This window comes from Eutrigla gurnardus (genome assembly GCF_963514095.1).
Source record: "Eutrigla gurnardus genome assembly, chromosome: 17".
NCBI lineage: Eukaryota > Metazoa > Chordata > Actinopteri > Perciformes > Triglidae > Eutrigla > Eutrigla gurnardus.
In genome coordinates, this window is record NC_139928.1 from 9,530,492 (window position 1) to 9,674,670 (window position 144,179).

General features: G+C 42.5%; 2 protein-coding genes across 3 annotated transcripts; both read right to left on the reverse strand.

Annotated features, from left to right (window-relative positions):
• Positions 1–35,707: 35,707 nt before the first annotated feature.
• ptp4a2b (protein tyrosine phosphatase 4A2b) lies at positions 35,708–56,294 on the reverse strand. 2 transcript variants are annotated; one of them, XM_084032784.1, is made up of 7 exons: positions 56,124–56,294; positions 41,241–41,533; positions 40,806–40,914; positions 40,629–40,721; positions 40,399–40,529; positions 37,911–37,985; positions 35,708–37,032 (listed from the first exon to the last, which is right to left on the reverse strand). In XM_084032784.1, the coding sequence occupies exons 2-7, from the start codon at positions 41,243–41,245 to the stop codon at positions 36,921–36,923; spliced, it is 525 nt and encodes a 174-aa protein (XP_083888910.1). In that variant the 5' UTR covers positions 41,246–41,533; positions 56,124–56,294; the 3' UTR covers positions 35,708–36,920. The 2 variants fall into 2 exon arrangements, with proteins under 2 accessions (XP_083888910.1, XP_083888911.1); XM_084032785.1 differs by lacking the exon at positions 56,124–56,294 and adding an exon at positions 53,364–53,461.
• Positions 56,295–57,643: 1,349 nt separating this feature from the next.
• col8a2 (collagen, type VIII, alpha 2) lies at positions 57,644–99,516 on the reverse strand. Its single transcript, XM_084031802.1, has 3 exons — positions 98,716–99,516; positions 66,410–66,603; positions 57,644–62,882 (listed from the first exon to the last, which is right to left on the reverse strand). Exons 2-3 carry the CDS (start codon positions 66,570–66,572, stop codon positions 60,979–60,981), a joined length of 2,067 nt encoding a protein of 688 aa, XP_083887928.1. The 5' UTR covers positions 66,573–66,603; positions 98,716–99,516; the 3' UTR covers positions 57,644–60,978.
• Positions 99,517–144,179: the final 44,663 nt, after the last annotated feature.

The following is a 144,179-nucleotide window of genomic DNA, read 5'->3' on the forward strand; positions in this document are numbered from 1 at the left end:
CAAAACCTTCCCTTGACTTTTAAACCAATTATTCAAACGGGAGAATGTGGGTCTGAATGTGTGGGTGAGCACAAAAAAAGAGAGCGCTCAAGAATGTGTGTTGAAGTAAAAGCAGCTCGAGCTGTGCAATCGCAAAAAATGACACATGACATTTCAAACTCAATTTCTTCCATATAGCATCCTCGCTGTAAATTACCAAACCAATCACCCATGACCACTTATTTCTCCTCCCTTTCTCTTCGCAGGCAACACCTTGACCTCTGTTTAAAAAAAAAGCATTGCTTATTTCAAGGGCAAATGCCACATGTGACCTTGGGATGTACTCCATGCACAAGAGGTGAAACTAAATCAATGGGTTGCTGGCTAATGGAGCCAGTAACAATATTTCAGAGAAGTGGCGTTTATACAGCTGGCCTTTCGTTTGACACCTTTTATCTCCAGTGGTGCAAGTTTATTTCTGGCTACATACTCTTCCAAAACCAAGCTCTTGAATTAAAGAAAACTCTTGAATGAAATTCAAATTTCAAACTTGTTTACGTATTTTACAAATGATGGGATTTCAACGCTGATCTCAGCATCATGACGAGAGTTGTGGCCACTAAATGTCAAACACTGCTCCAGTAATATTAACAATATCACTACAGTTTATAATGGATCTTTTGACAGCAGCCATGAGGGAAATTAGATTGGAACGGCTCAAACCGCAAGACAGACGACCAAAGTTTGTGATATGCCTGAATTCCAACCAAGCGTCCAGGAGTCTGATTTCTGTCATCTGGGCAATCGATCAGGCATCACGGCCCCCCTCGAACTGCACTAAATGATCAATCTGTAGCACCTGCCTGGCTTTACAGAACTGTCACGAGTCAAGAGGGTCAAGTGGTTCTGCCTATCACGTAGAAAATACAATAATCTACATGAGAAAAAGCCTTAAGAAAGGACTCTTCACACTCGTCAGTCTGACAGTTTGAGGACAAATCGACCTCTGGTTATGAGAGGTAAAGTCCTGGGAGTGGATTCTACTTCGTAGTACACAACCGGGTAGCTTATGCTAGCTAGCTATTGTCTGGAGACATCAGGCTAATGCCTCGACAGAACACGCAGGCAGGAGCAGATGGTCTGTGCTATGTAAGCTGTATGGGAGAGCGCCCATCAAATATGCATAACAATGCCAGCATTGCAATAGTGTCGTTTCTGCTCATCTGATTTGCACAAATATTTTCAATATGTATTTATTTGTGCACAAAAATAACAACATTTACCCAAGCTTGAAAAGCTTGAATGTTAAATCAAAAGATTTCTGCCGTGTTGCTATATACTACAAGATCTAAAAGGGACTGATCTGAATCAGATGGTTGAGCTCCATACTTTACTCTACATGACTGTGGTGATGGCGTCACAGTTTGCCCTGTCCTTGATCTCCCTCTGACTAGTAGATTGAATCATCCCTTATGACACGCAAGAGACTATAACATGTTGTCACAAGAAGTCCGTGTCAATAATTAATGGATGTGTCCATTTAGTGTGCCAGTTATAAGATGTTGTAGCCACTTTCATCTGTCTTGTTTGCACTTTGCATCTCATTCTGCTTTTTCTTTCAATCACAGAGGTCGGACGTCGCTACAAGAGTTAACTGGAAGTGAAAAGGGAGGCTTGACTCGCTCTGCCGAAAGCAACCAGTCTCTGACAGTAAGACTCCATATTTACCACCCCGTCATCTGAGGGATAGATCCCATCAAACTGAAGTGGGAGACATAGGGGGAGAGGAATAAAAAATAAATGCAGGGGGAGGGAAAAAAGCCAAAAGAAGCAGACACTTGTTTACTGGGAGTCAAAACATGGCAAACATGAACCTGCATGAGGCACAGAGAGGAAACCACACATATGAGAGCCTGCAAAAGTGGATGGCAGTGCACTGGTGCCCGAGAAGACCGCCGCACAGGACGACTACATTGTGACATAGCTGATGTATGAAAGAGACTTGGCGCCGCAATGAAGCCAGCCATGAAATTGATCTGAATAGAGAAGCCTTTTAACACACACACACACACACAGTCAGAGGGACAAGAGAATGCTTTAAGAGATGAAAACAGGACCGGAGGATATTAGTAAAGCAATGAGAGCTGACCTTCCACACTCAGGAAAGCAATATCCAACTGACACAGAACAGAATGTAAATCCACAGCCTCGGTAATAGCTAGGCAGCATCAGCCGTGTACTGTTAAGCTTACATGGGCATTTCCATTCATTCAAGTGTCTATTATAAGACTGATTTGGTCGCACACAAGTACTGCCTGCATGCAGCTGGTGGACGCCAGACGTAGTTAGCAGCTAATGAACGTGCATCATCATTGTCCAAAAGGTTTGTGCAGCATTCAGTCTTGAGATTTTCTTCTCCGACGCCATGTTTTCGTTATGTGTTGTGCTACAGGGGATAAAGAGTTAAAATGTCAATTTGTATGCAAATGCAAGAGATGGTTGAACACGATATCATGCTGCCTTAAAATGAATGAAATAATTTACAAGTCTCTCTCAATCAATTTATCCTTGTTTTCCTGCAACCCATCGCTCTAAATATGTTAACTTGCCCTTGAGACCTGCTGGATTTGGCAAATCAATATTTTCTATTGATTGTAATCACTCACAAAACATAAAAGCCATCACAGTGAATAAATGTTGAGTATGTAGTTCACAGGACAAAGATATGTGCACACAGCAATTACAGATGTTTTTTATATGCATTTGAATTAGCCTTGAATATATATATATATATATATATATATATATATATATATATATATATATATATATATATATATATATATATATATATACATATATATACATACATACACATACATACATACAGACACAGGTATATCTATCTATCTATCTATCTATCTATATATATATATAAATATAGATATAGATATAGATATAGATATATAGTAAATATAATATATATGCATGTGTCTGTGTACTCTAGGCTTTCATGCAAGTGCATTTCCTCTTCACCCCAGTTGATCAGCATTCTGTCCTGCTTCCAGTCCACAGCAGAGCTCGCCTAAGCCTCCCACAATAGCACGACAAATTTGCAAGAATATGCTATTAATTTCCCGTCAGAAATGGCAGTCGCCTCCTGTAACAAGTGCTCCTCGCATTCCATTTTTTTTTTCTTTTTCATTTCCTGTAGTGCACCTGAGACACAAAGAGACCCCCTCCCCCCTGCTGCTCTTGTGTGACATGTCAGTCACACAAACCGGCGCCTGCAGTATATATGCAGTCACACGTATGGACATGGACTCAGTATCATACCTTGTCTGCGCTCTGAAGATGTACGAAGGAGCAACAACGGATAAGAACGCAAACACAAAAGCCAGGGGTGCAAACTCATCAGGGATGAAAAAGGTGACAAGGACCCAAACCCCCTCGCGGAATATATATATATATATATACACACACAATATATATATATATATATATATACACACACATATATATATATATTGCATATGCTTCAATGTTATTCCTCTGCCTCACTGAAGGGGGCTGGCGAGAGCCTGGAAAATGGACTTCCCTTCCAGTGAAGGTATAAATAATGGGAGACCAATGCCAGGGCTAAAAGGTTTGCTTCAAACGACGGAACATAAAATAACTCGATCGACTCCTCACATTGAAAGACAAACTGCTTTGAAAATATTTGGAACCTCAAGAATAGATTTGACTCTGGACGAACGGAATAAATATTAGCAAGGGGAGGTAGGGGGCTTCTCACCCCTCATTCGCTAACATTACATCGATATCAGAGTAAGCCTTTGCTCCGTTGATTTTCCATTATTTATTTTAGGTTTTTTTTTTTAATGTGAAGGTATGGTAGGTACATTTAACGTTGTTTTCTCGCTTAGATTTTTCAAAGGTTCCTGAGAAATAGACACTGTACTATCCGATAACACCGTTATTGTAACCAGCAAAAATGGTTGTGATTTGCGATGCGTATGTCAGCGAACTGTCTGACATTAGCACGTTAGCCTACGTTAGAAAGCCTGATGGTACAGACACACCAACTCCGGCAGCAGACGTCAAGTCAACGGATCCCATTCATTGTCTATGTAGAGCAGGAGCTCCGCATGATGGATACGGCACGTCGAATTGACTGCCCTGTCGCTGTACGTGAATTTGCATAAAGTTCGATGGATTGAACTTTATGCAAATGCCGTCCGTCCAACGCAATGCCGCCGGCTCCAGAAACTTCGTTCAAACTATCAAACTAGGCAGTGTTGATCAAATATGAATCCAGATTCTGTTACTGCACTACACATTTCCCGCCTCAAATGTTTTCAGAAACATGCTATAGCGTGTAGTTTAACTGTAAAATGAGATCGTTTGTGGCCCGGCCGCCATGTTGGAAACGGCAGAGCGAAACTCAAGTCCCGCCCACTTCGCAGGACGTCTATCCAATTGATCCAACTTGAACACAGAACTGCCCACTCGCCGGTGCGTTCGACGGTCCGTTGCGTCGCTGCCGGAGTTGGTGTGTCTGTACCATGACGTTTTTGAAGCGTACCAACGTCACTCCTGTCTAGTACGGCATCAAGGCAGCTACAGACCCGAAGATGACATGATTACACGGGTTGGCCAAACGAACAAGCTTGGAATAAATATTTATGACAGCTTGCGTTCGCCGATTACTTGGACGCCCCCCCCCCCCCCCGAAATATTTTTATTGCAGATCTCCATGAATCACACAAATGACCTTTTTCGGAACAAAAACGGCGAATTTCGCCGAAAGGTGACAAGTTTGCATCCCTGAAAGCACCCTAAGCTATTGCAATGGCAGTGCTATCTGACATAGAATAATTCCGAGATTGAGCCGTCGTTGGTGTTGGTCGTCTTGCCTGCAAAAAAAAAAAGAAAATAAATAAAATTGTTTTCAGGGTTTGATTATCAGAGGTAGAAGCAACAATGGTCTCCAAACACACCCAAGTGCACCTACACAAAAACACTATTAACAGTGGGTACAGTTTTCACCCTTTGCTGTATTGTTCACAAAGACTGATCAAGACGTCCCATTTTCTGCGCTGTTGTATACACACTTCACTAGTAACCCAAGAAATATGGAGGGTCATCCGTCAGTGTGAAAGGGTTGACCCAAGTTATAGGATGAGCTTGGTCAAGCTCAGGACTGGAAAGTCAAACTCTGAAAGACACTGAACTCTAACAGGAAGTTGAGCACAGAGTTTTGAGATGAACCGTTCCCTGGAAGCTTGGGGTCAGCGTCTACAAAATGTGACCGCTTGCAGTGTTGAAAAACAAAGACAAAGGAATTAAAGTCTTTACACATTAATGACAAATGCATGTCTTCCTGCCCCATTGAACACACACGACGAACGTGATTTTGACTTGAGAGCAATTGAATGACCTTACTGACTGACGTTTTTGTATGTTGGTTCTCTTCACTTGATATCCCGATAGAGATTACCATTCTATTAACATGTATTAAGTTGCTAGTCTTTGCACTGGTTACTCTGATGTGTACAGACTTGACCCGGACTTATTCTCCTAAAAATGAATGGGTATGGGGGAGCCTTTACTGTGGTGGAGTTTCAGCATTTCAGTTAGGTATTTTGTAAAATATTAACACACACACACGATGGGTGGTGAATACTGACTCTCCTCCTTGTGATATGTGGTAAGGCAAATGTATGATATAGAGCAAAAAACATGCCGTATTGGAAACGTAAGACTTTATCCATGCATCTATGGCTAGAATGTTGTATGAAGACAGAAAAAGCAGTGCACAACATGGTATAAAAACAGCACCAGCATTAAAGTCGATGACACAGTGAAACATTTTACAAAATCAAAACAGGAAACCACTGTGAGCAAAGCATGCGTGCTGACCTAATTGATGAATCTACTATATTTCCCTTAATGTATAAAGCTATCATTAGCTTACAGATAAACACTTGTGTATGTCACATGAGTGTGAATCCCATCTATTTCTGCAGTATAATTAGTGGCTAATTAGTTGTCGCAACTCATTTATGACTGTTAGCCCGCCATTTCACCAACCATTATACGTTCTCCCTTTCTCATTGGTTGACTTGACTGGAGCAGAAATTAGATTCACCCGGCTTGTTGCTCATTAGAATTGCGGCTGTGATGGGTGATTAAATTGGGGGTGTCACTGGCATTGCATACAGCAGCAAAAACAACTCTGAAAATAATTCTGTAAAAGTTGTTTGACTGTTAATATTAATTGCCATTACCCACAGTTTCCCTTCAATCAAATTAGTCTTGACTAATCAAGCTGTGAAAAAAAAATCTCCGCAGAAGGATCTTTTTAATGCATTTCTATTAATTCATTATTTATATCTCATTCAACTGGCCCCAGTGGCACAGAGAAGAGGGGTAAAGTGCAGATTGGATAATTGAGCATTTCTTTTTTGGAGCTACGCCATAACAATAAGTGTTCAAACCCACTGCGCAGGGTCCAACCCTCCTAAGAGACAGGGCAATGATTGTTTACGGGCGATTAGGCAAATTGCTAACTAAAAATATGTGTGTTTAGGAACAAACAAAAAGTGAAAGAAGACTAATGGAGTTGTTAGGGCACACTTTCCAATTGGCGAGTTCCCATTAACGATCCTAAGAGTATTAAACGGGCCAGAAGACAAATGTTTTAAAGATAGTGGGTCAGCCCACAACTCTGACTTCTTCATCCTTCTTCCCAGCATTTAGTTAATGATGAGGTGAGCATTATTTAAAACAAAGTTCAGATGAAGTTCTCCATTTTGCCTAGAGGCTGTTTCAGTAGGAGAAGCAGTTTGCCTTTCATTGGCTAAACGACAACTAAAATCAACCCTGAGGTAATTTCCATTGGCCCACTGCAAAAAGGCTCTTGCCCCCACAGAGAAGGTCAACTCATCCAGCACATCTAAAATAAATCTAGTACAGATACACCGATTTCTAATTATTTTTTAAAGTTGAGGTGAGATGAAAAAATGCCCTTTAACCCTTTCAGATGTAAAGAAATATATATATTATGGGTAATCATATACCAAAGCCACATTATTTACTTTACTGATCAACGTTATTTTCATTGGTAGTTAAAGTAGGACTTTAGGGAAAGACACTTATTGGCTTTTTAGTAGAGTTCAATGAGACCCACACCAGCAGATGGTTAGTTAGTTTAGTACAAAGACTGAAAACAGGGCGAAGGATAACCTGGCTCTGTACAATGTTTGCAAAATATGCCTGCTAATGCCGTAGGTTTACTTATTAACTCTAAGTTTAGAATTTCCAACAAGAGACCTTTGCTGACATTCAAGGGATTTAGAGCAGATGGGAAATTTAAGAATGGGCCATCTCGCTTCAGAGTTTTTTCCTCTGCAGCCTGCAAGTTATGTTTTATGATACTTCTAAGAAATGCCAGTGGCAAATATAACATGTCTCATGACTAGAGATTATGTCAATAAATAGTCCCTGCGAGTATAGAAATCAAACAAAGGCCATGGTCAAGGAATGAGAATATGTAGAGGCAATCGCTCAGATTTCATCAGTATTTTTTAAAAGGAATGGAGGTGTCTACTGTTACCTTGGGCACCAAACGTGGAGCATATTTTTCTGAAGCTGTGTGCAGACACAAACTCTCAAATGATGCATAGTGTTACATTATTGAGGTCGCCATGAAAATTTCCAAGTGGTAACCTTGACTTAAAAAGAAAGAAACATGGACAAAAGAGAAAGAGAGAACCACAATTTTAACATCCTGGTATTTGGACATATTAAACAAAATATATATATAGTTTTAACTGATGAGCTTTAGTGGTGCTGGTAGTAGGATTTTGTTATATTTAAACAGAGCAAGGCTAATAATAATAATAAATTGTATTTGTATAGCGCTTTTTCCGAACACAAAGACGCTTGGCTAGGAGTTTCCTCCCCGTTTCGTGTCTCTGCTAATTTAATCTTACTCTGTAGCCTCTGTAGCTTCTTATTTAATAGTCAAATCTCATAAACGCAACAAGAAAGTGAATAAGCATTTATGCTGTCAAACTTACTCGACAATAACACATAGCTGACAAATATCTAAAGCCTGATATTAGTTCCTTTCAATGGCACTGACATAGTGATGCAGTTGACGTTTTAAAAAGTCCAAGTGAGAGTGCATGACAGCACCAAATAGCATAATGGGCTAAAAACACACTCTGCAGTCGAGTGAAGCAGGGATTCCCGATGGCCGCCAATTATTTGATAAAAGTTAAAGATGAAAACAATAACAGAGAAAAGGCGCAGCCACATTGAAAAGCAATCCTTTTATGACCAGTCTTGCATGGTCTGTTTCTAAAGGCATGTGCGTGTGTTAGGGCCAACTGTATTATCCAGAGCATGATCCAGGGGAAGGTGGGGTATTGTTATAAAAATCACATACAATATTAAAAGACGTTGGCAGCGGGGTTTCTTATACCAAAGGTGGCAGTAGATGGTAAATCAGGGCAGTCTGTGAAGAAAGTAAATCCTTTTGGCTAGCGCTCGAAACAAGAGGCAGAGGACTATGTGCGAGCATGACACAGACAGATTTGATGATGAGCAATCCAAAAAGTATGCACGTATATATAGACATGTGCAGACACACGCTCACAAGTCCAGCAGACTAATCCATGAGCATGACGAGGCACTCTGTTTGGGTGAACACATTCCTATAGGCACACTCAATATTGTGACATTTTGACAAACAGCCTGCCAGAGCTGGTCTGTCCACCGAGAGGGGACAGGAGCCAGCAGAAAGTGCTCAGAGGCAGTGCTCTCCTCTGGGGATGAAATCTGCTCAATGTCCTGGAAGGCTGCACAACTTCAAGGACAAGCCTCCGTCAGAGCACAATGAGTACCCGCGCCATTCCCGTCAAGCCCAACTTTAAACATTGCTGGGAACAAATCTGTGACCCAAAATTAGAGCGGGGCGTCGGGAGAGGGCATGATAAGCTGATGAGGCAGTTATCAGAAAATAGACTAGAATTGGGGCATTTCATTGGAGCTGTAATTTTACATGAGCTGCTAATCACGAATCTGGGAAGGCGGCTGTGTTTCAGTGAGTGTCGTCCAACTCTCTGATGACTTGAATGTGTGTGTGTGTGTGTTGTGTGTGTGTGTGTGTGTGTGTGTGTGTGTGTGTGTGTGTGTGTGTGTGTGTGTGTGTGTGTGTGTGTGTGTGTGTGTGTGTGTGTGTGTGTGTAGGACCTATTGATCTAACAAGTATTTTAAATTCACTCTTAATTGGGAAAGATGAAAGGGCATGCTGGTTGCCACACAAGCACAAATAAAACAGTAGAGACAGGATCGATGTAAAGGGGAAAAGAAATGTTATAATTGACGTTCAACTGTAGCTGCATTTTTTATCAAATTTATCTTGAGCTCTGTTTACTCATAGTCATTGGCAAAGTATTTAGTTCTCATTAGTTAAGCAGTAGGTATTAGATTAGGAAAAGTCTTGAGTGCCGATGCCTTTCAGGCAAAACAAAGTGCTTGATTTCCGTTTTAAAAACCAGCAAAGTGACTTTAGCAGCAGTGATTTCAGGCCTTCACTACTCTGTGAAACATTTGAATATTCTTTCTAGGTCTGAAAAATGTTATGAAAATTCTTCATCTAACTATCAAAACAAGTTCTGATGAAAAAGTAACAGTCAAAATAAATAAATTGCTAAACAAATTTCTGTCTCACTCCCCCCCCCCCCCATTTCATTCCTGCTGAGTGGAAAGATTTGGGCTTGTTTGTTATGGTTGAAGTGTATCACTCACTGAAGCGCTGCTGCGCTGCATCATATGAATTAATGATGAATGGTAGGAGAGATAGGAAGATAGAAAGAGAGAGGGCAGAGGGCTGCAGAGAAACAACAGAGATGGACAGGAAAGAGAAACATGAAGCAGAGATTAGTGAGAGATATGAGGCGATGCTCATTTTGAGATGCAAAAAGAGAAGAAAAGGAATGGAGAGAAAGAGAGGCCGATGGAGAGGGATAGTGAGGAAAAGAGAGGGAGCAGACACATTGTAGATTAGAAACATGGTCTTATCTTCCCCGGGTGTTTTGTGGCGGAATAATCATGGAACTCATTTGATTACAAGTGTCTCATTGAAAAACATGGGTTTTCATAAGTGTGCAGCCAAATGCTTCAATCACAACCGCATGGCATTTTGGAACTGGGGGTTTGTAATGAGGTCTAACTCCACGTCTGGATGATTCATCTCGTCGGACGCAGTGCCAGGCGGTCGAACATTTTCTGGTGATTTGTTCTTTTGGAGTCCGTTCGAGGGAATGATTCACAGTGTGCTTTTTTAAGTGAAGTTCGCAGCGATGGAAATGTTGGTCTGTCGTCTCTGCGGAATTTTGTCCATACATGCACGGCCCCGAGAGGAAGGGGGGATCCTACAGACGTCGGGGATCCCTGATGTTTACCTTTAAGTACCATCATAAGTTCCACATTGTGGACACAACAACTTTTAATGAAATACATTTAGTGAAATCTGTATTGGATGGACTGCATTGAACACCTTGAACCCCCGCCTCCCTCTGAAAGAAAGAAGAGACTCAGGTACCTGGAGGCGCACAGCGGGCAACCAGGGCGAGGCCGCCGCCCTGCACTTCAGTCAAGGTTCTGAAAAGCAGGCCAGGCCTGGTTGCCCCGGGTGATCGTTTCATCGAAACTCAGAGTTGATGTATTCAACAAGAACCATAACCCGTTAACGTCCCCATCCTGTGATTAATATGCGTCGATTCAGCCAGCTGCTGTTGCCGAGATATTTAAGAAAACACGACACACACAGAGAGAATGAAAACCAAGATTATTCTAGTCATTCTCATCACTTTTGATTTAAATGCAGGCGCCGACTCCAAAAATGTTCTACTATCTGTATTCAATCCATTCTTAAGTCCTGTAGAGCAACACTGTTTTGAGAATCCAAATAAAAGGTATACTCTGATCACAGCAATATCTTGAGGTAAACACTTGGGAATCTTGAGTGGCATAACATTTCCAGAATGCCATTGAGTGTAACATTTTTAAACTCCAGTTATAACGGAACTAATGAGAAAGCACTTGCGGTAAAGGTCACTTGTGTTGGTAATACTAAAGAGATTTGGGTTGGAGGACCATGCATTTCCCATGGACTTTACACCAAGGCTCTCTTAGTCTCAACTTGATTTGTAGAAAAATAACACTTGTCAAAAATGTCTGGATGGTTTATAATAGCCTATTCTATATTGTTGTTGATGGAAAGTGTGTGCCAATTAGAAATAATGAAAGACAGAGGAGATTTCATTCACACCTATTCAAAGTGAATCTTCACAACTGTAGGTCTGTTGTTTTATGTGCAAGTACTGACAAAGACAGCTGAAAACATTTGCATAAATTACAACATAATAAAACAAAAGAATGGAGCAAAAACTTGCCTTAATTAATAAAATGTCAACGTGTAGAAAGAGGTTAGGACAGGGCCATAGACAAACAATATATTAAATATATTTATTAAAGAAGGAATTGTATGCCTTTGCCGACCACTCAGGCTGCAGTTTACATCAGTGGCTTTCCAGACTGTATATAGAGTTGGGAAATTAAAGTTTTCAGTATATTGACATGTAGACTAAGTGGGAGCATCATCATAGGGTTCCATGACAACCACCTGCAGCTGAATATCAGCAATGAGCTTGTGGTGAACTACCAGAGGACCAAGAGACTCCCTGCCCTGGTTGTCATCCAGTAAGAGGGATTGGAGAGGGTGGACTTGTGCCAGTACCTTCGGGTCCAAATCAATCTGGACCGGACTCACAACACTAAAGCTTTCTTAATGTCAGGGGACAGTGCAGACTATTCTTCGGTCTGTCAGTGTGCAACAGGCTCTCTTACAGATTTTCTATCAGTAGCTACTGCTCTGTTCTTCACAGTGGTGCATTTTGGTGGTGGGATCAATGCTTAGAGGTCAACAGTCTCAAATTGTCCAGGAAGGCCACCTCGTGATCATCAGGTTGGAACCGGACAGTGTGGAGGCAGCGGCGGCGGGGAGGACGAGTGACAAAATCAATCTTGAATGACCGTTCTCAACCCCCTCTACAACGAGCCGTGGCAGATTGGCAGAGCGAAGAATGAAGGACAAGATCAAAGCCTGGGAGTCGAGAATCTAAGGATAGAGGATGTCATTTGCTGGAGAGTTTGTGAAGCCCCTCAAGGCATTTTTTTGTTATTTGGGATGAAGGGATATACAGATGCAGTTGATTTGACTTTGTTACGCTTTGTTTTTCCTTGTTCTGCTGTGTATCTATTCGTTTGCAAGTTCATGGAGAGAAACAAAAGAAACGGAGCCAAGCTCCTTTTACGTGTTCACATGCTTGGCTAATAAAGCTGATTTTGATAGAACACAAAACTGTGGCCTTGACAGAAGTCCTTCATCAAATATGGATGTTGCTGAAAAATAATCCTCAAATCTAATGTGCACACGTGCACACACACACACACACACACACACGCACGCACACAGTTATGGCGCTGAATAATACCAGAAGATCTTTTTGCAGAACATTATGATGTCACAGTGAATTTGACCTTTGAATATAGCTTTTGCATACAAAATGTCACTTCCTCATTCTGTCCTATTAATGATGAAATGTTATTATGAATTATTGTATTATGGCCCAAAAAACATGTTGACCCTGACCTGAGACCATCCAAATCTAACCAATTAATTATTAAGTCCTCATCCGTGAATGGACGTTCGTGCCAAATGTTGCACTGCGGCTGATAAAAGCTGTTTCAGCTTACCAGATGCTAACTGATGGGTTATAAGATTTTAGTATAAAATAGGGTCTTTGTGACTAACCAAATATGAGGCGGATAAATGTATTTATTCCTTTCAACCTTGTGTTTACATATGTTGTCGAAGATAATTGACTTGAAGTGTACATTGATGCTTCAGGTCTCCGTTACACCTGAGATACAGCTCAGCTGATTAAAAAGACAGTGTATCTGTTTAATAATCTGATGCATATCCAATGCGTCGGATATGCTTGTGGTCTAGACAGTGGGTTAGACAATTGTGGTTTGCATCCATTCAATCAAACATTACAGTGGTCGTTATTTAATATGATGATATTTACTTTCACATGAACGTTATTCGCATGACACAGTTCATATTTTGTTAGCAAGTGCCCGAAATTGTTGAACGTTATCTCACAGCATTTGCTAATAGCAGTAGTAATAATACTAGCTAGCAAACGGCTGCTAGCACGATTAGCAACGATTTGCTACGTGAGATAAGAACAATGAGACGAGAGATTTGAGGTTTGATTTGAAGCTGAACTGGTCAGTAGCGGGCCGTTTCCATCGGATGTCTTTTCGTTATGGACTGGACATGTTCGCTCGCGGGGCTGGTCTGCTCTGGGTGAGCGCGTGCGGCGGTACATGGAAGTGTTTTGCTGCATATTAGCGCAACATCGCCGTCACTATTCTCCTCTCATGAGTGGTCTTTCCGCACCGAGACAGTGGGTTACCCGTGTTAGCCGAAGCTAACAATACACCCGCATCCTCCAGTTCAGCTTCATATCAAACCGGGGCTACGTGGCCGAACATATCGCACTGAAAAGTACACGTAGCGACATTAAGCACAAACTTTTTCACTTACTTTCACGTTCGTTTTTGACTACTCACTGCAGAGCAAAAGCGGTTTTGCCGAACGGTAGCCGATCTAAGCAGGCTAATGACTAGCTAGTCTATGGGGAATATAGCGGCGCCCTGCATCGTTAGAGATATTCCACATAGACCAGCTGCTCGCCATGCATGGATAGGCTACTATTCTGCAAAAACGCTTTTGCTCTCGGTCAAGTTTCAGCTAGGGATAATATTGCCGTACACAGGTGATGTAACTCCAAAAATGTCCATTACATTTATGTACAGATCATGTTTTTTACAACATACTCATGATCATAATCTGCATTCAAACTGAAATTCATATTGTTGGTTGCCTTTGTGTAATTTCTCCTTTTTCTTTTTTTTTCTAGGTCATCAGATGGCCAGGCTAACTATCCTGTTCAGTGTCAGGCTAAGAGTGAGGAGAAATAGATCAGGTAGGTGACGAGTTAAAATGCACCACAATGTTCCACTGTAAATTGGTTGGATGTGAGCATGTGTATGAGAATGTGTATAACTTTGTTCAGCACACAAAACAGCATACTAATGCCCCCTATTATTACTAGTGTGGGGTGCCTGGCTGCTACAGAAAACACACAGGACTGCAAATTCATGTTTAGGAAGCAGAGGTCCTACCTGCAGGCTGCTGGGCCTGTACCACCTGACCCATCAGCTCTACCACCTGACCCATCAGCTCTACCACCTGACGCATCCTTGAAATGTAAAGATTTTTTATTCAAATATTTAAAATGTAAAATGAGTGATTACATTAGACGCCATTTATTACCTTTTATGATTTACTACCTCTGACAATGAACAACATTTATCCTTTAATGTTAAATCCATGCTATTGTGTGTTACTATGTTACAGCCATGTGCCACTGCTGTGGACATTAGTACTCCAGAACGCCCCAGCACCTCCTGCTTGTTCATTCAAGGTAATGTTACTTGGATCTAGTATCGACATTTCTAACTCAGTATTTTGTTTTGATTCTAGAAATCTACATCACCACAATAAATAATAATAATGATAACAAATTACATTTGTATAGCCCTTTGTATCTGAAGCAGATCTCAAAGTGCTCATAACACATGATGTTGTATCTATTCATTTTCAGGTGACATGACGAAGCCCTCTGGATGGCTTATATCCATCGAGGGACATGTCGTGATGGGCCCACACCCTTTGTTTTTACACGGAGTAGCTGCTTTCTTCAGCAGCTATTAAGTCTTCAACCTCGAGTATCCTGCTGCTGGATCGGCGACGCTGGAGTTCATTCAAAGGTATTGTATAAAGATCTCTTTTAACCTTGTAATTCACATTATAGTACAGGCTTCCAACTCAATGATTGTCTTGAGTTCTAAATTGCTGACAATGGAGGTACCTGAGGCTAGCCTGGTGAGACCATCCTGATCACGCGAACTCATCCATAAATCTATTTAAAACTGAAACTATCTTTGCTTATTAACAGGTGCTTCCTGGGCATCAATCCTGGAAGAGGCTCAAAGACCAAGAAGCGGACAACAACGAACCCTCATGCAAACGCCCTTTTGAGGAAACCTATTGACTTTGAGTGGCCGTCATAGTGAGACAGGTAGTTGACTCGCAAGTTTCTGCACAATTTATCTGCATTTTAAGATTGCTTTGGAAAGTTTGACTAGGAAGTTGAATTTCTTGTATTTCTTGACATTTGCTGTATGTTGAAAAATATTTATTTGTTAATAAATATGCCATTGGGCTAACATTGACTTTACCTTTGAGTTGTTTGTTCTTTTACAACAATGCATTGTAATATCACAATACTGAAATCACAGTAAATTGCTGTAATCCTTACCGTGAAAGTCATGCAAAATGTATCCAATAATTTATTGTGAATTCACAGTAAAAGTACAGGGCCTTGTTGTAATGATGTACAGCAAAAGGTTGTAATTCCCCAGGAATGTACTGTAATATCACAGTAATTGCATTGCCATAGAAGCTGTAAAGTTACAGTATACAGTTGTGCTTTTACAACAATGCATTGTAATATCACAATACTGAAATCACAGTAAATTGCTGTGACTTAATTCACAGTATATTGCTGTAATCCTTACTGTGAAAGTCATGCAAAATGTATCCAATAATTTATTGTGAATTCACAGCGTAAAATTTTGCAGTGCGGTTAATAAACCTAAATGGGCCACAAGTTGTGTCAAACTGTATGTTGGGTGTGTCTGTGGATGCACTACAAACATTTAATGAAAGAACTATTGTACGAATAGTTGAATATTCAGGTCCTATGCTTCTTCAGTGCCCCAGTGTGATAGTGCTTCAGGAAAGAGCTTTTAAGTGGACAAGGAATTTAAATTATTTTGCAGAATAACCTTTTGTTGCGTCTGACCAACAGTCTAAAACCCAAAACCATTTAGTTTACCATCATACAAGACTTTGAAACTACTCCCATCCTTGTATAGTTTTGTTCACTGAAGGAACTGCTTTACCTGATCATCTCAGATGGTTCAAACAACAACATGCCCATTACAGATCCAACAGTAGCATGTCAAAGAATCAATTACTGCAATTATTACACTATTTCTTCTGATTCCTAAAGAGCTGATATGCAAAGACTGAAGAGGTTGTCACTCTTATCTGAAGCATCCTGGGAATTTTTCAAGGTATGGGTGCATGCCGAAGTTGGTGTTGGTGTGTGTGTGTGTGTGTGTGTGTGTGTGTGTGTGTGTGTGTGTGTGTGTGTGTGTGTGTGTGTGTGTGTGTACACATTATCATAAGGCCTGGTCCTTTCCGCGAATCATTGCAGCAGGGATCTATTACCTCAAAGCCTTCTGGGAAAAATATTATATATATATTCTGCTCAAGACACACTGCTCATCTGCCAGCATATTTTACTTCCTCCCTCTAGAGATGTCTCATAAGATGAAAATGAATTATGAGAGTAATCAGTATCAAAGAGGTTTTTTTCCATCTCATGAAGAGTAATTACTAGGCTCATCTTGCAGACAGTATGATTATATATTACGGGGCAGACATGCTACTGTCATTAATGTTTCTAGAACCATCAAACTTCCCTTCCCTTCTTATGTCTCAATAGTGGAACAAATTAAAGGCATGTGCATCTGATCTTGACTGGTTGGTGTGAACATGTGTGTTGCATTGTGCTGACAGACGGTCAATCTATGCCAAAGCAATAAATCATACATACATGCAGGATTTCCTCTGTGCTCAAGTCCTAAAACAAGATTAGCAGTTCTTCTCTGGCTTCATCCTCCATCGAAAACAGCAGACAATACTTTTAATTCACTTCTTGCAATCAAAGGCTAATCCCAAATATTAAAAATGAATTTAACCATTTAAAAGCATAGATTAAGTGCCGAAAGCTTAAATGCAAATCATCTAAAATTTTAAAGAATAATTAAATGAGAATAATTTTTGAGTTGGGATGCCAGAACACGGACCAACAGAACCCTTGAGGAGCTATTAGCAGCTAAGGGCGGTGTGCGCAAGAAGAGAGAGCGAGGCGGCGGTTTGTTTAAAACAACGATGGCGACTGCTCTAGAGGTTAGCGTATGTGCTATAATAGCAGCAAAGCTTGATTAACAGCTGGTTCATCCAAAAATGCTCTTTCCTTCTTTCTTTCTTTCTTTCTTTCTTTCTTTCTTTCTTTCTTTCAGAGAAGGAGAAGAAGCATAAAAGACTAGAAACAGTGGAAATCAGCTAGCCTGGCTCTGACCACCCCCCAGCAACATGATGCATCCAGTTGGTTTAATCCGTACGAAACACAAGTGGTGAAAATGCAAAGCATGTGGTGGTTTCCTTGTTTAGCTGCCGGAATAGCAATGTGCTTCTTTGGTTGCAAACAGTAATTTGGCCAAGAAATAATATATTAAAAATATTACCTGTGGGTTTTAAACTGTTGGTTGGGCTAAACAAGAAGGTCAGTCTAATCTATCACCTTGGGCTATGTAAGGTTGTGGTGGGAATTCTTCACTTGATATTACACATCAATTCATTACAATCAGTAATTATTAATCATTATCATTAGTTGCAGTCCTAGGTGGTTTACAGGCAACATAAAAACTAGGTTTTTGACCTTGTGAAATTCCTCATTGAAAGTCCCTTTCAGTACATTTCTATCAGTGAACTGCCCCGAGCTTCATTCCAAACATTCTACTCTAACTCTCGAACAATTCATATACTCACTTGGCTGTCTGGTGTCCACAGAAGCAATCCCTTTAAAGCCTGAACTACATAAAGCCAATGTAGCTGAAATGTTTAACCATTGTCTGATAATGTGGTATTTGGTGTATGTCCATGTTCCTCTTTCATCCCTCATCCTGAACAATAATCCACTCCTTCACGAGGAGACACCAAGTTCTCCTCTACAACTTCTCTTCATCTTTATTCCTTCACTCTTAATCCAGCGAGCAAGACTGGAATAACACGAACGGCGTCAGATCTACTGAGAAATCCTTCCCATTTGCAAAATAATGAAGAGAAAGAATGAGTGGGAGCAGGCTATAGAACGATGGTGAAAACACACAAGGCTTCAGGCAACATTAGGAACTCTCAACATAATCAAAAGTGACAGCACAACACCTGCATTATGGATATTTGATCATGGCCAGGGGAGCTACAATATGCACATACTCACAGGAACACACATGCACACAAATACATTCAAGTACACACACCTTTTCTGCAATACACTTCAAAAAGTGTTGATTTACCATAAATTCTATTTCTGGTGCTGTATATACAACACCACCCACCTCAAAAAACAAAAAAAGTGTGGATGGGGAAAAAAGAAAAACTCCAGGCGCATTTGAAACAGTTTGATACAGATTTTTTCATAGTGTCAGCAGTATTCAAGCTCCCTCTAATCAAAATGTGCCAAACTTAACTTTTCTCCGAGCTCTGCTGCAGTACGAGAAGCCGGTAGTTGTATTCCTTCTCCTGGAAAATAGCAACAAATACTCCCGTGACATTTCTCACACTTTCCATCATGCCTCAGTTTGTTGTCCTAAAAATAACGGCTAGGTGTGAAAAATTCAGCAGCGGTAAAGCACATTTGGTCCCATATCTACCACCTGGGGAAAGAAAAAATACCTGAAAACAAAATATTAAATTCAATATGGCTGCTTGTGCCGGCATCAAATCAGAGCGGGGCGGTAATGCCGCTGATACATCATCATTACAGAATTCCTCATAAAGACAAAAAGTGAGAGTGATGAAACTTATTTTTTGCACTTGAACACCTTATTATAAATCATACCTAACTCATCAAAAGATCACTCATGATTTCTCCCTAGTCTAATTCTCTGCTTCTCTCCAGAGAGTGAATAAAGAGTAATATGAAATCCAATAGATGCCAAAGGTGTTGTTTTGACGGTATGAGGGAGCAGGAGAACACGGGGGGGTGAAAAAAAAAAAAAAAAAAAAAGAAAACGATGATTAATATATGGCAGAGGTGGAAATGGTTTCTGCATGACTTGATATGGAGCGCTCTGCCTGTCCCTCTTAATCTCACAGACTTGGTAACATATTCATTGGCACTATCAGACACACTGCTTTATGAGCTAAAGGTGTGGAGTGTTATCACATGAGCTTATCTGTACAAACCCATGTGCAACTTTTGGCATTTCCATTCAGCACACAGGCCGCTGTATATGATCTTAATACAGGGGCATTCAGGTCAAGGGGTGTGGATCTATCTTTCCTTTATTTAAACAATATTGACGCACCCACAGCAAGCGCAAATACATGTTTAGTTTTATTAAAGTTTAAAGTCTTAAAGCTGATGGAACTAGACCGCTGCAGGAATAGATTTTTTTTTTTCTCCGTCAGTCTAGATTTTTTTCCGACATGCTCACATACACAAATTCCCTGTCTTTGCACAGAGAGCGAGGTAAGCTGCTGCTGGTGATATAGAGAGGCTGCAGAGGCCCCAGCTGACCTGGGCTCTGCTGCAGTATGAATCTTTTATCACATCACCTCTGCAACCATTGCTTTCCACTCTGCCCCTCCCCACCCCCACTTCTCCCCATCTGTGCTTCCTTTCATCACCACACTGCAAATATAACCACATAAAATGGTGCAACATTAAAGAGCATTTTCACTTGAAAATAATGATTAAAATATGAATGGCAAGTGAATAGTTTCCTTTCCATAAACAAAGGAAGACCGTTGACCAGATCCTTGAGCTGTTTGAGTAAGTGTTGCCTCGATTATGATGACGGGTGAAGGGTAGGTGGAGGCCAGATATTCATCTGAATAAGTTCATGAATGCTGGCTAGCACATTTTGTTGGCTTGTTTTTTTTAAAAAGGCTGAAGCTCAATATCCGGGGCCTGCAAGAGTTACTTGAGAGATCGACATTAACCAGCAGGATCACATGAATATGATGTGATAGATATTTGATTTTTAGGCCATATAACACAGACCTAAGTCCTTTCATAGTTTCCTTGAATATTTTATAGTCCTATAGCTAGTGTAGTATAGTGTTTCAAAGAATATCTGTGATCTGAGAGTGTCAGCATAGATCTGGTGACAGGGAGTGCATGAAATCAAAGCATTTGGTTTGTATTTGTTGCTATGAGAAACGACGCACTAGAAACGGGGGCACGATCTCTAACATTTTCTAGAGTTAGGAATTCCCTGAAATAGGAAAATCTCTAAGAGTCAAATGTCATAACAGAAATGTTTTGGGAAAAAAAAAATATTGAGCAGCTGTTGTGCCATGTAAAACGTAATGATGATCTATGACATTCTTCATGAGCATGGATTTCAATAAAACATGCCGGCTATTTAAAATACTTTAATGAATGGCTTGAAGGTATGGTATGTCATTTCACAAGATGAAATGCACATATTCCTTAATGATCTCATTTTTATCCACGTTCCTGCAGCAGTTTATTGTGGAGGTATGGATCCATGTTGCATGTCAAGCAGTTCCGTTTTAATGGACAATACACGAGCCATTTCACATCTTATATTAATAAAGGTTCAGCCGTGAGTTCACAGAGGTACAGTGTAATGTGCATTCAATACCTGTGCATCACAACATTTCAACAACACAACCAATGAAAATGTATGCAATTCCAATAATGCAGCAATATGATGAATTGATTAGGCTAGTGGTCCCCCCCTCTCCCCAGGCCACTGCAGAACTATGCATGATGTATATTTAACGCCTCCCCTCATCTTTTATAACTCTGATCCCCCCTAGTTTTGGAACCACTGTGTGTTTGGTTTGGCCCTGTTACTGTAGAGGAACAGGAGGAGGATGAAGGACTGAGAGAGAAAGAGTTAGCAGGATAAAGAGCCTCCCTGGGCCCAGACACAACTGTGTAAACACTCCAGCAACACTAACACATCTCAGAAGTTCTTTTCAAATTCAAACGGCTCTCTTCTTAACCTCCAGTCATCCTCGACAGTGCCGTCACTCCATCCAGCGGCAGTCCGGAGAGAAGGTGTGCTGTTCAATTATCCCTGTCTTTACAGGACGAGCGCGGCGACCTTGGCCACCCCGGCTTAACTTTAAATGAATAACAGAGGGACTTTTATGTGAAATGTGAAACAGCACGGCACATGACAGGCAATTACTCTTGGTGATGTCACTCTGTCAAGGGGTCACTGCCGGCGCCATTGTTGGTATGCACTGCTCCTGCCGTTCGGACGACTTTTGATGGACATTTCTTTAGAGTTTAGGCCTGGCGTTGCTGACAGTTTGCGGGGACGCCTGGACAGAAACTCAATATGGGCCATTGCTTGTATGAATGAACTTGGGAAAAGCGATGGAGGGAGGAGGAAAGAGTGCAATGGACAGCGAGGGAGTGAGACAACAGCTTATAGAAGTGACTCAAAAAGTGACTTAAAAATGACTCAACAAAGAAATAGTCTTTGTTGAGTGAAATCCATTCATGCCAATCTCTTCTAATTTCTATTTGCATGCATAATGTATTATTTCACAGTTAGCCCCGTCCACACCCTCTGAGACATCTCAGAGTGCATGAGGACATTTTAAGTGACAGTGGAACACCACAGCTGATTTCTAAAGTGATGTATTGCTTAGGGACAGAAATAAATCCCTGCTGTTTTATAAATCCAAACACAAGCAGGAGTCTTATGAATGTGCAAAGCAGCGTCCTTTCTTTAATTTTTTTGTCAACGCAACGGCATATCCAATAGGGAAATGGGATCTTTATCCATAAAGAGCTGAGAGAAACGGCAAAAACAGGAGGGGCTCTTTTCCCCTGGGTCCCAATTAAAACTTCCGTTGGCAAAGTGGCAGCTTTTTATCCCTTGCTTTCTCTATGTGTTTTTTTTCTGCGCCACATCTCTTAACAAACTGCAGGGAAGAAGCAGTGAAAGCAAGCTATTAGAAACTAAGAGCCAAGTGAGGGAGGAAGGAGGGGAAGAGATAGGCTAGAAGACGGAAAGAGCAAGAAAGCTATTAGTCACGCATTAGTCAGAAATTATGGAATAATTTCAAATGTTAAAACTCCATATCTGGTATTCAGAGTCATTATTATACGGTTTGCTTGAACCTTAGGGAACGAGTGGACTGCGTATGGAGAAAGAGAATGACAACTGGTGAATGGAGGAGGGGTTTCTATTGCCAAGAAACCAAGGAAACTCTTTCACACTGAGCTGTGACGGAGTGGCCGACTGTGTGAAGCAGAACTGATTTATAGCCCAACATGCGCACTTACATTTTGTCATGTGTAAAGACATTGTAAAGATTCTGATCCAGCTGTGAGCATGCTGCTGATTCTGCCCAGATGTTTATATTCACAGTAGGACGCTCCAGCCCAGGCTGGCACTGAAATGTTAGCCGATCGATTTTAGCTGATGGATTTATAGCGGGTGTTCGCTGCGCCGGTCTATATTCACATTGATACTTGCACATCTCACAGAGTTTCACTTTGAGTAGCCTACGGTGCACTTGAAAATCCCAACATGATTCTGCCTCTTTGATGGGAGGCAGTAAGCTGTGCAATGATTAGTTATGCTTGTGGAGTTGGGATGGCTGGCTAGATGTCTGTGCTTTCTATTCGCCATCTCCATAAGCCAACAGCTCAGCTTGTTGTTCCTAAGAATACAGAGTTTCCATACGGACCAAACCATCAGATTCAATTACCGAGCACAAAGGCCACAGCAGCACAAAACCCGCACCATTCAATAACAGATGAAAATAAATGACAGGCTTTTTTTTTTTTTTTTTAAATAAAAAGGAAATGGAGCTCTAAGATAGTGGAATTGGTTCATGAGTTGTTTTGATAAAAAAAAATATCCACTGATTGCTTTCTATAAATCTTTGCATCCCATTTCATTTTTGTGTGATTTGCAGCAAAGACCTACAAAAAAATAAAGACAGGCTCTTACTCACAGCTGGAACTATAATATCATTTTGTGACTGTGAACTTGTTGGAATTGGATGCAACTTTAATCAAGGAAATTACAAATTGGGTTGAAAAAGTTGTCACCAGACATATTTATGCCTGATTGTTAACTATGGCTTTCACTGTGAATCTTTTTATAATAAATAATAAAGCAAACAAAACCATACCAAATTTTAAGCATAGCGTAGAATTAAATGCTATTTGAGTCTAACCTTTGTAAGGTTGTAAAACATTGACATTTCTTTGAAAGAAATCCTGATTTGCGCTGAAATCTGAACAACATGGTGGCAACATCTCTCACAGGAAGTCAAAATGCCAAAACACATTCAGAAGCATAAATCAACAGCTGCAAAAGGTGACTGGTCAAGGATGAGATGAATAGTCTTCCATAATGTTGCATTGGCTTCTGTGAAAATCGATCACTGGTGGTGTAACGGACCGTAGTTGATCCGAGATCCACACCGCCTGCATGTGAACCGTGGATGAATCACACAGTTTAACCATCATAGTGTGAAAGAAAGTTTTTCTGACGATCATTATAAGGCAACATTCAATAAAAACGTGTGATCAGGATGTCGACACCAATGCTTTCTGGCCGCTGATCCCACATAATGCTACATTGTGAATAACAAGTCTGTTTAAACGGCCAGGAAGAGAGGTAGGTTGGCAGCACCGGAGCTAACAGCTCACATGCGTTTTGATGCATTTATGCTCGGTTCAGTAAAAATGAGAATTGGGCGAAGGTAAATGATAATCTGTTCCAATTTATTCTTGTAAAATCTCGTTTTTGGCAAGAAACTTCAATAAATGTAATGTGATGTTTTCACAGCCATATATAGATTAGAGCGAATTATGACCCGTTTAACTTCCTAACAAATTCGCTCTAAGCAGCATATTATAAATACATAAATAAAACTACTTATACCAAGATTTATATAAAAATGCAATCTTTTATTTCTTAATCATTGGAACTATGTGTTTTATGCAAATAATCACGATAGATTACACTGTAAAAGAATGACATTTAGAATTTCTGACCGTTTACACAGACTTCTGTGCGATTGGAAAACATTTTTGGGAGCCTTGTATACCAGCTGCTATAACAAATCAAAAAGGATCTGTATATGATGACTCAACTATTCAGCATCATTACAGTGGCACGTGATGGGGGCATCTTGTTTACTGTAACTCCATCCTACATGGCTCATCAACAACATCCTCAATAAGCTTCAGTATGTTTAGAACTCTGCTGTCCGTATGCTCACCTCCACCCGCCGCTCTGACCTCGTCACCACCTCTACTGGCTCCCCGTCAAATACCGGATGGATTTAACAATATTACTCATCACCTTCAAAGCCCTCAACAAGCTGGCCCCTCCCTACCTCTCTGACCTCCTCCACCGCCACACCCCTACTCGGCGCCTCAGGTCCACTGATGCTGACCTCCTCAGACCCATGAGGACCAAGTTCCGGACCTGGGGAGACGGAGCCTTTGCTGCAGCCCTCTCTATTATTATTATTATTATATGAGCTCCTTTTTTCTGCGGATCCATGATATGGTCCTACCGTGAGATTTGTGCTCCGTTGTACCCCTATCAATCACTAATTAAATCCTTTCACATAATCTTCTTGTTGACACAAGGAAATCAAACCCAGAAGTCCTGGCTTGAACTTCCATGTATCGTTGCAGCTCCCAAATGCTCCACTGTAGCTCCTTGCAGCATTTAAACTCTCCATCAGACTGACATATTAACGACGTTGATCCACAGCTATTTCACTCCGGCACAGATAAGAGAGCCACCATTGCTCCACATAAATGAAATCAGGGACCATATCTCACATCGATACATGATGCATTATGAAATATCGAGTCAACCATGCAAGCTGGGTAGGTACGGTGTTGGCAGTGAAATATGTGTACGTGTTGCAGAGAATGTGACAACCGGGATCAGATAGCAGTGAATGCATTCCAGACTGGATTTAGAGTCAGCCTGATAGAAATGTGGAAGGGGGAGATTGTCTCCGATATTTGTCGACTGCAATACTTGTGGAAGCAGTAGTGGCACTGCAAGCGGCAAGGAAAACTTTCATGCTTTGTGTTTCCCCCGATTACAAACTTGTATTAGATTGGACTTCTTTCACACAGCTGGATGGAACTAAGATAACCTGCGTGTACACAATAATCTCTGCAGTATTGAATTTCCTTGCAAAACATGTATGCCTGATCATGTTCCAAGCTTGACGTGAACATTCTCCTCCGTCCCTTAAGGCCACTGATTTGCAACTTGTCAGCAGATGATTACAGATGTCAGAGCCACACTCGATCAAGTCAACATCCACACTATGCCGTGTCCTGCGAAGGTCATTTCAGGATGGAAGGCCTGTGAACCCTGTCACTGAAGATGACTCCATGCCACTCCAGCTTCAGTCGTGATGGGTTAAAAGGATAGACGGCATGCCTCCGGGAGAAAGATGGGTAAAGAAAATGGAGAATTAAGTCTTTGCAGCCAGGAATGCTATAAAAAGCACATAAAAAGACAGGGTGGCATACGAAAAAGGACACTGATTATACTGTTGTCTTTCTGCTTGACTGAGTGTACTTCTTGCAAACTATGCTCAAACCTCCGTCTGCGCTTGCCTAGGGCGACGACACAGTTTGTCACCAGGAGTTTATGTCCTAACAAGTCTTTGTCTGTACTCAGATTGAGGCAAAGGCTTTGAATAGACAAGCAGCCTGGAGAGTGAGCCTGATTAGCTACAAGAGGCCAAGCCCTCGGCAGACCTTTCCCAAGACCTTTTCCTGTCTTCCTCTTCTCACTACTGGAGACAGCTGAAGAGAAAGCCTTAGGTGCCTGGCCCTGAATGTAGAATAGTCATCTAACAGTAAACACTGTGGGATGACAGAGCTTTATTTAGCCAAGGCATTTCATTGCATTTTCCATATATATGTATGCAAACAAACAACCCCAAAGGCATGAATTTCCTGATTTGCCCTGCCTCTTCAGTTTATTTGTCTACGCCCTGCCTTTTGTTTGCCAGGAAGATTGCCTCCAAGTCTTAGCATATTACCATCAAGGTGGTGCTCCACAAACACATTTGAGGAAACATGCGCTGAATGGTTCACTCGCGCATTTGCATGAAGACAAGTTCATCAGTTCCTCAACCCCTCATCACCCACCAATTTCCTCCCCTGCCACTCCGGTTACCTCCACCGGCAGAAAAACTGTTATACATCTTGACAGTGGTTGGTGTTTGCCTGTGTGTCAGCACAGTAAATGGTTGGAATACTAAATAGGTTTATACAGTGTGTCTATATGGGCTTGAGCAGGGTTGAATTATACATGTATTTGGAGATCATTATGTGTATGTGCGTTGAGAGGGAGAGAAAAAGTATAACGGCAAAGGTCGACGGTGCTCTATGTAGAATCAGCTGTCAATTACACTGGCCTCGCATTCACCCATTCCTCTCGCCGTCTCTGTCAACTGCACTTGTTGAATTTGGATGTATTATTGTTGGTTCCCTCCCAACGCTACATTTGCTCGGTCCCCCTGATTGCAATCGGAGTTCCAGCCTTCCGGCGTTAAGTATGCAAGCCCAACTGCATGCCCCACATTCTCGATCAGCAATCAGCAAATGCCACAATCTCTTACCTCTTTGCTACAGACAAGATGAAAAAAAAAAACTGAACACACAAGCAGACGGAAAACTGCACATTGACGGGAACAAATAGAATGTAATGAATGCCGGTGAATCAAGACATCGAGGAATGAAATCTCACACACACACACACACACACACACTTTTCTTCTTAAAATGCTCCTAATAAGTGTATGGCACACTAAAATGTAAAATAAATCCATCAGCTGTTGAAACTCATCAATATTTAATTATCATATATTTCTGATAAAAGTCTGACCAATCATTTTATTTGGACCAAATAAACTGATTGGCCGGCGGGAACGCCTGTCATCCATCGCAGCGTCGCCTACCACGGTCACGGTTTGCGAGTCGCGTCTCTCTGGCAGAGCAACAGAGCAAGGAAGATGAGCATTAGCTTTAAGGGGAGTCCACACCAGACCGAAAATCAGCGTCTTTGAGAGAGTCGGCGTCCGTGACATGAGTCTACTTGGTGTGGTCGCTTGAATCGGCCCATGTCGGCGTTCATTTCAGCCGATTCAAATGTATAATCCGCCATTCGAGTCGGTCATTCTTTTACCATTCTGATTGGTGGAGGCTAGCAGCTTGACTAGCGAATCAGTGAAGCCCGGAAGTGACGATGGATTTTTCACTTACGACTGTCTTCTTCCAGAATAAGTGCGAGAGCGTGCTCTGTGTTATGGTCTAGAGAGGACCGGCTACTTCAGGTTTTCGTGTTTTTTGGCCCACAATACAGATTAGCGCCGCCTGTTGTTTTGGAGACATTACATCTCGCGCAAGCACGGAACGTATGGCATCGGCTGTAATTCCGTAGGTGTGAACCGCCCATGTCGTTGTTCGAGTCGGCCATATTAAGTAGCCCGACTTCATTTACCGACGCGAGTCGGGCAGTTCTTCCGGTGTGGACTCGCCTTTAACGTGAGCTTTAGCACTAGCGTTAGCTTCAGCGCTAACTTCACTGGTAGTGTAAAACCTGGCTGTGTATCTGACTCCACTGACCCATTTCACTTGCGCTTCTCACATTCACTGCATGCGTCGGAGGAGGATTGTCAGGGTAAGAGGGTGGGGCTTTGGAGGGAGGGGGAATTGTTCATGTTCAAATTCAAAGTGCTGTGTGAAATGCCACTAAGGTAAGAATTGCTTTAATTATTGGAATTTTGCCAGCCTTTTGGACATTTTCTTAATACGCCTTGCAGAATCACAGACAAGCAGTGGTATGTTTCTTGACAGGTTCACAAGGTTGCTGTCGAAATCTCTTTTTAGAGGAGATTCTGGTGGTTCGTGAAGATTAAAAGGCATTTTTCAGACAGATGCATGTGGTCTGTTGTTTAATGAAAACATCAGTGCCTGCCCTTTTATCTCGTGAACAGACGTCGCCGATGATCACAGGTAGCGCGAGCAAGATGCTGCGGAGCACCTAGAGATGCCTCAATCTCACGCGCTGATGAGCTCACCGTGAACCTCCAACTGTGGCAGCTACAGTAGAGCCTGCATTTAAATAACTTTGCTTCAAAGTTGCTCAGTTGTGTAGGTTAGTGCACTTTCTTCTTTTGTGATTCATTCACGGCATGTGTTTCTGTTAGAAGGCAAAGTACAAAAGATAAAAAGGGACTGAGCAAAATCAGTGACTTGATTCCTAGACTACTGAAAAAGAGAATTCTGGTGCTGCATATTTGTTTCAAAAGGTGGAGACAAAGCAAAGTATTAGTTGGGAAATACGTACATTGTCTTCCTTATCAAGACACCACTCTTATGCATGTGCATTAAATAGAAATCGCTTGCTACCCTAGCTTAGCATAAAGACTGGAAACTGGAAAATAGCGTAAATAGCTTATCATAATGAAATCTGCCTACCAGCAGCAATATATTATTTATGAATTAAAATATCATCTTGTTTGTTTAACATTCACAATACATTCAAATGCATTCAGAATACTAGCGGCTAGCCACCAACGTGAATGACCCGTTCTTCTTTCATAGATTCTGGATTCTTGTCATCACCATATAGTCCAGAAAGTGCCATGGCTAATACAGCAAATAACCGGCTTATGCTTACATTTTTGGTGGTGTAAACAAACAAAACATAACGTGTTTATTGTCCTCTGGTAGTCAGATTGACTGACAACTGTGTGGAATTTAGGAAAACAGTATAATATGGCACCTTTAAATTAAGCTAAGCTAAGCAGCTGCTAGCTTCAGCCACATATTTAACACATACCCCAGACTGGTATCTTTGTTTTCTTATCCAACTCTCGGCAAGAAAGGAAATAAGATTATCTCCCAAAATGTCAAACTACTCCTTTAAATGGAATATTCATGTCGAGGAAACTCAATAATAGCATGCATTGGACTGGCCTGATTAGCCCTTTGAACTTTCCTTTTGAGAGGCTTTCACATTACACTGGAGCATACTTCTCCACCGCAACGTGACACGCACATATCCAGAGGCCTAGCATAAATACCACTTTGATCTGCCCACAATAGAAGAGTAGCTTATGGATAATGGTGCGATCACCTCTCCAACCCCCTCTCATCCACTCCCTGGAATATCACTCTGGCAGTGGTCAATGAGCAAAGCTTTGTACCAAGAGTCAATAGTGCAAGCGGAGCACTGAAAAGAAAGCGTTATCGAGTCAATGATTTAACCATTACTGTGAGATTAGAATGACTTGAACTACGTGGGTCAATGTGGAGTCTAAACATGGACTACACCGGAGACAGGCTCTTGTGACGGACGGTTGTAAATCAGCGGGTGAAGCGTTTGTTGTATGCTGCAAAAGAATAGCTAATGCCTTTGTTTTGATTAGCAGTTGGACCCCAGGGATGGACTTGGCTCGCTTGTTGTCAGCGAGAGACTGGAGGGGAGCGTTCACATTCAAACCAGATTCCTTGGCAGCCATTTCACTCGGCAGGGATCAGCTCCCTGCCAGAACAGATTACACCTGGGATACCGACGCCGACGAGCGTTTTGACAGTGACCCCGGAAAAAAGTGATCTCTCGTGGAAACACAAGTGTACCACAAAAGGAGCAGACTTTATACATATTGGGTTTAAACCTGGTTCATGTGCGAGGATTACGTACAGATGCATCCAAGAGGACTCAACCCTGGAACCCACGTTTGAATATTGAGCATTGACATTAAAGGCTGGGAGGCGCTTCAAAGAGTCTGTGGCAATAGACATTGCTATTTATTATTCTCAAACATCAGCATTATTAAGATGTTTACATATCTTAGGCTACAAGCCTTACATCAGATTTCTAATACCATGGTGTACATAACGTTAATAATTTAACTCATAAAGCCTGACCAGGGAAAAAAATAAAAATAAAATTCTTACTACTTGGCAAATAAAAAGATGGGTCAATAAGTTGTAGATGAAACTACATTCCTGTAAACACTATTCCCCCACCAGACATAATACTTCAAATCACAGCTCTTGAATTCGTACATATATTGTCTGTAAATGATATGCCTGGATGTGTGCATGAGGAGAGACCTGCTTCTGTCTTAGATATTCACAGGTGAGTCTAATTAAGTACCACATGTAGTGTGTGTGCATGTGTGTGTGTGTGCGCGTGTGGCCACATGACATTTTTTTTTGCTCCTTGTTGGTTTCCGAAGCTAATCAGATACATGCTGAAGTGGAGGAAATACTCAGGAGCTGGTAGAGATAAGAGAAGCAGGGAGATAAGACAAGGATTAAAAACAAAGGAATGCCCACACCTGCCGACTGGAATGGCGTGACCCTAACTGCTAATGAATAGAGAGCTCATACACAACCAATTAGTAAAGGTGCTTGTTCAGAAGGCCACTAAGTGCCTGCTGTGTCAGAATAGATTGGCCTTTCATGGCTGCTTTGGGGCTATTGATATGGCTGCTGACAAGTGCATTAAGAGGGGGAAAAAGATGCTTCTGCTCTGCATAACTATTCCATCTTGAGTGAGCGAAGAAACAGAGATAAGCTGGTTAAACAGCAACCGCTAACCACTCAAGTGCTGCTTCGGTTTTTGTCCTTCACTGGCTTTGAGAAAGAGGGAAAGAACAAAGAATGAACGGGGAGACGGAGGGGGTTAGAGGCAGAAACTGTGAGGTATTGCAGAGCCGCAAATCCATAGGAAAAAGGGAGGACTTGAAGAAGCAGCTGGAGTTGAGGATGAGAACTGGGCAGATAAGCAAACAGGTGAATAAAGGTGGGAAGAGAAAGGAAGACACTTCCATATAGATAAGCCAGAGGGGATGAACAGTACCAGCAAGGGGAAGCAGAGCGGGGCGGGGAGGCCTTGGCACAGTAGAAGGAGAGTGGAGGCAGCGCCGTGGTGAGACGCCTCATGGGAGGATGACACATATCTCATCCCCTTGAGAGTGAGGGAGAGGGGCCAGACAACCCTGCTGATTGACTGGCAGTGCGTCGGCCCGTCATTCACCATCCACTCACACTCACCGACATTGGCTGCGACGGAGCCAAGGGCAGGAAGCAGCACTGCACAATGAGATCTACCAACACGAAGCCGTTCTTTGCCAAACGACGGCATAAAACGAGCTCTTAAAATATGTGCCTCCCTGTCTTCAGCTCGTTCAACAAACATCCATGTTATTCTGGCAAGACACCTGAGAGCCGTGTCAATGACTTCTGATACAAACAAACAATGTTTAATTGGCTTATCCCAGGGAATGAGTTTGAAAGAAATTGAATACAAAATGTTTTTTTAATAACTTGCAAAAAAAATGCATACTTCCACATGTCAAGTCAAGTTGAAATCACTTTCTATTGGTACAAACAGACAGACTTTCTCCTTGTTGCAGTCCCCGAGTACGGCAGTTACAAGACAAGAGAAGTTAAACAACCTCCATTTTCCACCCCTTTCTTTGTTCCACAAACAGTAAATATGTGGTTATTAATTACTGCACAGCCTCGGCTGCTGAATCCAAACATCCTGAATACAGTGGCAGTATGACTCACCAGATTGGCGCTGTCCACGGTGCTGCCAGAGAGAATACATCACACTTCTCAACACTGCAGCCCACTAGTAGGGTCTGAGGGATCCGTGGATTAGCACTGCTCTCTACTGGCCATTACACGTACTAGCACGCTGTTCATATGGGTCTCTATCACCATCTGGTGGGGAGGGAAGACCCAATCTTTCTGCCCTTGTGTGTTTGACTGTGGAAACAGGGAGGTGATGTTTTCTCTGCTGCCACCAACGTTGTACTTAAGATTGAGACAAAGCTTCACCAGCGATGAGAACATCCCCAGAAGTGAATTCACAGTTTTCATACGTTTACATCAACTGAGGTGTAAAACACTTTGACTGTCTTTAATATGCAACATGAAACATAATGGTCAGTTGAATTTACCGGCAGTTCTTCCCAATAAAACACCTAGCAGGTGCTCCCATGGCAAAAGCAGTTCCCCTTTGCCACAGTTACTATCTGCGACGCCACACTGTACATCCCTATTCATCATTCAAGCAACACATACTAATGGGACAAACATCCATTTTACAAATGCGCCTCAATGCTGAGTGAAAACTGATAATTTATTTGAGTGTGCATAGTCTTAAAAGATGCTAAATCCCACTTTGAAAATTAAATGGTTTTGCTCTGAAGCACCAGAGAATGATATGCACCAGTGTAGCCTGTGGGGAGTTACTGTGCGGAAATACTCGCTCTGCATTAGACAGAGACAATTGATCAAAACAGACTAATTAATGTATGTGTTTTACATATATTCATTTCCGTATCAAATATTAATGAAAATAAACGTACTTGTTTTTCAAATGAGCACAAGGCTATCAAATATTTCAGACACACCTCATTAAAGATACAGAGCCAAGAGCGAGCATGCATTTTTAAAGGGCCACGATTCACAGCATCGCAGAGTTTGGCTGCTTAGTGGGCTTAGATCCGCTTTGCGAGGGGCTGAGTGTTGCATTGGATCAAGGTCTTCTTGTGAAGAATCAAGACCTCCTGGCCTTCGTTTTACAGTATATATTAAAGTAGCTCCAGTGATCTCCTCTTACAAATGATTTACACAGACTCAGAGAGGTAAGAGAAGCAATGGCACACTGGATTGGCAGGGTTTGCATTGGTTAGACTGTGGATTGATGCTCAGTTGACGGTTGGTTAAGTTCACCAAGCTAAAACGCATACACTCAGTTTGGGTTGAAAAGTCCATCTCATTTATATCAGTGAACCAAATACATTTAAACACTACAACCTACAGTCTCCAAAATAACAATTAAGTTGAATCAACACAATAAAACAGCAATAATTATTGCCATTTAAGCCTTGGCGTCGACATCACATTTTGGGTTGTCTATACCAGAGTACTTCATTCTGCTTAACTGGGACCCGATTACAAAATCTACATCATGTCAAAAGATGATGCTTATTTGTTATACTGAGCAGGTCCCAATGAGCCCAAATGAGAAATGAAAAATGCATACCAAAAAGAGCTCAGGTCTTAGGAGGTTAATTTACAATCCATGTTTTTAAAGTCTCCTACAATTATATTAAAGCAATGTATAAAAGTGTCTGACATTTTAATGACCATGCAATCAATTAAATTCAATTAAGTGACACGCTGCTGGTTGAAAAAGATTATCATTTAACAGAATGACCTTCAAGTAGTGAAGTCAAGTGAAAGCAGGTCTGATAGCTGGATTACCAGATATACTGCCAACCGGCTGCCTTTTCATGCAGGTTTGGAGATGAGAAACTAAAGATTCATCAAATATTCGTTACCTGTAACACGAACAGGTGCATTAAAAACAATTGAATGAAACAATACATCTCACAGCAACATGTAAGGCACTTAATTCACACCCAAACAGGTCGAACACAAGGCTAGAAAATCAATTGCAATAAACCACGTCATCCAAAAACAATCACAGCTCACTTAACCAACAACCAAAGGTAGCTTAATAGGGAAAGCTCAAAGGGACGCCGCTAATTAGCAGCACAGAACGACTGACAGTTAAACCCAGCTGAGAAGACACAATTTCAAAAACAGGCACTGAACATAACAAACACCAACACTGCAAACAAAAACAATCTGCACTTACTTTTGTGGACTCGCCATCGAGGAAAATGAAGCCCATGCGTTGACTTGTCGAGTATCTTCTCGGCGGCTGAATAATTCCTCCAGCCTTGGACTTTGTAAAAAGTGGGCGACAGGTTGTCCACAGTTATCCGTCCTTTGGTGCAGTGTCCGCGGGTATTTTCACGTTGGTACAGTCCGCTCCGCTGGTCACTGTGTCGGGCAGGCGCGAGGTTTGCGTTAGGCCACGTGCAGGGGAGAGCTGTGGGCCTCCCCGTCATCAAAACGTCAATTTCCTCTTTCAAACTTGTATTCATTTTCATTTATTTAAATAATATTTAGTTTTCTAGATGGTTACAGGATGCGATATGATATATATTTTCATCCACTTAGCTTCCAATAAGCTTTGACATATCATGGGAGCAGGAAAAGCACAGGTGTTACTAACAGGATCTATGTAAATGACTGGTTCCACAGCCTCTGGGTGTGGCTTGCTCCACACACTAATGGGTGCCACTTAACTGCTGGAACTGATAGCAGCCCAGTAGATAGGTGAACGCTATGACCCTTGCTTTCTCCCTTTGTCACTTTATAATGTCATCCTGGTTTATCCAAATACTTTCATTGAGCAGATATACAAGTACAAGATCAGGCATCAAACTGTCACATCACATGGTTGGTTGATGACAGTTGCTATAGATGTGCACAATAACATTCAATTTACTTTTCCATGTGCCAACCATCATGGTCAATACTACCACGTAATGTAACACAATATGACTGCCATTCAAAAGAGTATGATGAACGTATCAGTTGACACCTGATATACATGGGACATTTTATTTGAAAAGTGACAATAGGAAATACCATCGACTTGTATTTCACATACCTGCATTAGTTTGAGGGCACTGTCATAACTCATTATACTTAAATAGATTATTAATCATCAACAACTGTGCTTCTTCTGGTTGTGCTAGTTAAAACTATATTTTTTTGTGATGCTGAGTTGTCCACATGACTTCTGGCAACCATCGTGGATTCAAAATGACATTCTTCTCTAAACGAGCTGGTTTTACACACCCACACATGTGCAACACGTCATTATGTAATTCACTTCTCAAGAACTCAACCAGGAAATGTAAGGCCAGTTGTATTCATTGTAGTGTGATAGACTGAATAACTTGGTATGTTGGTATCAGAACAAGGAATACAGCCTCTCAACTGGAACAATGGCTACAAAGATAGATATGTATCGGAGGCTGCGGTTGTCATACATTTCACTGTACTTGATATTCATATTATTCAAAGCAGGCAATGCAGCACTGAGCTGTAACCTCCAGCTCATTTGTTTGCGTTTCTCTGCTTTATTGCAGCCAGTGTCAGTAACATAACAATTGCAGTGCCTTTTCAGTCAAACGTCATTGTCATGTCAAGTTATTGTGTTGTTTTTTGTGTGTTAAATACAATAAATGGGTGGGTTAATGACTTTACTACTAATAACACGATGAGTTGAGACACACTGCATGCACTTTGTATGCCAAGCTCTGGCCATGACAGGATCTGAGCAGCAGAGGGGGCACTTCCAGTTGGTTCAGGTGTTGTCTGGTGTCGTGATTGCCAATTGCGGTTGAGTCATTTCTCAGTAGCGCCGTGTCCTGTGCCTTCCACGTGGTGCTGACTCACTCCCTGGTGGCGGAAAGGACATGTAACGCCGGCTCTGGCTGACACGCTTCATTAGCGCAACAGTCTGGGAGACACCAAGAGCGCTGATCGCCGACTACAAGGTGACGGATCATTTTCATAACAGGATAAAAATGACTAACATTTGTACTGCAATACAACAGACATATCCATCAATATCAGCCAGTAATGTTTAGTCGTGGATGTTAACTCCAACTCAACCATTCAAGCTGAAGAAAGAAAAAACAAGACACGTGTGCTTTTTATTTCAATTTATTTATCTTTAAAGAACCAATACGAATTGGGGATGTTTTCAAAATGGGTACAATGATAAAAAACTGACCATTTTCATTCTTCTCCACCTTGTCTTTCAGGTTGAATCTTAGGCTCTGTGTGTGAGTTTAAATATGTATATTTAGGGAAGTCCTATTATAGCCCCATTAAGAAGAATGAATGAAAGCAGGAGAAGTACCTTTTGTAGGAGTTATGTTTCTTTCCTGTTTAACTGCCTGGATGAGGCCGTCTAAAATGAGTGTTTGTTTGTTTGTTTGTGTGTGTGTGAGAGAGAGAGATAGAGAGAGAGAGGGAGAGAAAGAGAGAGAGTGTAGGATGCTCAGCAGGGTTTGGTGGGCTTATCTGAGGTGGACTGATTATTGCACTCCAACAAAATAAAAAATAAAAAAAGACATGGCTCTCAAAAGGATTAAAAAAACCTATTGGATAACAAAGTGTCCTTGCCCCTGCCAAACTCATAACTGCCACACATCATATCTTGTGAATAAATATTTCAGACATATTAAAACTGAGTGAACCCCTAAACTGAAAGTGACTTTAAGCAAGTGAAGGGTAAAAGGAAAACATTACTGCATTTTCAGGTGAACCTTTGAGTTTTTGTGCAAAAAAAAAAAAAAAAAAAAAAAAACAACAAAACAAAAACACCCCAATACCAAAATGGACAGTCACAATATGTGTTCAAAGATTTAAAATGTTTTGTTTTTAAAAAGGTACATTATTCTGGCCTAATCACAATATCAATAATTAGTGGAAATACAAATCAGAATCTCATTTAACATTACATCAATTCATCACCTTTGTTGGTGTAAAAATAAAAATTCATAAAATGGAAAATGTTATCCCATGATTACAACTGAAACAAAACAAAAGAAAAGAAAAAAAAAAGAAACAGGATGGACTCGAGTTGAAAAATTACGGCCCGTGGTTGAACAGTATAACTGGGAGGCGGGCCCGTCTGTGTGCTTTGACCTTCCATTCATTGGTTCGGCTGGTGGATCCCCAGATCTGGATTCATTCATTCGATCACTCGCTAGCTCTCTGATCAATTAACCATGACTCAGTATTAACAAATCATCACAATAATTACTGATAGCACTCTCTTCATTTTTTTAAAATCTCCTCATGTTGGAAGATTTCCCACTAGATGCACATAAGAAAGATGCACTGACGGGAAGCCTACTGCACACAGCAGTTGTGGCTGTTGGTATCCTTTAACTTCAGACGCATTTTGGGTCTGTATTTCTCGAGGTAAAGAAGCTGTTTGGAGTTGAAGGCTCCACGTCTCTTCCTATGAAAAAGCGGAGGAGGGGGAGAAAGAAGGGCAGGACATTAAAATAATGAATTTGGGCAAAGAGCACAAGATAAACATACAAATAGTTTATTATTTTTTATGTATATGTTTTCAAATGTATGCTTTGACTGTTTGCAATACTTAATCTTCTATTCTCTCTACCGTTTATTGAACATAGGCCATTTCCTTGTATGTGGAATCCTACATGGCCATAAACCTGTGTCTGATTCTGATAAAGTTAATGTTTGACAAATAAGTCAGAGAAGTTCAGAGAGGATTGACACCACTCTTATGTCTGTCTGTTAAATGTAAGGTTACAGTAGGCAGCCTGTTAGCTTAGCTTAAAACAAAGATGGAAAAACAGTTTGCCTGGTTCTGTTGAAAGAAAAAAAAAATCCACCTGCCAGCGCCTTAAAAGCTCTTTCAATTAACACGTTATGTCTGTTTAATCTGTACAAACCAGAAAAGACAGTATCAGTTTGCCTTTTAACGGGGGCTTGTGTGTCGTGTTTCTTGGATGAGGGTGGTAACTTCCCGGAGTCTGAGCTAGCCAGGAAGTGAACACTGAAAGTGTATTTACCAAAATGTTGAACTATTTCTTTAAGGCCAGACTACTTCTGATGTACTGTAGTAGCAGATGGTGGCATTTCCTCTTTGTACTGTTTTGCAGACTATTGACCGACAAATACCAACATCCATACATTTTCAACATCAACAAACTAAAGAAACAAAACTGCATAACTGATTTCCCTAATTGACAACCTTTAACAGTTTGGCTGCACCCTGCTTCTATTTAACACAAATTGCACCATTTACTGATTTAAGAGTCAATCTTTATTAAAACCGTAAAGTACAAAAGAAGGGAGGGTACTTACTGCCTTATGAACTGCACAGCATCCTCATACCTCATCCCACTCTCAATGAGGGCTAAGGCCACCAAGACTGGAGCTCTGAGAGGTAAAGAAATCCAATGGGCCCGTTCAAAGAGACAGTGAGAGAATCAAAAGGAGGAGAGAAGGAGAACAGAGAGATTAAATGCCATGGTTCACATGGCTCCATAGTAATATCGTGGAGGGGTTTAAACCTGGGAAACAGGCCTGGGAAATCAACAGGGGTGCACAAGTTCACTGCTGCCCTGCTGGGGCACGGTGCTCACACCCTGAGCCTCACACACACACAAAACTGTGATAAGTTACAGTAAGACAACCTTCACCTTTCCCACTAAATGAGAAAAAAAAACAAACAAAAAAAACTTTCTAGACCATTTGTCGGGTCAAATCTCACTGCTGACAGAGTATTTCCTTCAGTGGCTTTTCTCTCACACAAAACCAACAAGGGATAGAAAGGAGGGGTTGAGAGAAAAAAAACAGTGAGAATACTGTTTAAGAAAGGACAAACAACAACAAAGCCCATTGCTGCAGCTTCGCACACTAAAGAGCCTTCAGAGAATTCGGGCTGGTGAAAGGCAGATCAGACTGCAGTAAACACAAGACAGGGAGGAAGAGGAGATGAATTCAGAAAATACCAGTCTAACCAATAATGGTAATTATACAAACTCTGGAATGCCACAGCAATGTAAAATGCTGGAGGACATTGAGGACTGATTGGGGTTATTGTGCGTTTGAGGCCAGTGAAGACATTTTAACGCTCGTCCACCCACGTCATCGACTCCTGCCTTCTTTGTTTTCACACTTGTGTTGTTATTCGCCATAACTTGTCTGTAATTGCTCATTGCCTGAGCAACCTCATGGCCACATGAGCAACAGACAGTCCACACGCAAAACAAATTGCCGTATCTTTTGTCATTCATGATAAGATAATTAACAAGGTGTTTATCACCAATATATATTCAAACTCAGTCGGGACAGACGCACAGGTACAGTGCTGCAGAATGTTCAGTTTCACACCCAGGTAAGCCAGCAGATGTTGTGTGATAAACACTGAAGAAGCAACGTGTGTTGACAGTAGAAGAAGGGCTGAGAGGGGATTAGGAGAAAAACAGATTTATTTTTAAGCACTTGTAACATTTAACTAATTAATTCTCTGCTGACTCTTGTGGGTGGCCAGAATCTCTCTGGAGTCCCTTTGATGCTGGGGAGATGAAATGGACATTGGCCTAAGCACCCAAACAGCAGCATCAAACTAAAACGGACAACATTAACAGGAAGAGGAAACACGTTGGGTGAAATGGTTGGCACTGCACCAGAGAACACCCTCTGGCTTCTGCTGAGAAGTGTATAGTTTGCGTTGCTGCCTTCCAGTTGCCATTTCAATCCTTGAAGTAGAACATGTATGACATGTGGCTACATTATAAATAGTGATGGGTGTTTTTATAAACCAAGTTTCACACAGCCTCACAGCTCAGTTTGTTGCTAGCATTTCACTGGTCCAACCCTCAGCAAAGCGTTTTTTTTACTGACCAACATGGAAAGTAGCAACACAGACGCATAGTTTGAGGGTACAGTGGAATGTTATGGGTTTTATTCGGAATAACTTTTTTTTTTCCCTGCAAAAAGTAAAATAATTTTTGTTGTAATGAAATCTATACACTGGTACTAGACTCAATTCGTAGTATGATAAAGTGACTGAACATATAACACAAGGACGAACAAAGGATCCAGTTAAGGTGACTCCAGCCCCTCTGGACTGGAAAAGTGTGTATCTAAGATGCATCACGATGCGGCGATTCTGCATCTATTAAGCGACAGAACATAATCCAGGATCTTATTTTCATTTCAGCTCAGTGTGAGTCTTTTACTCCATTTTGCTGTCATTTACTGTCACACTTGTTTCTCTCCTCTCTCATGATCGTGTATCAGTTGGCGGAGCTTTCACACACTGAGAGACGACACTCCGCAGCTTGCTGGGTTGTTGCCCTCGCAACCAATATTTGCTGCTGAATTTCAACCGTGGTGTTGTTCCGAGAGGTTTGATGACCAAATAAGACTCGAAAAGGTATCAGTAAGGGAAAGTCCACTACCCATGAGGCTTATGCATGCAGTGTGAAATGATATAAGCATTGAGGAAGTGCCCTGTCTTAGAGCTGCTATTACGGAAGTTAATAATTAAAGGTTTAACTGTTGACAGACAATAAGAGTTGACTTATTATTGCTATCAGCTAAAGTTATAAGCAATATTGCAAATAAAAAAATAAAAAGGTGACACAAGCTCAGTGAGCGGCTGGTCACCGTAAGGAGAACAGCTCTGGTCCACCTGAAAAGGTCAGCCGATCATTTAAGATTTCCACAACTACTGGACTAGCCTGCTGCGATTGTGCCACCTGGATAATCAGCAGGAAATGGATGGATGGAAAATCTTTGGATGAAACATTCAATATATAAAACATTGTAGCTTGCCACTCACCGTCCAAGCCCTGCCACACAGTGCACGGCGATGCAGCAGCCAGGTTCCTCTCGAAATTTGGTGTTGAGTAGCTTGAGCCAGTCATCCACGATCTGGGTGGGAGGAGGGGCACCATCATCGAAGGGCCAGTCCTAGAGGAGGAAAAAAGGGAGAGTGCGAGTGTGTAAGTTGAGAAGGATAAACATTCAACTAGAAAGTTACCACAAATGTGTGCACATGTCAATTCTTACCAGGACCTGAATCCCCTCCTTCTCTACTGGAGTCTTATCATAGGTGGCATCACAAACTCTCACCAGTGTGTTCACGTCACACTTTTTCAGGTCCTGGCAGACATCAAAAGAAAGGATTTTAGACACTGCAAATGCAAACAAACACACCGATACGAAAACAGCCAGATGTGGGCATACCTCAGTGAACTTGTTGAGCGTGGCATTGGTGGGGTTGTGGGTGATGAGGAACCTCATGCACTCGTAGGTAATCTCGACTGCAGCGGGGCGGTTCATGTTGGCGAGACGGCTTAAAAAACAATTACAATACAATACTCTTACAAAACAAAAGCGACTTTTGGCTCAGAAGTCAGCAAAGACTGCTAGGAGATTTATCTGTTCAGAAAAGGGGAGAATAAATAAAATGACAACACGTTGTGAAGGATGGGTCAGGGGGACAACAGGTGTTCAAATATGGGATGATGCACACAGAAAAGGGTAACAAAAAGGATCAACTAGTCCACAGTACTCCGGGATGTAAAAAAAATGAATTAATACAAAACCAAAAAATGTAAAAGAATAAAAAAAAAAGAAAAAAGATGAAGAGACTATCCAGGAGTCATCCAATCAGTTTACCCCATTCAGGAGAGCTGTTTGTGATTGGCTGTTCAAGGAGAAGGTGGAGAGCAAAGATTTGTCGTATTGGTTGGGACAGGGTCGGGCAGTCAGGCCAAGGACTACGCAGTATCCCAGGGGGCCTTTGGATGAGTCAGCAGTTCCTAGTATGCTGGCAGTCAGGGGGGTTTCTGGGTAGCGTAGTCCCTTGGGGGGCGGCCGATTCACTTCTCCACGGAGGTGAGGTGCTGTGCCTGGCAGAATTCTCCGCTCACACACGCCATATAGGTACGGCTAAAGTCAACACAGAAACCCTGCCAAGAGAGAAGACAGACAAGAGTGAGGTTACATGGTAGTGACACACCCCTATGGTGACTGAGCTGTGTCATCTTGCTGTATAAAAAAAGCAGACCTCTGTACTTCTGAAATGTAACCTGCGTGCCCATGTAAGCTAAATCCATAAAATAAAATAAAAAAGTATTGAGTACAGTATTTAGATAGTATTTAGAGTCATTTAGTAATGACTTTGCTGCGAATCGACTTCACCTTTGGATTACCTCACCCTGTCATTTGACCACCTGTCACTTATACCGAAACTAATAACACATTCAGTAGGGAGCTCACATACGTTTCACAATCGTGCTGTTTCACAGAACAGGTAATGTCTGGTTTGTAACAAGTCAGGGATCAGTCAGTCAAACTGTGCTAAGACCTTGGCAGTCTAAATCCAGCCGCCACAAACTGGCTGGAACCGTTTCAGAGCAACTTAGGAGGGAGGTAGGAAGGGAAACGGGGGGGAAGAGGGAAAGTGAATGACGACAACTGGTGGGCGGGAAACGGAGCGAAAGGGCTTGGACTTCAGCACCGTGTCACAGGCAGTAGTCACAAGGTGAGGATTGCAGGGTGGGCAAAGCTTCAAACAGCCCCAGCATTTTAGTCCCACGCTCCCTCATTTCACCTCCTTGAGACTGACACAAGACTTTTCTCATTCTGTCTCTCTCTCTCTACATTCCCATTTACTCAGCAAAGAAACTCAACTATAATATGTATATACCATTTTATATTGAGTTCCTTAATCCCACCAGTTTGATTTCTACAACAGTTTTAAGACTTTTTGCAAACCAAAGCGACTCTTCAAAACCACACCAACTCTCTCCTCTTTTTTTCTCATGCTCCCACCTCCTGCCTCAATGTCACTTGTCCCCTCAGTTAACTGACAACCACAGAGCCACTGTAAAGGATGCATCAACCCACTCTCCTCCATAAATGGCTTTCCTCCCCCCTGTCTTTTAAAATTGGCAACAGCCACAAGGGCACTCAAAACAGCCATTTTTTCTTCTTCCGTGATGGCCAAGATCCTCCGTGACGCCTTTAATTACCACCTCTGAGCAACGCTGAACACAATGTGGCATCGTTGCATGAGGACAACTCAAGCTCAGAAAAAGGATAACGAGACTTTAAAGGCTTGTTGGCTTCTAATCCTCCAGACAGGAAAAGGGACGGACATGTGGCGAGACAAGAGTTAACTTGTGCGTGTTACCTGTGACTGTGGAGAGCAGGATAGCAGAAGCTTATAAAACAACAAGAAAAACTGAAACATGGGGAAAACATATAAGAACAAAAGAGCCAAGAGAGACAGCAAGGACCTCACAATGACAGCTTATGCTAAAAGATGAAAAGCAACTGGTTGGTGGATGGTTGCTCAGATGCACAAAGTGACTTCATATAGTCTGCATTTTAAATCTAATAGACTGGTGCACGAACTGAAGAACATCTGTGCTAGGTGAAAGTAATCATTAAGTATCTAATGCACTGCATGCAGTGTGAATCGGACCAACAACAACACTATCTATATTGGTAGTGATTCCCACACCATGCTAAAATCCAACAAACTTCACCTGCATTGCTGCGATGGAGAGAGTAGAAACAATACGAGCGCCAACGAGCATGTCAAGCTAACTAGTCGACTGGTCATAACTGTACATATAAGCTGCTAGAAAAAAAAACTGTAGACAACTGAACCCTGAGCTTCAGTCTTGACTGAGCTTGTCAATAGAGAAGTGAGTAATCTGTGGTAACATCAGGCCTGCGCTGCTGGGAACGCATGCAAATCAGTCAGAAATTTGCAAACTGGTTCTGCAGTAACACACTGCACAGATGTAGGAAGCAGGAAGGACAAAACAAACACATACACCCAATCTGTTTGTAGAAGCAAAACCATGTTTAACCACACAGGAAACAAGAAGCAGTGTGTATAAAAGCCTTAAAACTGTAGACTGAGTGACTTTAAGCTGAGGTAAACACAATTAATGTGCTGTTACAGTGGCGTTTTAACTAAAAACGCAAAATGTATATCAAATGTGAGTAGTTTCTATATTCAAGCAGGGTATCATATCAAAGTCATAATTTTGGAATTGTGACACCACCAGTCCATAGGTCGAAGATAGTCAGTTTACTGTAACAGAAGACGCAGAAACCAAGCAGACATTCACATGAGAGATACTGAAACAACAATATGATTTGGCTTTAAATATGACCAAAATATGACCATTATTCAACTAATCGTTTCAGCTCTACTGTCATTGCATTGATTATCTTGGCAAAGCTAAACAAAGCAGCGTCTCAAAATTCAATAACCAATGCCTCTCCCAGAAATCTCTTCCAGTGACTAAGGACAGAGAACAGAGGGAGAGGGTAAGATGGGAATTGAGAGAGAGCAGTACTTGCTGATAAGGACCACAGTATCTCAGAACAGAAAAGGACACACAAACCTAAACAGGTGATAAAAGTTACAAAAGAATGGGAATTGGGGCATGGGGATCCTGCAACTGCCAACTCATCACTTCAGGATGATTCACCAGTCTATCTGGCAAAGTATAAAGCCATGTCAGATTTAATAGCAAATTGATTGAAAAAAGTATTGAATCGTGGAGTTGTTGTCAGATGAGGCAGCTGTGTGATTGTGATTATACAGTAGTATAATATAATCATATTATTGAATTTTTTCCATTGACAAAGCTCATAATATCAACAGTAGATTGGAACTCTGCCTGTGGAAGTTTTAAAGTTATCGGAGCTAAAGTGCATGAAGACAACTGCTACAACTTCCTAGTTCAAAGCCTTTCACACAGAATTGCACAGACGGCTGTGTGCAGCTCTTGCCTCACCACTCCTGCACCACCTCCGCTATATACATAAACTATGTACACCATGTACATATTGCAGATAGTCATACGCTGCTGGGGTAATACATTTGCCACAAGGGCGAGGTGAATGTTCTAAAATTAGAAAGAAACACACACAAACCCTAATGTCTGGTATGATGGCAAAGCGTCAAGACTTTCACACAAAATGTGGAATGTCTGAGTCCATCCGAGTCCTTCTTCTCCCACCCCTTGTGAAAGATGTTAATATTACACGCAACCCTGTCTGGTGGTCTGAGGTTGTGCCTGAGTCTTGCTGGTGTTTTGTCTGGAGCCAGACTGAGCATGACCAGACTGTAATGCTTTGAAGCACCTGAAGGGCTACTTTGCTGTGTGGGAGCCGAGTCAAGGAGCAGGGGGAGCCCGTCATCCAAAGCAGGATGGACGGAGACGGAAGGAGGGAGCAAGCCCTGCTGTTTTAGGGGGTGAGAGCAACATGTACTACAAATTAAATAAAAGGTGACAGATATCACTCTAACTGAGAAGGAAGGAAGGAATGAAGGAAGGAAGGAAGGAAGGCAGACTCCACTGAAGATTAAATTCCAAAAAAAACAGTCAATTTCCACACATGTATCACCTCTGCATCGATATATTCATAAGGAGTCGACACTTCATCACAAGGACCTTTCTCAAGGCATTGTGCGCACGCACACACACACACACACACACCTGCTTGCTACACTCAGTGCACCCGCTTCTCCTTTCGATGTCTCATTGAGACCATTTACTCACACTACACTACACACTTCCAGAGACACAAATATCCACATGCATAAAAACAAGGTTACAGGGGTAGTATTGCACTCTCCTTTCAACCGTCCATTATAGCAAGCACGTATTTGAAACTCAACAGGAGAATCAGAGGGAAATTGATCGTCACAATCAACTCATAAATAAGTGGGAATAGAAATGTGGCTGAATGTCACAAATGTCTTCATTCCTGTGGCCCATGTGAATGCCAAATAAAAGATAACAGATATACTTGGAAATGTCAAGGTGGACAGGGACAAAGGAGTAGTAACATAAAGAAAGCTGGAAGAGATGTGAAGAAAAACCACCAAGAGGACATAACAATGGATAAGCCAAATTAAACAAGTGAGGAAGAAAGCAAAAAAGGTTAAGGGAAGCAACAACAACAAAAAAAAAAAGTCACGTCAAGAACTTGGCAGTGACTATGGCTGAGATAAAATCGAGGATCACACCTGCCCAGTGGTCCAGCTGGGTCCTTGTAGTGACGTCAATGCTGTTGATAGGCTCAGTGGGTGGATCTCAACTCATATTGGAGCTGTTCTCAGCCTAACTATGTGCTCACACCCGCCATGCCAACAATAGATGAAGAGAAGAAGCTACTATTCTGTAACTTCAAATGAGTGCTAGGACATGCGAAGATAAAACAACAGCTGATCTCTATACAGGTTTACCGATAGGCACATGCCATCTTTAGGGGCATTTTTCCAGTCCTGCCATTAACATGCATCTTGGGCGATTCCACAACCAGTGGACAGCTCTGAGTACATATGCACCAAGTACAAGATGCATTGATCATGCATTGAGATCCGATCTCACATTCAGTAGTGGTCTGTGCTGCAAATGGTCACATCCTTTTAGTAGCATGTATGCAAATGTGCCCTGGGCTAACATATTGATAACATTTGTATTTAAATGAATAATTAAAAAAAAAAGAATTAAAAAAAAATTATATATATATATATATATATATATATATATATATATATATATATATATATCCACAGAGCTTTTACAAAAGGTGCAGAATCAAAGTATCACTTCTTGTGAAAAAATATGTTGATTGTGAATTAATCATTTAAAAAAAAAATGTACAGCTTAATGGCAATGATCACTGCAATGAGATTTTCAGTATGATATCACGCCTTTAGATCACGACCCAGTCATCTTCAACTTTACCTAGAGTCAACGTGCCACACACAAACTGTTTGTATGTCAGCTGGAAGCAGGCAAAATGAAAAGCATCTTAAGTTGTCAATGTTTACAACTCTGACATAGCCAGCATACTTTCGTTGCCGTGAATACCTGTTGCGCAATCAATCCACAGGTTAGTACTCTTGCGTGTGAAAGCATACCTTCAGCTAAATGTTTTGGTTTCAACCTAAACTTAAAAGTATTTGGGTCCGAGAAGTCTGAAAGAAGCTCTTAATGTAACACTAAAAGCCCTCAGTGGGAGAGGACCTTCATGCTCAATAAAGTCAAAAGCATGCTTTGGACTCTCTGGACACAGTCCACTACTGAAGGGGCCTGTTGATGTGGGGTATGGTGACAGGTCACCACACCATTCAGCAAACAATACACATAAAGAAAATAGTGTGCACAGCTCTCCCATGCCATCAGTCATGCTCAAAAACAGAAAGACAAAGACAGGCAAGAAAGTGAGCGCGCACACACATACAACTACAATAAGCTACACTAGTTAAGCTTCTAATCCGTTCTCTGAGCCTCACCAGTTTATCTAGTGTAACAAGCAAGACTGAAATCTCCAGGCAGGCCAGGACAAGATGACATTGAGAGATTCTGGCTTGTATGCAAAACTCCAACAGCGATCCGAAAATGTTGCTGTGCCTCCCATGAGCTGCACACTCCTGGGGTTTGCAAACAGGAGCCTCAGGCTGAAAGTGATACTTCAAGTCAAGTAGATTATGTGTGGCCTCGTGCTTTGTTGACTTCTGATAACTTGCCCACCCATGGATTTCTGAGAATATCATAATGGAGCAGGGAACTCATGCACAAAACTTAATTGACAACAGCACCTTTACTTCACCTGCTATAAGGGTAAGGTGTGTGTGTGTGTTTATTAATGGTTTGTTTATTTAATTATTTAAGTATATGGGTTGGTGGGGTGAATCAATTCATGCAAGAAAATGTACAAAAAAAATCAAATAACACGCTGGTTTAACAATATTTTGCCTACAATATATTTTTGAAATTGGCAATATTCTGAGAAATAAAAAGGCAAGTACTGCAGGCTTGGACTACAAACTTTATACAGGCAAGTGGCACTATATTTTGCCTTTTATATAACGTTATTATTATACATTATAACATTGTTGCAAATCAGTGGATATAAGACAACCTTTGCAAATCTAAAAACTAGGGTTAATGATATTAGATTACCCAACAATCAATATTCTCCTGCTAATTTCGGCCAAATGCTGATTACATTTACATTTAGGTCATTTAGCAGACGCTTTTGTCCAAAGCGACTTACAATAAGTACATTTGTCAAAAGAAGGAAACAAAGAAACCACAACGTATCATTGCTGATAAAGTAAGAGCTAAAAAAAGAACAAGTGTTTGGTCCTCATCTGAGTAACGTAGTACGTCAAGAGGGACAGTGCTACGATCAGAGTGTATAGGTAAGGGTTTTTTTTTTGGGGGGGGGGGGGGTGTTAGTGGGTCATGCTATGTAGAGTCGAGGTGAAGTCTGAACAGGTGAGTCTTGAGCCTTTTTCTGAAGATGGCAAATGACTCTGCTGTCCTGACATTGGTCGGGAGTTCGTTCCACCACTGAGGCGCCAGAACAGAGAAGAGTCTGGACTTTGCTGAGCGACATTTGTTTGATTTCAGCGATGGTGGTACTAACCGGCCAGCTGAGTGCTGATGCCCACAAATATTTTTTCCACCTAATTGGAGCAATCATCAAGTCTCATGTTATCATAATTAGACAACTAAACTGTGATGAGTTGGTGTGATTGATAATGTTGATACTGAAAATGCATCAATAATCACGATTTTAATAAAAACACACAACCTTTGTCTTTGTGGCTGCTAACTGCACTCATAAAGTCAAAATATTGTCTTGTCATAGTGATGCCCATCTACCACCAAGTGTTGTAAGGGGAAATGGCCGATTCCTATGCCACAGCCACCGAGTTCCTCCTGCTCAGACCCTGCAGACACACAGCGTATGGAGTAGATCCTAAAATATTTAATTGACAATTTCTTTTTGAATTAAAAAAAAAAATAAGAGGCTACCTGCCCTTTGGAAAAAGCTACCTAATCATAGCCTTATAATTGGGAAATGAGTCACAACTGGTCTAGTCTGGGTTTACCTGCATCAAGGCAGAACCAGACAAAAACAGTCTGACTCAGCTTGATGCTCATCTCAGGTTGAAATATAATAGCCATGTTTTCGTTTTCATAGGGTGACTACCACAATGACCCCAAAGATATACAGGCTATGTGACTTTTGGCAGTAGTATTTCAAAAAGGGACTCAAATGAAAAGCAGTCACTCAGTCCAAAATTCGGGGGAGAAGACCCTCCAGGAAAGCAAGACTCTAATCCAACAGTGTAGACTGCAATTCTCCAGCCACGACAGACACCTCACCTACTCTTGTTCACATGCTTTTAATCCGTTCAAAACAACAGTGAAAGACCATAAAGAGGGCATGCACTGAAGGAAAGAAGCATCAAAGCAAAATGTACTGACAACATTGCAAGAGTGTGGCCACAAACACACAAGGAATGCTTTACTGGGGTGTTAAATTAGAATGCTGCTGTAAGGGGAAATTGATGGTATATTTGCCCTGTTAATTAGTGCTCTATTTTCAGTTGCAGTGAAAACTGAAGAAAGCGAAAGAAAGGGCAACTTCTGAAATAAAAAAGATTAAAATTAACCAAATGGCTGAAAATAAAAACAGTACGACCTATGATATAACATAACATCCTCACGAGAATAACTTTGTCTCTGAAGCACTAATGGAGAGCTTTTAGGTTGACATTAACAAGATTGAAATGTTGATATGGAAACCATTTGGCCATGCATAGACAGTGCTTTGCAGAGAGCACAGTATGTAGACAGAGACTTTCTCTGGCTAATGATTTAAGTTATTAGCTTAAGTTAAGTTTAACAAATTACATTTGAACATGCTACAGCTATATTAACAAGCAACAGCTTTCATTTTAAACAGAGAAACGGTTAAAAACGACACACATGTATCTATTCAACAAATATATGTTTTTGCGATATCCTACTCCCTCATGAATGCATAGGTCACACAGTTTACGTCAAAGTCCAGCATTATTAGTATAACTCCGGTAACATTTTTGCAACATTTCTTCTATGTCTTGAAACTTCATCTGCACATTATACAAAGCCCTGTTCTGTGGTTTGTCAGAACAGAGACAGCAAATATGCATCTTCAAGACAAAGGCTGTGAAAGTTGGCTATGATGGCTACTTCTTTTTGATTAGAGCTACTTATACTTTACTGTATTCGTCATCTGCAGTAGCTCAGTATGTAATGTGGTTGTAAATGGGTGTGCACTTTAAGGCTGTGTATCATATTCATTGTGTTATTTGCTTGTGATGTTGCACCAAGCCTACATGTATTGATCAATTGTGGTCCATGATTCTATAAATGTACAACTGAGAAAAAGGGAAATTATTTCACCGAAAAGGTCACAACATTAGCCTTTCATCATAAGATTGATGAAAAAGACGATATTGCAGCCCTCTGTAACATACAAAGAGAGAGTGTGAGTGAGTGAGTGAGTGAAGTCAGTATTAACATTACAGCTGTGGATAGCGCAGTGAAGTGTGTGTACAGTTTGTAGTAAATGCTACAACTCCTCAAGACCCCTGAGGGCTCCAAAACTAAGTTCCCATGTCCTGCTCTTCAGCCAGCTGCTGATTAAAGTGAAAGGGGTTTGCCCAGTGGTTAGCAACGGCTCAGGCGCACTTAAGTTGACATTTAAGGTGGACCGGTGGATTCTCCTTTAGGTGGGCTGCTGCACTTTTGCTTAGCTTTTTATTTTTAATATTTCTTTTAAATGCTTAACTAGTTAATTATTAAAACCCCTACTGCCAAATATGCTCTGTATCAGGAAACACAATGATGAATGTTATAGCAACAGCATCATGTTGGGTATTTAACTTGTGACACTCAGGAAATGAGGGACATCTGATGAAAAGAAAACATGTTTTCAAAGTTATTGTTAGAACTGTAATGGGCATCATTGAGTAACCAACGTGTACTTGCTATATAAAAAAGTGGTATTGGTGCATATTCTCTGTGCTCCAGGAGGAAAGAAGCTAATGTTCCAGCAGAAGTACTTGTTGTTCTGCCTTCTTGGGTCCATGTACACAAGGGTGAAGAAGGGAGGTGAGAGAATATGCAACCCTCCTATTTCCATGAACAGACGACTACCACGCGCACATGTACTCGCACATGGCAAAGCCCACTTATCACACTGCTTTGCAGCCTCTGAGTGAGCACAGATAAACAGTGTGACGATCAAAGGCCTCTGATAGCGCTTAGGGGGAGGGGGAGGGGGGGCAAGGACTGATCGGTCTCTGGAAAGGACTGAAAGAGCCCAGGGCTTAGTACCTTAGAAATGGGAATGAAAAGAGGAAAACATCCAAACAAAGGCCTGTTCTGTCCACGCTGTGGCCTAGTTGAACTTTTAATCACACTTTTCAGCAAATTAAACACCTGCATGATAGACAGTGATGACAATTAGGCAATAAATTAAAGAGGGTGAGTTTTTGTTGTACCATATGGAAGAAGTCATTCATTTCATGCTAAGCCTATAGATGATCTAGTATGAAACTGTTTATTCACATTATTATCAAAAAAGTTGACTACATTGGAATATCCCTAGTTGGAGCTTAAATGATTGAAACATTAACCTCATTCATTTGAACATTTCCTTCTATTTTAATGGATCACTAAATGTATATTTAAAGTAATCCATTCAGAACAACAAAGGATATGATGTCGCAATGAAGTTTAACATAAGTCAGCAGAAGGGAAGAAGCTACCCCTTGTGAAGTATCACATTTCACCAGCCGACAAGTGTTTGAAATAACCATCTGTACTTTTACAATTTCATTTTAATGTGCAAATAACATCTGTCCATATAAGTGTGCATCACGATTATCGACTTAATGATTTAAAATACCACTGCATCCTCCCCAGACAGGGTAGTCAAGATCTCTTTTTTTCATCTGGAATAGGGATCGAGGGAATAGGAATATGATATGATTTATATATTTTTTTTATCCAGCCATCTCTGAGCTCCTTTGATAAATAATAATCTCACGTCACAATCCTCAAATCGGTTACAAGATGACATCATCCAGCCGAGACATACAGATACATTCATCACAGCAGTGAGCCACACCTCTACCCGTTTTCCAGTTCATACCAAAACTGAACTCACAAGAAATTAGCAGGTGGAGCAAACATCTGCACGCCTACAGCGCTGATTAGTCCATCACAATACAGGGTGTTCCTTCTATATGCCAGTTCACAATACTTCCATTCTGACAAATAACTGACCTCCACTTCCTGTGGAGTAAAACAGTGTATTTAGATGTAAGAAATATATACTGGAGTAAATGTAGGACTACTAGGATTACTATGACTGAAATCCCATAAATCTTCTAATTAGGGATGCACCAAATTTTCGGCCAAAATACTTTTATCACCGAAACAACAAAGCCGAAACAGAAAGTTGTGATGACACACAAAAACCGCTGCCAACGCACGCTTGTCTGGATAAGCGCCAACATGTCTGCGGTGTGGACGTTTTGCTGAGATCTAGTCGGATCCTCTGCACTTCCTCGGGACTGTGCTTGATCCGCGTTATAAAAGACCATTACTTGGATGTGGGATTAAAGCAGCGCGCATGAGAAATGATCCAGGCGCGATGGATGCGGAGACCTCGCTTGGAGACGGAGGACCACACAGCGCAGGAGAAGGAGAGCAGAGCGCAGAAAAACTCGTCTCCCTGCACCAGATGAGGGGCATACACCCTCGTTGTCTGATATGTTCGATGAGACATTAAACATTTTATTTTGATTTTTATTATATACTGTGCATTGTTGTAATGTCAGTGCTAAATAAATAAATACTTTTGTAATTGATTTATTCTTTTAATTGCAATGCCTTGATTTTAGTGAGGTTAGTACACAGTCATAGCCATAAATGCAATGGTACTAATAATTGGAATATTACTTTCTTTCTGTGTTTCGGCCTTTGTTTCCTCATTTTTGGTTTTCGGTTTCGGCCAAGGATTGTCATTTCGGTGCATCCCTAGTTCTAATCCAGAATATAAATAAATGTCAGTCCAACACTCAGCAACAGACAGACCCAGACGGGAGAATAATGTTTGTTCACATTTTTGCAGGGAGGTGCAGCATCCCACTGTGACATCAATTCTTCTGACATTTGGAAACTAAGTTGGCCTTCTGACAGCAGCATCAGGGGATGCCTGTTGCCATACCAACCATTATCTCAGTAGTAGCAACAAGTGCTCCTGTAGGGAATTTCGGTGTCCCTTGTGAATAGATCAGAGAAGAGCAATGTTGATCTGTTTAAACATTCAAAGAGCAAAGCTGAAAACGCAGTCGGGGGTAAAGCACTGAGGAGGATCACGGTTATGGCTGCCCATATAAACTAATCTAGGAAGTTAACCGATGAAATCCAACTTCCTTATCAGTGGACTCAAATATAGGACCATCATATGATGTGATCTTGAATCTTAAAAACAAGTAGAAAATCCATCTTTTTCAGATTATGGCCTCAATGAATTAGTTTGAGGTCATATTGTGAGAGGTAGTTACACATGTCATGCGTTTAATAAGGAAACGAAGAAAAGCCATGCTCCAGTAAAAAGCAAAACAGTGCCTAGGCAGTATGACAACACAGTAAGCTTGTTTATGTGCAATAACCCAGCATGTTCTAAACCATAGTTGCTGCAAAAGTATAACACTTTCTGGATCAGTAAAGGTAAACAGCTACACGCGGCTACAAACAACAGCTCTAATAACAATAACAACGCGCTTTACTATAGCATGTTTTGGCTAGGGACAGTGTTTTCCCCAACTAACTGTAGCTCTGGTAGCTGTAGCCAGACAAGGTAACTGTAAACACAAATAACAAAAGAAGATCCTATTCCTACCTGTTGCTATAGTTTCAGCGGGCAAGCTTGCAGCAACATCTAGAAGAGGTGTCAATCTGTCAGATACTGCCAGTATAACAGAGTCTTTGCTTTATCCCAGCGCTGTGGCAACAACAGTAAACGAACGCTGTGCCGACCAGGGCACGGTTCATTAACCAACACACAAGGTGCCCATGGCTACCAATGCATAATTATATGTGGCTTTTGACAAAAAGTCTACAAATGCGAAGAAAAAAATGTACCAGTTAATCCTTGCTTTCCACTTTTGGCTGATTTCAACACAGCATAATTTCTCTGGAGCAAGGGATTTTTGCAAACTAACAAATAGTAAAGTAAAGCTTGAGTTCCAGTCTCACCACAGAAAGACAACCGGGGTCAAAACTATTTTATATTGGCCAAATCTGTCAAGCCAGTCACTGTGGAAGGGACCTCTTCAACCCTCCCTTTCATCACTTACAGCCATCCTGTGGCTAGATGGGCTGAATGCCAGCCGGCTACAACATAGGTGTTCTTCTCCCCCAGTAACCTCCCTGGTAAGTTGGTGTCATGTTACTGTACACTGGGATCACCTTTCTGTGTTATGGTAACCAAGCCTGAGAACTTCCCCACTTGTCAATGTCATTTTTATGCCACCTATAGAGAGAGGAACCACCCTTCTGTTGTAAAATGTCATGCAGGCACCCAGCTAGACTTAGGCCTACTACAACACACTTCAATCTCAACATATACCAAATAATTTTCAAGCGCAATAAGGCAATGCAAAATTAAGATCAGTTTCATCCAAGTTGAACAACAATGCAGCAGACGAAGGCTATGATTGACCTTGCAGTTACATAATTTACTGACATGCACAAAAAAAGGTAATGGGAGTCAAACTTGAAGTGTGGCATCTACGGAATGAGGGCTTTCCACTGTATACGGCCTGACTTCAGCTGCAGGCTGTGCTCTAAGTGGACTGAGGGGAGCTATGCTATTTCTACATTGGGCTGTCAATTAGCCATAACATAAAGCAGGTCACCAGTATGAGTGACCTACTTCCACAATAAAATGTGAATAGAGCATCAAGGCTCACTGTGCTATTCTGCAAGACCAATAGAATCCAAGTCTTTGTTTATGGGTCATTTTGGTAGCATTACACAAAATCGTACAATTGATTCGAGTACAAAGATAAGAATTATAACAGGAACATCTCGCTACTTCCACTATACATAGCCGTGCCTTCTGTTTTGATAACTGATGGCATTAAAACACACCTCATCTTCTATACTCCTAGCAGGGAAATTAGGTCACCTTGCAGTGACTCATGAGCAGGAATGTAATAAGCTTACCTGTTACACCAGTTACTCATTGAACCACCAACCCATGTTGGTAGGAGTGTTCAAAGCTATTCATTTGTATTAGCCACTGACTAGAATGTATTACAGAGAGGGGGACTGAAACCATAGGAAGGTCATAAATTGAAAACTGAGAGGCATGGGAATGTGCCGCGGCCTTTAGTGTCACAGCTGCTCTAGTCAACTTCCTCCCCAAGTGCATTTCCTCATTTCACTTCATCCAACATGGCCAAATGGATGGGTGCTTTCTCTTCTAAGAAACCAGACAAGGCTAAATTATAGACCCACATAACCTCAGTGCTAGCTACATTTTCACATGAAAGGCTGACGAATTTACGGAGTTGAACTGGCTAGTTAACAATTAAAAGAGCAGTTTCACAATAGAAGCGGGTCACCCAACAGTAATAACAACAGACGGGTAACATCGGGTTGTGGACCACTTCGTTTTGTAGGGGTTGGCATGTGGCTTCAAATAAAATAGGTCAACCATGCTCTGGGTCAAGATTTGTCACAAAGGGCGGAAGGCAGTTAGCACAGTCGCCATCTATACCTCTGGCTCAACACAACTATCAACGTCTGCCGAGTCCACCGCTAAACACCCACAGAAGCAGAACATACAGAACATCGAAGAGTTTGTTATATTTTGAACGTCTACACAGTGCTGATGTTTTAAATACCAAGACAACAACGAACACGTTAACCGACGCACAGTTAACGTAAAGCTAGATGCTGTCCAATGCTAACAGTTACCTTTACCGATACACCAAGACCTCATTGTACTGCTACGGGCAACATTAGCTCTTATTTTATGAAATTGCGGACGACGTTCAGTGTAGACAATAACAATGCGTAATACAATATCCAATGTGATGTGTTACAAAACACGGTGGGCCCCCTACTGATACTGGCAGTTGTAACACTAAAATGTGTTTATTATTCTTCTTCTAGAAAATAGCAAGCTAACGTAGCTAAATTAGCTAGCAGGCTAGCTCAGCTTCGTCACTTTGCTTTTCCCCACCAACGTTTGGCAACCACTCCAGAGATACGCCAAGGCTCGCTAACGTTATATTAAGACAAGAGTTAAATAACTTGAGGGTGGGTGACACATATTGTAACAATGGGGGGTGATATTAATGCACGTTAATACGAATTTCTACAGTGTAACGTTGCGTAGTCAATATTCTAACGTTAGCCTTTCGTCCTGTTAGCTAACGTTAACGTGGCTACACATTGGTTCGTCTACTCAGACAGACACCCGTGAAATTTACTTTAGCTCTCTTGTGTTGTGCTAATCATCTGACAATATGCAGACCAACTTTTAATCAGGCTCTCGAGGATCTGTGTTGTTGCAATCGTATGTGATCATACTAGAGAGACGCTCAAAGGGGGATCGGTTATAGTTAGGTTATTAGGTAGAGTTACTTACAAAGAGCAGGCTGAACATTGAAATCCCGTGACTACCCCGGAGAAAGTGGAGGGAGTGTAGAAACCGCTGCCAGGTCGCCTTTTTGTTCCTCTTCAATGTGGCAGCTTGAATTCTCGTCGGAGGTCGGGAACTGTTGTTGGGGAGGAGCCTCCTCGGTTTGTTCGCACCTTCAGGGACTGTCGGAAATATGACGAACGAGGCAGACCAAGTTCACGGCACTTCAATACAGTGGGAAAGAACTGGTGGGATCTGTTACTTTCCACGGCACACGAGCGTGTACGTGTGTTTTGCAACTTGATGTGCACACTAGTGAGCAGACGCAATGCAATTCTATCAGAGAAAAACAAATGAATAAAAGCAGACGTTTTCGACTACATTATTTCCCCAGAGTTGACTATGAGTTTGTTTAAAACGTTTGGGCAATACGCATATGTTGGAGAAGAGTCGTGAGATTTTTTGTTTATTCATTCGGAGGGGAGCATAACGCTGAGATCATTTTTAAAGTGACATAGACCAACTTGGCCACATTTGCATCCCATTTGTTTGATGCGCGCTTCTCTCTTTGCTTCCCTGCTGCAGCGCAATGTGGCTCACTATCACTTACTTTATTTATTATAACAATAGGCACATTCGAAGTAAAAGCTGTTACTCTCGAACAGAGCTGAGCACGTGCAACTTAGTATTTTCCAAGTACGAAAATTAGATGTACGACTTTACTGGTATCACCCGAATGCAGCATGGGGGTCTGGCGTCAGTACGACGTAAGAAGAATCCGGGTGCACGATGACAGCTCACTGGTGACGACAGTTCCAGAAAAGAAACGCACAATTAGGCCCGCGCTCATGGTTTTTTTTTTTGCAACATGACTTTTATTCAATATCTTTATCAAATCGGATGTCATGTCGGTATGCACACTCTAGGCCATTCTTAAGTCTATAAGGCCTACATCACGGTGGGTCTTCTGTACTTGTTTTATCAAATGTATTTATTTGTCCAATGATGTCTTACTTTATTTGTATGTTTAGACCATATATTAGATGGATACCAGTGTCATTGCATGTTAAATTAAGACACTTGGTGATTTGATACTTGTAGCGTGCTTCTCTTAAGATGGCATTGTTTATATATAGTATATTTATTTTAAGTGGACTCCTCTTGTGTTATCTGCAATGAATATGTATTCCAAATGACTAACACTCAGTTGTTATCTAGGTGATCTAGATAAACCAACACAAGCCTATGAATGGAGCTCCAAGCTTAATGGCAGATCAGACAAAATCTTTCAAATATCAAGGCCTGAAATACTGTTTTTATTATATTGTATATCTCCCTCTAGTGTTCATTATTTTTTGCAAGACATTTTTTATGCCATATGTGCCATTTAGATATTTTGACCTAGAAATGAAAATTGCTTATACTACAACTATGACTAATAACACTACTAATGTATGGGTTCCTGTGACTTTTCCAGTGAATTAAAACAGATACAGTAGACAGAAAGACAGGGCCGGACAACAATATACACGAAGGTTTTTATTGATGTGGTATCAATACAATCAAGTACTGTAGATTTTGTATAAGCAGACAAACATTTTCAATCAAAAAGAGTGCATTTTATACCCAAATTGTATTGCATAGAGTGCACACAATAGCCTTGTATGACAAAAATCCTATAAATTGATACATTGTACATTACTCAAATAGAAAATAAAAGCCAACAAATAATCCTTCACAAACAACTCTAGAAAGCTAACTACATGTTGTAAATGCTCTTAACTCATCAATGCTGTTAAATACCATTTATACGTTCTAGGCTTCGGTGGTCAGTTTTGGCATCCCTATTAAATTATCATAAATGTATAAATACATCTTCATTAATTTCATGTGCAAATGGGAATGGCCGTTTGTATTTATTGAAACTAAAACAAACAAATATCCCTTAAGAACCGAAGCAAGGCTTTTTTTTTTCGTAAAAAAAAAATGTTTTTGTTTGTTTTTTACAGAAAAACAGAAAACACGGCAAAGCGTTTTGTGATTGAAACGGTACATGGATCTTATTTGACACTTGTTGAATGATTCGCACACAGGACAAATTCTGCAAGCAAGTGACGTTGTGTGTATGAAAACATAAGGACAGAAAGTTATAGCCACATGTAACTCACATCACCATGTCATATGTTCAAAAAAGGCAACATACAGTACACAACGAGCCCCAGACTGTCTTGTAGACTCACATAACAATAACGACACGTTGTAGTTGGGTCTTTTCATGTTACGAGACGGAAAAGGGCAAGAGCAAGTGCATTGTTTGCATTAAGTAGACTTTAAAATACTGATGAGGCCTCATCCTCCCACTGCTTTTTCAGAAGAGTTACTGTTTATGTGGAGTGACAAAGCACGGTAGATGATTTATAGAGACTACTGTAAATCAGTCAATAGCATACATTCATTCTGATTGCAAAGCTCAATATTTGGCACAATCCTCCTTTTACATTGACATTTCTCCATCAAGGCGTAAGGTCCTAAATTCAGTGTAATGATAGCATGTTTGGGCGGCATGAGTAAAGACAAGGGGTGTGTAATATAAGCTGCTTTTCACAATTTTGCCCAAACCTCCTCTCTTCTCTAAGTGCGACCATTCATGAAAGATCTTGTTCGCCCCAACAGAATTTCATTTTTTTTTCTTCATGACTGTACAACCTAAATATTACTGCACACCATCACGCCACTCATGGGACCAATATGCAAAAATATTCTAAAGTGTTCAGTGTAATTTATGTTTAGTAATTGGTGTCTTCTTATCTCAAAATGTCGATTTGGTCTCCCACAATCTGCTCATTGCATTCCCCTGTTATACCTTGTTCCCTTATTTGCAAAGGCAATGTTAGAGTGTGTGAATTCTTCTTAAAAACCCAAAACAGGATGAACAATTTCAAAGTCAGAATACTTGTGGAACATTAACAGGAACGTAAGCTCTTCCTTAGGTTTTGTAACTTCATTCAAGTTGGTTATTATCCTCGCTGAAGTGTTCATGACCTGAATGCCAGGGGGGGACAATGTGATCCACACACACACACACACACACACACACACGTATATTGACACAGTTACAGACAGAGCGGTACACCCACTAGAACATACAAGCACATGCATACACACACACAGCATGTATCTTTAATGCCTCATCCAACAGAAATGAGTAAATACATCACTCTCACCTCTGGCCCACCACCTCTCCCAGAAATCTGGCAGGAGGTTGTTAAATGTTACGCAACCTGTATTTCACAACCTGTGGGCCTCAGTCAGTCCCTTTACTTATTCGTGGGGCGAACGCAGATTGATTCTCATTTCCGGCTCTAGACTTTTGACATTATTTGGTTTTGAAAACATCTCTTCTTCGTGGCTAGAGATGTTCCATTAAGCTTAACAATAATTTTACTATTTTAGACACAATGGTGTGGGAATTTATCGAAACTATTTAATCCACAAATGATTCAGAATTGCTCTCATTTAGCCAGCGACAAGTCGCATAGAAACTGGTGCTTAAAGAAAAGAAATGGATCTAGTTTGTTTATCAACCATTTGCCGTTTATTTTCCTAAACAGTCATAGTATCTTAGCAGATGATGCAATGTGTGGTCAGAATGGGGCTTTTATAGTATGCCAGTATAGATCGCTGACTTGGAATGTTAATGTGATACTGATTTATTAATAGGCAGTATACCATTAGAAAGCGGTGATGTCATGGTCAGAGCATCTGGAGAGGATGCCTGTGACACTGTGATGGGATTTGCAGTGCAAATGTGAAAAAATCAGATCAATACATGGAAACGGACCATCAAACCATCATCCATTTAGCAGATGCTCTCAGTATCTATTCCACGACACGTAAACATTGACTGTATCGTCCTTGGTTAATATTGTCCTGAAAGTTGTGTTATCCTCTTGAAAAGGGCCGTTAAGATTGAATCATTCTAATACTGTGAGGTTATATTTACTCGTGGATTGTATCACTTGGATCGCATTTTCTGGACAGTTCAATAAATTATAAGCAAGATAAAGGTAATTTTAAATGGTCGCCTACTAAATTCAGAAAGAAGCAGAAAAACAGGCACCCTACAGATGCCGACTAATTGTAAAAAATATATATCTCACTCTTAAAACCAAGATTCAATCCCATTAATAATTTTGACGTTTAAGCAGTTGTTTAGAGTACCAAAAAGGCCAAACAAAAGAAACGTGAAAAGTAATGGTAATACAGCACAAAATGCCTTGTTTTGCTATTGTTTGTCTATATTTTCTGTGTTGTATCGTTGCTCTGTATGTCAGTATTGCCATTCACGGTTTAAATAAGAACACAAGGGGGACACGACTGCAGCCAGAGGAGCCAATCACCCCCCAGGGTCTGGTGATGTCAGAGCATGTGGGCAGGATGTGCAGTCACATGGGAGGATCTGTCACTAGCACATTACAAAGTAAGGCACTTAATAGTCTGAATCCGATAAACAACAACAACGATGACAAGGACCATATAATAACAATAAAATTATGACAATATAATAATTAAAATAATATAAGCTAAAAAACACCAACATAAAATACAACCCAAAACACACATTTGAAGGACATTGAAACAAAGAACACAGTATGAAATTCCTTCCCCTGCCTTTTAAAACTTTCCATATTTCATTCACAAAGTTTTGTTTTTTTTATTTCGCCCGATGTTGCTGAAGGTGAGACGGATAAAGATGATGGCAATAATATTGAGAATCCTATGGATTTTGTGGTGCTGTTATGGCTGCAGGTATTTTAGGTTTAGGGGGCGCTGATACGGGAACATGAATGGAAGGACAGGGTTATGTGGGACAGAGCAGGAATCCTGAGAAGGAGGAGTGGATGTACTCGGTAGAATAGAGGCCATTTGCCTGATCCGAGGGCATCTGGACCCATACCTGGTCACCCTCCTTCAGCTCTAGGACAGCACTGCCGGACGCCTGGTCCATGTAGCCTTTCTTGTATTCATCGTAGGTGTAAGTGGCTGGCACATTGTTCTTGTACAGCGCCACCCAAAGGCTAGTTCCCTTTACATGCATGTGGTACGCAAAGTAGTAGACGCCAGATAGAGGAGCGGTGAACATGCCAGTTGCAGCGCTGTAGGCATTTTGCCCGTTGTAAAGAGTCCTGTCAAATTTGATTGGCATGGCGGAGGGAGGGAACGGTGTGGTGAGGATGGCTGTGAAGGCCGGTGCCACAGTGGCAGAGAGTGGGACTTGGCTGTATGCGGGCCCTTTTCTGTCCCCTGGTACTTCATCCCCTTCCAACTGTGAATCTGTTGGCCCAGCAACAACTGTTTGGCCATTTCCTGGAGGGCCGGGGGGCCCTGGAGGACCCGGCACACCGGCGTTACCATTAAGACCTGCTGGGCCTGGTTTCCCTGGAGGGCCCTGGGGACCAATAGTTCCCTTCTCTCCTAACTTACCCATTCCTGGAGGCCCTGGATGTCCGGCGTCCCCCTTCGGGCCAGGGCCACCCTGTGGCCCCATTGGACCCATGGGCCCCTGTAGACCAGGAATGCCTGACTGGCCCCTGGGGCCTGGAGTTCCTATAAACCCTGTCTCACCTTTAGGCCCTGAAACACCTGTCAGCCCTGGATTGCCAGGTAGGCCAATATGCCCTGATTCACCTTTGGGTCCAGGTTTTCCAATAGGACCATTATACCCAGGGATGCCTTTCTCCCCAGGGATACCAGGTTTTCCAAAGGATCCACTGGGGCCTTGGTCACCTCTGAGGCCAGGCAGTCCTGGAGGGCCCTGGGGCCCCAGCTCTCCCTTCTGTCCTGGTATTCCATGTTTTCCAGGGAGTCCCATAGGGCCTTGAAGTCCTGGTGGTCCTGATTGTCCATCAAGGCCTTGTTCCCCAATTGGGCCCAGCATACCTGGCTCTCCTTTGTCCCCTGGGAGACCAGGCAAACCACCATAGCCCTTTTCTCCTTTTGGTCCATTCATACCAGGTTTTCCATAACCAGGATTCCCAGGAAATCCAGGAGGACCCCTGGTCCCTGGTTCACCTTTTGGACCGTGTGGACCAAGTCCTCCAGGAAGTCCATCTAACCCAGGCTTTCCTAACCCAATTGGTCCTGGCTGACCTTGTAGACCTGGAGCCCCAGCCTCTCCTGGTTCTCCTGCTTCCCCTGGGAGTCCTTGATCACCTTTAAGACCAGGCACTCCAGGCACACCGTTTAGGCCTGCTTTGCCTGTACCTGGAAGACCAGGTAGTCCTGAATTGCCTTTCAGCCCAGGAGAACCCCTTGCACCTGAAATCCCTGGCTTCCCATTTCCATTCTCACCCTTAAACCCACGTTCACCTGGTGGGCCAGAAAGACCTGTTACTCCTGGTTCACCCCGAGCTCCAGCGGGTCCCCTCATGCCTGGAAGTCCTGGTTTCCCATTTAGAGACAGGCCAGCTGGGCCAGGGAGGCCGGGCTGCCCTGAAGAACCTCTGGAACCTGGTTCACCACGAGGGCCAACCTCGCCATTAAGCCCTGGCATCCCCTTTGGTCCAATTTTTCCCGGGAGACCTTGAAGTCCAGGCTTACCCATTCCTGGAAAACCAGGAGGCCCCTGAGGGCCTGGCTGTCCATTGAGACCCGGCTTTCCCAGTCCAGGTTTTCCTGGAAGGCCTGATGGGCCAGAGGGGCCTCTCGGGCCAGGTTTCCCTTGGGGGCCTGGTTCCCCTTTCACTTCCATCATGGGTGGCATATCTAGAAAAAGAGAATGTCAGGTTGTTAGTATAATAATATATTTCAACACAAAAAAGAAGCAGAGAACGGATCAGTAAGATTAAACATGAAATCATATACATATCTTTGTGTGTAAAAAACAAAACAAAATGCGCAGCCTCGGGTTTGATGTCTCACTTTAGCACTTTGGCGTGCGGACAGGAGAAGACAGGGATTGATGTGACCAACCTTGTGATTAAAGGATGATCCGTTCTTCCGTAGTGTACTGAATGCATTTTGATTTTTTTTCAAACCACTGTGTCACGTTTTTAAAAGAGTACAAAAATATAAAGACAATTGATCAACCTTACACATGTTGTAGAAAACCACCAATCCTTTAAATCCTGCACTAAATTACACTATAATGCCATGAGATTGTAAAAAACAAGTTGATTATAAGATATAGGAAAACGATGATGCAGGTCAGACAGAATGTATCATGAATGAAGTTGCCAAACAGATGAAACATCTGACATCATTACTCAATCATGTTGGAAAGAGTCATCTGACTTTTCCCATCCATCAAAAAGAATGGTCATCTTTCTGACTATTTAGGGCATTAATCCATTTTTTTAATTGCTTGTTCATTGTGATGAAGAGCAAAAGCCCATCCCAGCTCAGATTGAGCAGAAGACAGGGTACATGCTGCATCGGTCTCCAGTCCATATATAAAACAGTACTATATAGACTCCTGATTTATTTTTTCCCCCTGGGTTTGAGAGTCTGTTAAATGCAAATGTTGTTTTTCAGTGTGTAACAAAGAGGAGATTAGCATGAAGGAGTATGTCATGTGTCATAAACTGTCTCATTATTCTTTTTCGAGCAGAGTGAAGCAGAACATGGCAACGCCACACGGAGCAGAAACACAAGCTTGGTCTGCAGAACAATCCAATCAAAACATTTCACTTGGTTGGCTGCTCTACTTCCTCATCTCAGCAACACCTCGCCTGCAGGTGAGATGGCCAGAGGGCAGCTCACCTTTTCATAAGAAAGCATAAATGACCTATGAAGTGTGTTTAAAACTGCATGTTTGGATCTGTTTGGACCAACCGCTGCTTCAGCCAGCCTACCCTACCATACGCAAAGATTTAGGTGTGAAGACAATCCAGTTTATTTCTATAGTAACGTCAATAATTTCTCTTCATTTAACTATATTCTAAGAAAGCATTATGTGACACAATCCTCCTTAAAACCTGTGATCTGTCAATACACCTGCAGCCAAACAGCAATGAATTAGATACTCTTTCCACTTATTTGTAACACGCTTGTGAAATTAACACAAGTTGCACGTCCCATTACATCCTCTAATGCAACCACAGACCACTGCTTCCCCCCACTGGCACTTAATGAGAATGCAGCCTGTTCAAGCTTAGTATTTGTTTTGTTTTTATTTTGTGGTTATGGTCATTATTGCTTTGATTTATGCAAACATTTAAATTTTATAAGTAAATAATTAATTTGAATAAGTATTACATTTAATATGGATAAAAAATTGGAGTGCATTGGAAATGTGATTTTGCTTTTTGTCTGACTTCCAGGTTTAAATCACTATTTATCACAATGCACATGTGTTGTACATTAGTGTGATTAAAGGTGTGCTTGCATAAGGTTCTACCCCCAAATAAATGGTATGCAATATATCTAGACTTGGGGTTTCTCTACATCAGTGAGGGTACCACCCGAAACACATTGTTCAGGTTTTTAATGAGCATTTTTCTCTCAGCTTCGTTTGATTGGATACAGCTCCACGGTAGACCACCTTCATATATCACCCAGAGAGAGAGAGGAAATAAGGGCCTTCACACTTCAGAGGATATAATGACTTCTTCATTATGTGTTGCAATGCCAGCAGTCGATGTCTGAAGTCGTGCTTTCAAATACATTTCAACTGACAACGTCCATAACTATTATTGAACTCTGATCTGAGCAAATCTACATGAGGAACAAAACAAGCTTGAGGGAAGTACTGACTCCTGTCCAGCTAAGAATGCTACATAAATCACAAATTATGAATATCTGTCAATGCACAAGAAAACCTACATGCACAACTGGTAGCCTCTTTCTGAATCTCTAAATGTCTTGCATTGAAACAAGCTTGTTAAGTATACTTATTGTACATCACATATCCTCCTCACTGACTCTTCAAGCCCATGCTTTATACCATATTCCATATGACATCAAGGGAATTATTTTTATACTTTTCCAGTAAGTTAACCTACTTGCCAATTATTATACTACATCTGATACAGTAGATATTGTGGCAATCATAGTTTATGTATAATCATTAATAATTGATAAATTGTTCCAATGGTGATGCAGTGTGGACATGTGGCCACCGGGCGGCAGTAGAGACATTGCATTGACGCGAGCCACAGGGAGCATTCGTTTCACTCCTCCAAATCTAAATCTTGTTTCTACCGCATGTCGAAATCCCATTTACAGAAAGCATAACTTCTTGAAGCGAAGCTTTGATGTTCCTGTGAGGGATTTAAATGCAACACATCGACACCAAATTTGCCCAGAATGCGACTTCTGGAGTCTGTCTTTGTCGAACGCCACATTGTGGCACTGGAAATGTGCCCCCTCGTTTGCTTTGAAATTTGCTTTGAAGAAGGGGCCTCTGTTAACACGAGCTACGTCTCATACGATCCAGAACTTGTATTGGTAGTTAGAGTCAAATTTGATAATGACGGCAATGACAGCATGGACATTTTTTCAGGATGATTATCGCCCCCCTCCCTTTCCCCAATTCCCCATGCCTGAGCCTTTTATATAATCTATTTTTATTTCCTTCACACTCTCTCCTTCATCCCCCAGCTGAAGAATATGTGATAAACAGTGGGGTAACAGCATCCAGATGGCAGGAGGAACAACTGGCCCTGTGGAGCTCAGCAAACAGTGGGCAATCAGGCCTCCATTAGGCCCCAACTGAGGGGCTGCCAAATGCTGCAGGACCCGCAGGGCAGCGACACACACACACACACACACACGCATGCACTGCAGTGAGCCCTTTAACCGCCCGAAGACAACCACTAAACCAGTGGCTTTAGTGCACATGTGTCTGTCCTGGGAGGGTCTCCACATCAGACACATCTTTAACTGTGATGTTGGAGACTGCTTTTGTTATTTCTGTGATCTTTACTTTGTAGTTCTGGACTTGTGCATACGAGCCGCATCGTGCTCACTTTGGTTCAGATAGTTGGAACAGGAGGTCTGCAGAAAAATCACTTTAATTTGAAACAACTGAACAACTTTACTACAGTTTGAGTGTTTGTGTACGCTCGAATTAACATCAGAGGCTTGTCAAAAAGTCTTTCATGTTGCTCATTTGCAGTTTCTCATTTTTGAAAATGGACTTATGGAGGAGCATTTTCCGATGAATCAGAATCAGTTCAAAGTGGACCGTTGCTGAAGTGGGAACTGTCGGCCGGCAGAGTGAACGGCTAACCGCGTATGAGACATGAAAGCGAAAGAGACACATGCATGCTACACCCACAGGGATTACTCACCAACGTAATGCCCCTTGCCTTCTCTGAATGGGGGTCCAATAGGCCCCTTCATCATGGGCTGCATGTACTTCATGTGGGGCATCGGGGGATAGCCTCCAGCAAGAGCACGCGATCCCAGCATCAGCAGCACACAGGCAGGAGCCAGCAGCATGGTCACCAGCATCTCAGGCTTCAGACGTCACACACAAAAAGAACTGGAGGAATAAACAGAAGAGGGAAGAGGACATTTGTTAGGATGGATTGGCGTTTACGAGGAGAATTCCAGGAGAAATAGCAGTGTGATAATATTTAACCTTTTGAACAAGAGTTTGAGTGGAATTTACACCCATCGTGATCATGAGTTTGACGTCTTTCCATTATGCTTTAGTGCCTCTCAGTCAAGTTACTCGCACCGCACAATACCACACAGTGGAAAAACACTTTAAGACACGCATTTACTGGCCATAGGCTGAAATAATACACTGATATTAAATATGTTTTGCTCGGAAGATTAGTTTCTAGTTTATTTCATATTTACTGTGCATATCAGCTGCTAGCCCTGTATGCGGTTAGTATTTGGTTGGGTGGTGGAAGGCAGATCTGTTGACTTTAATTTGCTTCAAGAAGCAATGACCACATCCCCCTCTGCCAAATATTTTCACAACCGTGGTCAGGTGCGAACAGGAAACCACCAGAGGATGGTGACTGTGTTTTTGGATCCTAAGTGAGCGACTGCCGCTGCCCTCTGGTAAAATGATGTGAGAAAACTTGAATTTTCGTCAGCTTTCTGGAATAATGACTAGGAGGATGATGCAAAATGTGAATCTCAGTTTCAGCGTGCTCCTCTTTGAATGCCAATGTCATGCTTATATCAAGCATGGAAATTGTGTGAGGATGAGAGAAGGATCTGCTAGGAATCTTCTGATTCAACTGATATACAGTATTACAGACTAACAGGACTATGCGGCAAAGTCACACCAATTCCAGGCATTTGTTAAACCAAACAAGACCCACGGGAGAGTCACTTCATCACTCTGGCAAATTTAATTTCTGATTATCACCTCTTACTTATTTGGCCTCATTAATAAAAAGTGCAACACTTCAGTGCTAAAGAGATGGAGGAGGCTGCTGCAGCAGGTCTCTAGTTTCTCATCTCTGTCCTCCTTTATTTCCCCCGTTTCTTGTGTGTGTGTGTGTGTGTGTGTGTGTGTGTGTGTGTGTGTGTGTGTGTGTGTGTGTGTGTGACAGCCTGCTAGCCTCTGCAGCTACGGACTCGGTTTGGATTGTTTCGCTCCAAAAGTTTACAAGGAGGAACAGTCGTTACTGAAATATGACTTGACATATTCTCATTTGAAAACTATCAAGACATTTTCTAATTCGAAAATTGCATCGAATTATACACGGCAGTTAATTGGAAGCAGGGGCTGCGAGTAATCTGGGAGTTCACAGCAGACTTCAACTCACACGTACTTAAAAACGGTGCGTTCGCTGCCGCAATGTGTGTGCAGAGATTACGTGTGTTTTACGGCATCGCTTTCACAGACGTCTGTGATTGTTTAGCGACCACATCGCTAGGTAGTCACATTCCTGTTTTCCAGACATTCACCAAAGTGCTTCTTTGGGTTTTTGAGCAAGTTTTCGGTCATTAGTCATACATTTGTGTCTGCGGTGTTTGTTTATTATGGTGCCGTGAGACAGAGACCGCCTCTTAAATGATCACACCAAAGGTTAATCCATCCCAAATGAAGAAAACAAAGACAAAGATGATAAAGAAATAAACAGGAGAGAGAGAGAGAGAGAGAGAGAGAGAGAGAGAGAGAGAGAGAGAAGTATTGGTAGGGCAATGTTTGGTCGTTGGCTGACTTGCTGGCTGGCTGGCAGGGAACCTTGTCTGGTATGGGGGTCTGTGGTTTTGGAGGAGATGTAATTTAACAGGCAGCTCTGGATGCCCACTATTCTGCAGGCGTCGACGTCTCTCATGAACCTGAGCGACAAACACTCAAACCCAGAAGCCGTGCAGGAACAGGGATCAGACACAGACAGGCGGCTCACAAACCTCCACAATCTGTTCATCGAATGTTTTCGTCCAAAAAGCTCTGCAGACTGCTGTTAAAAAATCTCACGCAATCCTCTCTGGCTGGCCACCGTGAGCCACTGCTGGACCGAGAGTCCTACATGCTCTCTCGCACACAAGAACACCCACATAACACAACACACACTGTCGGTATGCATGAGAACGCAATATCGCTTTGGTGAGCGGTTACGCTGGTGTCTCGAAAATGCTCAAACTCGTTAACTTTCCCCCATTTTCACATAAAAAATGGGTCCATTCAAAACAAACCAAAACAAAACCGGAGAGGAGAGCTAATGGTGAATCAAAGTCTGCCTCAGTCAGTCATTAAACACGAGCAGCATCCAGGGTTACAGCGAAAAAGCCTCGTCTGGCAGGCCGAGCGACACTTTATATAAAACAGATTGAGCTGAAAAAAGAAATCGCCGCACACGTTACGGTGTAAGAGATCCAAAAATACACGAAGAAAGTAAGAGCAGGAGAGAAAAGTAGCATTAATGAGGAAATAAGGGAGAGTCTGACACCCGGGTGTAAAAAGGGTACCCACACCGCCAAGCCGAAGTCATCACTTCGCTGTTTCCACTTCCAGACAGCTGTTTAATAACTGCGCCATGTCTGACATCCACATCTATGGTTCGTTCCCTTGACCAAGACATGTTAAAGGCCCACACTGACCCAACATAAGTCATTCAGGCTTTGTAGTTGTTTTGTGTCTCTCTGGTTGCTTTGCATCGCTTTGTAGTCATTTACTGTCTCTTTGTAGTTGTTTTGTGTCTCTCTGGTTGCTTTGCATCACTTTGTACTCATTTACTGTCTCTTTGTAGTTGTTTTGTGTCCCTCTGGTTGCTTTGCATCACTTTGTAGTTATTTACTGTCTCTTTGTAGTTGTTTTGTGTCCCTCTGGTTGCCTTGCATCACTTTGTAGTTATTTACTGTCTCTTTGTAGTTGTTTTGTGTCCCTCTGGTTGCCTTGCATCACTTTGTAGTCATTTACGTCTCTTTGTAGTTGTTTTGTGTCTCTCTGGTTGCTTTGCATCACTTTGTAGTCATTTACTGTCTCTTTGTAGTTGTTTTGTGTCTCTCTGGTTGCTTTGCATCGCTTTGTAGTCATTTACTGTCTCTTTGTAGTTGTTTTGTGTCTCCTTTTGGTTGTTTTGCACCACTGTGTATTCATTTACTGCCATTTGTAGTTGTTTTGCATCTATTTGCATTGTTTTGCATCGCTTTGTAGTCACGTAATGTCTCTTTGTAGTTGTTTTAGATCTTTTGCGGGATGTTTTGCATTGCTTTGTGATCATTTAGTGTCTCTTTGTAGTTGTTTTATAACCTTTTTTGGTCCTTTTGTGTGTCTTTGTTGTTGTTTTGCAATAGCTCACAAACTGCACCTGCACATCATTCAACAAAACTTGGACTATATTTGGTTTGTTCACACAGGATATGAAGAGAGGCTGTCTGACTCCTGTCCAATGCATCCTGGCACAGCAGATCCACAATGACACTCTCCTGCACGGATATTAAACGAAACGGTACAGCACACGATACACCATATTATAGGAAATCATCAGATACAGTATCAGATGCCTGAGGTAGTATTGCACTTCTGTTCTTCTGAAAAAATGATTTCAATTGCTCGACTAATGTTACTGCATTTTAATGAAATGTGACCGTAGCCTCAGTATGCTGTCCAGCTGTAAAATGATGGAAAAAAGAAACCAAAACAAACATTTGGACTGTGTTTGGTTTGCAGATATGCAATATTAAAATACTGATAAAGATCAGAAGGAAAAAAAAGCCCACCGGGTCCGTTCAGAAATCCATCCATACCCACATCAAACGCAAAGACACATGTCGGCAAGTGTACATAATGAACATAGACAACGTCCCAGCTTTTCCACGTCCAGTACACATCACAGATCTCTCTCCAAACCACCTGGTGATCTGAATCACCGAGACAAACCATACCCAAAGCAGTCTCTCTCAAACATGTGTTGGACGCCGTTTTAACAGAGGCGAAACGCTAATCTGCGAAGGCTTCGGCCCGCCAAAGTAGACTCAACAGCCTCCAAACCCAAACTCAGCAGCATCTCATGTGGCCCGCTCAGACAGGCAAAAGAGACACAGACACCGCGGCTGAGTGGAAGCCAAACACACACTTCCCAAACTGCTCCGTCTACCCAGCTAATGAAATCAACAGCGCCGGGGAGGTGAGGTTGAAGGTGCTCTGCCTCCACTTCCCTCTAAGCGGTGCATGTGTGGATCCAGACTGCCAGGCATTTCCTTAACCACGTGCCACAGAGAGATTATAGGTACACAACGAGTGAGGATTCGGTGTGATGGAGGGAAGAGGAGGCAGTTGTTTTTGTGGTTGAACATTCGAGCCGCTCCTCGAGTGGAGGGAATCGTCACCTGAACAATCATGCACCCGTTTTTACATAAACACCAAATGGTTCAACAACAGCCGAGGTCCGTGATTGTTGGATGGTTTGGTTACGACCACAGGTCTCGCTGAGAGCTGCACTTAAAGCCCCACCACATATTTTAGCTGATTCATCCAATTCCGACAAACCTTTGCCACAACCATGACCATAACCTCTCCCGACTGTTATTCAACCACAGCCATATTCCTTCACCAAACACTCTTTCTTGTAAATTCAGCAAAGCAAATGTTGGAAGCTTCCCTTTTTACAGCAAGAATGCATTTCCAGCACTTCAGAGGAAAACAGGCACACTAGAAGCTAATTACATTTATACATCATTATTCAATCTGCAGTGTAGACGTATTAACAGTATTAACAGATTTCACTGGTTTGCAGTCAAAGCAGACGCACCTGCAAACATTAGGCAAACTCTTAAAACATGCATTGGCCAAAACATTGCTAAGGTATCACTTCCAGACAACACAGAGCTCCATTGACCATTGATCTGTGTGAACGCCTTTTTTGAACCACATAAGAGATTGAGGGAAACACAGAGGGGGGAGAAAGTGACGACAGGAGTGACCCAACATGAGCCACACAGTGTGTGTGTGTGTGTGTGTGTGTGTGTGTGTGTGTGTGAGGCGAGGGGGGGGGGGGGGATTTATTTAGAGAATCACCTTCTTTTCAATGAGGTCATCCCTCCTTTCAGCCTGAGTGGCACTCGGTCCGTTACACCTTTCCGGTGTCGGTTCACTGCGTAATATTTGAGTAGTGGTCACAGATTTGGGTGGTATTGAACGCACCCCCGTATTACTCAACGCTGTGCAAATAAGCGCTGGTGAAACAGTATGGCTGTGTCCATGTGTTTGTATAAAAGTGGCCACAAAGCAGATGCATATATGATGAGGCATCTGTTGCCACAAGTGTGCGTGTCGAAGGTTTCGTTTGGTTGCTTCTCTGGAAAATATTGCGCCGCCATAATAAAAACTCCTGTGTTCACAGCAACTGCACTGAATCATTAGCAAATTATAGAACATTCAGGAATGATGTGGATTATTATGTTAAGGTGGAGACATGATGTAAACCGTTTACACGTCCACTGTGACATGCTTATGCATGTTTGTGAACAAACATTTAGTCACATACAAACATGCTAACCAAATATAAGCTCATTGATATAACTAATTTAATTGATTGTTTGGTCAATGTGAAAACTGAAATGAATCAAAGGAGAGACAGAAGACGATGGAGAGAGATCTCCTGATTAGGGAAGCAATAAAATGGGAAGATGACGGAGAAAAATGTACCACAGGTGAACTGAAGACAGGATTAAAAAGGGAAAAGGGAGAAAAAACCCTCCATCAAACAATAAGAGAGTCTCATCAATTCAGGAAATTGTGCCTGTGGAGCAGGGGGGGTGTTTTCCTAACATCCCTGAAGGTCAAGGCGGGCGAGAAAAGGGCTGAGAGACTGTCGGAGAGGGTTGAGTTCATGCTGATGGAGTGGGTTAAGAGGGAACGGGTGTAAAGCATGCACGGTGAGACATATTGTGGAGAAAACATGGGGAAGGGAAATGAGTGAAGAGGTCAGACAGAGGGTTTCCATTTTCGTGATGACTTCATTGAGAAGAAAGCGTTTAATACCCCCTGGGCACTTATCTAAGTGCAGAAGCAGACGTGCTAATCACATAAGATGGAGGTTGTGCATCATGCATATGAATTCGTATGTGTGTGAACTCAGGGGAAAAGGGGAAAGCACTAGAGCAAATTAAGGCTAATTAGTCACAGAATTATTAACCCGTACGACCTCACACATTTATAGTTGCATGGGAGTTTTAAAAGGGTAGCTTATTCGCTCTTCAGCCCCTCGCAGGGCCAGTTTCAGACCAGTGAAAGGGCATTAATTACAGTATATTAGCCAGTCTGGCTCCCCTGCTGTTTTACCGATTCATGCTCTATCACCTCATCTTTCGGTGAAGCATTTCAGATCAAGATACAGCCAAGGGAGATGGGTTGGAAGTCTGCAAAACATCCAGACTAACCCCTGACCTGCCAAGAAGCCAGATACAGTATGGGGGAGCTGAGAAAGTGAGAGTCTGTCAGCAGACAGACACAGCTATACCTTTCCGGCTGACCCGTCGGTGCACCTAAACTCAATATGAGCGGCTGATTAGGTAATCGTAAGGAAAGAGTAAAAAAAATAATCTTGTGAAAAAAAATCCACTTCCACCTTTTCCAGAGCAATAAATGTTCAGCGCGACAGGTCATTGAAAGCCCACATCATCACGTTCAACGTTACTGGCTTTGTATCATTTGCGCATTATCTGAAAAAAAAAATAATAAGATAGAGATTTATGGATTGGAAAATATACAACCATAAAGGGAATTGTGTGTGAGAGGGCACTGTGGAGATGACCTCACCTCAGAAGGAAAACTTTGAGGACACCCAGTAATAGAATATCCTGCGAATCAGAACGATCTCTCAGCCTCTACGTGCCTCGACTGGCAACCTCCGCTCTTCTCTCTCCCTCTCCTGTTGCTCTAATTCTCTCCTCCTTAAAGCGCCCGCTCTCGACACAACGCTCAATGCTGGTGTGAATACTTTTATTGTGCGCTGCCAAGGCATAGCCAAGCAAGGCGTTGCTTTTTTCCCCTTTAAGTCCACTGGTACCGACATACACTCAAGTCTCTGTTATTCTTAATTAACATAACAGTGAACGTCTATGGAACGGAAAAGGGAAAATGGGAGAAAGAGAGTGAGCAGGGATGGAGAAGGCAACGGGATGTAAAACTGCTATTATAGCAGAATACATATAGGCTGAACCAAATTCAACACAGCATACTCCATCTCACTTAGGAATTATGCAAAAGCAGCTTTGATGTGGATTCTGTCAGCTTAGGCTATATGAGGACGAGGAATCCTCACATAACGGAAGTGTAGCGCATACTAGCGCTATCTAACTCAAGTACAAAACAAAAAGAGAGGACAGCGTCACTATCGTTACTTGAAACTAGCATATTCTGAATATTCTGGCTCCCAAATGTAATAATAAATCTGCATCCTGAGAAAAAATGTTTCATTAGTTAGCTAATGATGTTAACTAACTGTAGTAAGCTAGTTAGCTGAGCATGCTAACTTTTAAAGCTAATGCTGTAGCAGATAAACACATGCTCATACTTTGTTAGACATGCGGTAGACTTGTATTTTTGATTTGAAACAGCTAAAAATAAGACACCATCCTCCCAACTCTTTTCATATTGGTCTAATTAGAGCCCACTTTTTGCCTTTGTAGATTTGACATTTCCAAATTGACGGGCCGGATGTGCCTAGATACAACTGAAAAACTATGAGAGTTGGTAATCAGTTGTTCAGTAGCTGGGTAGTGTTGTGCAGGATCAGGGATTGGATGCTGGACTCTGTAGGGCTCTAATGTGCTGGGCTGGGCCTGGTCTGTATTATGTCTTGGGTTTCTTTGCCATGTCTCCAAGTAGCTGTTACCTTCTCCCGTCACCGGGTGGGTGGCTTGGCTTCTGCCAGAATGGGGCCTCTGAAATGTGCAGTAGATACACGGGCCAGAGAACACACAGAAAACTGACAAAAGTGAGACAAAGAAAAGAGCTCATGACAAGCCATCATGCTAAATGAGTCACGATTTTTCCTCATAACGAGGTGTTTTCTTTTTCTTCGCAACAAAGCCTGGTTATTTCCTGACTGCGTGTCAAAAATATTCACGGTGGCAGTTCATCCAAAAGGCAGAGCTTTTGCTTTTTCGCTTGTGCTCCTCACTGTGGCGAGGAGTCAAGACCATGTGGAGAGTTTGTGCACGGGTATATTTACGATTCTGTGCTCCGAAGGTGAGAAATATTCTGGGGCGCTCGAATAAGACGACCTAAACCCGGGAACAATCGCACACCATCAATTGTTCCATTCTTTTTTTTTTATGTCAAGACTGGAAAAAATCCCAAGCTGCACGTAGCCGGGGCTCAATTCCAGGAGGGAAAAGCCCAGAAAAGTCTCCTCGTAGTCATTTTCTATGAAAGGATTCCACAGTTTGACACTCCATGAAAACGCTAAACTAATACAGATCACATTGTCGGAGCTGCCGCTGATGGCGTTTGAGGAAGATGGAAACTTGCGTCAAGGGACAAGTGACAAGAGGAAGAAAAAAAAGAGGAAAAGCCTCATTGACCGTGAACGGAATGGAAGCAACAGAAGGGAAGGAGAAAGCAAGAAGCCATGGAGGAGACGTGAGGTCATTACGACGGACAAAAAAAAAAGATAGCTGGGAGATGGAGCAGAAAAATGAAAGGGGAGCAGAAAGTAAAAGCTTTAGCTCTTGATCCTCCTGTTGACCCACTTCAGATGCGTGCCCCGCCAATCATCTCACACACTTCTTCCGCTGGCAGCCGAGAGAGCTTCACACGTACATGTGCACGCACAAACACACACATCAGTTGGCAGCGAAACAGAGAGGGAGGCCTATTTTCTCTGCCCGAAACGGAGAAAAGGGGAGCAAGAGGTAGAAGGGAGATTATAATTTAATAAGAGGCAGGAAATCTTGGTCAAATCCCCCTGAAGGAGCTGAAATGCCTCCGTGCTGGAGGCTACTGGCTACTACTATAGACTGGGCTCCATCTGAATGGGCTTCTCTGGCACAGGCAGCAGGGCAGACGACAGAAAGACAGACAACAGACCAGGAAGAGAGAAATCCCACTATACCATGGTTTGGAGCCATATTCCTATATAAAATATTGAGCCAGCAATTTGTAAATCCATAGTTTCAGCTGCATGGCTTCTACTGGATCCAGACTGATGAATTTTGCGGTTAGCATTTAATGAATAAGGCTCAATGCCCAAAATGTAAAATAAAAAACTTCTATGTCTTCTATATATCAGATTTTCTTCTCCTTATTGCAGATTTATGTAACAGAATTCATCTTATGTGTTGTCCAGGGTTGTGTTTTGAAATATTTCTAAATGGAAGTAATTCCGACAATCAATAAGTTAGCCAAAAATAAAATATTACATAATACTATAATATACATATATGTATTATATTGGCAAAATAATGACTTAAATTAAGAGATATCTGTATTTTAAGCTGGCGTTCAGAACTTTTTCGATACAAACATTTTGAACAAAGACGCAATGAGTTTTTAAAAATATAAAAATAATAATCATTTGTTAAGGGTGGTTATATAACTAGCAATATCCACCATAACTGAAGAAAGTAGCACACAAAAGAGAAATGACATCACAACACTGGCCCATTGTTGGCTTGACTACTAAAGGAGCTGTATTGACCACCAAGGACACAACCAGTGGCTTTCCAATTAAAAAGTGAGACTTCTGTTGAAATGCTAAGATGATATGAGCAAACTGATTTGGTCATGTTAGTAATACAGTACATACAGTAAATGACACAAGAAAAAGATTTTATTAACTGCATTTACTCATCCCAATATGAAGCCTGCGATGTGGGCTTTAAAAAAACGACGAGGAAATGAGATCGTCAGTGAAGTGTTGTTGCCCGAGGACTCAGACAGCGTGGCGCAAGGCCATCAGAGGATGAGGGATGGGATGACATAAAGCAATGGCGTGAGTTCTTGGACAACCTCGCCATGATGCCGCTGCCTTTCAATTCTTCCAGTGGCGTGTGAAGGGGAGGGGTTATTGTGGTAAATTAATCTGCACGAGTCTTTATATAACACCTGACATGGATGAGGATATCAGGTCACACGGACAGAGCTCCCATTTCCTTCACTCTTCTACCTCGCTTTGCGCTCGAGGGTATTTTTTCTGAAATCACTTGTCCGCCTCGCACTAGTTTGAAATGGAAATTCATTGGAAGGTTTGAATCCCAGTTGAGGACCATTAACTGTTCAGCAGCCGCTTGTTTGATTGATCACTCAGCCTACGAAGCACCTCAAACACACACACACACACACACATGCATATTATACAAGACCACCAGCATACAGTGCATACCCCCCTCTGACTCCTCGCTGAAACCCACCCCACCCATCAGGATCACTGTGGGTCTTTATTAGCTCCTGGCTAAGAGCGCTGGCTGTGTAAAATGACCCTGCCAGTTCTGGCCTCACACCTCCCAAGATCCACGCTGAGCTGTATAAACATGGCTCTGTGACTCTGTGTGTGTGTGTGTGTGTGTTTGTGTGTAAAATTCAGTCTAGTTGTAAAGATGTTGTTAGGTTGTAAGATTGAGGCAAACAAAATCAGGGGTGAAAAATCAGCTGTTGCTTGCTTGTTGATTGCTGTACGGGACAGGAAACGCATGATCGATGCCCAGTAATCCCTCAAATATGATTTCTAGTAGTGTTGTTGCAATGTGCAGTGTCAGCGGAGTAAGGATGTGATAAGTAGGACTTTTACGGAGGCCACATCTGTGCAGTCATAATCATTCAGCCTTTCTAGTATGAAACCCACAAAAGAAGCTATTTGGCTGCTGACGTGTGCTCACGGGGCCACGTAAAAACTGTAAGGAAACCAGGTGAGTACGTCCCGACGGAGTGCTACACAGCGGGCTCCCGCCAGGCCTTAGGAGCCACAGGAGAGCAGCACAGGTCAGTCCAGACAGCATTAGGAGCTCTGGGAAGTGTCAGACACTCGGGAGGGGAAGATGACAAGTGGAGGGCTGGGATTATGCCCAGTCCTATTTCAAACTACTGCATGTTAGTGGATGTCTGTATCACTCTGGGATTTGTCTGCCTGCAGGTCGTACATATATACTGCACTGCACATAAAACAACACATGCAAGCAGACATTCCCTATATATGATAAATGGAACATGTGATCAGATGTAACGCACATACTGTAAGTAGCTGTGTATATAGAAGTAGGGTTTAGCCTTGCTGCATCAATACGTCATTCCTACTGTATTGAAAATACATAAATGCAATCATTGCAATGCATTTAAATAATTAAACCCTAATCTACACTTTAACACCCACCACAGGACGCCGCATGTGGTATTTGACTCCAAATAAACTTGACACGCATGTAATTGTCCAATGATGAATACAGTCTATAAAGGATAACAAATAATAACCAAACTAAGGCTCTGGAGGTTCCTGGCTCATGCTATAACCCCTGTACATTAACAATGCCGTGAGTACCTCGCAGAAGTAAGAGAGATTTCCTTGTGGAAGTACAACATGTTCTCCAGGTCAGTCAATTAGAAACAGGCCGACATGTAAACTTGGCGATATCGTGCCAATAACCTTCCAGGGTAAAAGAGGAGGGGAAAAAAGGCGAGCAACAGCCAACGCATTCATTAAAATACCTGAAAACATGTTTGGATTATTTATAGTAATTAGCTGAGATATTCCTGATTGTAGACAGAAGACGTATTGGGCGTGCTGTGTGCTAATTTGCTTGTGATCTAGTGCAGCTCCACAGGCATTGTTAAATATCAAGGAAGGAAAAGGAGACAGAAACATGTTGGTTTGCCAAAAGCACTGCGTCTTGTTTCAATAATCACACTTTATACAGTGAGGAGGAAAAAAAAGTGGCTGAATGAGATGCTGCCGGGGCCAAGGCAACACGGAGACCACCGCCAACATAATACAACTTGTGTTGGCGAACACAGGCCATAATAAGTTTGCTTGATCGTTTTCACCACACAATCGGTAAATATATGAATAGCTGATACCCCTCTCGTCTCTTCTGTCATGTCCTGTGCATTATCTGGTTAGTTGAACCCAGGCGAGTGAGAGACGAGTGTGGGAGGTGAGACGGAGAAAGACTAGAGGAATAAATCAGTCCAAGCTTGGAGCGGGACAGGGGAAGCGTGCATCGTAGATACAGGGGTTAACTCTATATTTCCTCCCTGAAAAAAAACAAAACGTATCTCACTCTCTGACATCGCATCTCCCTGTGACCTTCCCTCCCGTCCTGTCAACACCCCGTCCGCTCTCTTGACACTAATCGCGATCAGGGTGACTCCCTGCTCGGTTCCCCTGTGTGTGATTGATTTCATCGGGGCTCCTTTTTATATTAAAACCAGATCTCTTCGTTCCCCCGTCTCTTATCGCCGTGGCGCAGTCATCAGGAGGTGATCAGAGACACACGAAGGAATGCTCCGGTTGCTACGAGACAAGATAGAACGACGATGGGCGATCAAAGGCGGCGGGAGTTGACGTGGTCAGCCGGGGAGAGTTTAGGGGGAAACAAAAAGCTGGCTACTAAACTTCATAATTTGGATATGACTTTGAGAGCCCTATGAAAATGTCTGCATGCTAAATATGAGACTGTATACCCCGAGTATGATTCAATTTAGTGAAAAGGAATTATTTGCACATGTGTTCCTGCTGTAAACACCAAGAAATCAGGACAAATTTATGGTTAATGGGCTGTAAAAGTGTCTGGTCTGCTCCCCAGAATGTCTAGTTTGAGCGCTGTTTGTCAGGAAGGAGGGAAAAAGGAGCCTTTAATGACAACAAACATCCAGATAATTGTGTAGTGTTGAATGAACTCCATTTCCTTGTTCACCTGCCTCATGGAATTCCTGCGGTGCTGCCAAGAGCCAATAAAACAGCACATTCAACCTTTGCGAGGCTAGACGCAATAATAACCTTCTCAGTATGCATTATGTGGCAAATGACTGAAATCAAGAGGAAATGAATAAACGCTGAAAACAGTTCTTTCCCCCCTGTTTTAAAATGTCGGGATCGGTGCTCGGTGCTTAACTCTGCTCATATCAATCAAGCTAGCATGACGGAGCAGCAGATATGGGGAGGTTATGATAAGGCTAAGTGAAGCTACATCGGTCCGCATGCATCTAATGGTTCATTAAAGGCTGATTCTCAAGATCTGATACGTGTTTATCTCTGACCTGGCAGCCAGCAGATGGGGACATTCTTGGGAGTCTGGAGTTAGTTTAGATTGATGGGCCCTCGCTTAGATAATCACCAGACCAAAGGAGGGCTGAAGCAGCTTCTTTGTCTCCACTTGGCAGCCGAAAGGGCAGGGAAGGATTGGTGGGAGGAATATGAGAGTTAGAGAGGAATAAAACTTACACCACAGACATAAGAATGAGACACATCCTTGGACACCAGAGGAGCTTTGGGGGAGGAGGGGGCGACGCCGAGAGGGGGCGGAGGCCAGACTCCTTAAACTAGAGCCTATCCAGAGCAAATAAATCAAAACCGACAAGGAGAGTGGTGCTGTTGTCTTTACAGGCACAAGGTGCACAAGTTCTTAAAACAAAAAAATTGTTTAGACCTGAAACATCTGGCTGATGCAGCTGTTGTGCTGAACTTTACAAATAGACCCTATTTTTATACCAATAATAGATCGCAGTACAGCAGGCAGCTTAACATGCTACCTGTACACTCCCTGCTCAGCATCAAACAGCAGACCAGGCGGAGCTAAAAGAAGAGTGAATATCGGAATTAAATCCACCAGGTGGCCAGAAACACAACTCCAAATGAATGCTCCTGGGCTTTTCCCCTGGCCCTGCCACAAAGTGCGCCGGATCCGCATCCAAGCAGGTTGGGGTGACGTTCGACCGATGCTTGATGATCACCTTCTTCCTGAATATCTGTGGTTTCAACTTTAATTTCTCTCCTGTGTCCCACTGTCTACTTTTCATATTCACTTTCAGATGTACAGGAGTCATGTTTGCGGGAGTCGGGAGTTTGCAGGGGACTTTCATTGTGAAGAATTGAAGAATTTATTGGAAATTAAGTGTTTATCACTGCTCCTTTGATCATTAGTGACATTCTTAGATCGGCCTGTTGCCTACACAAGACAACCATCAGTTAAAGACAGAGGTAGCACTGCTGTAATGGAGATGGAACTAGTTTCTGCACATGGAAAAGGGGCTTTGATTTAAAAGTGACGTAAAATGTCAGTGTGGCGTGTACGGCATGTTTCTGTTGCCCCCAAATGGCCAAAAAAAACCTGTTATTGCAGGTTTATGAAGTCACAAAGAGCGTAATTACTCTACATTCATTCTAGCACAAGCAAACTTCTGTGCAGTATGACACATAAAGGGTCTAATATGGAAAATTAATAAAGAGGGAAAGGTATACCTCCATGAAGTCATATTCAGTCCTTCCAGCAAACTCTTTAAGGGTGGGAGTCTCCGCTGTGTTATTACTCCAAACAAACCTAAAGGACCGACCCGCCAAAATGAGGAATGACAGGGATGAAGAGGGGATTTGAGGGAGAAGTGTGTGTTGAGCGACCTCTCTCACCCAGTTTGTTTACAAGTTGTCAGTTGGAAAACCTGGACAAAGCGGAGCGAAGGAGGGGCACCGAGCCAAGCGTGGTCGGGACGCTGCGAGTCGCCAACACTGACCCGGATCAGGGTCGACTACGTGATCTCGCCCCCAGGCAGATGCCTCTAGTCTACGTGCTAATGTGCGAGTGAGATCACCGATGAGAAAATGTGTCGTTTTCTCCGGGATACACCCCTGTTAATGATCTGTCACATTTTACACACAGCAGATATAATGTTCTGTTAAACACCTGATACTTTAACAGCTACAGCATACTACTAAACCAGTACGTCTGTGATTTATCTGAGGCTTTCCCCGAGGCGGTCTTCAGATTTTAATTCTGAAATAAAAGGTACAGACCTACAGGGCGGACAGGTTTAACGGCGTGCCATTTTAACCGTCACAGAAAGATCTCATCTGCAGATCTGATTATGGGACTGGAGCGGCTTCCACTTGAACGGCTTCCACCGAGCCCGGGCGAAGTCCAGACTGACTTTCAGCAACTGCATCAAGAGTGGGAGAGGCGGTCGAGAGAAAGAAGGAAAAGAGAGGTAGACGGAGAGAGGCAAAGCCGAGTTCCTTGGGTGACACAGAGCAGGCCGCTGCGGGAAACCTCAGCTCCTTCATTCACTGTGGTCTGAGAACATAAAAAGCACCACGCCGTTTGATCTCCAGACTTGAATATGTCCCTCAGCTTCATAAAAAAATATCACCGCTTTGGAAACCATATTCCCCAATTACCCCCCCACCTATTTTACCTCCCTCCCTCCCCCCGTCCATTCCTCCCACATTAGCGATTCGCTCTCTGATATCAAAGTGGGATGAAGATTAAAGTCTGGCTGAGGTGAAGAGTTGCGTGGTATGGGGCAGCTCGGCACTTTGCCACAGCTTTAGATGGAGCTTGATCCACGGAGTTATTCGCCCTCTGTCTGCCCACCGTTCGCTCCGTTCTGGTGGCCGACGACGGCTGAGAACTCAAGGAAGGCTTTTGTTTGCTTTCATCCAAGCTGACATACTCAACACATTTACAGCATACTCTGCTGTCCAGTCACACCTCAGGCTTGAACGTCGCCGGAAGGATTTAGAAGTCGGTGTCTGGGAAGAATGTGACCCTAAAGCAGCGTAAAAGTAAGCAGTGGCTAAGTTTCCCTTTGAGCGTCCAGCCTGCTCTGCAATTCAGTCAAAACACACCGCGCCAGTATCGCCTCCTCGCTTCCACCTGAGAATGCACCGTGACCCCCCCTGTGACCTGGGAAATATCACCATATTATGAGGCGGTCCCATTCAAGGATCATATTTGTTACCATTGTTACTCTATGCAGGTTCTATACCAGAGACTGGTATTTACATTAGGCTCTGTCTGCCTAGAGTATTACATAATTTGGAGTAAGTGTAATTCAAGTGCAGTAGCAATGAACAAATCATCATCATTCATGTTTGTTGAGACTCTTCAGGTTGTAAGAATGTTTGTTTGTTTTTTAAAAAGGGTACTTTTGGCCTTCTTTCTCCCTAATATGATTTGAAGCTGCCCGTCACCACAAAAAAAACTTATGTAAACAGCATTCCCATTTCCATTTATGGTCTGTTTTCAGTGGCTGCACTCTAGTTTTGGAGGAACATTTTATAAGCAGGCTAATTAACATACCACCACTCCTTAAAGCTGACACCCAGAAAATACACTAACATGCCCTAATGGTGTTCATTATGGTAGAAAATCTGTTTTATATATTCACACAGTAAGCAAATGTTGCGTTTTGTTCCCTTTTATTCCCTTTTTTTACTGTTGTTTTCCTAAATGACAGGGTTGGAGGATGCAAAAGTAGTTCCAGAAAACCCATACAAATAAATAAAGGGTCCACAACTGTGAAACTTTAGAGGCTAATTTTCCATGCGTAAAAAAAAACCCCCAATAAGAATTCTATTACATTTCTGTTCATAATTTGGTGAAGAAACACCAAATTATAACCATAAAGAAAGATGATTACTCAAAACAAGTATGTGTTCACTTGGACAAGGCTACAAGAATCTACAAGCAGATGATGTTGGAGCGAGATAGACAGAAGGATCCCCAAAGTCATTACAGTTCATTCTGAGGGGAACATGAATGTGTGTGAAGACATCAAAGGTCGACACCACAAAAGTGAATCTGATGTTGGTGCTTGAGGGAAAAGTCAGCAGATCACCAGTCACAAGTTAGGATACATCATCTGGGAAACATCCTATTGTTGAGCTTTTTTCCGAGTCCAAACCAAAGTGGCGGACAGATCTACCGACTAACATTGTCATCCCTCCAGCCATGTCGCTTAAAAGGCACATTTTCAAGCACCACTGGGTTCAATAAAATGATGTGTGATCCAAGAATTTTCTTCAAAAACAAGTAGATTTGCACATGAGAAATATCTCACCCCACTGGCAGATATTTAGAAAAATAAGAAACTAATAAATCGCATGTGTATTTTGCACTCTAAAAGACTCTTTCCCAGGGTAACCACTAATGTCACTCCTCTGTTGAAAAGAAAGACACTTGGGAACATCATCATTTGTGATAACTACTGCCATCACTGACTTCAAAGACAGAAGGAGAGCAACGAGGGGAGTGTTTGCATCAATGGAAACCCTCAACCGATCCTCTAATGTTACCAGGACCATTCCCATACCGCATTCTGGCTTCTCATCCTTCACTGACCTCATAAAACCTTTGTAAGCACATCACAGTTGTCGGCTAAAAACAAAAAAAAAAGAAGAAAGAAATGTTTTGAGCTTGCAAGCCATGCATTTTCATAAGAAATTTAATTGGCTATAAAGAGGGTTTCACGCATCCCGAGGACTCATATTGCTCAACCGAGTTCTTTGAACTTAAAATATGCAAATTTTCATTGGAATATTGACATTTATGTCCAACAGTGACAATATGCTCATAAAGTGGCCGCACTAGTGCCGTGGTTTTGCACAAACACACATATATAGTAAGAATGACAGCATGTAAACAACTTCAAAACAGCAACAGCATGCCTACACACTGTGTTCTTTTTTTTTCTTTCTTTCTGTGCAGCACATGGGCCAGTGCTTCTATCAGAAACAGGGCTTGAGAAGGAGATGGGGCTCAGGCCTGCAGACTCTGCTAGAGCAATTATCTTGTTCCTCAAACCTGCCGTTTAATGGAAACCCTAGGCGTTAGCCAAACTACACGCCTGCCTTTAGGTATGAACCCTCCGACGGATCCACGCCCCGTTCTCCTGCTCTCTCATTCCACCAAATATTTTCATAGGACATCTGACTTCAGTGGCTGGCTATTAGTTCCACAGGTGTGGAGAGACAAACTCCATTAAAACACCCCGGGACATTCCACCACTTGCCATGGACCCAATACATGTCATACTTTCTCTCCCTCTGTCTCATCGCTCAGCTCATAATTTCCAATACCTGTCCATTCGGCCGTTCCCCCCCCTGAATGCGATCACTCACCGGATTTCACAATGATATCAACGCGATAGCTAATCACTTGGGCTTCTCCGTGTGTGAACATGTGTGTGAGTGTGTTTATTGCTACAGTAGCTCGAAATATACAACCAGCCTTCCTCGACTATACGAGCTGTTGTTGTTTTAAGCCCCTTGGAGGTCTCTGTATCACTCCCACTCAAACTGGCACGGGATACAAACTGCAACCAGATGGAGGACTTCTGCCATTGTTTTCAAATTGAGCAGCACCACGCTGGCAGGCAAGGCGGAGGGGAGGGAGGTGGGTGAGAGCACCATCGACCAAAATCTGTACTCCAAGGGTATGCATTACATAATAGACAAGGATCGTTCGTCTAGCCTTTCGGTCTGTTGTCTCCCATCTTCTCTCACCTTGCCAATGAAAAGGCCTTTCTCTCATTCTGCCTCGCGAAGTGTGAGATAATGCTAGGACGTCGCTGAAAGAACATGTGTGAATGAAGGTCATCACACGGAGATATGATGGTCCGCTCAGAGCCAAGTCTGCCTGCAGCCCGCAAACGACCCTGAAACAACTCAAAGTCCCACGTATGTAAATTACCCACAAAACCTCTCCTTCCTTTCAAATCACTCATGCGATGCTGAGAAAGCATAACCCCGGGCCCCATCTGACGCATCTCTTTAGCGCGATGCTGTATGGTTTGGAAGCCAGCGTGTTTACTTAGGTTTGGAGAGGTAGGAGTGAAAACCCCAACACTTTTTTTTTTTTTTTACCAAGCGAAACAAAACGAGATGGGGACAGGAGCCATCAACCCATGCTCAAACCTTGAGTTTATAAAAACTTAACACGTGTTGGAGGTGGAGGTGGTGCGTGTTGAGAGTGAGGTTTGTGGTAGGCGCGTATGAAGGGGAGCAAGCTAATATGTGCCCAGTAAATCAGAGGTAATGGCTTTTGAATGGTCTGTAAAAATGTTCTGAGGTCTGAGCCAGAACATGTGTCAGGGTGTGTGTGTGTGCATATATATATATATATATATATACATACATACATACATACATACATATAGGTATGCGTTAAGCAGATCTACGGAGAACTTGAGATGCAAGTGAGAAAAATCCATTGTTGATTCTGTCTGATCTAAATCCTGGATTGATGACATAAGAACAGGTGGAAAAAAGGCTTTGTCAGGATAATATTTCTATGTTCCTTACATTTTTTTCTATGTGTAAAACAGGTGAACAAAACACACACTTTTGCCAGGTGTACCTTTTGTCAGGATCCTTGTGTTTGTTTTCCTAATACTCTAATCGGCCACAAGAGGCTAACGTGCACCACTAACTGCATGTTCAAAATAGGACTAACAGTCTTAATGTTTTCTTCCTGGTGACTTGTAATTTCTCCACACACTAAACACAAGGTGCATCATGTAAATAGAAACTCACCTGGTAGAAAACATGAATGCTTTTAGTCCTACTTTGAACATGTGGCAGTGGTGCACTTCAGCCTGTTGTGGCTGAAATGAAACTTACAACGACAAACACAAGTATCCTTTTTATGTAACCTGGCAAAAATGTGTGTTTTCATGTGTTTTCATGGATCAATAAAATGAAGGAACTTAAGAAATAGCCAAAAATGTGTTTCATCTGTTCTTATGTCATAACAAGAGAAAGCGATTTAGATCAGACTCAGATTTTTTTTTTTCTCTCTCAATTGGATCTCAGGGTTTCCTTTAGAGGAAGGACGAATCTAGGTGGTGGGCAAAACTGTTGCTATATGGCACAACGAGCATAGAATAGTCTGTTGTAGTACAGTACAATATCAACAGGGCATGGCTGTTTAAAAGCATTATATTAGAGAGGAGGCACACATGTTAGAGATGGATATCTCAAAAATGAAGACGATAAAAACCAAAACTAAGGAAGAAAATGTCATTTGTAATTTGTGTGAAGAGGTAGGATGATTTGCATGCTTCGTAGGCTGACCTGAGAGAAAATTAAAAAGGAACAAGATATTTAAAAAAAACAGAAAGACACAAGCCACGACGTTGGGGAGCGCTGGTTGTCTGACATCTCCATTGCCCTGCTGCATATTCTCTCTCGCTCTGCTATGCTGACACTGGCTAGCATCGCGTGGTATGAGAGAGCTGTGTTTAGACGGCTTTTCACAGCTCTTCAGTTGAGAACAGTGCAAATAGACATAATGCCAAAATAACAGTTGTCGGAATGCAACGCTGCATATGCAGTTGTTGGCCTTGGATGGAGATTTAAGGTCATGAAGCAGACAGAACCCCCCCTCCCTCCCACTTTCCTGTTACATGCTGGTCTGGTCTGTCACGTTTTCATTGGAGGTTGTTATCTGAGGGTAGTCCAGGGTCTCAAAGGAAGCGAGACAACAGTAGCATATAGGTGATGGGTGACACATGAGGTCGGTATTAGCACTAGCAAAAGGTGGCAAGGTGGGTCATACATCCCATGAAATGTTTCCTGGCAACAAGTTGCCAACATGGGGTCTATATTTGGGACCTGTGGACATTGCTGGCTTCACGCCTTTACCGAACTGCACCGGTGGGAAATATCACAAGTTTAGCTGAGCTGATTCCTGATAAGGCTGGCAGGAATATAAACCCTTTGCACCTTCCTGCTGTCACTAAATCATTTCCCCAGACTGCTGAAATTGCCTCCTTCTCACAGAGAAACGCCGGGAGGGAGAATGACATGAAAAAGATCGCAGACTTAAAAACAAACTTTGTCTGACTTACTTTTCCTGCATTTTCTCTCCCCTACGCCTTACCGTGACTCTGCCCGTGCCATAACTTTCCTTTTCCCCCTCTGTCTCCCCTGGACAGCATATTATAACGGCTACAGTTTTTATTGGAATGACTTAAATGGATCTTAAAATGCCGTTTGAATGATGGGTGCTGGTGTCTGTCCTCTGTGTGTGTGTGTGTGTGTGTGTGTGTGTGTGTGTGTGTGTGTGTGTGTTTGTTTATGCGTCGGCTCCAGACTCCGTTTCCATCGGCCGTGCCAAATTTCTTTCACCCACCCGACCAACCCTCCCCTCGCAGCCCTCCACCTCCACCCCCAAACTTCTTGATGTTCACCACATCTCCCACAGTGGTCACACTCATTTTTGCTTGTGTGCGCGTTTCCCCTCCTCCTCCACCCCCTTCTCCATCTACACCACGGGGAACAACACAATTGCACTCTCACACTCATAAGGTAATGACTACAATTTGCTTATCACAGAGGCACAGATGTGAAAATAAATGAGTCTAGACTGACAGTGGAGCAAAAAAAACCCTTCCATCTGGGTTTAAATGTGGGTTTCCCAAAGCATCATAAGTCAACAGAACAAAGAGTCACAAAAAGTCACTTTTGAGGAAAAAAACAGTCCAATCCTGGCCAGTCTTAATTTCTGTATCTGCAGATCAGATGATTTTCTCAGCCAACAAACGTCACCATCCATTACTTGGTCTGACTGTCTGCATCTCTGCATACGCTCCCACCCACCAGACACGTTGTTTCACTGTCTGAGATCCCTTCTTGTTGCAGAAAAATGCAGCGAATGTGATTACAGACACATTCCAGACGCCCTCGATGGAGTGATGATGGACCAGTGGAGAGAACATAGAGAGAAGATGCAGGGAGGACATAGGATGAAGTGCAGCTGAGGTTACAGATGAGGCATTGCGGCGCTCCTCCCTCCCTGAAGCTTAGAGTATCGATAGAAGTTTCAGCCTCCATGTGCTTTGCAGGCGGAGAACAAAAGCGCTGCCATGCCGTCTCTTGACAATAGACAGAAAAGACATGTAGGCAGTATCTTAGCAAAGTGCCAAAACCGCGAAAAGGACACGACAGAAGACGGGATCAAAATGTGCCAGACAGAACTGAATGCACAGACAGGCCAATACTGTGAATATGCTGTTGTGTCTGGCAAGGCCGAGAACCATTTGGACAGTTTTGAATCCTGGCAGCAATGCAGCTTACACTTTTCTTCCCCCCCCCCCCCCTCCTCTCTCAATAATCATATTGAGAGCAGTGGAACGGGTCGGGACGGAGTGGGATGAGCGTCACGTGGAGGAGATTTGCGGATGAATCAGTGCAGACTCATTGCTGTGCATTCCTTTCACGTTCACCTATTTGTTGGATTTCGAATTACTGATCCAGAAAGAACGCAGCAGTGAGAAACCTCACAGCTCAGCTACTGTTCGTTCCTAATGTTCCTCTGCACAGTAGTTCATTTACAACCAGTGTATTTAACTGTATCTATGTGTATATACCCAGACATGAACCTCAATACATTTCAATGGTGAAAATCTCCCTCACTATCAGGAGCAACTGGAACACAGTGGTACGATGTTGTGCAACAGGAGCATTATCCTCCTTTTGGAAGAGCTCCGGGTTAAGGCTATCTGACTATCATCACTTTGTGCTCACTGGGAGATGCCTTTCGACAAGCAAAGCCCTGGAGGAAACGGCAAGACACTTCATTATGCATGGGAACAGAAAGAGATACAAGATGGAGGGAATATGTCAGCGAACCTGGTTTTTGGATCACATGAATGCCTTTCCCCCGGTGGGCTGTGTACGGGACACAGCCCACCGGGGGGGAAAGCCCGCAATTCATTAGGGCGCTGTTAGTGTGTACTGTGCTGACTCAGAGGGGGTCTCCGCACATTCCCCACAAGTGTTGATGGGGTCTGGATTTGTCATTGTCTCCGCATGAGAGTGGAGGGCTGCTTGTGTGTTTCCCTGCTGCGATACGCCTGGCTCGTCTGAGCGGGCCTTCGCCAGCTCCCTCAAGATGAGATGTCCTGGCTGATCCACTCCCAGAGAGGGATTAAGCACACAGATCTATAGGTCTCCTTATGTTTCTGATATTTTAACCCACACAAAGCAGATGTTTTCATACTGCTAAGACAAGGCTCAAAATTTGAAATTGAATTTATACACATCTGCCTGCCTTCCTGCTCACTGGGGTCACAGAACCCGCCATAGGAGATCCTTTATGAAATTATTCCTTCTCAATCAGCGTATGTCTTTTTGTGATTTTCCAATGCAAATCAAACTATGTTAGGATGTTTTGAGTCCAGCTTTTTATGTGTGTGTTTACAGTGGCAAATTGTTATTGATCACATTTGTCTGGGTCAAATTGATCACTATAATCAGATGATTTCTATTACCATTTCTTCTTCTTCTACATTTCTCATGCAGATGAACATCTAATTGACATTTCTGTCTCCAACACTAGCAGCCATGGCTACAGCATGTGCATGCAGGACCAGCGACAGGCAGCCAGCCGGGAGCAGATGAGTTACTGTGGGTTAAAGTATCATGGAAGCAAAAAAGTGATTTTAAAATAAACAATATTATTAAAGAGATTCTCCTGTGATTTGAGTTGGGAGACTTGCACATTGTTAAAACGAGAAGAGTGAAAATAAATAAAGACTTTTAGTTCCTGGTATGGCTTAAGCTCAAAATATGCTGGGTCCTACATTTCCCATAAGCATAGAGCCATTTGACTCATTGCTAATGTTAAAAAAATAGATTTCCTGATGCTCCTAAAGCCCCTTTTGTAGAAGGACATTGTTTGCAGTCTAACCATGGACCAGCCTCTAACGCTGCTGCCTTTTCACTGCCAACATGAGGTTTGAATCAGCAGGCTGTCATATGGCAGGGACACAGCATTCAGGACACATCCTCTCACTGTAACGATCTGGCGGCCATGTCTGCAACCTCCTCTTCTTCCTCTGCTTCCTTGTTATCCCTCCCTCTTCCTTCCAGACTACCAGAGATACAGAACATGCCTCGTCCCCATGATGGAAGACAGCGGCTGCAGTCGAAAGAATGCTTTGCAGGACTAAATGAAAAATGACGTTACTGAATAAATTACAGAATATAAAGGCAGCACTGTTTGACTCCAATGTATCTTTTAAATCTTCAAAACTACCCAGGTCCCCCCCCCCCCCTCCCATGGAGATTAACGACATTGAAAGTTTAGCTGATTGCAGGAGTTCTGGGGTATTACTGAGCTTGTTGCTCAACTTGAGGAATGGGCCGGGTGTTCCCGACAGGGTAAACAAACAATGGAGTAGTAAAGAGGTTGCAGCGAACTGAAGCACGGTAATTCATGGAGGAATGATCTGTGTCTGGGAGCAAACAGACGGGCCCTGCATGTTTCTGTTGACACCGGTTCAAATCCTCGGCCAGATCAAAGACACCACATGGCTGGTACAAACTGAGTGCACCGAGCTTTCGTTTCTCTTTTCTGCTTCTTCTACCTTCAAATCTTCTCCCGCTCTTTCACCTCTCCATGCCTCCTTGCCGCAAACACCACCCCTTCCACTTCCACCCATCCATTCGTGTCCTACTTCGATTTTGCGTTTCGCCTGTAAATGGATCCATCGCCATGCCTCCTTGCTAACCCTTCCCGATGTTTCCCATATCCCTATCACACTTTTACCACATGTCAGGAAGGCTTGGGGTTGTGTGGTTTCTGCCCTGCTTTGGGAGCAGTCCAGCTCAGGCTCCACTGGGCTGGTTGTCGGTTCGGCTTGCGGAGTAAACCGGGGCTCACTGTTAGGAAATGACCACTTCTCTGGTTCAAATTAGCAATGAGGCAACACAGCAGGCCTTTTTTTTTTTTTTGCTGGCGGCTCACAGAGGAAAGAGGAGGAAATGTGGAGAGAGAGAGAGCGCGTAGCCATCTGCGAACCACATGAAAGTGAGCGGTAATTTATTCAAAGCCCTCCCTAATTAAGTATTTTGTTAGTTGGCCAAAGAACATCCTCCCAGAAGTGGTTGTACTTCTGTAGCTTCTCGCTGTCCAAACAAGCGCAGACTCGCGTGGTTAACGTGAGGTCGAAGGTGTTTCATTCAGGTCAGATTATTCTGCAAACTAACATCGAGGTTCCAACTCAGGTCATGCAATTCTTTTGACCTTCCGGCGTTTTTAATAAGAGGGTTCACGTTTGTGTTGCTTTTGCAACTACAGCTGTGTTCCTACGGCCAACAGCAACTCCATAATCTGTCCCATCTTGTTCTCGTACATGGAAAAGGGTGAATATTGTATCTAATGCAGGGATATACTTCACGTATACACACACACATGTATGTCTCCCGCTGGAACATATGTGCTGAAATGCCAGCTTTTATTAACCTCCAGACAAAACCAAGCAAATGCTGTACTAGAGAGGAAACAGTGAGGCTGTCATCCAATTAGTCTTGTGTTTGTTTATCTCAGTCTTCACTGAACAGCATCTCAGATGTTCCCCATGAAACTCTACTCCGCTTGTATCCTTCCTAAATTGTCAGGCGAAGCAACAAGACTTCCTGTATTGTGAGCATGAAATAATTCTCCAACAGCTTCTTTAAGCACTCCGGAACGCTGCCAAACTGCATTGCCTCTCCTGTCCAACTCCAGGAAGTATTACATATATTGCAGGGATAAACAGAACAAGAGAACCGTGGTTGGAACCACGTAGACACACTGAGTGGAGAACGCACTTGGTAAGGCGACACTCGCGTGGCGTTCACCTCAAACGAGCTGGAATGAGCACAAAGTCGTTTTTTTTTTCTTTTCTTTTTTCATTTTTATCGTTTCACTGCTTTGCTGCTGATTACGAAAATGAAAAGCTTTGAAGGGCTGGTTGTGTTGTTCGCTGCCTAATGCCTCTGAGCGGTGCATTATGAAACACATGTTGCTCAATGGGCTCAGAGTCTGTTCAGAAAGGATTAGGTCTCTAAGCCAGAGCCATTTAAACATAAAGTCTGAGAGAACAGGCACCCTGCATCCAACGATAACGGGATAGTGTAACAGGGCAAGCAAATACTCTCTTTTTTGTATTTGTTACTATATATATTGTATATTATCAATGTACATGAAGATTGTAGAACCACTGGAGACATTTTTGCTTTTAAGATGCATAATACAAGTTAAACCCATCCCTTTGAGCGACACTGAAACAGAATTTAAATGTTTAAGGCTGAAGAGCTAATCACAAACGTTAAAAGTCTTTCATATTATGCTCAGTAGCATTTGTTGTGAAAACAACAGTCTTTTACAATTTTTTGGTTGTTTCATAGCCTCCCACTGATAACTGTGAAAACATATGTTGGATTAAGTTCTTGTGTTTGCTGGTTGTTAGTATATGCAACTGTTTGCTAAGACCTTTTCGCATTCAACTTTATAAGGTGATAATATGTCACCTGTTTACAGCTTGTTCTGATGCCCCCAAGTGGCCAAAAAGATGAATGCTGCTAAAAAAATATGCCATACATTTCTAAAAACAAAAATACCGTAATTAAAAATGGTTTTGCAGTCTGTTAATATTGACCATTTTCCTCAAAACAATCAAATTAGTATGAAAATAAAGCATGTTGAAAGAGTTTTAGAAGGATTTGTTACACAGTCGACATTTTGGGAAATATGCTAATTTGCTTTCTTTCAAAGATATGAGAGATATGAGATATGATATGAATATTAGGAATATGAAGCTACAGATTAGAACACAAAGACTGGAAACAGCTGTGGCTCTGTCTAAAAGTAAAACACCAAAAAACTAAACAAAACAGTCCATCTACCAGCACATTTAAAGCCCACTAACTGTCACATAATAACTTGTTTGTTTAATCAGTTTGACTTGTTTAATAAGTACAACATTTTAAGTGGAAAAGCTTAATTTTAAAAATGTGTCGTACCATTTCTTGTATATTAGTTGGGTTAGGAGATGAAAGTAGGCTGGAATAGATTTCAACATACTTTATTCCTTTAACAGTTGCAAGCTACAAATCAAAGGTAATTGGTGGAACAGAACCTGTTGATAGATGGTAGATATTAAGTTGATGTCTACTACTGAAGATAATACACTGCCACTAAGGAAGCATCCACTTCCTACTCCAGATAAGCTGGCCCTGTGAAATAAAATGCTTTATTATTATCCCGACCTGAGGGAACTAAAACACCACAATAACCCCAGTCTCTTTTCTCTTTTTACAAACACCTACGCACACGTCTAAATCAGGCTCAGACTGAACAACAACAAAGTCTGTAGCTTTTCAGACGGTCTCAGAAGAGCTGTTTCCAATCCCTTATTCAATATTGACCCATCAGAGAGAGATATATCCATCCTGCATCTGAAGCAAAATAATAAAAAATAAACAGTTGGCCTGGGAAAAACATCTGTCAAAAGATGAAAAGAGGGATAATATGAGTTTCATACTCAGGAGTTGACCCCTGTTAATAGTTGGCCCTAACGTCCTGCTTTTGGAACCTCGCAACACAATTCTTGCCAGACGGTGAACTACGGGGCAATGAATTAGGGGGAGAAAAAAAAACAACTGGCAAATAAACCGACCCGCATGTACTGTACACTCATTTGTACAGCTACCTGAACCAACCAAACATCAAACAACCTTCGCTTGGCTTCGCACCGTGTTACAGATTCAACTTTTTTTCCCTCCGAAACTAAGGCTGGTAAGTGGGGTCATACACATCCTCAGGCGACACATGGGAAACTCTTGCTTCCTTGTCTCCAGCATCGAAGGAGGGGAAAACTCAGCCTCAGCGGCAGAACTGGAGATGTCACATCCCATTAACTAGGAACAGCACTGTTGCTGGATGAGCACCGAGGCTCTCATTCCTGTTTGTTCCTGTTGGATTTTTTTTTTTTTAAACACGAGCTGCTGTCCCCCCACAAAAAAAAGTTCCGGCACACGATTGGAAAAATATAGATTTGACTCCAGGAAGCATTGCTCAATACGTGTTTTGTCCGTGACTTGATTGCTGCCTTGTTCGGGCCTCAGTGACTGAAAGCAATGTGTGACGTCAGAGAACAAGGTTGCTTTACCGCAGGGTTTTTTGATCCCAGTAAAGAGTCTGGGTTTGAAAAGAGGATTTGTAGTCTATACCAGTAAAAAGATGATGGAAAGGATAAAAAAAATAAGTGGGACAAATTGGGGCAACTATAACAAAGCACCGCAGGGATGAAAGTGCTTCTGACTCCCGAAGCGTGCCTGTGATGAGTTCCCAGATAGCTGAAGGGGGCATGTTGTCGAGCCCCTCTGAGCTCCGAGGCCCTGCTGAGACTGAGCCACTGCTGACAGAGTCAATGGGAGGCGGGGGAGAAATAACAAGGGGCGTCTGCCAAGCCTCCCCACTGCTTGCTCTCCCTGTCTCTCTTTCCCTGTCCCCCTGTTGCTGCCAGCCCAGTGGAAAAACTCCCTCTAGTCCAGACACAACGTTGAGCAAATAAAAGTGAAGTGGGAGACAGATAAACAGATAAAGGGAGACAGACACATGAATTAGAGGGGGAGATAGGGAGAAAAACAAACAGGCTAAACTGGCAAAAATTTGAAAGCTGAATTAGTTTTCTACTTTTTCTTTTGTTTCCCTCCTCCTACTGCTGTTTCTTCATCATACAGCGCTGGGAGCCAAAACTGTGTCCTTCGATACTAGGGCCTGATTAATAATGTGCTGCGCCATCTACTCTGGAGGGCTGTACGTTTGTGCAGATTCATTATCTGCCATATAGCCGACTGACTTCCACATATATCAGCCGCGTGTTCGGGCCAAGGCGACTACTGGTGATGTGCAAACAAGCTCCGAGAGTATAAGCACGCGAGGTAAAAAGGAAGTAACGGGAGACAAGATGCAAATCTTCCTGCATCTGCACGCAGCAATATGTCTTTTTCCTTCTTCCCCATTTAGCTGAAAACCAAATCCAGCCTATTAATCTTGAATGTTATGGTCCAGGCTCTGATTAAGACCAGGGCCTGTATTTTATTCTGTTTCCACCGCCCTTCACTGCAATTCTTCATTCAGTATATCGGCAGTATCAGTTATAGCTTGCCTTAAAATATGCGCCTGAGCGCGTGGGCACCTACTGTATGTGTGTGTGTGGGGCTGTATTTTCAGACAAGGTCTCCTGGCTGAGAAGAAAAAGCATTCTTTGTTAGTGAAGCCATTAAAGGAGTGCCCTGTTTTCACACTCTTTCCTCTTTATGCCAAAGCACCTATGAAACAAAAGGGGAAATGTGTGTGTGAAAAGTGTCTGCATGTGTGTGTGTGTGTGTGTGTGTGTGTGTGTGTGTGTGTGTGTGTGTGTGTGTGTGTGTGTGTGTGTGTGTGTGTGTGTGTGTTCCTGAAGGTGTTTGGGTTCCAGGCAAGTAAAGGTGGGCGTTGACTTTTCCTTGAGAATGAGTGGCATTCTCCCTCATTTCCTGCTAGCATGGGCATCAGACTAAATACACACACACACACACACACACACACACACACACACACACACACACACACACACACACACACAAAAGCAAACAAACATGCAGTAAAAAGACTATATGGGAGTACAATTCAGGGAAGTATCACACACATGCAAGGGACAGATGAATGTTTTGAGACATTTTTGAAAAGGGATTTGGCTTTATGACAGAGGATTAATGATCCAGAGATCTTTGGCTAAGATTGTAGATTCTGCATCTGAAAGTTGGTCAAAAGTTGAAAAGAGGAATAAGAAACTACCTTGAATAGTATCGGTGTCATGAGATATTTCATTGAAGGAGACTCAAAATGATTCAATAATCCAGTCAGAAATACAGGTTTTCTCTTCAGTGTCAAGATGCCATGTGTTTGTGCCTGTGTGTCCACCAGTGAACTGCCTGGTATTCTGCCCCCCTGTGGCAACACAGTGTAGACTAATTTACAAGCCAAAGAGGGGCGAGCAACAGAGAAGGCATATAACTTCAATTCACTTGTCCTACTTTCCCTTTTGCTCTCTGCTCTTAGAAAATCCTTGAACGTCCCCAATGAGAGTATAAATCCACTCAAACTGTGTCTATTTGATGAAACAAGAGTGAGAGATTTTCAAGCAAAGATGGACCTGAGAATCAGATTAGACTGTCTCTCTACCATGCGGCTCTAATGGGGATGAACTCTTACATAAAAAAAAAGCTTATAGATCTACAGAGAACTTGTCCTTCCACCTTGACATCACAGAAACAATTATCCTCAAAGACTTTCCCTCAAAGGCAAAGCTGATGTTGAGATTTGAGTCTTAAATGTCCCAAATTCAACACGTTCTGGCCTATAAATATGCTGCAGCGGGGCGCGAGAGTCTCAGCTCTATATGAGCAGGCAGTTTGGCAGCAGGCAGCGTGAGAGCATGCTCATCTGTTTGAAACGTGCGCATGTGTGCGAGGAGTGTTAAATCCATGTAAGTGTTTGCATTGCACGGGGGGATAAAGTGCGCTGCGTGTGCCGCCGCGTGTGCTGCCGTGCATTCAGCGTGACCGTTGTTTGTGTATGGTTGGTCACGCTTCGGCACTTTGTATCAAAAGCCCTGAAGGGCCGGCTGGTTGGAGGCTGTTCGCTGTGGTTAAACAGTATACCGCACACAAACAAACACGCTTGAGCCGCCGGTGACAAAGAAAGTGACCGGTTGCTGCCCGCTGGAGAACAGAGGGTCCCAGTCAGAGGCACGGGGTTGCTATGGTCACAGCACAATGTTGCCATCATGCATGTGCCAGGCATGGAAAAGCATGCCAAGAAAAAGGCTAGTGATGCGGAGAGGGGCATAAATCTCCCGACCTATAGGGCCTGTAGCGCAGAGAGGGTGGGAAGCTGACTGCAAAACAATACGTCTATATGAGAGGCCCCGAAATTTATGAGCAAATGCAAGTTTGCACAGTAAAGCAGACGCTGTTGCTGCTGCACCAGCAGCTCTGCAGACCTGAGAACTCCTGTTGTACTTCGCTGCCAGGGGGAGAGTTCATGCTTTAGTGTGTATCCATTCACCCACTCCCCTCGAAGGATTGTGTAACACATTTTGATACTCACACAGATTTGGTCACCTAGGAGCATGCATGTGTGGCTGCACGTGCACACACACACATACACACACGCACAGGTACATATCCAGTGTACTTTTCTTGCCATAAGCCAGCAAAATAGACGGATGCTGCCAAATGTTTTTGGATTTGAGAACTGCAGCACACTGTCTTTTCCAGACTATTTCCCCCCTCTCTCTTTCTCTTACTCTCACTCTACACCTCACTCTCTCCGTCTCCCTCCTTCCTTGACTAAAAAAGCCTGCTGTTGGTGCACTGAAACACATGTGATCGAAAAATGTATCATCTCAGCAAAGCATGCATTTTTGCACGTGTTCACTCCTCTGTTCCTCTCGGTCTTTTCCCTTTCGCTCAGCTCTTTCTATCCCTCTGTTAGTTTGGCATGCCGGATACCCGGGGACTCAGAGTCACGGCTATCTGTCCTCTTTCTGTTTGTGACGGAGGGATGTCGTTACAGTGGAATGCAGTGTCGCTTGCCAGAGGCGTCACAGTGGATGGACAGAGTAAAGAAACAGGGGGACAAGGAGAGGAGAAGAGGAAAATATGATTGGAGCATGTGTCTATTTGCAGTAAGTCCTTCACATTAATGCATTCCACTCACAATACGAAACTTCAAAATACTTTTTTCGGACATCATTACCATCCAAAAGTAGCAGCAAGTCCGTGCCGACAGAACGTGGGATATGAGTAGCAGTTACGTTCACATACACAAACACAAGATCCACCCACATGGAGGAGACTCCTCTTTAGGTGATAATCTGAGTTACTGAGCCAAACCCACTGTACATATCCCACTGCCACACCCCTATACACACCACACCCACTCTATTATCATCAGCAAGTCCCATATGTATGCAGGTATGTATGCATCAACGATGTCTTGGCCCGAAAACCCGAATCAATAACCAATCAGGGCAGAAAGACCCAGAAAATGCCTACAGTGACTACAGAGGAAGTCAGGGGACAGAGAATGTACAGTTCCACCTTAAATATAATCAGACTCTAAGTTGTATTATTCAACACAACTTGATTATTAACTGGTTGAACAAACTGCACTGGGTCTTTTTAATCTGCAAGCCATTGCGCTGTGCTCTAGCTTAGGTCTGAGGAGAATTATGTAAGTCCCGTGACTAATATTTTGCATTGTCTGTTTTTTGTTTTTTATTTTTTCGCCTTTCCTGTTTTCTCCTTCTGTTTCCTTTGGCCTCGGCCACTGGAGCCACATGTGATAAAAGTGAAAAGGCAAAAGATGCCGGGACACGAGGATGCTGGCAGAGCCCTAGAGAGGGGAAAAGTGAGGGCAGGTAGCTTACCTTTCTCTCCTCAGAGCGTTGAGGGGCAGGGGGAGCACTGGGTAAGGGCAGCGGTAGGTGTGAGCTTCAGGTGGGTCTCTCTTCTACCTCCCTCCTTGCTTCAGCCACGCGGGTCTCCCATGGGATGCAATGGCATCAGATATTCAATGAACATGCAGCCAAAAAAGAGGAATGCTGTCCTCCTGGGCAGAGAGAGCTTGCACCCTGAATTGGTCCAGACCTGCAAGTGCAGGGAAGGAAAAAAAACAGCCAAAAAGTTTAAAAAAAAATTGATATTTTCAACTGCAGGTGGAGCAAACTGTCTGTTTAACTATTATATTTCTGCCTCCGGCAAAAAGCAAAAAAGTCCATCCATGTGCTGTTTGGCAGAGGTGGAGAAATTGAGCTCGAGGATGAAAGAGCGAGTGAGAGAAGAGTGAAAAATCCTCTCTGTGCTTTCTTCGAGCTGTCCAGACACAGGTCTGAGGAGCACCTTCCCAATCCGTGCGTTCTCGCTCTCCAGGGTGGAAAGTAGGAGGGAAGGAGCGAGGGAGCGGGACAGGAGAGGGAGAGAGAGTGAGCAACAGTGGAATGAGACTGAGTCAGTCAGTCAAGTCAGTCAGGCAGTCAGGCAGGCAGTGTACATTGAGCTAAAAGGCTGTGGGTCCTAGCAGCACTCCCAGGACTTATAACCAGGGGCTGTGCACCTCGCTGCTCCAATCTCCCTGGCTTACTCGGCGATCCCTCTCCCACTGGCTTATTTTGGGAAAGACAGACAGGATTGTTCATTGGGTTAAACCCCTTCATACAAAAAGCAAGTGTCTGTGGCTGGCTGCACCGACGGAGGAGGGGAGTGAGCAGGATGGGGTGGGGTGGCAGCCTCGCGGAGAGGGGTGGGGTGGGATGAAGAGGAGGGGAAGGGAAGGGAAAGAGACGAGAAGTGGGGAATTCGGAGGCGTCTCCTGCTCATGTTCTCCCTCCTTCTCAATCTTACCTTCCAAGAAATCACCCTGCCCTTTTGCTATTCAAACACACAAATCAAATCATCAAATCAAACCCGACATAGAGATATTGGCAATAATGACCCCAGAGATTTGAATCCCCAAAGCCTCCCGTGAAAGAAAACAAACATCTCTTTGCTTGCCTCGTTACTCTGACGGCCAATTAATAATCTCCACGCAAGACATAACACTGGATAAGTGTAACACATAAAGGGGCATTGTGTCGTCGCCTAAAAACCCAACGCTGTTTCTGTACAATCGCTACATGATAGCGCTCTCTTGGGGTTAATCACCAAAGCACAGCAGTAAATGACATCACATTCCGCAGAACCACAGCGCGGCTATTCATTGCTACAAGATGTACTACAAGTATCAAACAGACGTTACATTTAAAACGAGCCAAGCTTTTGCAGGGAGAAAAAGCACAAACTCTCATCAGCATGGGTAATTGGAAAACATGGTTTGGACGTTAGCTAACTACGTGATACCTTATCATTCACCAGGTGACGTCCAACAGAGTACAGGCTTGGCATTCAGTGTTTAATTGGCACCGTGTTAGCCGGCCCTGTGCTCAGGTAGTGGAGCTTGAAGAGAAACCCACACTGTGCTTGTGATTGGTCAAGCCAGAGAACGGCTGGCCTGCCATTTCCTGAAAGACCTGTTGGGACTAAGTAATTGGCAGTTAGAGATCAGATCTAGAGTGTGATTCTACGTTGATCTTGATACGATACAGCGTGAGAAGAGAGAGAGAAAATCAAGAAAAGGCTGTTTCCAAAATTTGTCCACAATTTATTTGCGTGGTTTTATTCATCACAGTGTTGGGATTGATTTATCAAAAAGGCCTGTCATTTCAGCAGCATCCACTCGTTCAATGCATCAATCCCTGTTTGAATTCCATCTCTTTACCAAAAGCTGGCAGTCTTGCTGCATTTCTCTCATTCATGCTTTGCTCATGAAGAGTAATAAACATCTCCAGACTGTGTAATCTTCTAGCCATTACACCCAGAGTCAGGCTGAACAAGCCGCTCCTCGCATGAGAACCATAGGCATCGTCTCAACAAGGGCATTTTTGGATAATGTCTGTTATATTAAACGAGACCCGCTGTTTGAAAAGTGTCATTATGGTATACATTTACGATGCAGATGGGGGTTTTATGTGCTTCTTTTGCTCTCTTTAGGCAAACTCCATCAATATCAAAATAGCAAAGTAATGAAACATGCGCCGGAGGAATTGATTTCGATTTATCTGTACTGTACTGACCGAAGGGCATAAACTGGCCAATTGTTGATTGTGCTGATTTTGTTCATGACCGGAGCCAGCTAAATTGAATAATCTCTAGAAAATAAGCAATAGGCGTCATGTCTGTGAAAGAGCCATGGTGCAGTCGAAGCCGACTGAATGGCTCTCTGAAACATGGAAAGGGTGGAGCAGTGACCAGATGCTCAGCAATGATGTCATCAATAGGAGCCCTGTGTGGTAGTCAGGGCCTGCCATTCATTCATCCTCTAGGTGTGTGTGTGTGTGTGTGTGTGTTGTTAATCACGCCCTGCCACAAAAGCTTTCTCAATGAGGCAAAAAAAAATAGGTCGCGGGAGGCTCACATACAAACGCCAGAAAGCCTCATCCAGTCACGGCTGTGCAACATTCATTCTCACTCATACAATATTGTGAGCACACAAACCTTGAAAAATCCCCGAACCATTCACTTCAGCACGGCACACTAGTCCCCTCCCACTCGCTTGCTTTTACAAGGTGAAACATTCCCAAGAAGAGGGAAAAAACACCTGGTCGTCATACGTTTTCTCTTTTTTTTTTTCACTCCACTTTTCCCCCTTCGCTCCATTCCATTAGTAAGAGCAAAAACAAACAGCGGCTGTTAAGTGACTGGAAAACCATCGCATTGCATCACACAGACCTGCTTTGCCCTTGATGTTCGCCAAAAGCCCCAAAAATAAGCCCGTGAAGGGCAGGCGGGCGTCACTGATTCACTCCACCCTGCGCCACACCCAGCGTGGCCAAACATAAACCCCACTATGTGTCAACGTATGGGGGTCTGTTCTAGTCAAAGGTGGCGTGTTTAGGGCGGGGTGAGTTCATTGAGCATGTATGTTCCTTGAGTGGTTTGTGTGAATGGTCGGAGTGTGTTGAAGGGTGGAGTTGTTTGTGTTTGTGAGCTCGATTGGAATTAACTTGAGGGTTGCAATGCGACCTTATGTATTCGAGACGGCAGTCGCTCTCTCAGTAAAGTATTGTATGGTGGTAATTGAGTTGATAGCATGAGCTAATATGGTTTTGACAGTGTTTAATCTCATTACCCCGAGGCACAGAAAGCCTTTAAAAGCTTCCCACTTCGATACTGGACTGAAGGTTTTGCACGTTCCTTCCTTCAGTTAAGCCCCTGTTATTCAAACAAGGCATGTATATCAAGTAACAGAGGTCAGAGTTGAAGGTTCGCGCGAGGACAGCAGAGGACAGGTGTTCCTCTCTTCCGTCTCTTGCTTTTCTCCTCTGCTTTTATAGTCCCTCTTTTCTTCGCTATCAGCCTCTCTTTCCCTCGGGCGACAATTCAAAAGGTCCGTTTTATCTCAGGTGATGTGGTCCACCTTTGTCTGTTCTAACCTTACAAAGGAATGCCTGGCATTCACCAGGCTCAACCTACGCAGGGCTGTTAAGGAGAGCGAAAGAAGAAAAAAAAAAACAGGTGGTGAGGGAAACAGGTAAATGAGAGGGGAAAAGGAAAGGGAATTTAAAGAGATAGATAGTTGAGGAGAGGGACAACAGTGAAGAAAATGGGGAAGGCTGTGGAGAGGACAGTCAGAGAAATGGAATGGAAAGTGAATGCTAGAGGGAGAGAGTTTCAGACTTTTCACACACCGTGGATAAAACCTGAGGCTTCTGAACTTGATATAAATTTCAACAGGGAAATTCCTCCGAGATGGGCTTGGGGCTCAGCCACCGGGCTCGGCTGGCAGGGGGGTGGAGAGTGTGGGTGGAGTGATGGGAGGGCACGAAGGGAGGGGAGTTAGATGGACGGCTGGATGGATGAAGCAGGTAGAGGAGGAGATGATTTTGGCCGGCTAACTTGACACATATTGTTTGCCGAGCTCAGTTTCCCCTCGGGTAATCATTTGACACTGATAAAAGGGGGAAGGGGGGACAGCGGAGAGAAAAAGGATGGCAGTGTTTCCACCCTGGGAAAAAGCTCTCTGGAGAGATTAGAGGACAGCCGGGGTAATTCTTCCGTCTGTTACACCGGGGGAAGACAAGATTGGGGGAAAGGGAAAAGGAAGAAATGTAGAAAATGAAGGAGGAGGGACAACAGGAGTGCGGTTGTACATTTTTGAAAAGTGTTAGCGCAGTAATTCTCTCCACTTTCTTCGCACACATGCGCAAATGATTGAAGACAGGAGGAGAGGGGTGCACATTTTTTAAGTGTTTCCACAGTAACTAGTCCACCTTTTGTTGCTCTGGCGCACATACACACACACACACACACACACACACACACACACACACACACACACACATGCAAGTCTCTGCAGCATGTGTAAATAGAAGAGTGGCGACTGAACGGTATTTTACTGCTTCTGTATTTGTGGCAGGTTATTTTGACCCTGGGTGGTCCCCGATGAAAGACTTCTACGGTCATTAATCATCAGTCGGGAGTCAGATGTCAGGTGTGTGTGAGAGAAAGAAAAGAGGGTTGGTCGGTTACCAAAGAGGGAGCGAGAGCACCTACTTTACTGTACAGTGAATGTGCACAAGTGTGTGTATGTGTGTGTGAGCGTGTTTGAGGTTAGCCTTGCGTACCAGTGGATATCCTAATCAGCTGAGCTGGTGGTTGGATGAAAGAATGTGAAGATTATTGCCCCGTAATTGTTTCCAGAGTGCAACGGGGCTGCTATATCTCAAACAGAAGATCTTTCATTGCAGTCGGTGTGTACGAGAATACGCATCTATACGCTTGCGTCGCGAGTCAAGGCTGTAGGCTACGTGCAGGAGCAGGAATCCAACAAAGAGCGTTGAGTTAAAGCCAGATTACGAGACCAGAAATCAACTCCATTATTCCTCTTCGTCTTTCATTCAGCATCTGAAAAAGGTGCAAAGTCAGAGTAACACACTCTGCAACCCGCAATTTCCCTAATTAATATCCTGCCAATCTTCCATGCTCGTACAGCAAAAACAACACACCCAGCGATCTGCACTCAAGCGATAAGCGCATCACTCTTCCAGCTATTCAACGATCCCGATTCTGTTTTTCTTCCCCTTCTCGTTGACAGACCTCGCCTTGGCTATCGCCGGCCCTGACGGGGGAGATGAGAACTGCGAAATCTTTTGCAAACAGAGAAACGTTTAGGTTTGTTTTGTTATCGTTTTTTAAAAAACATTTTCCGTTTCAGAACCAGCGGGCAAGAGAGCAATATCCTTCACAGCAGGAGCAACAGAATACCCAAACCCAAACAATCAGGTTAGAATAAATAAAGTCAACTGCCGGAGTTTAGAGATCTCAGCGGCACATCCAAAAACTCCACCCCAGTTAGATATGAGGAGCTGGATTTGTGGTCCAAGGATGGGCAGACAGAGTTCATTCATGGGTGTCTTAACCCTCAAGAATGATTAAGATTTGACAGAAATGTCTGGGCATTCTCAGTAGAGCACAGTAGGGTAAATATTGAACATCCAACGTTTTGAAGCCTGAAGCAACAATGGCTGTGTTTAGGACCTTTATTTCAAGATCAAATCTTAATTACCTCATTGGTTCTTGACATAACAAACAGTTCTCTCATAATCACTGCTTATTTATCTCATCATCTTGATAAGAGATAGCAATGTTGTGATGCCAAGAGTTACATTTTAAGCCCATAAGGGATAAGATTGGAATCATTTTGTTAATGAGATGTCAAACATGTTGACAAGATGTTTTCTTATGATGCTTGGCATAATTCATTGTGACTTCAGTATTTTAACATTATATAAAAAATACAAAAATATTTTCCTCTTAACAGAGACAAACACAAAGTCAAAGTCTAGACACAATGTCATGTGTACTGATGTTTAAATACATCTGTTCATCATGGTCTCCCCCAGTGAGAGTGTCAATTCTGTCAGTCTGATGGATGGACTTCAATAAAGATAATGAGAAATAGGAATAATAAAAAATGAACAGAAATATGTGAAAATAATTAGATATGCAAGCCATAACCACGAGGAAATAGAGTTTGGTAGGATAACTGGCAGCACATCTGTTATCCCTACATTATTAGATGTGAAAAGCTACAATTTTGACACTCAAACATGCTGAGCAACAATCTAATCAAAAGCTTGGCCTGTCACTTCTTGCATAATAGAGAACATACAGAATAAAAAGTGTCAGATGCTATAAACTTTAGTTCATTTATGTAAATGTTGGAAGCTTATGGTGTGCAAAATGATTTCTCATATCTTACCACTCTTATTTCCATGTGATAGCTACGGTTGTTAAAGTGATGGTTCGGAGGGAAATGGACCCTAGGTAATTTCCACCATGACATCCAGCCAAATACCCCCTCTGAAGCATTTTTAGCGATGGTCAGCATTGGTCAAGATAGGGCGATCAGCCAAATGGCTTAGTAATAGCGTGATGGTACAGAGAGTATATCTCGTAAATTTCCCCACTAATAATGCATGGAATGTTACCAAACTTCTGCAGTAGTACACATAGGGTCTGTACTCACAAAACGAGGCATTTGAAAGTTTGTAAGTACACCAGGAGTTTATTTAAAAGAACACTTGCCTGATAGCTTCTACTGCTAAAGCTACCGCTGTTGCGTAGACGGCACTTCCGTGTTTACCCAGCTTCTTCTTCTTCGTTGGTGTTTAATGGCAGTCGGCGTTTACCCAGCTGTTTCCGTGACACGAGTTTCACGCCAGAGTATGAAAAAGTTTCGCTGATTTTTTATAAATGCTTCTATTATCAGGTCGACAAGTGTTGACAAGTGTTGACATGATAATACAAGCAAACTCGCGTCACAGAAACAGCTGGGTAAACGCCGACTGCCATTAAACACCAACGAAGAAGAAGAAGCTGGGTAAACACGGAAGTGCCGTCTACGCAATAGCGGTAGCTTTAGCAGTAGAAGCTATCAGGCAAGTGTTCTTTTAAATAAACTCCTGATGTACTTACAAACTTTCAAATGCCTCGTTTTGTGAGTACAGACCCTGTGTGTACTACTGCAGAAGTTTGGTAACATTCCATGCATTATTAGTGGGGAAATTTACGAGATATACTCTCTGTACCATCACGCTATTACTAAGCCATTCGGCTGATTGCCCTATCTTGACCAATGCTGACCATCGCTAAAAATGCTTCAGAGGGGGTATTTGGCTGGATGTCATGGTGGAAATTACCTAGGGTCCATTTCACTCCGAACCATCACTTTAAGCCTCAACCTTAGAAGTAGAAAACTCATTTGAATGAATCCCTTTCTGTTATTTGCTTGATTTAGTTCAAAGCTAAAAGCTTCCCAGCATCATGACGTATTGCTCTCCAGGCACGACATCGACCCTGGTTGTGACCTCTTGAGTGGCAGCAAACCTCTCCCTGACCTTTGCCCTCACGCTAAGTAGCTTTTGTGTTCACACTGCAAATGCCTCGCTGTGGTCCTCTCAAACCTGCTGTTGTAAGTTTAGTCCTATTAAAACAAACTCATTGACTCACTTGACCCCTTGCTGACCCCTTACTGACCCTGGAGAACGTTCTAGCAATGCTTGTTTTGTTTCACAGCCAACCGTGTATCTCTTCCCTGTGAAGTTGTCACTAGGGCTGTCTGTAGAATTTAAAAAAAGGCACGTGCACATACACACATGCATCCTGCTAGATGTGCACATTTATATGCAGTATATTGGTCTCCTGTCCCAACGGGCTTCCTGTCTAGCTTTGTGAATGTGTCCTGACCTTGATGCTCACAGGAACCTCCTCCCTAAACAGCTGTTTCCACGTGTCCCACCACCCACCGTCCCCCCCAAAGACAAGGAAACCATCTCACCATCTCAGGTCTCGGCTCGCACACAATCTGTGATAGCACATCGTGGATTTCAAATTCTGAATGGGTAAAACATCCTGATAAATGCATCTGGGAAAACAGTTTGAATCACACAAAATTGGCTCTCAGCGAGACATTTAGAAATATTAACTGTAGGAAGGGATCGTTTTCCCCTTTGATCATTCTGGGAGTATAAATAGGGAACAATATGACCTTGTTCAGAGTGGGGGGAATTAACCATAAAGCGCTGGTGAGTGAGTGACTGTTTGATCCGTAACACACCCTTTGGGGAAACACTGTTTTCTCATACAAAATTCATTAAGTTGACTTATTCCTGTGAAACCGAGAAGACAGGGCGACGCGAGGATGGAAATATGTGTGTGTATATTACACAAAACAAGCTGTCAAAATGGAGTATAAATAATGAGGCTGTCAGCGTGTGTGCCAGGCCTTTGCCAACAAACCACAGTTTATGTCAGAGGAGCGGCGCTAACACCGACTCACACATACACCTACAGGGAGAAAGTGGCAACTGAAGGCAGAGTGTTGGTGTTTCTCTGCCTGCCTGCGTCCCCGCCCTCCTTCTGGTTTTCCTGCTTTTTGCCCGGTTTTTCTCTCTTCGAAAGCCTGCAGATGTGTAGCTGTGCGAAAGAAAACAGGCAGCAGGCCTCCAGCTTTGGTTAGCATGGAGAGACATACCGAAAAAACAAAGTCCTCTGCACTGTACAAACACCACAGCAGACAAACTGGAGCAAGGACCACCCATGGAGGTGGCGAATGACCAACCGAGACCAAAAAAACAGCTTGTTGGATCAGTGTGCTACAGAGTATAAAGAGAACAACATGCATGGATGGATGAGGACTCAGACACAGATGAGCCACATGAACAGCTATATGAGAGTCAATGGAGTGTTGCCATGTCTTGATGCTGCTCAGTGTGAATCATGTTCCGCTACATCCAATACTAATGTTAGAAGCGTGGTAGAAGGGGGCCCTTGATGTAACGGGCCCTGTACTCCCACTTTTCTAGTTGAAAGTATGCTTGCTCACCGAAACTAGTTACCATATATCGCATGATCTCATCACATGATCAAATGAAGACATTATAAATTGTTGTTGACTATTAAAAAAGAAAAGAAAATCATGATTGAGATGTTTCTGACTGGCACCAGTTTTAACTTAACATGAGATTACACAGGTGTAATGAGGTGTCAAAGACCTGTTCTCTGTCTATCATATTGTTGTATGCTCTCTCTATGGGTTCCAGTCTATATTTGGCCCCCGTGAGGGTGTGGAGGTTTAGGCATTGGATGGGTGCCTCTAACCCTTGTTGCAGGCGACAATAGTTCACATCCTGTCGGAAACCTGCAATTATTGTTTGCTTGTTTTAATGGTAACCACAATCTTTCCCTAAACTACGTGTTTTAGTTGATTAACTTAAAACAATACCTTGAGCAACGTTTGTTTGCCATACCAACAATCTTTGCCTAACCTTAGCCACAACGCGGCTGCCATGTGAAGAAATTGCCGTAAGAAAGCGCTACTAAAACATTGGCTTTTCCTTGAATGTAATCCCGGGTTTTGCAGAACGGTCCAATATCAACTTTTTTGTCTGGTCATAGGGTTGCATATTGAAGCCGAGACCTGGCAAAGGTCTCCATCCTCGACAGTCTTTCTCAGTAACATGCCTCCAAATCCTGCACAGCGGCCCAGCGACTCGCCAACACTTAACCAATTAGCGTCTTCCTTAATTATAGATTCCTGCTGCAGGCCCGGGGGAACAGCCTGTCTCCCTGCATGCATGTGTCTGTTTGCACACTTCTGGGTGTTTATGTGTGCGAGATGTAAGCTCGGACATGTGCAGGACATCTACATTTTCGCTCACAGATTTCCTGCTTTGACTAGCTGGTAGCGGACGCTCTTTTCTTTCCTGAGACAGACGCATAAACATTATTGTTGGAGCTCGGGCCGGTGGCTTGTATAGGACAAGGTTGTGACTTCTGTCAGTGTGTGTGTGTGTGTGTGTGTGTGTGTGTGTGTGTGTGTGTGTGTGTGTGTGTGTGTGTTCAGGAAAGACACACATTAGGTGGGCTGTCTAAATGCATGGAATAAGAGAAAAGAGACACATTAGAAAACTAGATGTTACAAGAGTTACGTCTGAGGCTGCGCATTTGCTTTTTAAAGCACACAATTGTTCTTTTTTTCCTTCCTGCTGCCTTTCCTTTCATAGCATGCTCCGAGACCGAAACCGATCCGGACAAAAAACACTGTTATCATATTGTTGCACGTGGCCAAAATCACCAGGAGAGTAATCCGGTCCAGTTAAAATTCCAGGACAAACAAACGTTCACACTTTGCATCCAACACCGTGCTACTCACGGGCTGTAAAATGCAAAAAAAAAAAAAGGGCTCTCTCCAGGGCCAATTTCTCGTGGGAAGAGAAGCAGAATGTGAATTGCAGAGCGGGAACGCTTTGAAAAGCATATTAATGACTTGTTAGTGTTGCAATTACAGTCCAATTGCGTAAAATTGTCACAAATGCAGTCGGTGGAATTATGAAGTCTCAGCTTCAAATAGTGCTTAATGTCTGAGTATATTTAATGTCTAGATGTCAATATGATAGGTGGCCATCGCTATGAAAAGTCAAACAAAATAACTGTGTAGCGTAACGTTTAGACATGTTTTATATAGATGCTGCAGATGATTTCATCTATAAAAAGCCAACATGTTTTGTAGGAATATGCTGTTTTTTTTCTTGGGGCTAATCTCTCCTTCCCTTCTACTTTTGCCTTATAAAGCTAAAGTCATGCAATCCTGTAAAAGATATTAGTCTGTGTTTTTTTTTATGAAACCCAAACCCACATCACTAACTTTATTTGAATCCCCACCACCACTTAATATCATGTAACTCTGTGTTCAATGTTAATTTATGTCCACAGTGGATGGTAGCTTGGGGGGAAAAAACTAGGGACAAAGAAGTGCATATGTACATTCACTTTTCTGACCTTTTGTTCATCATCTTATTCCCCTGATTTTCTTGTTCTCCCTCCTCTCCAGCCTCTTGCCCTCCATCCTCGCATTTCTCCCTTGGTGTGTTTTAAAAGGCTGAGCCCTCAACCCAACCAGTGGGCTGTGGTTCCCTCCTAAACCATTCACATGGAACTGGTTAGGAAGACATTCCTTCCATGGAGGGAATGTCTGGCACCAAGCGCCTGTAATACAGAAATCATAAACGGGAGGTCCAGCCTAATCACATCCCGTGGCACTCTCACCCTCTCTGAGCTCCCTCTTCCTCCTTCCTCTTCCTCCCGTCCTCTCTAAGGAGCTATTAAGAAGGGGATGGGGGAGACTGAGAGCATTAGCTGATCCTATCTTTTCCTTTCCTGTGTAAAATAAGGGTGTAAATCACTTGTGGAAATCGAACGGATCAGATTCTGGTGGTTGGCAAATATTCTTGCTTATCTAATCCTATGAATCCAATCCCTAAGCGTGTTTTATTTTCATGAATAAATAAAGACGTACAATTTTCGTGGATTTACTTCCTTAGAACGGCTGTTGTGATGTTTTGCAGTTGCTATAACAAAGACCCAAAGATTTTCTCAACAACTTGGTTGTAATGATACATTCAACAGGCTATGGTTAAAGTTGGATTAATGAAAGTTGGCCAGCTGTCTACAATACATTACATATGTGAGTGAAATATGTTTCTAACATATTGTTCTGAACAGAAAAATTAAATGGAAACACACCATCCTTTGAAGCAAGAGAATATGTGATATTTCTCGTCAGGTGCTGGAAATATCCCCATGCATGTTTTTTTGTTATCATGATAATGTCAAGCATGCAATGTATTTAAATATATAGGAATTCAAGGATTTAGTCAAAATTAAAAACTTCACTAATTCATATTTTAATATTCAGTTGCCCCCAGCTTTATGGAACATTTTAGCTTCTGTTAGCTCTTTGTTTTGGTTCTATAGCCCGCAACGTTACTGTTTTGGTTATCAACTTTTTTCCAGTTGCACCAGGTAGTTGTGACCAAGGCAAAGACAGTGATGATGTCAGCGTTGTGTATTGCTTCAATGTCCCGAAAATGCCTAAAAAACAATTAATACTGCTTTAAGTAGTACTGTACTACTATATTTAGTTGGTAAGTTGTTAAAGGTCCCATATTATACTGCTTTTCATCAATTTCACACAGCTGTCAGAGGTCCAACAACACTGGATTTGATATGCATTGCCCCAAACTCCATGGTCCTGATATTTCAGCTGTCTAAAAGTTGATCAAATGAGCTCTGCTGAGAACAGGCTGTTTCTGTGCCTGCACCTTAAAATGCTAATGAGCTCCGTCTGTCAACGCCTACTTGGAGAGCGATGGAGGGTATGCTTTTTACGCTAGTGTTAGCATGCGCCAATGTTTATGGTGGATGTATCTCTATGGCTCGCCTATGTGTCTCAGGTGAAGTTGCTGGGTCCCGTATGGTTGGGACAGATCCTTTTACGAGGGTCAGTGTCGAGGCAAAGCCAGCTTTGTACTGACCCCTCGTTACTGAAGCAGTCTGATGTGAAGTGGTTAGCTCACGCATACAAGCTAACACGGACCGTAGCCGGCAGATTGTCATTAAAAATGAAACGCAACCACCGTCTCTTCTGTAGCTGGGACCGAATATAAGCACTTATGTTGATTTGTACAACCAACAACAGAGCAATTTGCGTGTCGAGTTCTGAGCGACGACATTGTGAAACACCGCTATCTCACTGCTGTCTCACTGCAGGACATACCGAACTTCACCTCGTTGATATCTCCTATCATCACACAGAGGACTTCGGCCTATGCAAATGACTCCCTTTGTTACTTAATGTCAGGAGCTGAATCTGAACAGCCCGTAGGAGCGCCGTTGTACCATAGGGTGGGCTGCAGAGACCATGCAGGAGTCGCTTGTTTTCCTCATCCTGGGAGTTGACAGGCTTTAGGGAGGACCAGTTTAGAGGTGTAGAGACCAGAGAAAATGTGTTTTTCATAATATGGGACCTTTAAGTCAAGATTGGAGGCTCTTGATGGAACGCTATGACATACAAAAGGGTCAAGTAACTGACATAGGTAGCTGTGGAAAAGCTAGTGCTAGTGAGTTATGGTTGCCACTCTTAATTATGTTATGTTTTATTTTGATGTACTGCAAAGGCAGTTGAGATGCCGTTATTCTATATTAAATTAACTCATCTCATCTAATTCCCAGCAAGACAAAAATGCTGCAGTATTCCCTTTAAGCCATGCTGTAATTTGCATTACTGACTTTGGTTTTGCAGACTAGGGGGCAATAATATCTTAAATTAACTTGCACTAAAAACTACATAGTGTCACACAGAACATATGCATTCATGCTGTCAACACTTGTATGAATGACCTATGTCGAAAGACAACTGATAATTGTTTTAATTTCAAAATGTTTACCTTTGCTGCCTCCCCCTCCCCCCCCCCCCCCCTCCCCCGTCTTTCTGTTTCCAGGTTTTGCTGAAACACTATAAGTGGCACCTCCACATCTCTCCTGGTTAGGGTTTCTAAAGGAAACACTCCATCATTGGACACCTGAAAACCTGGCCGAGGCAAACAATGGCGCCCTTGAATTTCTCCTGCTCATTTTGCATGTAACGATATCTAGATTAAACACAATATTATTGTTGGCCCATGCAACCCAATCACGATTTTCTCTCACCCATGCATCAGAGTATGGTGCATGTGGAAATAGTCCTTATTTCAAAACACTGATGGTAGTTTTTGGGAAGCGGGGTGAGGAGGAGGGAGAGGGTAACCACAGTTTAGGGAGGAAAGGAATACTGAAGCGGCAAGGAAACAAAAAAAGGCATTTCAAAAATCAACTGTTGTACTGCAGAAGGAAATAAAAAACCCAAGAGTTTATATTGTTTCATTCTGGCATCAATGTCTGCATTTCGAGTTTGGGCATCAACAGTGACTTTGATGTCAGAGGCACAGTTTGTGGTGAAAGGCGGAGTTTTGCATTTTAGGAAGGATAGTTATATGCTTTTTTTGCGAAGAGTTTAACGAGAAGATCGGCGTTTGGGTGTTTACAGTGGCAGGAGGCAAATAGCTTAATTAAGTTTAAAGACTGGAAGGAGTGGGAAACAGCTAGTCTGACAGTTTTACACAGAGTTACATGCTGTAACAGAGTAATTAGTGAGAAAAGGCTACTAGGCAGAAGTGTTTTCACTTTGAAGCTAATAGCACCCCAACTCTGGCACCATGCTAAATGCACACACAACAAAGTGGTATCAAGCTTCTCTTATAGCTCTTACTGATGAACAATAATGATGCAATAACTGTTTTCAGGTTTTAACCATTTAAACAGTCCTTGCAACAGCCTTTTGTAATAAACTGAACTGAAATGATTTGACTGAGCATGATTCCCATCTCGTTGTTAGTTGAGACACGGTCGGACCGGGAAGCAGCTCCATTACAACAGAATTTTGGAATCCAGCAGAATCAGCCGCAGTACAAAAAGAAGAGGCGGCACAACAGCATCATCCCCAGACAAACCGTTCCAATACAATAAAGGTTCACTCTCCCTGGCTACCAACATTCTTCCCCTTCGTTTCTCCCCTCCTATCTATGTCTTCACCTCGGCCCTCTGAATAACAGGAGCACACAGGAACGTGGGGTAATCTGTCTGGGCCAGTGTGCTGGGCTATGCGTGGGCTCATGTTGAGGCCAGCCTAATCACCTTTCGGATCAGCATGGAGAACAGAGGAGGCTGTACCTTTTATCCCAAACCAAAGTCAACAAGGCAGGATTCCTGGGAAGCATTGCAGACATTCTTGAAAGCAGAAAAGAGGGGTAAAAAAACAGCCATTGACCTCTCTCTCTCCCAAATTTAAGAAGAGTAGAAAGTGAAGAAGGAGAGAGTGAAAAAGAAATGCCTTGGTGTGTGTGATGGTTCTCCAAATGCTTCAATGAATGGTTTACAACATGCTTTATTAATGAGTTAAATAACTCAATAAGGTTGAATAATTCCACAGCATAAAAGTCAATATGTTGCGGCTGCTATTTCCTTACCTCGCTAACCTCAGCCCTGCTTCTTTAACATCACCTCTCCTCCTTTCTGCACTCCTGTGACGCCCCAAAAGTTTGGCCAGTGACCCGGGGTAATTAATAACTCCCCAAACTAGGTGCTGTTTGCACAGATGGACCACCTCCTTCAGAACTGGCTACTCTTTTCGTCAATGCTATTTCCTCCCTCGCGTCAGCCTGAGCCATCACGTGCTGTGTAAACACCGACGCTCGCCGAACATGCCAAGCACAGCAGCGCTCCTGTTAGAGTCTCAAGGCAAAAGTCCATGTTGCCCGTGTCGGATTTGTGCCCCTTACATTCTCCATTTGTGTGTCTCATACCCTTGTTAACCGTTCTCTCAAAGTCATAACAACAACAAACCACATTTAAGAAGAGAAAATAAGAGAAATATAGGGAAAAAAGAACCAAAAGAGAAAAGATGAGGGTTAGTGGTAGGGAGAAAGTCAAGAATGGTGGCAGTGGGAGAATGGGATTGGAGACATTTTGGCCAGGGATGTCAGAGAGGAATCAGTGAATAACTTGGCTTGCTTCTTTGTGGTGAGAACAGCATGAGTTGGATGCTTGAGCCAGAGCCCACAATGTCTAGCCTGGAAGGTTCTCTCATTAGAGAGATTGGAGCACGCAACCTCCTGGGAACAGCAGCGCCAGAGTGCAGCACTCATCGGAGCCCTGGGAACGCTCACTCTCAAGGCTATCTCAGGTATAGAGTTATGGAGGTTGGACATTTGAGTGTTTTATTTTTCCTTGTAATGGCTCGTCACCCTCGTCTTTTGTCTCCATGCTCCATGTGTCTTAAGTTTGTGGTGGTGCTTGGAATTGCCCCGCGAAACATCCCACCCCTCTGTGTTTGTCAATTGAGAATGTGTCTGAGAATATACAATGAGACATAAGCGCAGTCTCTGTACTGTCTCCAATGCCAGAAAAGTCCCCTTTGAAGGAGCGCAAAGGCATGCCAGTGTTTTTTGTTAAAACACTAGTTTTATGGCTTTCAGGGGGGAAAAGCTTTGCTGGTTGGCAGGAGGAATGACAAAATACAGAGAAGGAGCAAACGGAGAATAGAGGGAGAAAAAAAGGCAACGAGTACAAATATTCCAGCGAGGGCTCCTCGGCATACAGATCAGAGCAGCGAGGCCTCGGAGGCGGCCTTTAATGTTCCCCCTTAAACGAGGAGAAAAAAATATTTGAACCTGTGTACTCAGCCGGAAACCATAAATGGTCAGGAGTCTTAACAAGAACCATGCACATATAATTATAACAATCAAAAAGTCATAAGGAGACACATGTAGAAGTGTGCTCTCCCCTAAATTACCACTGGCATTTGGATCCAATAGCAGGCCGTAAATTACATGTATATTTGACTTAAAAAAAAATCTCATTTAACTTTTTGTTTTTTTGCTGCAGGGATGCCCATTTGCTTTAGGGAGAATACTTTGTAAAGGTCATTATTGAGTTAGCTATTGAGTGTATCTTATGGAAAGCTGTGTGAGTGAGAGAGTAAGTGTGTGTTTGCCTGAATGACTGACTGCCTGACACCATGATTTCTGTGAGACCCTCTGTCTGGGTTTCTCTTATGCTTACCATAAGCATGTGTGGCTTGTCAGTGGCTATATTCAGAAATCTGTTCAGGATTAATTTATATGACTGGTGTATGACTATGACCTCAACTAAAGAGCTGTTCCACTGTACATATCATACATGTCATACATGTGGCTATTAAAAGTCCTCAAATTGAACTGACAACAATCTGGCAAAAGGACAAGAGAAATGTTTCCAACTGACAGGGTTCAAACCGATGAAGACGTGTAGAGTAACCAATGTGTACAGAAGTCAGACAACTCTATTGTCCATAATCTACAATGGCAAGTATACCACTGATCCGTCCGTATTCTAGTCCCTATCCTGTGCATGGCTGCAGTGGGCTCCTGACTATCCTAATACACATTTTATAAGTTTGTCCGTAATGTTGATTGATCAGCTGTGTGACATACAGGAGGCTCCACATTAACTTCACCAACATACTGGATTAGCCAACGTATTATATGTGTATACGATATATGTACTGTTGATGAGTTTACACTACCATGGTGTGCTATCTCTGTTTGTGCATCAAGGAAAACTGTCTTTTTGAAGACAACTATGACAGAAGTTCGACAACATTAGGTATTGTTCTCAACATCGCCAATTTAATCTGCATGAATAACGAAAAAGAGTCTAGAATTGATTGATACAACTTGACATTTCAACATAAGATCTTTCTGTTTTACACATAAATAAAAGAATTATATTCAGTGCTTGGTTTTTCTTCCCAGCCAGTCCAGCCACTAAAAGGTGCAAAAAATCCCCATTTAAGTGCGCCCTGCAAGGCCTCAGTGGAGTACTCTCTCCTGAAAGCCGCAGGTGTTTCAAGACTGGCTCCTGAAACAAAAACAGCAGGCAGCTACACATCTGGGGCTTTTAAAGCAGGTTCACTCTTTATTTTAACAAACCTTTGTGGCTTACTGTGTGCTTTCAGACATGCGAACAGCTGGTTGTGATTGAGTGAAAGTGCTGGGTTTGGGACCTGGGTACCACAGGTGAATGACGGATTTTTTACAGTTTCAGCCACCTCGAAGCCATGACTCAGCACTCTTACTTTTCACTCTGGAGGCAGAAAAACAAGACCGACCATGATGAAACTGTCGAGTGGGGTATGTGCTCAACAGTCAAAACCGACATTAAGAGCGAACACAAGCAAATTTTGCAGAACACCACTTATGACTCTCTACTCAAGCCACTTCTCCCTAATGTTTCTGTTTTTCAAAATAGCAGCTCGGCACAGTTGCTACGCTCATCATTTTCTTCTACGTCAAACCTCAAAGGTTAAGAGCTTGCTCTCTCCCAAAATACCCTGCCAGAACCCTTTCGACATTTACCTTATGACTTGTATGAAGGAAAAGGCTTCCTGTATGGAAAACTTGGTGATTAATTTTGCCCCCAGCATCATAACTGCGTTGATTATATTCGCCCTGCAGGGACACATATCGGAGTTGGTCCAGGTCTAAATGAATGGTTTGACATTCCCACTGCAAAGAGAGCTTTCTGAAAACTGACATGCCCTCCTCACAATACTGAAAGCACTTCTCTTTGATTAAATGGTTTTGAAGGAGAGGCCGGGTGCTATACTCAGGCCATATGCTAAATTGGGGTCCCTGTATCCTTTGGTTGCACAAAGTAGTTCACTAACATTGCTTTTTCAAGATAAAACAAAGACCTACTTAAATATCCAATTCACAACCTCTTAATTCGATTCATGGAAACTCTCGCTGCCACAGTTTAATCTCTCAAACACGTTTTAATGTTTTCTAAATAAAACAGTGTGACAGTGTGTGGTAGTGTATAAACCATTATTCACATGGGCAGTCAATTCATTTGAAACTACCCTGCGAACAACATCATTAGTTGGGTGATCACAAGAATGTGGCACTATTTCCTAATTCCGGATTGAGCCTTGCTTGAGCCAAAGCGGGCGTGCTTCTGGAAGCACTCAACTCAAATTAACTGCATCTGGCAGAAGTGATCTAAAGAAATAATCAGCTAAAATCACATCACTTTACCCTGCATATACAGTATGTTTATGAATCAATCTATAGGAGAGATTAATATGTCTGGTCAAAGGCCTTAAGTCATATTTCCCCAGTATTTTGTAACATATTCGTCCTCATGTAGATGATCTATGCTGACCAAGCTGATATTTTTGGGTGGGCCAATACTTAGGCCTGAAAAAAATCCAGCTGTAAATCCACAAGGTGAAGAAAAACACTGCAGAGCCCCAAGGGAACAAGACAGGAAAACTTAATAGAGTTATAGTGAGACCATGAACGTATATGTTATACAGTAGGAGACTGACACAGTTATGGGAGACACGGCAGATCATACTTAATGCACAGTCCCATCCAAACACGCTTAATGGACAGGTTCAGGTCCCTCTGTCACAATGTATATGGTTTGTTCAGCCCTGTCTGAAAGTGCATGCGCCTACGTTGTTGTGAGGATGTTCTTACAGCTTCCACGGAGGCATGGAATTCAATCTAGACAATCCAGTTGGGATGTAAATCGCAAATCCTACCAAATGACATCCAGAGGTTCCAGAAAACGTCCTTTCTGATACTTCCCAAATCAGCGACAGAGGCGTTACTTAATTGTATGTGTGCAGGTGTGCATGCACTGTTATCCGAGTTTCCCCAAGCATGCACACACCTCACAAAGAGTACATCCTAATAAATCAAAGCCTCTGATCTCCCAGCCAGGAATTCCAGACTGCCTGGGCCACACCATTCAGATCCGTGAAATACGGAAACAGCGGCTCTGCACACCAAGAATTCAAAGAATGCCATTAGACATTTGTTTTTTGCTGAGGTGACAAGTAGAGGGAGGGTGGGGGGGTGAAGACATTTTCTGATTTTTTTGAACAATTGAAATAATCCACTTTTAACCACGGCCACATGTTGTGCTTTCGGTAGACCACACACGATCAATGAGACATGCATAAATTAGTGCTAATCCACATGCAAAGAGCCCATAGAGTGCGGAGTGCAAAGCCAAAAAAGATGAATGAATCGCACAAAGACACGCAGCCAAAACAAAAGTGCAGGTACATTACACTTTATATCAGTTGAAACAAAATAGGGAATGGCCCGCTCAAGTTTCTGTTGCATCAAAGGTGATTTTTCTTGTGCAGCTTCCATCCCATCATGCTGTCTCCAGACAGCTCATTAGTGGGATTGGTGTACAATTCCATGAAGTCAGACAAGGTGGGTGGAACATGAGGAACCGTGCAGGATCTCAGCAGGAGAAACAGCACGCAGCTGCAGCCTCAACCGTTACCTTCATACCGTCTTCATGTCTTCTGGGTATGCATAGTTTCTGAGGAGTGCTCCAGGTGAAATCACAAAGAACGTCAAGCGTTTTGTGATGAAGATGTGCCGAAAACGTGGTTCGAGTCTGTTTGGATGTGGCCACCTGAGCTGCTCAAGCTGCAGGGGGCAGAGGAAACCATTTCACACCAAAGTGGCGAGTTTTTCCTCTCTGTTGTCTTATGCATCGTTTCCGATTAGCGGTAAGACGAACAAAAGTAACACTAATCTGAGGAAAATACGCAGCCAGATGTGTCCAAATATCTGCTGATGTTTCTCTAATTGGCTAAGTGTGTTGGGGAGAGAATGTGTGTGCATGTCTGTGTGGAAATATTAAAGGAGACACTGTGGCACAGTCACATAACTGGAATTTGCAACAAGAGGAGCTGAGTGTATAACCTAATGCCCCTGATCAAAAGCCATAAAGAGGACACTTGACATCATAATTTGAGTACGAAGCCCACAGTTTTGGGCTTGGTTCTTTGCTGTGGTGTGGGTGCCTCTGCTTACATCTATATCTTTTCGGTGATAAAAAAACCCCACCTTTTACACATAAATAACTGCAAGGCTCTTCCCACTCCCAGGCTCTGCGATGTGAAAAAAAAGCCTTCCCATTGATTTAAAATGTAACAGGAAACAGTCCGAGAGCCAAGGACGCTTTGGTTAAGGTGTTATTCTGTCTGTTGGATGAATTCCCTCTCACAGAAGAAAATAACTGTCATAATAATAGTCATATGTGGGACTTCCATGACTGACAGTCCAACTTGATATAATGCAAGTTCTGTTGATCTTTTGCAAGCCAAGTTCCCATTAAAGGAAAATGGGATCATACATCCTCTTCACTCTTTCCGTACATGTCTTTCATTACAAAAGTGGAACAACAGACTATCTTCAAATTGCATTTCAAAATCCGAGTCCTAAGTAAAACATCCAATCTTTTTCATTATTTTCATGCTCGTCAGGTTGTTGCAAAAGAGGCCAGTGCTGAACGGAAACCATTAACCATCGCGGTGTATCATTCCTTTAGAACACGAGAAGGAGCTGGAAACGTATCAGACTGTAGCTCCTGGGAATGGGAGAGAAAACATTTCAGAGCATGTCAGATTTCCGTGACACACATATCACCACCTCGGCCTCGGAACAGGTAATCTCTGTAGGAGACACCAAAGACTTTGGATGGAGTCAAAAGTTGGCGGGTCATTTAGAGGGGTGTTTACATGAGTTAAAGTGGACTGCTGGCAATCCCCGTACAGCATAATTATATGTTTTATCAACTTCTTAGAAATAGAAAAATAAGCTGAAGACGTAGACTTGCAATTGGTTACAGCATCAAGTTAAGAGTCAACAATCATTAGTATGTGGGTTGTACCCCCCAATACTACTCTTTTTCTTTTACATGCAATGTGGCTGAAAGCTTAAGAGGAACAAATAAGTGCACCCTTAATTGAGAAATTTGTGTCACATTCATTCACAACAATCATTTTGGTTGTGATGTTCAGGTAAAAAAAATCTCTAGTTTTAAAGAAGGCAGCAATTACAGTGTTGTTCCTGAGCTGAGTTTGATTATGCATACTAATATTTACTATACTATATTAGTATATCTTTCCAACCTTGGGAATTTGGATTTTTTTGGATACCTCACGTTAAATACATTTTTTAACAGTTAATTTTTAGGCATTCTGTGCCTTTGTCAGAGTAGAGAGCTGACAGTGAATAAAGGAAGAGAGAGGTGGAAAATTACATCCAACTCAGCATCTTTAACCCCTCCAGGTTGTAACCAATTTTGTTTTGTCATGCCTTTGTTTTTTGATGCTCTCCAAAATGTTTTATTGTCTAAGGCAGCCACACACACACACACACAAAACAAATAACTTTCTTTTGTTGGTTTGTTTTGTGTACAATTGTGTGGCTTTAATTGACATATTTTTTAGAAAGATCTGACATTCATCCTTTTGGAGCAAAGTTTTCACATTGCTCCACTGGAAAGGTTGAGTTAAAAACACAATGTGCTGTGAACTTTAGTGGAGTTTTAACTAGCTACATGTATTGCCATAATGCTCTTTTAATGAAGTGTGGCGAGCAGCCTGGTCTCTGTAAGAGCTGATTAATTTCGATGTCAAAATGTCAAAACTGAGACTGAACTGACACCCGGCTTGATTTAGCGATTCAACCAGCAGCTCGAACACAACCTAAATGAAGAAATTCAAAAAGCACATTAACTGAAACACACACACACACACACACACCCACACACACACACGGGCACGCTGGCATGCACACATGCAAATACTCAGCCAGGTGTATCCACTCAGGATGTATAATGAACGTCAGGCCACATTTTATAGGCCCTTGTAGCTAATATAAGCTGTGAACCTTTCTATGGCAAATACCTGCCTGCTCAGAGGCAGAAAATTACACGCGAGGCATTAGATCATTTTGAAACAATGTCCATATTTTTATACCTTTTTATTTGAGGTCTGAGGCCTATACGTCTGAGCCTGTGCATCAGGGGTCTCATATAACCCACGTTTAAACACGCCATTATGTTGTAACGGTTCGACGTGCTGCTCCTGTTGGATACCGTGCTTCTCCTTTCCAACATTGGGTGACCGCTCTTTGGCTTTTGCCCTCGCTGTCTGAGTAAAGAGGGACACGTTTTACGAGGTACGCCAAGTTCCACGGGCAAAGAATGCTGAAAATGTCGAGGAACCGCTAAGGTTGGATCGGAGAGTGCAGGGGGTGAGGTTGGAATTTGTTGTCCATTGATAGCATCTAGTTTGAAGCACAGCGGCGCGTTATGCTTAATGCAACACAGATAGGAAGGGCAGCGACAGTAGGAGCAGTGTGGCAGCACAAGAGTGAACATGGCATCTTTATAACTGTAGAAAAGGATACGGTTATGCAGTTGTGGAATCTATTTTGTGTTGCACACTCTGACTCCCCCTCTCCTCCTGCTGTCATCTCCGTGTCCTCTGGACTACCTATAAGAGGGCCTGATGGATGACTGCAGGTCAAACATTTTGGCAGAGAATCCAGTGATAAAAGATCACTGGGGGTGCTGTTACACCCTGCTCAAATCTCTCCCCTCTGCTCCCACTCCAGTGAGAACAGCCTCCGGCTCCTCAAATACATCTGACCCCTGCCCTGTATTTGACCTGGCAGTCAAAACAAATATACACATTGCTCCCTGGACGGCTTTCTCTTACCCCCCCCGCCTCCTTGCCTGAGCTAAATAAATGAAAAGATGGCCGACGTGAGAATCCTTTTCACCTTTATGTCCTCTCTCTGACTCTTTTGTTGTCTCATTCTCAGTATTTTAAAAACCTAATTCTCTCTTTTAAGCTCGGGTGTTTTTTTTCCACTGGCTTGATGAGAAAGAGAAAAAAAGAAATCTATCATGCTAGAGGTGATGACAGGTCCAGTTCGGATGACGGCATTATTTTTTACAGAAAAAACAAAGACATGAATGACTGGGGGATTTATTTTATGGTCCCAGAATCCCTTGTGGTCTGGCCATGCTCTCTCAACAAAGCCAACAATTCACTCACTGCCCATTCCTTTCACAACAGAGCAACGTCTAGTCCGGTGCATCTTCCCCACATTCATTTTGGACTACTATCTCAGAACATAAGTCTAGACATGCACCTCATCACTGCTGATGCTTTTGTAAATGAACGGCGATGGAAAACAAGAGAGGAGGGGGAGACTGATGGGAGCATTCCTTCCAGTTCCTAAAAAGGGAACACACAGGTGCATTTTTGCCATAGTTCAGAATGAAGGAAAGAAACCTGAAAGACTATGAAGGGTGAATATTTGGCACGTGAATAGACAAGTGCGAAGAGAGACAGAAGAATGTGCTGGTTTTCTGATAAAATAATGATATGCATCAGCCTCGATTTGGCTGCTGTCAAGACGTTTATGACTCCAAGATGGAGGGTTTAGGTGATTCAGTCTTGTCTGTCCTGAGAGAGCAATACACAGCCCATCACTGCAGTGATGTCATTGCAGTTTCCTTAGTGGAACTTCGACTGCATGCTGGGAGTGAGACAGAGAACGTGATTCCCATGTTCGGGAGGACATACAGTACAGTAGCTCTCAGTGAGTACACCTGCATCGATGCAGTCACAGAACATAATTGGTTTCCTTTCAGCTCGGTGAGAGTCTTCACTGAGTTTTCCTGTCATGTACTGTCTACTGCTGGTTTCTCTGAGCTGAGAGACAGAATTCAAACACTCAGCAGTCAACTTGCTCTCTCTACAAATGTTCACTGCACTGTTTCAACAACGGTGGGCTGAAAAAATGTGTGTGGAGGGTGAAATTCAACCATGGTGTTGTTCTGTCGGGAGATGCGGTGACTTAAACCGGGTAGAAGAGCTACGAGTCTGCTAGCCGCTAATTCATATGCTGTAAAAGGCAAACAGGGAGTGCCCTGTCTTATTGAACTGCTATGTGAAACCGTATTTTTGTAGATTACAGAACACTTGTAGCATTTTATATTGTATTTGGATTTTGGAATGCACTCTCTTAATTCAAAGCAGGTTCAGATTTAAAGTACTGCCAGTATTAAAGAATGAAAAGTCGGAATTTAACAGCAATATAAAAATATTGAGGATGCAATACATGCATCAACAATCGAATTGTGAGGCCAGTGAAGATTCACAAGTATGCTGCATAAGCCTTTGGAACATTAGTGTATTTTATTGTGTTTACATTTTTTTGTTTCTTTCCAGTATTTATTATCTTTCATTACATATTTGTACTTTGAGATGAAAGCTTATATAAATGTCTTGTCTGCTCAATAGGAAAATAAAAATAAAAGATGAAAGTCAGTTTACTATGGGAACGGTAATTTGCTAATAGCTTTGTTTTCTCTTACAAATAAGTTTGGCTAACCCGGGGCAACCCGCCTCATCATCTGATGGCTTATTTTTCTTGAACCATCTGCTATTTGTCTGCAGTTTCTCACATTTAGCGAGAAGCCCGGTGACTTGAAAGTTAATAATATGGAGAGAAATTATGAAACCAGGAAAACAAAACCCACTAAAACCTAAATGTCTCTTCGAGGCTGTCACACTTTTCTCAGACAAATCCAGTTTTACACTTTCTCCTTTGTTGTGGGGTTCTAGTGCTCCATGCCAACCTTTTTTCACGTGGGCCAGTCAAAACATATACGGTCAGCCCTCCTCCTGTCCTTCCCATGCACGTCTGATCAAAGCCTGGAAGGAGCGTTTCACCAGACCCTTTGCAACCCATGAGCGCATAATTCCGAAATCCTGTGCAGTTCCAGACCGTGGCAATACTTCCAAATATATTGATCAAACTTTGTAGAGGTAAAAACGTTTCCAAAGCACGGCTACACACCTGTGAACACTTGCAGGGGAGAAAAAAGCATGTGATAAGGAGGGACACGCGCTTGGAACAGGGAAGTACTAAATATTTATCCGAGCTCTCTGGAGAGGAGGGGGGGAACTTGCCCCGATGGGTTGAAGAAAATATTATAAAAGAGGAATAAAAGAAAAGAGAAATGGCGGCAGAGGGAAAACGTGAGCTTGTCCTTGAACGACAGAGAGAAGGAAAATGCATTTCATATTTGCAATCATTGCACAACTGAAGTGTGCAACTGAATTCACTGTTTGTTTTCTCACTTTCATTTTCCCTCCTCTATTTTGGCTTAAACGAACTTTCTCATTCTTACCCAAATACACAACTGTCACTTCCCCAAATATTCAATGTCTCAGGGAAAAGAAATGTTGATAATCTGCCCAAGAGTTCTCCAACAGCAGCAACCCCATCTCTTTCATCCGTCATTTCCCATTTATATAGGAATCCACAGCCATGGGCTTCAAATGGGCCTGTTAAAACACATTGAAGAAAGTTCTATTGTGCGATGCTTTTAAGTAAAATAAACATATTTGGTCATTTTGTTTCAGTCAGAAATTATCAACACAAAAGCCACTACAGAAAGTTTTAAAGAGCCTGGATAGGATTAATCCGTAATCATGTTTCCATCCAGCTGCGCAAGCAATCTTACATAAATATGTAACAAAACAATGTAATGCTAGTTAGGTGTGCTTTGACTGGCAAAGAAAATAGAAACGATAAAAAGGGCTAAAATGCAGCCCAGCTGCATCAGGAAACACTTTGCTATAAATGGTGTGTAATTACTTATTCATGAAATGAGTTTCCATTGTCATTTAACGCAGAAATTCACATGACATATCTTTCAAGGACAAACAAAGCAAAATATTTTCCTACCACAATGATTTCTTTAGTTTCGGCAAAAAAAAAAAAAAAAACACTGTCAAATTGTCAGCTGAAATGGGGATTGTAGCATCAACTGTCAAACTCATTGTGTACAAAACCACGCAAATAAGTCCCATTTATGAAAAAAAGAAATGTAAATATATTCTCATCAAACGTGATTCAAATGTAGTTTTTTTTGATGATATAATCAGCGGTTCTGCAGAGGCTCTAAGAACACCTCTTATTTCCATTATTTTACCCTTTAGTTGGAGGAACTTGAGACCCTTGTGCTGTGAGGAGACGGTGCAAACAGCTGTGCTAGCTCTTTAATCATATTTCACAAGATAAAAAGAAAAAAGCATAACAGCCCAAATGAAAGAAGAACTATGCATTAAAATGGGCTTAAAAATTACATTTAAAGCATTGTGGTGTCTAATTAAGGCCAAAACTAATTGACCTAGAGTTATACAGGCTACTAAAAGTGTTTTTACAGCATAACATGCTACTTATTAGCTACTTTGCCTTGTAAACCAGATTTCAAGCCAGGCCTGAACTTCACTTCGGTTATTTTATTTTCCCGGTGTAGGTGAAACTTGAAGCCAAGATTGGCGAACTTATTTCTCCGTCTGCTACAAGCAGTGGAGACTCCAATAGCGACGTGCAAGGCGAAGGTCACATGCTCGCAGAGAACAGAATATTGGGCCACTTGCTCGCCCACACACTGGACCCATAGTCTAAGACCCACCAGAGAACCGCAGGAGAAGACAATAGGTAAACAGCCTTCAACACTGCCGTGATGCAGAGTCACCCCTGGGTGTAGCTGATTGATATCCGAGAAGGTCACCCTGTTTGCACCTGGTTGATATACTGTATCCATGTGGAACACAAGTTATTGTTTGTGTCTGCATATACGGTGTGTGTGTAAGTCTGTTTAATGACCTCACTCAGCTGCAACACTACAGCATGGGACTGGTGCCCTGCTGGAAAATATGAGAGCGCCTTTATTGCTCTGCAGGCTTGGGGGACATACAGTGAAGCCTCCTGCTGTGTAACTGGACAGTGATTGATGACGGGGCTGATGGGACAGCGGTTGCGACCGCCGAGACCTCCAGGTGCTCTGGAGTCTGGGGGGCCCGCTGATCTACAGTCTGCTCCTCTACATAATGGCAGCATTAAATCTCTTCCACCCTAACTTTATATTACGCAGCCACACACACACACACAAACACATAAACACAAGCACACAAACACCACAAGCAGACATTAGGAGATATACGGGCTCGTAGACACAAACGCGTGCTCCCAGGCTGCAGCACAAGCAAGAGGCCTGAGTCGGTACTGCAGCTGCAGTCCACTCTGACGGGGCTGCACGTACTTTGGTCTCGGACTCATCGACAGAAAAAAAAAGCAAGTGGATGTTTTCTAAACGACTGGAGCCAGTTCTTTTCACATAGCTAAGCGTGGCTGCTGTTGGAGCTGTGCGCGGATAACCTTGGCACAGCAGCCCTCGTGTTCTCCGCATTTGTTTTTCCTCTCTTTCGTTCTTTTTTTTTTCACAGCATAAGTGCAAGAATTATACGTACCCTGTGACAACGCCGTTAGGGATCGCCACGGCACCTTTATGAACTTTTCATGGATATTTAAAGGTAGTGGTGGTAATTAAAACAGTGTTTATAAGGAGTTCATTTATACATAAGAGATTTGACTGCGTAGTATTTGAGTAGTGAAGGCATTTTTGCTAATTTGTCTTTGTTTTTGAGAAAGAGGGCCATCTAAACACGAACTCTCACTGTCTTTCTCGCAGACTCGGTCCGTGGGCAGCAGGGAGAAGCAGTGGGCCAGCTAATCATTTGTGGAATGTGGCGTGGATATAAGATAGGGCCAGATTGGGAATGCACGGAGCCAGAGGAATGGTAATTACTGTGGAAATCAAACACCATCAATTGTGAGGTTTTTCAACATTTCACAGTGTCCCTCTCTGCCTTTCCCCTTACCAAAGCCCCTTCTCCTCTCGCTCCAACTCAAACGACCCTCGCTGCCACTCCCTCAGGCCCTCAGCCCTCCCTTCTACCCTCCTTATTTTTTCCACTGTTTTCCACCCTGTTCCGCTTCTCTACTTCTACTTGCCTCTGTACCCTCACATTTATTTTCCTTACATTTTTTCCACCTCACTCCACCCTCTCACTTTATCTATCTTCACATTGTTTTTCCTGTCTTTCATAGTATAACCCACTTATACCTAACCCCTTAGACAAAATCACTTTGTTTTGCGTCCTGTGTGCTCCACCCATGCTCATTTACACACACACACACACACACACACATTCATTCAGGCACTCACACAAATGACCACAAAAGACAAATGATCCTCATCAACTGTATGTCTGGAATGTGAAAACACTGAAAAACGGCACCCGAAACATTTGTTATCCATTTCACATGCTTTTCCCACTCACATTGCACTCTGCTGTCCAACAAGTTATCAGCTAATACTAATTCTAGCCATGCATTTGTCTCGTAGCTTCGATGATAAATTAGTTTTAGTATTTCTTTCTTTCGGTGTGTCTGTCTGCTTCTCGTCTCCGGCTAAAAACCACACACAGGCTTGCGTGACCCCGGAGGTAGTTAGAGGATTGTGGGGTGACAGGTGATTAAGGTCGATCCCTGTTCCCCAGTGTGTAGTTTAGACTGTTGACCTCACATATACCCACTCATGGGGGACAAGACACTAGCCAGCCTAACTGCAGTCAAAGGCAGTTTTTGACAGTTGGCTGCATGTGTTCTTGAGCATGCCTACCACGCTGTATTAGGATCATGAGTGCAGATATCAAAGTGCGGGAGTTACATAACGCTCGCACACATGCACGCACACAGCCTCTGTCCTGTCTTTCATCCCATCATTCCTTTCCTTTTTGACAAAGAGCAAATGTGAATTGGACAAATAGGGCCTCTGTCAGGGGTGACTTCCAGGGATAAGGAGGAGAGGATGGCTGGGAGGGAGGGAAGGAGGAGGACGCATACACTTCATACATCTTCCCTGGGGCGCCTGCAATAGCCTCTTCAACCCAGCTACCAGCCAAATGTGTAATACTGTAGCATTATTGCCATAACGCTGCTCTCTTGGCATCACTTATGATGCCTCTCCAGGCCAAAGATGTGTTAAATGTTACTTATTCCCGTAATTTATCCAAAATTCTTTTACTTTTTCTCACTAGCTGCAGCTTTACTTGGTGATGTAGAGGTCGAGAGAGGTTTTGAAAACATCTGAGCTGGATGAACTTGTCAATGAGGCGAGTGCTTTATGAGGGCTCGGCAACCTCCGAAGCTTATCTCCCATGAGCCCCCTGTGCAAAGTCAGCCACCCGTCTGTGAGAAGACAAACAGACGAAGGAAGCGACGCATTAAGGGGGCAGGAAAAGTCGCACAGGCCGGGACACACGCACGCGCGTCTGCGCATTCGCAGGGCGGTCTAGACAGTAACACATCTTTGCCAAGTGTCACTGGATTGTGTTTGTCAGAACATAACATTCATGCTACACCATGGAAACAAGCACTTCCTGCTTCCTGCTCTCGCTGTGTGATGAGACAATATGAGGAAATCAATTTTGCCTCAACGGTGTAAAGTGGAGCAGAAACACCAGCCTGCATAAATGCATGAGTGTGGTAGCACGAATTAAAGTAATTAGGAATGTCCCACATAAAAAAGTCACATTCTGCACATGAATTTCTTGATATAGGAATGAATACTGATTTGAAAATGTCACCCAAATATGTTATATACATGGTTTTACAAGACTCTTGCTTGGCTTGATTGAAACAGCAAAACAATACTAAAAAAAACAAACATCATGCAATAAAGACATTAGAAAAGAATACTTTTCACCACATTAAACGACTCCATGCATCCATGTTTCACCACTTGGAGCCGCAAGCAAGCGTATCAAAATAAATATTGCATTTGCATACAATACCGTTGAGGGAAATGTTGTGGCGGTCTAAACAAATCAGAATCAAAATAAACTTCACTGTCGCTTGGGTTAAAATGCTTCCTGTTTGTGAAAGTGGGCCTTTCATAATATCCTGTCTGCACTCAGGCGCAAACAGCAAATTGGACGTTAAGTTACAAACATCTCAGAGACCAAACTGCACTGGAGGCAAATGTGATCTCATCAGTTATGTTGGAACGGGTGGTGACAAAGTGTATGAGCTGATCAATTTGCTAACTGACAAATCTCAGAGGAAAAGCAGCAAATAAAAAGTTATATGATATATGTATAGATAATATATGAAAGAATAAAGTAAACTAATATAATAAATTACCATATCATTTGTTATCTTGGATATAACCATGCTAGTGTGGCCAGTCTCTCCTTATGTAAAACAGCAAGACATGGTTCTATTTTTAATATAAAAGCAAATGACTTCGACTTCTTAACAGCTGCTTACACCTCCTTTGAGCTCCGGTCTTAGTTCTGTTCCCAAAGTCATTTGGCACTGCTTAGTGACAGACGGATACAGCAGACAGTTACATTCAGTTAATGTCTGAATAAAAATGACTCCGTGGCCTGGACACCTTCCATGTGTTAGTCTGAGAAATCTCTTGTCCTCCCTGTTGGCAGTTAACCACGGCAACATCCAATGACTGTGAAGAAGAAGAATGTGTCTATCCGAATGTGATAATGTAATTGACATAATTCATGGGGAAGACCATGAATGTTAACGATAAAAACATTTGGAAACTGATGGTCATATTGCCACTATATAAATATCATCTTTGCACTGAATTTGTGCTGACTTGAAGCTTCTGTATCAAAGTAGCATTTCACATGAATTCTCACATTTTTGGGTAAAGAGCCTCACACTAAAAAGTAAGTGTTGGTGCTGAAAGCTTTGTGGTGTAGCGACTACTTCAAGTCGTCTCATAGCTACCGTAGGTTGTGGCTAGTTTTGTTCATGGAAAATGAATACAAAAGTCGATTGCTCTGTTGGTGTTGCTTGGATCTCGTTCTGCAGTGTATGTTCATAGAACATCCGAGGGTGCAACGCAATTGATAATAAATAACTTCCTCTATTTTGGACTTCCTCTCCGTTTTCCTTAAAGGTCAGGATTGTCAAGAGGGTCCACAATCGGTCAGAGTGGAAATGCGCATGTTCAAATTCACCAAAGTCTCTTTTTGCCACAATTCCATTGAAGTGAATTAATATCCGGCCTTAAGCACCAGGCAACACAAAGGCACCAATTCCAAAACAGCAATATTGAGCCTTTTAAAGACTTTGGCTTGATGCATTGTACAAACCACAGCATCAAATACACTGTGTGTCTGAAGTGTGTGTCATGAGCGGCCTGCTCTGCACTCTGTCAAACACTATATGTGTGATTAAAGCCCAAAGCCTGTGCTAGAAACCAGAGGGATAAGACTAAAAAAACTGAACAATGCTCCAACATGTCACTCAACTTTTATGGATAACATTCCACCGCTAAATTAATCATTGAGCATGCAAGCACCCGTGAAGTGGATCGACCCCGACCAACACATGCGCATACGCAAGCAGACACAGAGGCAAACAGAAGGGAGCTAATAAAGGAAATCAAAGCAGGGAGCTCCACTTGGTGATGACAGAGTGCCCGGGGCCTCCGTCACACGACCCCCCGATGGTCCGTCTGCTTCCATGGTAACCCCTGTGCACTGATCTCATGAACAGCATTCAATACCTGAGTAAACACAAACACTGTAGCCAGCATCCATCACCCAGTGGTCAAAACACACTCTTGATTTACAGTTTATTGCTTTGTTGGCTTGTTTTACCCCTTTTGTTCCCGGAATTACTCTTTTTCGTTTGGTTTTGCATTCCCGTTGAAAGTTGTGTGTCCGTGCGTGTGCGTGTGTGTGTGTTCATGTGTGTGTGTGTGTGATACATTTATTGTGATGAATGCCTGTCTGACACCTGGGACTGACTGATAGGATGAAAGTAAACCGAAGATGTCATACATTTTGGTCTGATAGTGTATTTTTCGAACTTAGCAGCATAATAACATCACAAGTACAGACAGTGAAATATAAAATGTCATTGTGCGTGTGTGTGTGTGTGTGTGTGTGTGTGTGTGTGTGTGTGTGTGTGTGTATGTGTGTGTGTGTGTGTCTGCTTCACTCCCTCAAACAGCAAGTTCCCTTGCGGTCAGGTCAATAATTTGACACATACATTTTTAGCTTCCCACACTTTTTAAAAGATTAAGCAAATAAACTGTTGATAAGAGAAAAATGTACGGAAATCTGTCTGTGGACCATTTAACAAGACTACATGTTTAGGTTAGAGCTGAGAATATGTTTCGAAACCATAGGAATTCAACTTACCAGTACTCAAGTATGAAAAGTGGCCAATTATATAAATATCCCATATAGTTAAAACACAATATATTTTATCAAATGTTAATATAAGAGATAATATGCCGATAATTCACTTATGAGTAGCATGCGCTGATTCATTTATGTTGGAGACCACAATATATCTTCAAATACAACACCGCACATATTTACATGACTAAATTGAATACAGAATCTTGGCGAGCAGTTCACCCACACTATGAGGTAGTGCAAATAACTTTTCAGCAATGTACTTAAAGTCCTCCACATTAATCTCAGTTTAGATGTGTACAGCACCATTCCCTGCCACTTTGATTACACCAAATCACATGTGCTCCCCATCTATTAATCACAGAAATTAATAGCAGAAAGCCAAGGGGATGTTTTCATTCAGCACTGTCTCTTATCCCTCTATACTTTTCACTCACATCCGTTGCTCCAAAGTTTGTTTTGCCACGAAAAACTTTAGATCGTGGAATAACAGTCAACATGACATGTTCAGAAACAAGACATGACGCACTTTGAATGGGACGTATTTGCCCTCCTCCATGAGTATATTGTAAATAAATATAAACAAGTATGATACTGTAGTAATTGTACATATTTTTGGACATATTGCTATAAACACTGTTGGCAGACAGCGGTTGACTAACATCTGGGAAGTGGTGATGCCAGCAGACGTGCTTGAACTACAGTCAGGGGTGTCAAACATACGGCCCAGGAGCCAGAACCAGCCTGCCTAAGGGTCCAATCTGGCCCACTTGATGACTATGCTAAGTGTGACAACTGCAGAGAAGTCATTAATTCCAATTTTCAATGCTCAAGGATTATAATATTCACCACCACTTTTGAGAACAGAAATATTAAATTTATTGTTGAGGAAACAGCTGTTTGTTTTTAGTCATAGCAGAGAGGTCAGCAAGACGTTGCAGGTTCATCATCTGTTTTATAAAGTGATTGTTCGATAATGGTGAATCTTTTTTTGAATGTACTTGTACTCTTAATACTAAAAGAAAAGGGAAAATCAGGAGGCATTGTTATTTAGAGTATAGGTTAAGTATAGGTCTTGTCATCATTCAATATTTGGGTGGATGTAACACTGGTAAGTTTGTATCCCACTATGCTAGCCTAGTCTTCACTCTGATTAGAGAACAGTAGTACACGTAGCATGCTAACGTTAGCACTAATTGCACCTTTAAGTTGCTTCAACACCTAGTTAGTCATTGGTGGCTCCCACACACTTGTCAGTTGTGTCCACCACATATTCTCCAGTCTAGCTAGCATTAGCAACAAGTAGCCTCAGTACTCCATATGTTAATATGCAAGGCTCAAATCACAGACATGCTACAGCTTTGTATTGTTTCCCAAGTTGTACTGTAAATACACAAGGCAACAAAAAAGTGTGAAAATTGAGACGAATCACAGAAAATCACGCATTGTGTTGATGTGCAAAACATGTAAGCAATTCATCCACAATGACCATAGCAAACAAGGCACTTGTGTACGTGCCAAAAGAAATCCCAAACCAGCCCAAGAGTTGCTACATTTTTTAGAATTTCATATGGGAAAAACACAAATCAAAACCCCATGTTCTGTACTGCTACTACGACTTTAAAGTTATGTTAACAAATCTGAATTATCGAGCAAAATCCGTAACACATGAATAAAGCAAATCATCTGGGGGCTGAGGTAGAGAACACAAACAGCCTCTTCTGTTCTTTTTCTCCATATAATAAATATTTATACCTGAATACAGAGAAAATACACAGGCAAGAAGACAATCACCTGGCTCAGCTCGCACAGTCCTTGGTGCCTGCCAAAGACTCAAAGCTTGCATGAGAGTCTTAAGGTTCTGGTGTGTATGAGTTATTCTCTAAAAGCCATCACTGCTGTCTGTGGACCTTGGTCTGATCCTGGAGCTAAAAATAAAGGAGACTGCACTGTCTGCAATGTACAGTTCCCCCAAATTGGCTTGGAGTTTGGTTACCTGATAAAATATTATCTCTGCAGGGCCCTCGCACAGTATGGAAGCTGTATAGAAGTAGGGGTGGCTGGGTTCATAAAGGAAGTGACATACACCTGTGTTCTACATGCAAGATGCACATGTACACATTCAAACACATTGTAATTATGATAAAAGTTGGGGGGAAAAGCACAAACACATGCCTAGACATAAAAGACATCCATTCATCCTTTTTCTAAATCGCTTATCCTTTTCAGGTTCATCTTATCTTATAGAGCATACATAAACATGCACATCCCTACATACACACACACACACACACATACAAGATGTTGAAAAGCAAACAGTGCAGACGTTGCCCCGAGGAGTGTTCAGCTGCAGCGCAGATGTGCTGAATAGCGTGGACGGACCTAGTGTACGACATACACACATGCACATATGTACGTATACACACCTTTACTCGCCAGTGGCAGGGAAGTTTTAGACAAGGTAAAAGTTCAGAGGGTGAGAGATAAAAATCACATACCTTTTTCAACCAGGTAATATATTAAGTCACTCTGATCAAATAGAGAATGAAAGAAACAAAGGAAACATTCCCCCAAAAACAGCTGCAGGGTCAGGAAGAGAGAGTAAGAGGAAGTTGGAATGAAAGAGAAAAGGAATGAGAATAGTAGCGAATGGAACCAAGACTCCGACATGCGGTTCAGATTATGACTCGATGCCATGAACATCCTAATGGGAGAAGCTGCGTGTTGATCCAAGAAAACTGGCAATGTATGGCTGGAGGTATTTGATGGGGCATCAACATTCCGGACCAGTGGCAACGTGGTACAAAAGTGGGCAAACAGGTTCATTTAGTAGACAAAACATGCTGCATCAATCTAGCACTCTAGAGAGCAGGGGCGTTTGTTTCCTGCAGGGAAGCCTCTTGCACAAACAACATTTATACACTCAAACAAAACCTGTTTACTCCCCCATTGGCCATTCCTTACCCCTAATGCATTGCACACGGTCAGAATGCATCCGACTTTAAATAAACTGTTTGGAAAAGCCAGCTGTCATCTGCAAACAGTCGACACAAAACAACATGAAATTAGTCATTGTTTCAACGTCTAATCATCTGTAATCAAGTCGTGTCGATTAGGCAATGGAAAGGTTGCTTTCATGGTTTTTGTAACTTGAAAGAGAATAATGGGCTAGGCTCACCTAACAAATGTTCAATGTTATTGTTTCGGTCTTAATGCAACACTGATAAACAGGTAACAGAAATTAGCCACGATTATCATCTTGAAGTAATCAGAGAAGTCTCTGAATTTGTTCCAAATAGGGGTCCGGGTGTATAAGGGGTTTGTTTCTGATCTGCAAGAAAACAAAAGAAAACAATTCCATGATAAGGAGACACAAGTATCATAGTCCCAGTCAACATATTTATCATTTGTCGTATTTTATTCAGATAATCTCTGACCCTTTCTTTCTAATAAATACAAAAAATCATCTGTTATTATTCATGGACGTTGAACACCAAAACGAGTGAATACCAAGAGACACAGGTAAGCAGGATCTTTCAGCCTCACACTGCTCAGCGCCCGCTGAGGGGCATTAACGAGCCAGGATGAGACAAAGACGCCACACATGGATGGACCCACGATCCCACTGATATAATCACCCCTGGAAGAGCCTCTGTTAGTCTGTTTCCCATTTCAAACCTCAATGAATCCCATCCTCATCCTTTAAAAGCGAACAGGCACACACACATACACACGCACATACACACACACCATGGCCGGGAGAGATGGTTACACTCTATGTCGACTCAGTGGAAAATTTCAGAACCACAGAAACAAAGGCATTTGGTAAGATCGGGGAATAGAGCTAATATATATCAAGTGATTGGTCCTTGACTAATCGTTATTGATGTAGAGGTTTCATAAACTCTAACTAGCATGTGGCTGTATTCAAACACCAGCTAGAAGTTAATTTAGGAGCACTTCAGTAACATTTGTTCAGAAAGTCATAGACCATTTTGTCAATGTCCTGATCATGAAATCCAATATGGAAATCGGCTTCACACTTTGAGCAAAATCTTTGAAAAACCAATATCTCCTGGACCAACTATCTTGGATGAAATTTGTACAACTGCTTTCACAGTTTCAACTGGTCCACAAAATATGGTCCACTAAAGCATTCATCTCAATACAAAAAAGGTATTTCTGTGCACATAGACATAAGAGTGTGGCGTTGTAGTCTGACGGCCAATATTGTTGTTTTCCTGACAGCAAGGCCTGACCCTCCTTTGAGTAGATCTATTTAAAGGTGGTCATTAATATTAATTCCTAAAGTGATCCGCACTTTCCTTTTCCATTCTGCACGTAACAAAAAGGAAAACGTGTTTGTAAGTTGTAACATTCACTCATATGCGCTTGTTTCAAAAATGGTCTTGGCCGAAGCCTCGTGTTTCCAGTGTGTCTGAAGATCAAAATGGAAACATATTGAAACATTGGTACAGATCCAGCTCTCTTTCAGTTGTGTACATTCTTCATCGGCAGTGAACACTGCTGAATCAGAAAGAGTTACATAACAAAAGTTGCGAAACCAAAAGGCTCAGGGCAACAAAATGCCCCTGGTAGTCTCGGTAAGGTGATGCTTCAAATCCAAATGAAAATGCACAAAAATTCTGTTGTTTTCAGCTGTGTGAAAACATATTTCTGGAGCTCTTCATTTCAGAAAGCTTGGAGGACAACTATCTGCCTTGATATCCTGCTCCTTTTAGGGAGTTTGCAGTGTATAATCAATGTCTGGACTAGGCCCGGCACCCCCAGTTTGGCTCCGTGGAACCACAGCCACAGTTGGACAACCACCACTTCTTGTTGCCTTCCCATGGTAATAGTAATGATCGAATCATTAATGTCCTCTGTATTCACGGTTCAATCCAAAAGGGAGGGAAGCCAAAATATACCGCAGACTGCACAACCCCCAAATGGGAGTGCATATTCTGCTTGCCTCTGATTAAAATCAAACCACACAGTCGGAGCAGAAATGATTTTACCATACGGCAGGATCACAATGACACAAAACACGTTTTATTTTTACACCATCATCCATCACGGGAGTCTGTATTGCAATTCAATGGGAAAAAAATGGATGTATAACTGAAAAATACTTTACGGTACTGAAGGTAATTCTTGTTACAATTGTTGCCCCATACTTTGTTTATTTTTAGCCATGTTAGTGGTGTGGCTATAGGGATGTAATGGTGGCTTGTTGGCTGGTCCACCACTCTAAACTGAAATATCTCAACAACTATTGGATGGATTGCCATGAGACATTGACCCAAACCCATCATCACATACAGGGATCGGGGACACTACTCATTCTCCATCAATTGTAATGGAGAGGTCATAAATGGGAGAAGCATTGCTGGTCGCTCCATCTATTGTGCAATGAGCATGAAATATTTTATCGTAGACACAAACTGTAAAAAAAAAAAGCACTTGCAGATTTTCCTTCAAAATCTAATTTAAGTGAAATGTTTTTGACAGTATATTAAGTCTGGACACATTTTATATTTGTTTTATTGTTATATTTATTATATATTTTTTCCTTCCTATGCGTGGTATCTACCAGAGAAAAAATATTTGGATGCTTAGACATGATGTCAGAAAAACTAAATGGTAATATGGTGCAAACTTTGCCCAGTTAAATGTTTTCATCCACCGTCCTCAGGGCAAGCATGACAAACAACAATAACAGGGCTTGTTACTATTCCAGTGTATAATAAAGGACAAGGCCATGCTCACTGGTCAGGAAACTATCACAAAAACATTCAAATATGAAATAAAAGTTCAAAGTGAGCAGCAGACCAAAACAAACACAGTTTTGTATACAAATGGTTTTGGAGATTTTATTGGGAACATTCCCCATTGAGAGGCCGAATCCACAAAATACCATGGGAACAACCATGTTAATATGGGTCAATGTAGAGTCTCTCCAATTAGGAAACAGAAAACATCTGTACCAGGGGCAGGTTGCCAACATGTAATCAGCACATTAAAAAGGTCTATAGGCTTCAATAGTGAACGCTTTCAGACTAGACTAAGGTAGAAAATTAATTTCCACTCATACACCCAAAATACACACATGCTCATTGTTGTCACTTCAGATAAAGATTCAGTAGCAGCTCAGCATCTCTGCGGAGTTCAGCAGGTAGGGCAAATACTCTTTTAGGACCCGCCACTAAAATCTCCAGGGCTTTGGAGCGCGTCATTGGCCCAACACTTCAAACACTCCCCAAATCCTGGAGATCACCCTGAGAGGGAACATCTGTGGGCTGTGGAACGGCCTGCAGATGAGAACAGACTGCGCTGTGTGTGTGTGTGTGTGTGTGTGTGTGTGTGTGTGTGTGTGTGTGTGTGTGTGTGTGTGTGTGTGTGTGTGTGTGTGTGTGTGTATATGTGTGTGTTTAAGAGAGATTATGGTAGTGTGTGGTTGAATGAATAGGTGGGTCGGTTATGATTTATGTCAAACTGCATTTAAGTTCATGTATGTGGAAGATGTTTCCTACTGTGGACACCTAATTACAAATATTACCATGCATTAGTGTGTCTTGTGTGTGCTAGTGTGTGTTCCTTCAAGTTGTACAGTGCCGATTCCCAAAAATCCCACATCAGTCATCAGTGGGGAAAGTGAAGCTTTTCGCAGGGTATACACAATTCTGTAATTGGGATCATATGCGTGAATAGACCTTGAGGAGGAGCATGTGTCCCGGGGAAAGTCACATTTTCGGAGCATAATCGTTCTAGCCACTTAATCGGGAAGGAGAGTTTATGCTTGAGACGAGGCAGTTCAAAGTGCTTTACATAAGACAAGGGTATTAAGAAAAGATAGAACAGGATTTAACAAGAGTAAAAGTAAATAAAATAATACTGCCACAAACAGATTAATCGACACGGCTAATAGGATTTGTTCTGGCACTGTAATGCTTTGTTTCCTTGTGAAACATTTTTAAACTCTTACTTAAAATTAATATCAATCTTTTTTTACCAATGACAAACTTGGATCACCAGCTGCAACGTCTAAATGGGCATAAAGTCCCCACCTTATACCCCCCTATTTCCAGACCCATCTTCGAACTCGACCTTCTATCTCAACTGCACACCTGTTATTATTGCATCTTGCAAAACTATCGCGGTGACAAAATCTGTCAGACACATATAAAAACTGGCAAAGTATTCAAAACTGCCTCTATGGCAGTTCACAATACAGTAGTTGTGTCCAAGACCACCACACTGATGACTGATAGGTGAAAACAATACCACCGTTGTTGTCGTGGCTGGTAACCATAGAGCCAGCAGAAGAGAAAACATCCGTCCACACAATTCACACAAGTGCAAAGACACACTATAGAAGCACACTGTTTGTACGGCACTCACTACATAGACCCATCAGCAAGCCAACAAACCATCACACTGCCCACACAACACACTCAACGCAATTACAGTACATCCAGATGACCCACATAATCCCTCCATACATGTACTACCCAAAACCATATGCACAATACATATACACACTGACACACTGTCAATCTATTCCACATAACTGTACACACCACCCACCGCACATGCCGAACTCGTAGCCAAGACCAACTCTGACTGACAGCTTAAGCAGATTCAGCCTATCTGTTCCCATCAGGTGTGATGACTGGCGGACTGAGGGGTTAAATCCAAAACTCCACTCTAAACAGAGAAGTGGGCGTATGTTTAAACAGGTCGTTGCCAACTAGCCAAGGAAAGCAGGACTTTGTGGCCACCTCAGCGAACAGCTCGATTAAAAGGATTTACCATTGATTTCTTGGTTAAAGTTACAGTGGAAATATTTGGACAAAAGGCTGCTATCAACATGAATTACCACTGACATGTTTGCAAGTTTGAAAAAGAAAAAAAGGAATTAAATAAAATGCTAAACTAGGGGAACCTAAGAAAACACAAGAAAAGAATGGGAGGGAGAAACAAAGAAAGACATAGAGGAGATGGAAGTGGGGTGCAGATTTTACGAGGGGGCTGTGAACGTCCCTGTATGTTTCTCTGTGGGAAGCACATTGGAGGCTAGGTACACACTAGTATGTGGCTTTCCCAAGGTCAATCAGATCCAGCTCGACCCACCTCTCCCTCATAGACACACATAGTTACACACCACTACTCAGAGGGAGGGAGAGCCTGGGTTTTCCTCCTCATGTGGAAAAAAGGAGGAAAGAGGGAAGGGAAGAATGAGCCGAGGTAACCCTAGCCATCGAGGTGGCCTTTTGGTAGGGCCCAAATCCTACTATTCTCCCCCCCGAATCTCTCAGCCTCTCTCACTTTCACTGCACATTGGGGTGAGCAGAACACATGGGGCGAGGCGCCGTGCTTGGACAATCGGTGGGCGGGGTGGGGTCCGGACACTGCTGACCACAGTTTTTGACCACAGTTACGTTACATGCCAGTGGGTGTCTGGTTATGAAAATAAAGCAGTACGTGGGCCCGGTCCAGGCTCGTATATAGAGCATATGTCTCCTAACACAGGAATCCAAATTCCAAAGGCAGGAATTCAGCAGAGCTCTTTAGTTCTGCTTCACTGTGGCGTGGAGCTCTTTTGATCCGAAATGTGATTATTTCCCTTACAAATTGCTTAAAAAAATAGCAAGAGTACCGGGGCCTGATTTGTAGCATTGCAGTGTATTGGACTTAACTGTCACTATCAGACACAGGGGTGTTTGTCTCTGTCTATATCTGGAATTCACTTCTTTCCGCTCTCTCCATCATTGTGTCCTGCTCTTTCCTCTTCACTCCATCTTCCCATTTCTCTCTTTCTGTCCATCTCTGGGGGACAGCGTGCATGCAGACCTCCGCGTTACTGCTCTGATCCCAGAGAGGGCCCCACTGAAGAGGGATATGGATTCCATAAAGCACTCAGCTCTATAAACGACTCCCAATCCCCATTCAGCACCTGGCTAAATATTATCCCAGCGATGCTATGGTGACGTCCTCAGAAAGCACGGCGGTACCGTCTGATGACAAATTCTCTGTTGTGATTAACGACGTGATTCTCAAAACAGCACACGCTGTACGCAGTTTACGGTGATAACAATGGCGGATTTACTGCTAAATTCTTATCAGCTTATCGGCTGTAGCTCGCTCACTAATTAAGCTAAATTTGCACCATGATTTGGTTTCAAGCTGACTTGTGAACCCTACATTAGGTATTTTAAGTATGGACTTGATGGATACTAGTAGCTTACATACAGGATATCATGCTAAAACACTGAGGCTAAAGCTGCGTGTCCCACATTTTGAAGCTGCCTGTTGCAAATTCAATGAAGAGCAATGAATAACAAAAGGCTAGCCTAAACTGTGATAATAAAAAAAAATGCATCCGCTAAACATCTTAATACTAAGCCATGCACACTGTTTAAGCATGCTGAGAAAATTCAATGCTATGATTGGACAATTAGCATCTGGAGGATGGGTAAGCCAACTGTGAGTTTAAGTGCCAATTTTGGACAGACAAAAAAAGAATGATAACTGAGCCGTGGAATTTTGACAATTCATTGGAACTGAGAAAATTAACAGTTTAACTGATGGAGCCTAAACAATGGACACTATTATGATATGTATTATTTGATTTAGGAACCTGAAGCTGACATGGGTCTAATCAATCACACAAAAAAGCTGCATCCACAAATGAGTGCAAAGAAAGTTGGCTAGCGGGACAGAAGGGTATGGACCCTTGTGGTTTTCCAATTCAGCTTCCTGTCAGCATAACTAACGACTGCAAGAGTGTGTGAACACCTGTGTCCATATGACCTCTGATCTGCTTATCACGGTACATCTGGAACAAAGATGGATTACATTTGAATCACACTGGATGTCATAAACATCATGCTCCAAATTTCGTTGATATAATCGGTTAGCTACAGTGAAATTAAGACTTAAGCGAAAACACACGATTTAATGAGGATCCTTGGCTACTGTGTATGGGAACGAAAGAGCTGCAACAGAAGCATGTGACGCTTTGAGCCTCAGCAACCCTCGCCTCCACACGGAATGACTTATATCCACTCTCTGACTGCCAGAATGCTTTGCGAGTACAACCGCAGTTGGGTTTTTATGAAGTTATGGGGAGAATATCTCAATTCACAGCCACACTGCACTATTAAATAATAACTTTTAATAATATACTAATTGCCTGACACAAATTAATACCATTTCACTGGCTTGCAAACGAAAGTCATGTAAGCAGATTGTGTTGCTGCCATGTTGCCTTAAAGTCGATCCAAGTCTGACTAGAAATCTCACACAAAGTCAATGGAGTTCTATCTTGATAAATAAGATTGTCCCTTTAGTTCAATCACAAAACCAGGCTCAGAAGTCAAACATGCTCATTTTTAATGGGCTTTGGCGGCTCAGAACTACAACAGAAAGCTCTCGGGTTACCACAGCTGCAGTTTGCACGTTTCACAATTTGGGAAACTGATTTGGAGGGATTGATCCAAAATAGAGAGGGGATCCAGTGGACTTGATGCGACCTGGACTACCTTAGCCGGTGCACACTGACAGTGATGGAGAAGAAAAACAAAGAGCTGGAGGGAGGGAGAGGAATCACAGAGGAAATTAATATCTTACAGTAACACATGGTGTGAAAGAAAGAAATGTCTCTCTCGCTGACCTCCTTGTGTTTTTCATTCCTCCCCTCTCCCTCCGCCCTCTCGCCCCTTCCTCCTCCACCCCTCACTTGCACTCCATGCCGATTGAAATATGCAAGCATAATAGTCTGGAAAATAGCAAGAGAGGTTTATGAAGGAAAGTGTGTTTGGGCTGGGCCTGCTATGCTATGTTAAGTCCATGTTGAAGACCAGTGAAAGAGATTTATGCTGTGTCAAAACCATGAAGGTAAATTGGAATTATCACTTTGAAACCATAATACCAGGGAGAAAAAATGGTTCAGTGGAGAAGCTGAGTGAATAAGAGATGAGAACAGAGCTGGGATATTGAAAAAGAGGAAAATTAATCAGTGGTTTATGCCAAAAAAAGGGCTCAGGAATGACTTAATGGATATATGGTTTGCTGTGGGTTCTCTACAGAGCCCAGACCTCATCCAGTTTTACTCTTTAATCCACCCTCTATCTAGCATCTATTAAACAATTTTGTCAAATTATTTCTCCTCTAATTTCCTATCCCATATCTGATCCCTCCGCTAGCCAAAAATCCTCCCCAGAATGTGATCTCGTCTCCAGTTTCACCTGAAAAGTGGCTTCAGTAATATGGGCAGTGGGATGACAGTTGTTCCCCTCTGCAGTACAGCTTTGTCTGCCCTCCTTCATCCAGACAAGGATAATAGGACTCATTTATCTCGCGCCACTGACTTCATAATAATCTTGGGAGGTCTATGTGACAGATCCGTTCCCTTCAAATTTTGTCAAGAGAAACCAATCAGAACTCTCAATTAGATAAGATTGATAAACCTGGCAACGGCCTTTGGCACAATCAAGTGGGATCCTCCAATGCAGATTTTTGTCTGAATGAGGTTTTGAAAACCTCCTGAAGGAAAACAGGAAAGGCAACTGAATTTGTGACTTTTGCTAAGGAATAATGAACCAAACACTATGGATGCCTTCAACTGGTGCCAACTAGTTCTGAGAATGCCCCAAGTGTCTCAAGTGTAGCTGTGACAGAGTGGTCCTCCCTGTTGCTTACTATACACAGATAACAAGTACCTAGTCAGGCACAACAATTTCTTAATTTTCATTGCTTTGTTTAAATGAAATCTAACTTTCATGCAAACCTCTGCTTGTCAGTTGAAGAAAACAAAATACAATAACAGTAATCACAGGCTATTTCTAGGTGCAAAAGACACAGACAGACTGACCTGACTCGGCCCCAGATGACGATTCTCATTTCCTACGCCCATTTAACAGGTCAAACAAGTGCATCCCATTTCCTTTTCCTTACAGTGACCTCATCTGTCAACTGTGGCAGGCACCCACACTCCTCCCACCTCAGCCTCTGGGTGCCCTGGAACGGAAACATGAGACAGGAAACATTGTTACCATCCCACAGTCCTTCAACCACATTGATGTCTTTGTTACCGACAAACATGGACACAGTACCCACACATATACCCATGCAGACAAAAGAGGACCTATGTGGATTAAAACCCTTTTCGGAAATGGAAATAAGTATGCCCTTCCTTGGAGCTGTTGGTTAGTGTAATAGGTACCAGTAGTGAGGGTGGGTATACAGGTGGTGTGATGTGTCTTTGACCACCACACCATCATTTCACTTTTAACCTGGTCACACACTTTACGTAAGTGACACAAATGTGAAAATGGAAATATCAGATGCAGTTTTCCAACCTTGTTTCCTGCTCCTATTTTAGGTACAGTGTACCTTTATTAAAATGAGGTACACATCTATATTAAGAGGTGCGAAGTAATGACACATTTCATGGAACCCTGCACTACGCATGTCATTCTTTCCTTGCGGATTCAAGCATCCACACCTTGCACTACTGACCAGGCATTCTGTTATTTTCATGATAGACATATATATTGATGGTCATGCTAATTATCTCAGTTTCTAACCTATTGTGCAGAGAAGTGATTGTATAATGCTTATAAAGATCATATGGTTACACTTTGACAACCCCGTATCCTTCCATATGTTCACCCATTTATCGCTATGGCCATACTAGTGTTTTGGATGTTTTAGCCTATTGGCTAAAAAACCCATGGATCTACTATTTTTTAGGTTTCTACAATTATAATAACAGTAAAACAAATTGTGTTGTTCCGTTTATTAAAGTCTGTGAGCAAAAACTTTCAGGGGCCACGTAAAAACGTGTGTTGATTAATAATTCATTAATAATTTGATTAATTTTGC

Bases quoted from the DNA above. Each gene is read 5' to 3' on its own strand.
- ptp4a2b (XM_084032784.1), bottom strand. The intron at 37,986-40,398 runs GTGAGTGGCAAG...TTTACCTCTCAG, and splicing joins TGTGTGGCAGGGCTTGGACG to AGCTCCAGTCTTGGTGGCCT. The intron at 37,033-37,910 runs GTAAGTACCCTC...GCTTTTTCATAG, and splicing joins GCTGTGCAGTTCATAAGGCA to GAAGAGACGTGGAGCCTTCA.
- col8a2 (XM_084031802.1), bottom strand. From the start codon at position 66,572: ATGCTGGTGACCATGCTGCTGGCTCCTGCCTGTGTGCTGCTGATGCTG. The intron at 62,883-66,409 runs GTGAGTAATCCC...CTCTTTTTCTAG, and splicing joins AGGCAAGGGGCATTACGTTG to ATATGCCACCCATGATGGAA.